Source organism: Falco peregrinus, chromosome 4, assembly GCF_023634155.1.
Source record: "Falco peregrinus isolate bFalPer1 chromosome 4, bFalPer1.pri, whole genome shotgun sequence".
Taxonomy (NCBI): Eukaryota; Metazoa; Chordata; class Aves; order Falconiformes; family Falconidae; genus Falco; species Falco peregrinus.
The window spans coordinates 122713853-122858031 of NC_073724.1; the positions used below are offsets into that span (position 1 = coordinate 122713853).

The following is a 144179-nucleotide window of genomic DNA, read 5'->3' on the forward strand; positions in this document are numbered from 1 at the left end:
TTGCAGACTGGCCAACAAATGGGAGACAGGGAAATGACGGCTCACCCCCCTGCAGCAACCTCCAAGCAGGAACCAGAGCAGCGGCTTTGGCGCTTTAGAGGACACAAGGCTTGGGTTCAGGGACACGGGGGAATGAAGGATGCCCGTGTCACCCAGCAGCTGGGCTAAGGCACAGCGCAGCCTGCTCCGCTCTCAGGTGGACACGTGCACGTCACCCTGACACCCGACTGCATCTCAGGCTTTATCTCCACAATTATTCAGTCCCCTCTGCTTCCCGTCAAGGAGCTGCCAGGCAGCGTAAGGCAGCCAAGGGCAAAACTTCAACTGGGGCAGCAAAAGAGCGGCAGAGCAGGCAGCTGCTGAGGGCCAGGGCGCAGCTCGGGCACATCTCGCCCACGCCCGCGCTGCTCCCATCAGGCAGCCTCAGCAGCACCGTGCCCAGAGTCTGTCTGAAGAGCCTTTGGTGAAGCGGCTGATGGAGCAGGTTCCCAGGACCTGCCTCCTGGCACGTCTCCATGAGAGCAGCAGCTGCCCTGAAAAGCAGAGATGCTCACCATGGGGGAACTCAGCCCCGTGGAGTCAGCAGGGGGGATCATCACACACACAGAGTCACAGAGCGGCTGGGGCTGGCGAGACCTCTGGAGATCATCTGGTCCAAGCCACTGCTCAAGCAGAGCCCGTCTTTATTGCAGGGAAAGAAACCGTCCCTGAGCCGCCTCGTGTTACTGCTCTAGTGACTGATCAGCCCCAGGACTGGCAGAGATGGCGGTGAAGCACGACAGGCTTTATTGCCCAGTCCCATGGGTTAGGGCCCTGAGGCAACGGAGGGGCAGATGTACCCTGCAAGCCCCCCGGCTACACCGCGAGCTGCCCGGGGAGGAGGGAGGCATTGCACCGGGACAGCAGGACCCGAACAGCTCTGCGGGTCACTGCCTGCGACAGGCATGCAAACCCATCATTTCAACACCAGTACCAGCCATCCCTGGTGGCTTGCTCTCGCCACAGATGGAAAGCGGGTTTTCATGGTGGATTCAAAGAAAGCTGCCCTGGGAATCCCTCCCCCACTTGGAGGTTACTGTTGTCCCCCAAACAGCTGGAAAAGCAGCAAGGAGGAAATTCGCCCCCCTCCCCCTTGGCCCAGGAGGCTGAGCCTGGCCTCTCGCACGCTGCCTGATGCTTTACCCGCAGACCCAACCAAGCCCACAGAGCCAGGCCTGGGTGAACCAGCTCCACAAATCCAGCCCACCTAGCATGGAGCAGAACAAACCTCCTCCCAACCCTGTTTTTAAGCCCCTCACAGATCCCACCTCCAGTGAGCGGCACATCGCACCCAGCGTCCGCACAGGAGCCCTCCCTGGCTGCACCAGCCCTGCCCCCCCCCTGCCAGGGCAGCGACCCAACCGCCTCCTGCCACGCAGCTTGTCAGCTGCAGCCTCCATCAGTTCAACGGCCTTTCCCTGCGGCTGGCCCCCGGAGATGCTCTGCAACGCGACGGAGCCCACACGCTCTGTAGCTACACAACCCTTACCGTTATATTTTTGTGCAACACCACAGCTGGTTGGGCGCCCAGCAGGTGTGAAACTCACCTCACCACAGGCAGGCTGAGGACAAACTTCACACCCCAGACTCTGTCACAAACAGCAGTCTGACACAAAGCAAACGCAGACCTAATGGGGAAAGCGTCGGGAAATCCATGCCCTTCCAGGAGCAAAGGGCCACAGGGGCCTCTTGATCTCAGAGCTCCAAAGACACGACTCTCCGTTAAATACCGTCCAGAAAACAGAGGGAAAACTTGTAAAGATGATCCAGACTCATTTCTGCACAAACATCTATGCAAGCTATTTTACTGAGGGGTGCCCCAGCTAAAACTGCCCCCAGAGCCAGGCTCCTCTCGCTGCGTTGGGACGGAATATCTTGCTTTCTCTCCGAGACAGCAATATGGGAACGTTGCATGTAAAAATCAGGCCACAGGCTGCTACAGACCAGTCAATTTTCATTGGGAAATAGCCCCACAGATACTTACCATCTCTACACAGAAGGAAGCAGGGATGACAGCCTGATTGGAGAGGTGGAGAGTTTTGGACGCATCTTGTAGAACTTCAATACTGCTGGAATTTATCTCACTCAGATGCACGTAGACAACCCGTTCTTCTCCAATGCTCACTAAACAGATATTCTGCTCCAGGAAGCAGGTAGGAAAGAAAAAAGAAAAGCAGGGGAAGTTAAAAAATATGAGACAGCTCTAAGTGTCCTCCTCGACTGGGCGATAAGTACGGCTGTTGGAAGTTTTCAGTGTTGCAAGGCTGACACAGAAGGCCTGGGGCAAGTGCAGGCTCAGGAGTGACCCCATCTGAAAGCCACAAGCTCCCGTTCTCAGGGGACAGAGAAACCCTGGGTCCCACGCTCTCCTTTCCAGACCTCCTCCACAGTTAGCTCTCCTTTCTCTGCCTTGTGCCTGCTCCCGCTCCTTCTGCCGCTCAGCCTTGCCCCAAACCTCCCTGACCGCTGCTGCTGCACAGCGACACTTGGACAGTTACTTCTCTGACATTCCCAAAAATGCACCTCTGAAAACCAGCACAAGCCAGAAGCGAAGCAGGCTCTTCAGAGCAGAGTTCGTGCAAGTTATGGCCTCTGATGTGTGCTTATGTGTATTCCTGGTATGGCATGAATAACAGGCATTAATTATTCATTACATCATTCAAGTGGTGTTTTTTCTCTTGACAGTCAGAACCAAAAGCTTTCTCCTTGCAGAACTGGCACAGACTACTGGAGGAGGAACACAGATCCCTTTGCTAAACCACCTTCCCACATCATTAAAAACAACGAGAATTTGTCCACTCTTGCGGTGGATTTCACTGGTTCCAAACACCTCAACACTTCAACAGGATCTGAATGCATAGAACTCCCAACACTGACCAGACGCCGTATGATTCACTGGAGGGCACAGAGTACGATTTAACCGAAAAAGAAACCAGCTTCCACGATGTAAAACCTTTAATGATGTCTGGCTCAAGGAAGTGGTATTGACAGCTGTCAGAATCACCAGCCCAACTCAGCCAGAAGCAGCAGCATCCAGAAATGCTCATCCCTTGGCAGGGCACTGCTGCGTGCAACTAAGAGCCAAAAACCTCACCTACCAAGGCTGGGGCCTCCAAAATAAGGAACTGAAGCCACGCACGATGATGCATGTCTGGGCGATGCTGCCCAAAGCTCCCGGGAAGGAGGAGCTGCAGGGAAGAGCTGCGCCTCGCCAGCCAGCTCAGCTTCCCGGTGACAGCGGGACAGCAGCAGCAAAGGCAGGGCAGAGCCCTTTGGGGATGAGCGGAACAACATCTGGAGGATGCCCAGGAGAGCTGCCTTCTGTCAGCCTGTGTACTAACACCACGCATCCTCACCACCAAGGAGAGGGCTTCAGAAACGCTACCCCTTCATCTACAGGGTTCTAAAAGGGACAAGGTAAATGCCATGCCACAGCGTTACAGGCAACATGGCACAGGGAAAGGCAGCAACAAGCGATGGCAGCTCTGCCACCAGTAACGCCAGTGCTGGGATTTACCAGCTCCTTCATGCAGATGACACACGCCAGACTGGAGCTGGCACGCGTTCACCTGCAAACAAAATACCCGACAACGGAGCTGTGGAGGGACTCTGCACAGCCTGGATGAAAGATCTGTACCACGTTCTGCCTGAAACGGTGGTAAAGACCAGGCATCGACACTGGGCACCCCAGCCTAAGGCAAGAACGAGCTTTGAAGTTCTACTGGAACACACTGCAGCGATTCCCAAGGTCAGACTTGCAGCCGTACGGGTAGGATCTGCCACCAGCGCAGGACACGTAACAAGACAGCCAGCTCTTCTGCCAGCCCAGAAAGCTTTGGGTGCGTCAGCTACCAGGGAACTACTGGAACTGCACTGCAACCAGAAGACAGACCTATAGAAAATGCAACGCATCTAGTCCTTTCTTTAGGCACAGCTACGCTTCTCCAGCTGAAATGCTCGCCCTTTGGGCAAAACATTGACACGTTCACATCCAAACAGAAAAGATTAAGGTAAGGTCAACTTTCAATTTATAAATTGTTAGCCCAAGCGTAAAAGCTTTTCAAGGTACCTGTAGTTCAAAATCCAGCTGACATTTAAACAACTGGTTATTCCAGTGGGGAGAAACCCTCCTCTTTCGGGGAAGCATGCCTTCTGTTTGCAAGCAACTGTTTTGTCAAACTTGAGACTTCCCTGCAAAGCCTGCATTGCCTGGCCTTGCTGTTGACTGGTTTACATGCACATCCCCAGCAGCCAGGGTTGAGATGACCAGTGGCATCCAGGGGATTCGGCATCATCGTTTCAATTCGGTTTATAAAAAGTTTATATCCCTGCAATTGTTTTCAAAATGTCAGCCTTCCTTTCTGTTACAGAAAGCTTCACGTTCTCGGGAATCCTCTGATATCCCCTTCCGTGCTCAGAGAGAGGACAAGACATTTTAAAACAGCTGCTTCAAAAGTTAGTATCCTTTTAAATTAAAGTTTAATTAACTAAATTTGTTCTCAATTTCAGCCAGTGGAAGCCAGGACACCAGATACAACGTTCTCTTGCCTACACTTTGTTGTTGCTGCTGTATATGCCTGAACGCAAATGTCCTGTAGGAGCCTTTAGTCCAGGAATGCTTTGCCTCACCCCTTTTCAAGCTTGGTAGGGAAAAAAAAAGAAAAGAAAAAAAAGCTTGTGCTCCAGATGCAAGCAGTGTGGAGTCTCATGCGTCTTTGGCTGGGGCTTTTGGCAAAGAGATATGATGGATATTTCTCAGGCGGGATGGACCTGACTTTCAGGAAAGCTTAAATCCAGCTTTACAGAAATGATCATTTCAGCACGGTCTCTTACACCGCTCTTGCTTTAGTGGTATTCAGCGATGTCCCCGTGCGCTCCCGAACAAGAGTTCTAATGAAGCAGCGGTTGCTGCTCATCTCGTAACGCAGGAGAGCGAGAGACCCAGGAATTGCTCTGGGTTTCAGACTGGGCTTGTCATCCCGCCTCACACGTCCGTAATTAAACACCATCTCAGACACTTAGATTTCCACCTAAGAGGACACCACCCTTCTCTAGGCATTAGCTGCTACTTATGCCATGAATCCCTTCTTTCCGTGTCCGCACCAGCCACATATTGTCACGTTCTCCTTTTCCCTGGCAGAACCCCTGTACACTTTATGCCCACCAAGATGAGTCACACAAAGGCACGCGTCTCGCCTAGCACTCACCAGCGGGGATCTTTCATTCCCAAACACTGAGACACTAGCCACAGTGTCCTGCCTTCCTATCGCCTGGGCTTCCAGCGTCAACGGGATCTCCACCGAGCTGTGAGGCTGGATAATCCCACACGGCACAGGGCTGCAGTACCACACAGCAGCATCCTCCTTGTGCTCCTATAAGGGACAGAATCAAAGACAACTTCAGAGTGACCTCTGAGGAAACTCCAAGCTTCTTAACATCCACCACAACGGCAATTCACCCACATTTTTAAAAATCCCTAGGAGAAAGCAGAAAGGCACAACACAAGGAGCAAGATTTGTATGGGCCTAATTAGCATCCTCACAGGGTCCAAAAGCTGCTGCACTCGCAAACGCCCACTCCGGTGCTGGCGGCCTCCTTGCAGCAGCTTTTCACAACCCTCCAAGTTCTCCTGCATGAAAGCACCCCAAAGACTAGAACGAAACTGCTTTCTGAAGAGTTCAAACCGCTCCTGAAGTTCATATTCAGGTAGCTTCCTGTTCTCTCCAAAACTTTAGGTTTGAATATAAAACAGCAAGGTCTTATCCAAACCCCGTTTTTTTCCTAATAAACCCCTCGATAACGACGTTTGAGGGCAGGAGGCGAACACGACGCCAAGCCTGAGGAAGGACTCCACAGCAGCCTGGAAGATCGCTGTCGTTCACAAGGGTCAGCATCCACTCGCAAGGGAATTTCAGAAAGCACCGTCCAAATGTCAGAACAGGGCTGAGCACGGGCAGTGGAGGAACGACACATCCGGGTGAAGAGATGACCAAAGGGAATTAGAGACACTGAGAGAACGTAGAAGTTGTTTACTCCCCAAACAGCATGAAACAGACACAACGCATTTGTCTCTGCCAGATAGACATTTCCTACCTCTACGGCAATCGATCACCTCTAACTTCTTACTCAACAGCCTCTTGTAAAGGAGGGGCAGCCCCAGACTCCCGTGGCAGAGGCTGCCCAGTGCCCTGCCCCAGTGCTCTCTCATCAAGCTTTGCCCCTCCCTTGCCCCAGGAGGCCGGCAAGGACCCTCCCACAGTCCCAGCAAGGCACGAGCTCTGCGGGAGCCTTCCCGCTGAGGACCAGCGCTCCCCAAAGCTCAAGGAAAACAAGACTCCCGCATCTCAGTAAAAGCAACTCCCTCCTCTCCCGTACCGCTCTCGCCCTGCCTGAAACCTCAGCCGCTTGCCCCCGCGATGGAGGGCACCAGCACCGCCTGCCTCTCGCAGTGTGTGACCAGCCTCTCCCAGCTCCTGCAGCTGCCTGGGTCCTCCACACACCAGCCCACACACTGACTCTTCCCATTCCCACTCGTTTTACAAAATTGCAGCCCAGGCACCCAGTGGGTGACTCTGCCGGGGAGAGGGAACAGCACCAGCGAACTGCGTCCCTCTCGTCATTAAACTGGCACCCGCTGCGGCGCAACGGCATTGAACGACGCTGCAGCTTTTGGCTTAAGTCTGGGAACGTTCATGCTCAAGAGAACCAGAGAAACCTGAGCTCACCTGCCACACCAAGGACTAGTTTCCCCTCACCACTCCTGCCGTAAGCCCCTTTCCCATTTGCACACGCCTTCATTAACTGAGCCAGACCCCAGCTTTCAGCAGGCTGCTTGCCGCCTTCCAAACAAATGCTGCATTTTGGGCCAACCCAGCACAAGCCCACCGCTTGCAGGGAGAAGCAGGGGCAGTCCTTTGGAGATTCATTACTCCTCAAGTCCCAGACAACAGGCCAATAGTGAATATAATCACTGCTCCCTTAAAAATAAAATAAACCAAAAAAAAAAAAGACAGAGGCATGGCCCTGAGCACTGAGCACAGGTGCCTCTCAACATGGGCTGCTTTCAAAGCACGGCTGTGCTCACAGCGAGCTGGGCAGAACTAGCTCGTTAAGCAACATTTCTCATTTGGAGCTGAAGCCAGGACACCCCACGCCAGGCAGCGTGCTGGGCATGGGTACGCGGGGAAAGGTGGCCAGCTGCAAGGAAAGCGCCGGTACCTGGCTGTGAGAGGCACGCCAACACCTCCTGGCCAACACCATCCACGCCCACCACCAGCGCCAGCTCGTATCGCCTCACCGTGCTGGAACACAGGGTGACCTGGTAGAGGAGAAGAGCGTCAGATACTTAATCACTGCCAGAAGCCGTCAGCCACGCATGGTGTCCTCTGGCTCTCACCCACGGTCAGGAAAGGGAGCGATATTTTGCCTTAGCTCTCCTGCTGGTCCACGTGTAGACCACTGTCTTTCCGAGTAACAAAACTCTTCTGGCGATATCCGATTTATTAAGTACGCCTTGCATACCAGGGCATATGTAAGCTAAATTAAAGCACAATTCATGTTCTACTTGCCACTGGGACCAATTTTTACTCTCGACTACAACAGCATAAATCCAGAGGAAATCTGTTGACTTTCACAGAATGAGGCCAGCTTTACAGTGGGAAGCCGAGGGCAAAACGTGGCCCAGCAGCAGCTGTGCAGCTCATGGCTGCTGGAGCTTTTCCAGTCCTCGTTGCAGTGGATGCAACCATTCTGCTCCACACGAGAGGAAAGATAAGACCGGGAAGAATAGCAAACTGCTTTATGCAATGACATCTTTCTTTTAACAGTCACCTTCTGTCCCCATCCTTCCTCGGCCCACTTTAAATCAAATTGCTCTAAGCAGCTCAGACACACACGCATGGCTTCTGTGCTTGACCGTAGGGTACATGATCCTTGGCTTACAACTTTGGAAACAAAACGGTGCTCCGCCCCAGAGTACCCCAGCTCACAAAAACCTAACACGAACACCGATCTCTTACTTGCGTTATGCCCAAAGCCAGCAGCACTACAGCCCTCCTGCGCACCAGTGAAGCTTCAGCTCCACCTGCTGAAGCACGTATGGCCGGGCTCGTGCCATACCTGGATACCCAGGGCTCCTTGGGAGCGGATGGTCCCCTTGCAGGGCATTATGGTGAATTCAGTTGGCTTGATGTGATGTTGGGCTCCCTTTCTCCAGGACGGGCAAGTGTTGTCTGATATCTGAGCAAAACTGGTGACGCTGCGCTGTCCTGAGCCTTCGCCAGGGATGCGAAGGTTGAAAGTCATGGGAACCAAGGAGGTGTTAGTGAGGCGACACGGCAGGGTGCGAGGAAAGCCTGGGAAGGTGAGACAAATATCAGTTAAGTCCCCGGCTATCCCGTGATTCCTGGTGTGACTCTCCTGTTAGGATAGACCGGTGCTTGTTGTTTATCTCTTTTCAGTGTGAATGAGAGGTAATGGAGAAGCTCAGGGAGGAGTGAGTTGTGACTGAAGCTGCTTTTTCCATGGATGGCACAGCTTGCTTCCTTGGCAATGGGCAGTGCCGTTGGTGCTGAAGAGCTGTCTCTACCTCTGAGGAGCTCTCTCACCTGCCCCCAAACCAGCCCCAACTCTTTCTCACTGATCAGTGTGCACCCAGACAGAGCATTTATTCTGAAAATTCAGTCTGTAAAATCCCCCATTAACTCCATGAACATTCCCCCAGTTTTCAATATATGAAAGTAGGGCATTGTCATGTAAGGAAAAGAAAGGATGAGACCGGGCACTACAACATGATGCGTTGCACTCTAATGCAGTTTCTCTAGGCAGGACCCTTAAGGCATCTCCTGTTTCTGGGCAACCAGACTGAGCACATGACAACTCGGCCCACCTCACTGCAGGCAAACCTGATGCTTCCTTAGAAATGAGCAGGAACTGTGTCTCACCTTACCTAACAAACGGGGACATCACATCCACACTGCCTTTGATTACTGCCCACAAAGCCTGACATCACTTCAGCTCTGACACTTGCTTTCCACAACGGAAAACCAGTGGTACAACCACACTGGGTGAGGGGGTGGCTGTTCTGCAGAGGCAGGACACCAGCCCGCAGCTTGGTCTGGAGCGGACACCAGCTCTGCCAGAAGACACCTCCCATGCCCTGCTTACCAAGTGCTATTTGAATAAAGACAGGGAGGAAAACCACCCGCAGACACAGCAGATAGTTCCTCTGTGCCCAGCAGCAGTGACCATTGCCCACCGCCAGCAATTACTCCGGCAGGGAGGCGGGGGTGGGGCACAGAAAGGACATGCACCGACTGACCCACTGCACAGCCCCAAATGGGACCGAAGTCACCAGATGCAGACAACAGCCAGCAGCACAGTGACAAGAAGCAAAAATACAATAGCTGCCTTCAGCTGAAAAGGCCTTGTTAATGAAATCAGATTAAAGTAGGATGAACCTCCTATTACACAACCGCATTTCTGCCGGTGCGTTTCTTGTGGGTCTATTTATTCAAAAGGAAGCAGAGAAGTGGCCGAGTGGTGATGCAGGGAGAGGGGGAAGTGGCTCAGGGAAAGTACTGAGATTTCCTAGAAAGTCCACGAACCGCATGAAACCACAGAGGCATCCTGGGCACAGAATGATCATGGCCCTTCAATCAATCCCCAATTGATTTCACATGTAAACTTTAGACCATCTCAGTACAAAGCCTTTTCTCTGAGACTCGAGATGGAGAATCAGAATCTGCATTTCAGTGGAGATGCTCTGGGTGCTCAGCCACCGGCTCCGTCAGTGGAGCAGTGCTTCGGCTGGGGAAGGAGAAGGAGCCCACATCTCTGGAGACATCACTGCCCAAACCAATGCCGAGCTACTGCCTGGGCTTATTACCGGGCAGGTGATAACGAGGAGCCCTCACAGCACAAATTAACAGCTCACACTAAAGGTCAAGTGGGTAAGTGGTGTCCTCGCCTTGCAACAGGAACGTTCACCCTGAGCAGCCACAGGCTAGCGTGTGGCTCCAACTCCCTTCTCCTGCAGCCCCATCCCCTGGGCCCTTCTGGGACAAGGGCTTTCACCATCATTCTGCCACCAAGGATTGGGAGGTTGGGGCTGAGCAGGCTCTGAGGGCACCAGGAAAATACTGACTTTCTATTCCTTTGGTCCTGTTTGATCTCACGGCAGCAAAATACCACCTGAGCAAGCGGCAGCCCTGGTTCTAACACCCTGAAGGCTGCTGTGGAGGAACACAAGTGACAGACGCTCCCAAAGCGCTTCATTTCAGTAAGGCACAGACCTCCCCACCAGCGGTCCAAGCCCAGGGCACACTCACCAAAGGAGACGTCGCCGAATGGAGGGAAGGTACATGGAAAGGGAAAGTCGGTCCGATGACACAGCCCCTGTAAGGACAAAGGCAGAGGAGGAACTGGCTTGGTTAAAAAGAACTGCAAAGCGTTCGGCTTTCGTTACCACCGGGACGGATAGAAGCTGGTCTCAGCAGCACGGTGGGTTTCAAATCAACCCGTCACCCCTGCGCTCGGCACAGCATCCCTGTGCACAGGGGCAGCCAAAGCAACGTGGTCAGCAGGTGGCAGCTGCTGAGGTGGCTCAGGGCACCAGGGCAGGCAGGGTACACCCCCAGGTTGCTGCTGGCCCAGTGAAGGACCCTGAACAAGTGATGGCTCTGTGCCTCAGTTTCCCCATCTGTCATGTGACGGGCAGAGCTGTCCATGCAGAAGCAGGTTCATTGTAACTAGCCCTCTCAGCCACAGGTTCCCTGCTTTGGTATCTCTTTGCTGGAACTGGCCTTTCCATGGTCTATATGGACATCTTCCTCAGACCTTATTCCACACTACCATTATGCGTGCAGGATTTTGAGGCACGAATCCACAGGAGCCCCAGACATCTACTGAGAAACGCAGCACAAGTTCTACACAGTGGATGGTGGAATCTTGGAGGAAAGTATCAGCTTGTTACCAGTGCACCGGCTGACACATCCAAGAGCAAGACTGTTTGCACCACCGAACATGAGTGTCCTGAAGCCACCACACCAGCCCGCCCATCCCTAAATTCAGAGAGGTTCCAAACTCCCAAACTCACCAACATCCACTGAAATCAGCACTTGAAGCTGCACAACATTCATTAATTTCATGGTTGATGCCAATCAGTGCCAGCTCTGCCTCTTGGTGAAAAAAACAAATACAGATCAAGGAGCACAGTGACCCGTGCCTCCTAGTTTTATTCACAGGACTGCCACCGGGTCTCTCGTACACATGAACAGACCCCAGCCTCCCGCAGGAGGGACCTGCCCTCACCCGTCGTGTCCCAGTTCCAGCATCCCTTTCTAAAGAGCAAAAGAACAAGCGTTCAGGACCTCGTCAGGTCTGTTTCCAAGCAAAGAGTGATCACCTATGGTTTGGGCATCTTCTGACTGCACAATCAAAAAGCACTCAAAATCTGACTTTCAGGAGTTTCAATCCCATGCTAATTCTCGATTCCTGGAGCTGAATCAGTTCCTGAGAACAAGTTAGGTAGCAAATCCCTTCTGGCAATGAGGTTCCCTCTCCAAGGACCTCACGTAATCAGACTTAACCTGCCAAGCCCCAGCATCCTACTCTGGATGGAGCAAAGGGAGCAGACATGCTTTCCGTAATAGCACTTGCCAAAAGACAATAGAAAACTGCCTCCAAACCAGCCACAACTGGGTCTCACACTGGGAAACTGCCAAGGGTGAGCCTTGCAGCGAGGGGGGAAATAACTGCCGCTTCTGCTGAGCACACAGGAGCTGTGCTCAAGGAAGTCAGACCTGAAGGACTGCCCAGAGGGCTCGGCCAAGCAGCCAGCCCAGAGCCCTGTGCGCTACAGCCGGTAACAGCGCAGCTTGCAAGAGAACGGGGGAAGAGGGCAGTCTTTATGGCAACAGCCACATCTTCCAATAGTGCTTCTGAAGGGAGATCGGGGTCCTCGCAGAGCAGGAAGGAGCACAAGGTAGGAGAGGAACCACCTGCACTCCCACCGCTGTTCCTTCCTCTGCAGCCCCATGTCCCACCAGCCAGCTCATCTCCACTCAAAAGAACTGGGAGTTTTTCCCTCCCTGGAGAACTAAATCCAGTGCACAACCCCCCCTGAAGAGGGAGGCTCGGCTTGCCCCGGTGGGTGGGCATCTCAAAAGCATTTGAAACAAACAGCTTGAGTTGTGGGGCTGGAGAATGAGAGATAAGGGCTGGACAGGGGTCCTTGGAACAAAGGCAAGACAGAAAGCAAGGAGGCAGATGCCATCTCGAGGAGAGGAGTCTGCAGTGGGAATTACTGTGGAGGCACCCCCCAGGCTCCTGTAACCCTCCTCACCTGACGGTCAAGGTCACGGGCTCAGGGGACCCATCCGCACTGAACCAGAATCCTTCTGTGAACTGCCCCAGGGCGGTGGAACTGAAGGAGATCTGGATGACTTGGAGGACATCTGGTAAAACGATGCCCTCCTGGGGGAGAAAGGAGAAGCAGGAGCCCAGAGCGGTCGCTGGAAGGACCAACTTGGAGGGGGCATCAATGACTCCTTTGTTAAACAGGATGACCTGCAGCAGCAAGAAAGCAAAATGGAAATACATGAGGAATCTTCTTTCCTTACAGAAGGCTGATTTGTTTTCTAATTAAACTTCTACAAAAGGCAGAAGAAGCTGTGTGCTGCTGCTTGGCTGAAGCCAAAGAAAACACAACAGGACAGTTTCTGCCTTTGGGTTTTTGCATGCAAAAAACCCCAGTGATAACTTCACATAAACAGAGTCACTCTGGGTTTATTCCACTGACACAGAGCAGTCCGCTTGGACTTGCAGGGCTGAGGATGTGCTCAGCATCACCAAGGCGATGCAGACCTGCCCCAAAGAGCAGCAAAGGGCGGTCGCAGCATTACAGCGAATCGTCACCTAACTGCTCCCGCTCCAGATGAGCCCAGTCCTGCCAAGGGCAAAACACATTCAGCTCCCGTTACAGCCAGCAAGTTTACTGGATGTAGAAAATACCTTGGGACAGCCCCATAACCAGCTTCAGCAGCACTCCCCGACTCTGCTAGGGTACGTCAGTGAGGCCCATTTTATTCTTTTCTTTGATCTGAGAGTCTCTTTGTCTTTGCTCAACCAGACATGTCAAGAAAGGATGAGAGTGAGGGGCATAGCAGCTCCACCTGCTCTAAAGAATCTCTTTCATAAATATTCACAGCCATCATCTACTAATTTACCATTATTTACTGCTCCAACAAGCTACACAATCCTGCAGCATTTGCTGAGATTCAGCAAGAAATGCCCACACCTGCCTGTGAGTATCAGCACACTGGTGGTCACCAAACCTACCCAAAGCAAAGCTCTACAGTTTCCGAAGGCTGCAGGTGAAATCCGGCCATTTCTGTGGACTTATCTACCTGCTTGGCAGTTATTTTCCCTAAGTTTTGTCCTCGCAAAACCTGTCAGAAAAACTGAGACAGAAGCAGAGGTACAGCCCTTATTTTTTTAATTTTGCAGCTGCTGTTGAAAACATTCCTGTATTCAAATTCTGCACTGGTAACTTGGAAACTACTCATATGTTTTACACCTTAATTACAAATTGCACTTAGGGATCCTACACTGAAGTTTACCTCCAGTCTGGCTACTTAATACAGCACTTGGAGTATCATCTACTTATTCACATTTTCTCCAGTAATGAAACCAACACATTGATATATATAGAATCAATAAAGAATCAGCATTAAAAAATGCATACATACAGTGCACAATATTTTGGCAAGAAAACACCTTAACGTGTCCTTCCCTGCAACAGTCAAGCTTTTGAAAGTGTCTGGCACCATGTACTGCCTCATTTTCTACCGCCTCCAGTTGCTGTATCTTGGGGGTTTTTTTGGTTGGTTTTTTTTTGAGAAAACTTGCCACCATCGGCGGGGGGAGGCAAATACCCAGAAAGCTCCTTTGCTTCATTTCCAGAACTGCCCTGCTCTGTTCATAGAGCCAGAGGGGCACCAGGTCTGAAGGGTGGCAGGAGGCTGCTCAGCAGGGACAGCGCTCCCGGTGCCTGCGCGGGCAGCTCTGCGCGGGGAGGCTGCCCGGCTTCCCTCTGGCGCCAGGATCCAGCAAGTTGCGCTTCACTGAAAGGTGTTTGCAACGGGCTCGAGTCGGAACACAACACCTTTGTTCCAGCTGCTTTTTAACCGCCAGGGTACCAGGGCGCAGTGCATCTAGGGCTGAAACAAAAGCCTCTGGATCCTGACCTTTTTGACCCGGTGTTGCTATCATGTATCAAGGGCTGGATTTTCTGCATGAAGCCTCCCAGCTGGTCTCAAAGGGAGGTTGCCAAAACGCAGGGATCGGGGCTTTGTGGACAACATACACACCTTTCAGACCCCATCAAAACTATCCAGATTCTGCAAAAACTCCCACATTTAACTTACATCAAATAATGCGTGCACATAACTGCCTGTGTTGCCAGAAATCCAGCAGGTGCACAAAGCTCACTGCTGCCCCAGGGGCCATCAGGATCCACCCCAACCCCAGCAAGCCCCACTGCTCACCTCGTAGCTGGGGGCTGACGCAACAAAAACCTTCCCGATGTCCAGCTGGTCAAAGCTGAAGCGCAGCTGGGGCCCTATGCCGCTCCCTTTGATGCGCAGGGGCAGCCTGGTCTCACGGCCTGGGGAGAGGTTGCCATGTCAGTACAGAATTCCTTCGGTTCGCCTGGACTTTCCAGGCAGCCTCAGAGCCAGTCCCTGACTCCGGGCTGGGTGGCACCAGCACTAGATGCTCCGCGAGAAGATACGGGACCCTTCTCTTCCCTCAGCAGATCAACTTTGCGGCTGGTTTCTAACTTCTGACGGAGCCCTTGGGCTGGTTTGTAACTTAGCGATCAGTTTGCACCCTCAGAAAGTGATGCTGCATATAAAACATGATTTCTGAATTCCTTCCCATGCACTTAAACGAGCTTTGAAATCCATTCAGAGAAGGCACAAAGCTCACAAAACAGAACCGGAGAGAAAAATCTGCTGTCTGTATCGCTGCAATCGGAGACGACCGCACAGGAGCTGAGAAGTATGAGCCCAAGCAAGGCAGAGCAGCCTGCTGACAGCGATACCCCAGCAGCCTGCTGACAGCGACACGCGCACCCGAGCGCTGCCTCAAGCAGGCAGAGCATCTCAGCCACCACCTGCGCCTAACGTAGGGCTCCGTACCGGGGTGCTCCAGGGCTCACCGCCTGCAGCAGCGCCTTGTTAAGACGGGGCTTTACGGTCTCCAGAGAGCAGCACTCACCTGTTCCCACCATCAAACCAAGAGCTCAGCTTTGTAAAGACGCCCCACCTGAAGCATACTGAGCAGTTACGGAAAACCAGCCTCCTCGCTACTGAAACCAGATAAGCTCTAAGTGTACTGCTAACACACATATCCCTTGCTGCAAAGGCAACTGAGACCACAAGGCTTACAGCTGAACTCCAGGATGCTGAGTTTCTTCCTTAAGTCTGCTAAGATGGCATAGTGCAGGATCTTTCAGTCTGAAGCCTTTCTTGAACCACTGGAGCAGCCTAAAGTGCCTGAATTCTAGCTCAGGTTTTGGCTTAGGTCCCCCTGCTGTTATAGATTTGCTAAGAAGTTAAGATTGATTGACTTTATTTGATTGATTATTTGATTTTATAAAATCAATCATGTAATAGAAATACAAGAGGATAAGAAAATATATTTTAATGAAACTTATAGTTATAGTAAAAAGCGGCTATAGAAGATCCTCTGTACAGCCCCGTACCAAGGCCAGAAGAATTGGTCAGAATCACCTAGTAGGAATGTTTAGAACTTAGATAACAGACTTAAGATTTGAGATGATTGTTTGTATGTAACCTAGGAGGATGTACTAACATGTCAAAATGAGAATTTATGTGAACTGGGGAGAGTCGAGTGAAGCAACCCATAGTTGCCGGCCAAGAAACAGTTACCTTAAGTGGCAGGTAATTCCGGCAGGGGGAGATCGAGACCACCGACTCACATACCACCTACCCAAATCGTACCCCAGACCCATTTCCGGACCTTTCTAACCTTTACTGCGCAGAATCGGGTATGGGAGGAGAGTATGTTAATGATTTATGGGAAATCTTACGATTATGCATGGATATTTAATGAATATGTATGAATGAGTTCTATACAAGGTGTATGATTTTGAACCATGGTGTGCGTCGATCGTGAGGGGACTCACTCACGCACCCGGCCGTCCATAAAGAAAAGTCTGCTTATCTACATCACATTGGTGTTGATAAGTTCTTCATTCCGAGATTTCGGTAACAGTTTTGGCGACCCAGATGGGACCTCGCGGAAGGAGACCGGAGGAGTCGGGGACCTGATCGGTTCCAGCCGGCACCGAGGATTTCTCGGGGATACCCATCGATCCCCGATCCGTAAGGCTCTTCGCGACGTTCCCTGGATTTTGGTAAGACACTTCTTCTTGTAATTGTAGTAAGTGGGTAGGAGTCCCACTATAATAAGTGTATGGTAAGGAGTGGGTTGGAGACCCACCAGTGGGTTTGAGTCTCACTGAGTAAGTCTGCCTGTCAGACGCGGTGAAAGCTGCGCAGGGTTGGACTAAAGGATCCTTGTGGAAGAGGAAGCCTAGGCGCCTGCCCGTAAGACATAAGCGAAAGCTATTGCAGGGTTGGACAAAAGTGGAAACAAGAGAACCTACATGCTATAGTGTTCTCTAAGGTAGTGCCTCTAACAAGAAGTTAGGAGGGGTTTTTCTTCTGATACAGAATTGTTTATTGTGTCTGTGTATCGAGAAGAAAATTAAGAAGTGTATAATATTGTGTTTTATGTCTTTGTTTAAAGTAACAATTGTGGAAAAGTGTGAGTGTGGCTGTAAGGGTGAGACGTGCAATTAAGCACGAAAGCGAGTGTGGAGCGTGGATCCGCGGATCGGGGAGACAGAGTTGAATAATTGTGTATTGTACTGTGAGTGATTATACCATGGCATCTAAGTTAACTCGGTTGTTTAAAAGTAAAAGCATGCGTAATCTTGCTGTAAATGATAAAATCCCGAAAAATTCTCCATTGGGATGTTTATTGGCACATTGGGGAGATTTATATGAGGATTTGCCAAAAAGCCAGATGATTGAGTATTGTAATAATTGGTGGCCTCTGTATACATTGGAAAATCAGGAAAAGTGGCCCATAAATGGAACACTGAATTATAATACTGTTCTGCAGTTAATGTTATACTGTAAAAGGGAAGGGAAATGGAGTGAAATGCCATACGTGGATTTGTTCTTTTACCTGAGACAGAGAAAAGACTGGCAGGATGAATGCAAGTTAACTGATGGAGATAATTTTGTGATGGCTGTAACTGCTGATAACAAGAAAGTAAAAAGGTGTTGCTCAACTTGTGAGATCGGGAAAGGTTGTTTAAAGAAAAAGATTGTCACTGAGAGTGATGATGGACCAGAATTAGATATATCCCCTCTTAGGAGAGAAAGGAATCAGGGTCGAGAATCTAGGGCACGAGAACAGGCGATTGAACCGGATAGCAGTGGAACAGGAGATGTGGAAGAGAGATTATCGGAGATTGTAATTCATACTCCTGTTTCACGGAGAACTCGGCAACAGACACAGACTATAGCTCCCCTGCGACAGGGAGTTGGTAGTGATGGACCGGTCTATGTGAAAGTACCTTTTACAGCTATGGATTTGATGACTTGGAAGCAGGCAGCAGGAAATTATAGAGAAGATCCTGAAAAAGTGGGCAAGGTGGCAGATACTATAACTAGAACACAGAATCCAGACTGGAATGATTTACAGGTGATCCTGGATAATGTGTTAGATGATACAGAGAAGCAAACGGTATTAAAAGCTGGTAAAGCTCAGGCAGAGTTGGATGTGATGAGTGGAATTACAGGTGGAACAATAGAACAGAATTTTCCATCTGGGGATCCGCAGTGGGATCCAAATAATGTAACACATAGAGAAAGACTGAGACGGTATCAGAAATGGGTTTTATATGGGATTAGACATGCCATGCCTAAATCTCTGAATTGGTCTAAATTATATGAAGTAAGACAAGATAAAAATGAATCTCCCTCAGCATTTTGGGAACGATTAAAGGAAGCTGCCAGAAAACATACTGATTTGAGAGTGGAAACAGAGGCAGCACAAATGCAACTGGCTTTGATTTTTATGGGGCAATCGGCACCAGATATAAGGAAAAAACTCCAGAAACTGGAGGGAGAGAATTCAAGGAGTTTGAATACAATGCTGGAAGTCGCATGGAGAGTATATAACAACAGAGAAAGAGAAGAAAGAAAATCAAGGAGAACAGATTTATTGGCAGTAATGACAGGAACGGTAGACAGAGGAAGGGGCAGAGGAAGAGGACGAGGATTTAATGGGAGGGGAGGTTGTATGCACTGTGGCCATCGGAAATTTAATACCCCCTTAGGAGTAAATCAGTGTGCTTTGTGTAGAGAGGAAGGACATTGGAAAAAGGATTGCCCTAGAAACAAGAGTGTTTCTCACGACCTTGCCAAGATAATGATTTTAGACGACTGAAGGGGACCGGAGGGAACCCAGCTGAACCTCTGGTTAAAATTTAGCTGGGAGATAAAGAAGTTAAATTTTTAGTAGATACAGGAGCGACATTTTCGGTATTAAATACATGTAAAGGAAAAATAGGAACAAAACCAGCCAATATAATAGGAGCAACAGGGAAAGAAGAAAACCAGGCCATTCCTACAACACCTAGATTTGAAATTTGGAAATAAGATAATTACACATGAATTTTTGTATGTACCAGAATGTCCGATACCCTTGTTAGGAAGAGATTTGTTGTCTAAATTAAATGCACAAATTGTTTTTGATGAAGGAGAACTTTTCTTGAAAATACCCGAGTCAAAAATGGGAGAAATCTTGATGATACACGAAAGAGTAAAGGAACAAGAAATTCCACCGGAGGTGGATTTGGCAGTGATCCCTACTGTATGGGAAACAGATATTCCTGGTAAATCGAAACTAGCAGAGCCTGTTAAAATAGATTTGAAGGAAGGCGCAGGAACAGTGAGAATTAAACAATATCCAATCAAATCAGAAGTGAGACAGGAATTGAAGAAATTGAGTGATAAATTTTTGGAGTATAACATTTTGGAAGAATGTGAATCTGAGTATAAGACTCCTATTTTACCAGTCAGAAAACCCTCGGGTGAATATAGGCTGGTACAAGATTTGAGAGCAGTAAATCAACTAGTTAAGGACATTTATCCTGTAGTAGCAAATCCTTATACACTGTTAACAGCATTAAGGGACACTTATCAACGGTTTACAGTGCTTGATTTAAAAGATGCTTTCTTTTGTATACCTTTGGAAAAAGAAAGCAGAAAACTGTTTGCTTTTGAATGGGAAAATCCTCAAACCGGGCGAAAGATGCAGTTGACATGGACTAGATTACCCCAAGGATTTAAAAACAGTCCAACTATCTTTGGAAATCAATTAGCAAAGGAACTTGAAATGTGGAAACAGGATAAATCAAGACCTGGGCATTTACTTTTACAATATGTGGATGACATATTGATTGCTACAGAAGAAAGACTTACCTGTATACAGGTGACTATCGACCTCCTGAATTTCCTGGGACTAAATGGATACAAAGTGTCCAGGAAGAAAGCCCAGACAGCCTGCCAGACTGTGATATATCTGGGCTTTGAGATTTCAAAAGGACAACGACAATTAGGAAAAGATCGCAAAGAAGCTATTTGTGGTATACCTGAGCCGAGAAATATTCATGAACTCAGAGCATTTTTGGGAATGACTGGGTGGTGTCGCCTTTGGATCATGAACTATGGGCTAATAGCTAAACCGCTGTACGAGGCCCAAAAGAACTCTCCCTTTGCATGGGGCCCACAACAACAAAAGGCTTTTGTAGAGTTGAAACGTGCCTTAATGTCTGCACCTGCCTTGGGACTGCCGGATCTAACCAAAGATTTCCAGTTGTTTGTTCATGAAAGGCAACACCTTGCACCGGGCGTGTTAACCCAGAGGATAGGAAGCTGGAAACGACCAGTCGGATATTTCTCTAAACAACTGGACACAGTGAGTAGAGGGTGGCCAAACTGCCTTCGAGCAGTGGCAGCAACAGTGATGCTCATACAAGAAGCTCGGAAATTGACTTTGGGAAGAACAATAACAGTCTATGTCCCACACATGGTGATAACTGTCTTAGAACAGAAGGGGGGACACTGGCTGTCTCCCAGCCAAATGATGAAGTACCAGGTGGTATTGACTGAACAGGATGATGTGATTCTAAAGACAACTAACCTGGTAAATCCTGCAGTGTTTTTAAGTTCCATACAAGAAGAAGGACAACTGGAGCGTGATTGCTTGGCTGCCATCGAGTATGTTTATTCCAGTCGTGAAGATCTGAAGGATGTACCACTGGAGCAACCAGACTGGGAACTGTATAGTGATGGAAGCAGCTTCATGGAACAAGGAGTCCAATATGCTGGATATGCGGTAACAACAGAGACTACAGTTATAGAAGCAGGAGCATTGGCGAGTACCACATCAGCCCAAAAGGCGGAACTCATCGCTTTAATTCAAGCCTTAGAGATAAGCAAAGACAGGAAAGTAAATATCTGGACTGATTCAAAATATGCCTTTGGGGTAGTGCATGTCCATGGAGCTTTGTGGAAAGAGAGGGGGTTATTGTCCTCTCAAGGATCAAACATTAAGCATCAAACAGAAATTTTATGATTATTGCAAGCAGTTCAAAAGCCAGATCAAGTAGCAATCATGCACTGTAAGGCACACCAGATTGGGAATACAAAAATAATAGCTGGGAATAATTTAGCTGATAGAACAGCAAAAATGGTAGCAAAGAAACAAGCATTGCAAATGGCAATAATTCCTTCTAAAACAGTAACCCTTCCTAGGGAAAACCCGAGATATTCAGAGGAAGATGACAAACTGAGTCCGTTATTAAATGCTAAGAAAAACTTAGCGGGATGGTGGGTAACTCCTAATGGACAGGTAGTAATTCCACCTCTTGTGATGAGAGAGATAATTCAAACGAGACATCAGGAATGTCACTGGGGAGCAGAAGCCTTAGTAACATCTTTACGAAAACAAGTAATATCAGTTAAGATGTTGGGAATAGCTAAAATGGTAACTGCAAAGTGTGAAGTATGTTTGAAAAATAATCCAACGATTAAGAAAAAGGTTCAAATGGGTAGACTGAAATCTGGTGTAGAACCTGGAGATTATTGGCAAGTAGAATTTTCAGAGCTGCCTAGACAAAATGGGTACCAGTACATCCTGGTAGGGGTTGATACTTTTACAGGATGGCCAGAAGCACTTCCCTGTCGCACTACACAAGCAAAAGAAGTGGTGAAGTGGTTATTACAAGAAATAATTCCGAGATTTGGAGTTCCTATTGGAATTTCTTCTGACAGAGGTCCACACTTTGTTGCTGAAGTAGTCCAAAGTGTTAGCAAAGTATTGGGTATTAATTGTGACCTACATTTATCTTGGAGACCCCAATCTAGTGGGAAAGTGGAAAGGATGAATCAAACTTTGAAACGACAAATAAGTGAAATTTGTCAAGAAACCAGTCTAAAGTGGCCTCAGGCGCTTCCATTGGCATTATTACGAATCAGGGTACAGCCAAAGAGTGGAACCTCACTCAGTCCTTATGAATTATTATATGGAAAACCATATGAGTCTCCAGAACCAAATCCAAACGTACATGTAAAAGGAAAGCAGGATGTATATAACTATTTGCTTTCTCTAGGAAAAACTCCGGCTGCAATTCGGAGTGCAGTAATTTGGAATAGACCTTTATCCCTGGAAAATTCAGTGCATGATTTCCAACCAGGAGATTATGTCTATGTGAAGACCTGGACCTCTGAACCTTTACAGGAACGTTGGAAAGCACCTTTCCAAGTACTGTTAACCACTTTTACGGCTATCAAGATAGCAGAATCGGATGCTTGGATCCATTATACTCGAGTGAAGAAAGCACCTATTCCATGGAAGATTATCAACTGTGACCCAAAGACTTTAAATTTGACTTTGAAAAATGTCTAATTTTTCCTATCAGGTTATGATCGTTCTTTGGATTCCATTTGGGTTGGTAGTGTTGGCAGGATCATGGGCTGACTTGGTGGACAGGAATGAAAGACAAACAGAGACAGAACAAGTGATTGAAATTCCCAAACAAACGGCTGAGGAAAATTTGATGGTAGGATTGATTAAAGGATTTGCCAATTTACAAAATGTCACGCAGATCACCGCTTGTTTACCAATACCGAGGGCAGTAGGTGAATCTATTCCATGGGGAATCTTAACCATGAATCTGACCAAATTAGAATATGAAAATGAGACAATGGATTGTAAACAAGAACCTAGGGAAACTTGGGAATTGCAAAAGGTTAAAGTTGGGGAAGAATCACCAGTATATTCAACCATTTGGGAATGTAAAGGATGATTTGTAGCTAAACCGGGATTATATGGAGATTTAGGGAACAAGGGATGGTGTTACTAGCCTAAAATGGCTACAACAAACACCAGTGTATGGATAACCGAGACAAAATGTGAGAAAAAGAATCGAACCCTACAGGAAAAGGAAATAGTTTGGGATTCGGTTTGGTCTATGACCTTATATTCCCATTTTCAGTATATGGCAAAAACTCCTTGGTGTTTTACCTGGGATGGAAAAGTGTTTTCAGTATTACCCTGGGTCAATGATAGATCAACTTCATTGGGAGAAAAGGAGAATAAAATAGTGCCATGGTGGAAATGTGAAAAAGTGTATGATTGTAGCAATGCAGACTTAATAATTCAAAGAATCCCTCCTTTGGCTGCCGCTTTAAAATATGGTTGTTTTTGTCGAGGTCTTAAGAATACTCTCAATCTATCTAGCGCCTATATACCCAGAAGAGGAATTATGTTTAGTTGTAGAAAATCTACTATTCAAAGTCCAGGACATTTAATTTGGGCATTGAGTGATGGAACCTGGACAACTCATCTACCATTAGATGGTAAAGTGAAACAAATAACTTTAGGCGTGCCAACATTGTGTCCGATTTGGAAGAAATCACCATTTAGAGGATCTCTAGAAAATTTAGAACTGAAATGAACAAAGAGATCTGAGACAAATGATGATACTTGGAATGAACCATCTACAGGAGTGAAAATTGGCTGGGCAATTGAATCACTTTTAAATCCTATAGCATCATATAGAAACAGAGCATGGCTTTATAAGTTAACTGGTCAAGTGGAAAAATTAGCAAACGTTACCAAAAAGGGGTTTAAGGAATTGAATATACAATTACAGGCGACCTCTAGAATGACTTTACAAAATAGAATGGCACTAGATATGCTCCTACTTAAAGAACATGGAGTATGTGGATATCTCAAAGATAAACTGGACCACTGTTGCATCCCCATTTCAAATGTCACACAAGATGTGGAACATGATTTGGATTTATTAGATAAAATTGAAAAAGAAACAGAATCAATTCAAGAAGATATGTCAGAAGACTGGTTAGGGAAAATTTTTAACAAATTAGGAAGGAACTTGAGCTCTTGGATACAATCCCTAATCAAAACTTTGTTTCTGTTACTGATTGTCTTTTTGATGATCATGTTGGTATATGCATGTTTGAAGAAGCAGTTTACCAATAGAATTGCAATCAATCGTATGATCATGAGAGAAGTACCAACCAGTCCACCAAGGTATAGCCCACCACCAAAATATGTTGAAACAAATGATATGTAAATAATGTGAAAGTATTGAAATAATGATTTTCAACACTTTCAAAGGGGGGAAATGTTATAGATTTGCTAATAAGTTAAGATTGATTGACTTTATTTGATTGATTATTTGATTTTATAAAATCAATCATGTAATAGAAATATAAGAGGATGGGGAAATGTTATAGATTTGCTAATAAGTTAAGATTGACTTTATTTGATTGATTATTTGATTTTATAAAATCAATCATGTAATAGAAATACAAGAGGATAAGAAAATATATTTTAATGAAACTTATAGTTATAGTAAAAAGCGGCTATAGAAAATCCTCTGTACAGCCCCGTACCAAGGCCGGAGGAATTGGTCAGAATCACCTAGTAGGAATGTTTAGAACTTAGATAACAGACTTAAGATTTGAGATGATTGTTTATATGTAACCTAGGAGGATGTACTAACATGTCAAAATGAGAATTTATGTGAACTGGGGAGAGTCGAGTGAAGCAACCCATAGTTGCCGGCCAAGAAACAGTTACCTCAAGTGGCAGGTAATTCCGGCAGGGGGAGATCGAGACCACCGACTCACATACCACCTACCCAAATCGTACCCCAGACCCATTTCCGGACCTTTCTAACCTTTACTGTGCAGAATCGGATATGGGAGGAGAGTATGTTAATGATTTATGGGAAATCTTACGATTATGCATGAATATTTAATGAATATGTATGAATGAGTTCTATACAAGGTGTATGATTTTGAACCATGGTGTGCGTCGATCGTGAGGGGACTCACTCACGCACCCGGCCGTCCATAAAGAAAAGTCTGCTTATCTACATCACATTGGTGTTGATAAGTTCTTCATTCCGAGATTTCGGTAACACTGCCATCCCATTCTACTCTTGTACGGAAAGCGAGTAGCACAAGGAGCAGAAGGTAGCCCCAGAAGTTGTACACAACCGTCACTGTGGCTTTTGTGCAAAACTATTCCTCTATCCTTTGAGCTCCTTTTGTGTGACACCCACCATTAACTAAAGCTTAGGGACTGAAAGTTGATTTCTTTTTTTATAAAAGTCTGCTGCTTAGTCATTCCAGAATGTCCAAACCAACTTCTTATTGCAAAGAGCAGCCCACGTGTGACTAGATCACAACTCGGAAAAAACCCTCCTGGAACAGCCTTTTCAGTGATCCCTGACTTTGGGCTTGCAACCGTGGCACGGGGATGTTTGATCACATCCAAAGCCAGAAAGGAAGAGCTAGGGAGCTTTTGCTGAATTCAGCGGTTTTTCAGTGGATCCAGCCGCAGCCCAGCTGACAGCAGAGATGAGTTACACTTCACAGCTCAGGCACGCATCAGAGGGCTGTGTACTTCTATTGCACAGACACCCGAAAAGAGGCAGTACTGGGTGCTCGCTGTTCAGAAGATTTTTCCATCTTGCATCACATGTGGCCTAATTTTCATTAAAAACTTGATGTTCTAAACCATCAAAGCTCTTAGGAAATGACAAAGATTTCCAAGGGACAAGTTTTGCCCATAATCATGGGTGAGGCATGCCCCACGGCCACTATCATCAAAAAAAATCAGTGGCCATTCTTTCCCTTCTGCAGCAGGCCCTCAGCCTCTCCTGGAAGGTCTGCGGAAGCTATCCTTTCTTCTGCCCCTACATTGATGCTGGAACTTTAGGAAACCCTGGGAGTTTTACGCTCTCTCCTTCCAGGTGAACCTCAGAGAGTGCTCTCCTGAAAGGAGGAGGAGCAGAGTAAAATACAGACCATTCAGGACAGCCGAGAGAAAAAGAAAGAAAAAAGAGAGTATGTCCCGCTCCTCGCTAGCAGCTGGGGCTTCCAGGAGCACCCAGCCGCTGGCCAAGGCCTGGGTACCCCGGGCTGGGACCGTGTGATGCCCCCACCACAGCATGTCCCAGAGCACATGGACCAGGGCATGGAGGGGCCGCAGCCTCCTTGTCCTCAGTCCCAAAGCCACACCTGGTTCTGTGGAGTGAGAATTCGGATCTCAGTCGGGTTAACACCTTGGCACATCATGGAGGGATTACAACTCGGCATTCAAAGAAACAGGGGTGTGGGTGGCCCAACAGCACAGAACTGTTTCCCAAGTCCCTAACTTCTGCTGCTTTCTGGCACTCATTTTTTTGCCCACGGAACGTCCCCAGGTTTTGAGGTTGGTTTTGAACGTGATTCTCAACCAACCACATCAACACAGAGATCCAGTTTTACACGATGTAGGACACGGCAAGTGAAGGAGGGATCAGCACTTAGGATTTTGCTTCTCCCTGCAAAAGCGGCTTAGAAATGGGTTTTGGAAGAAATCAGATGTAACCCAGTACATTTCCATATCCAGAAAAAAACAACAAAAAAAGAATTTTAGGTGATTGAGCCCCCCCACCACGTGCTTCCTTCCAGCACTCAAGAGCCATGGCTTTATTTGCATGAATAACTAAGAAAGTTCATTTTGAGCTTAAACAAAACAAATTTCAAACCACTTCTTAACCGCTGGCTTTGCAAGTTGCACAGTGCTGATGAGTTCTGTAAATCACCTGATCCAGAAGCGTTCGGCTAAGCAATTTATGGAGGCAATTGCAAAAACACACATGGAGGCCAGCCACTTCCCCGTGGGGCTCGAGATCCAACTGCAATTTCACAGTGCTGCACTAGGGCAAAGCTACTAAATATTCCCTGCAAGGGGCACACGCTGTCTGCAAATCGTCCTCCAAAGGGATCTGTGACTGGCATGCAAATGCACGAGGAAGGCAGTCACACTGCTCAGAGTCGTCAAGAAGCAAAATTAATGACTCCCTAGTTAAAGATCACGGGTTTCTTCTTTAAACTCTTTTTGCACCCTGGGACAGTCTCCACCCTGACGATACAGCGGCTCAGCTCCGTTTTGTGAGGGATGGGGGGTAGGTGACCTCCTTGAGGTCCTCTCCCAAGGGGCCCATGGAAGAGTTCAGATCTCCTGAGGGACCACGAGGGTTTTTCCAGAGCAGGCTCCTCTTTCTAAACACCAATCGCTTGCCCAGCTCTGTTTCCTGTAACTCCCAGGTTGCATGTAAGTAATTTTCCTATTTCTCTGCCACAACAACAAAAGCTCTCCAGGCACAACCCCTGGAGATCCCTGCAGCAAAGTGATGGACAGCCCCACCACCACAGCAAAAATCCCAGGGCCAGGAGCACAGCGCTGAGCCAGGATTCCCTTGGGAGCAACTTTTTAAATCAACCCTTTCCTTCCACAGCTCTAACAACTGCAGCTGGCGGCCAGGAAGGCGGTTTGTTAACACGAGCCCTGGTTAATTACTGTAGGTGGCATTTGCCAAGTAAACCCTGCGCAATTACCGTATCAATAAAAAGCTGTTTCATGGCCTTTGTATCTGTCAGCTTGGAGAAGTAAGGAATGGCTCGAAGCAGCTGGGTTAGTGATCTCAGCACCCTCCAGAACGGGAGCCTGGCTGCTGGGGACCACGGGCCTCGCACCTCCTTCCTCTTAGATGGGGAAAACCAGAGCGTTCCCTGGATGGAAATCTGACAGGGACCTCCCACTCCTGAAAAACACCTCAAGCAGCACCACACGGACGGAGAGGAAGGACAAGGTAACCTGAACCACGGAGCTTGCTGCAAGCATTCCCTGCCCCGTGCCAGCACAGCAAGGCCATCACCTCTGTAAGCGCAAAGGCGGCATAACTCGGTGGGTCAGTGATAACCGCTCCCAGAAAAAGACCTGACAGCACTTCTGTCAGCCGGGAGGAGCATAAAGCTTGTCTAGCAGGCTGCTCGCACTCTGACTTCTGGGGAGGGTGCTCACCCTGCTGAGGACAGCGAGCCCTGTAACACGCGACCCAGATGAAGCATAGACTTGAGCCACGAGGTGACGATTCCCACGCAGGGACAGCAGCACACGTGTGGCACGTTCACAGACACCCTGCGCTCAGCAGGGCTCAGCCACTACGGTCTGGCAGCGCCTGGAGAGCGGGAGGTGACCCAGGGGCAGGGAGCACGTTTCACTCAGCTCCTACCGCCTCAGGAGCCCAATGGTGCATCCACGTAATAAAGGCTCATCCTGGAGGTCTATAGGGGCTTAGTGCTCGTCCACCAAAGCTCTTCTGCTGTGTACCTCTCTGCCTTTACAAACACCTTGCAGCACAACGAATGCATGGTATGAAAGCTCGCTGCTTTGGCTGCTCTGGGATCAGCGGTCGGAGCCAGGCGCGCTAAGCCCTGGCTCTGCACAGACCAGCTGGGAGCCACAGGGACAGCAGGAAGGTGCTGGCACTGCCCTGCTGACCACCGGCTCTTCCTAGGAATTCCGTGGGAACCAACTGGGCTGGAAGAGTATTTGTGCCTCGCCTTTGCTGTGGGTAGCAGGAGGAGGAGAAAGGAGCTGTACCTGAGATGTCGCAGCAGACTGTTGATACACTCTGGCTTCTCGGGGTTTGAAGATCACATAAATTTCAACTGAAGAATTTGGCCAGACATCTCCCTCCTAAGACAGGAGACAACAAACCATTTACCTTCAAACGTTACATTTCTTGTTTTCAACCACAGCCCTGTAAGCCTTTATTTAGAGCATCAATGATGAGCAAGGAGCAAACAACACTTACAAAATGTGTAAGACTTTGGAAGCAGCTGTGAAAAAAATTAAGTCCCTTACCTTAACTAGCACCCGGTAAAGGCTTGCCTTTTTTTTTTTTTTTTTTTAATTAGGGCTATAATAAAGGAACTAAACTGGCTGGCTTCGGCATATCAAGGATCTCTTCAGAAGTGCCAGCTGACCTAAAGAAAAGATACGGTTTCCCTCCAAACCTTCCCTTATATCCCTGTGTCACTACAGCCATGTGAACACGTCTTCTCAGATCAGAAGAGATTCAGCAAGTCAAATGGATTTTTCCATTCTCAGTTACAAAGATAGAAAGAAAGAAAACCATGCCTGCCTTCATCATTGCAGAAGAGATCTGTAAACCAGCTCACAAACAAAGGCAAGGTCCCGTCAGGGCTGGCTACCCCGGCCAGGGCTCACTGTCCAAGCCTCCCTCTGCTTGCAGGCAACAACTGGCAGAAGAGGAATATCAGGGCTTTGCAATCTGCTCCAGCTGCCTGCAGGTCTCCACAGGGGGTATGAGACATTGCCCATGACACAAAGCCCTAGTTGTCCTGGCCTCCTCCCGTTCCTGCATCACCGCTGCTGTCGGAAGCGGAACCGGAGCTGGGTCAGTGCCCACGTGGCATTTCTCTGACACGAGAATGTGATCCTGGCTCAAAATAACCCAAACCGAACACCAAAATGGTGAACTTCCGCTGCACAAAAAAAATCCAGCTTCAGCAAGAACCTGGGAGAACCCTGCAAGCGTAAATCTTCAAACAGCGAGGGAGTGGCGATGGGTCCCTGCAGGTGTTATTCCCAGCGGCCGAGGCCCCAGCGGGATGATTTGCCCAACACCACCGAGACCACGGTGATTGCTGCAGTGTTGCTGGCATCTCTCTGTACGCTGTATAACTCACCAGATGTCCTGCCATGCTCCAGGAAGCCAGTCAGTGGTGCAGTAAGATCCTGGTAAGGGACATATCTCCCTACACCCAGGGTGCTGCTGGATCCCAAGGCACAGTCAGATGAGACTGCTCTAAGGCATCAGAGGAGACAAGCCTACGGACGAGCAACACAACCCATCCATTCATATGCACCCGCACAGCTCTCTGCAACAATCCTAACGCAGCATTATTGATGGAGCTTTGCACTCATATCCTCACTCCCAAGAAAACCTGCACCAGCAGTTAACAGACTCAAACCTCTTGAGCTTCTGACATGAAATCACCATTCTCCAGGATTCAACGTATTTGGACAGAAACTTCAGGCAGTACGTCCACAATCAGCTTCCCTGTATTGTCAGTGAAGCTGCACGCCAGACTGTTTGACTCAAAGGGAGAGGGCAAGAAGAAATCATCAGTTACACATTATTCTACTATTCTGTGGCTAAAAAAAAATTGTGAAGGACATGACTGTTTTGGGAAACCTTTGTCATTTCTCCCTTCATTACTGCTGTATGTCAGACCATAAAACTGGAAAATATTGTGACCTATTTCTCCTGGGAAATGAAAATAGGCTGTTGGAAAGGTTCCTCACATTCCTGCTACCCCACGGGGAAGAAAGAATTGCTGGTTAAAAGGATACACTTCACTACTCACCCTTGCGGGCTACTGCTACATAGGCGTACCAGCCCTAGGACACGGCAGGAGCCAGCGGTCTGCCGCGGCTAGCATATTCTCCGTAAGATGGCAGTTGAGTCAGATCATGGAAAACTACCGTGGATGCTTGCCAGGACAGAAATGCAACTATGCAGTGCTGTGAACACGATATTGCAACACTTCTGGCTTAATGTCAGCCTCAGGCAGGCTGCAGCTGGCAGGTGGCATAAAATACAGACGGTGGATGTATGATGATCCAGCACAAAAACTCCTGCTGTTGTGCCCTGGCTTTGCTACAGCATATGCCAACGTGATACCCGAGGGGACGGCACACCATGACTCACCGCTACAGAAGTGACCTCAGTAAGGAGACCAACCATAAATAGATGCAGATCCTATTTCCCCTCCCTCAGCCCCTAAATAATGCGAATCTCCTCAACCTCCACCAGCCTGAAAAGGAAAAAGCTGGTCTTGGAAAGTGGGGCACCACCAACTGTCGGCCTGCTTTGTTTGGTGGAGGGAGAAGGTGATCCATGGAAAGGAAAACACTGCTCAAAGCACACCAAAACCCCCAAAGGCAGAGCTGGCAACACAAGTACTGAAGTGACTCCCCAAAGTGCATCCTGTTAGTTCAGGGCACTCAGGGAAGAGGCAGCGCCAAAGCCAGTATCTGCCCCTTCCCATCAATAACCGAACCCACAGCGAGCGGAGGGATGGACCATAGCTCCCACTGGAGTTGGCGCCTTCTGCCAAAAACCAAAGTGCTCTGCAGTCCCCTCTCATTTGGATGGGGACCAGCTGGGCACCTCAGCTGAGGTGGACGTTTGCAGGAACAAATATCGCTGTTATCTCCTGGCCCAACCTCTGCACCAACAGCAGTAGCACTTGCGTAACCTGCACATCTTGAAGACCACCTCCATCGGCTCAGAGCTGACACGTGGCACTGAGGAGTCGCTACCAGGCAATGACAAGACAGTGATGACTTGTCAAGGTAAGAGCAATGATTACAAATCCTTTTCCTCCCTTTCCTCTGGTTTCCATTTCCAAGGAGTCAGCTCCCACGTGTCTGTACTGTGACTTACAGCTAAGCTGTGGTGGGGAAGGTGCAGCAAAAAGCAAGGACTTTGTCCTTTGAGAGCCACCTGGGCTTCTACCACAGATGCTTCTGCTGACATACCATGTGTCTTTGCAAAAATAAATCAACTTTGAGATGCACTCAGGAAGTCAGAGTTACAGAACAGCTTGTTTCCCACAGGCTTGGACGGCTGCTCAAAACGTTCATGGTCACAGGCTGACTGCAAAACCGCTCCTCCTCTTTTCTCTTATTATTTTCATCAGCAAGTTAAGCTTATACAGGCCGAAATAGCCTGCTGCAGCTTCCACTGAGAGCAACCCCTGGCAGCTAACGGCCCGCTTACACAGCAAAGCTGCTGCACAAACCCTGCAAAGCCACCCTGCCCAGAGAGCCTTTCCAAGGCTATCGTCCCTCCAGCGGCCTCCTAACCTCCAGCCACTTGTTCCAAGGGTTTGATTCTTTCTATAGGGTGCTCCCAGGCACCACAGGTGATAGGTGAGAAGAGCAGCCGCCGCTTTTGGCCAGAAGGTCCGAGGCAGCAAGGTCCCAGCTCTGGTGGGGCCCCTCCAGCAGATTTACACGGCGCTGCAAGAAGGGTCTCTGTCCACGCTACAAGTTACGGGACTCTCACCGGGGAGAAGGTTGTGGAAGTCAGCAGCAGTGGATTTTTAGATTTTACATTTGATAGGAAAAAAGACTAACATTTGATGTGAAGACACCCGTACGCCAGGGGGGAAGACAGACATCAGCAAAACTATGAATGTGAAACCCATTGTTCCATAAATCATGGAATTAATGGAAATCTAAAGACTGATAATGCTGAACCAGCCAGGAGGGGAACGACTCCTGTAGTATCCCACTTACACCCAGTCCTAAGCAAACTGTAACATCAACACAGCCATTCAGGAAAGGTTTCCACTCGAGACTTGAGGCCAGGCTACACTCTGGGTCCGTACAGCGCTACACGGAGCACCAGGACTCAGCGGGCAGCCAGGCTGCTGGACCTCACCCTAATGCACTTCAGGAGCCCAAGAGCAGGTTAAGCTCGTTATGGAGACCTAGCCCAGTTGTAATGAAGCAGGAGCCCTGGGACATGCTCCAAAACCAGCTGGCACAGCTCAGGCGATCGGCTCCCGCTCTCTGCAATACCCCCGCTGCTATGACACAGGCTCTTGGTCCCATCATGCTGCTCTCAGCTGCAGTGGTGTGAAACTGCAGCTGTGCTCACATGGGGGGCTCTCAGCCTCATTCGGGCTATAGGAGTAACCAAGAAGAGAACAAGATCCCCTTCCTTAAAAAAAAAAAAATAATGGTTTCACCTACTATAAAAGAAAGAAGAGGCTCGGATTATTCTAGCGTTTGCAACAGGATGAGAAGGGATTTTGCATTGCTCAGGCAGCAGGCATTCTTCATCTCAGACCATGCAAATACTCAGTCAGGGCTCTGTTTCATTGAAGGACATGAGGTTTTGACTGCGCAAACACAAAAGCAAAAAGTTTTCTCCAAGTCTGCAATGAAACTCAAAAAGTTCGTTTAAAGCTGCCAGCCTTGCGTGCAGGCTCACAGACGATGCTGGGAGGGAGAGTCACACATGGTATAAATCCAGATTATATGAAGGGATTGGTCTTTCCGTGATTAAACGGGCTGAACTTGGCCTCCTTTCCATAGAGGACCTTTTCATTCTTCAATAGGTGAACTAATGCCCATGGTTAATCCCCATACGCTACGTGTAAGGCCTGCCCTTATATATAATAATCAGTACCCCTGAACACTGTAAGGACACTTATGAAGTGCCCTTAATTTATAGCCCTTGCAGCAGAGCTCAGCTTTAGGCAGGCTCTCGCCGCCTGCCAGGAGCTCACTGTTTAGAAACGCTTTTTGCAACAACCTCTCCCAGCCTCACTAGAAACCTCATGTCTTCCCTCTCGGCACATCAAGACGCTGACGCGGGTATCTGCCAAGTGACCTCATTCAGGGAGGAGGAGGAGGAGGAAGAGAGGTTCTCAGCTATCGCTTACCACCGGCTCAATGGCAAAAATATCACTGGAGAAAAGCATAGAGTCTTCTCGCACCTTTGCCCTCTGGTTCTGGAAGGCACGGGAGAGAAGGGAAAGGCGTTCTTGGAGCGTGGGGTCCATTGCACACTGCTTGAGAAAAGAATCCCTCTCATTCTCCTCCTGCTTCTGCAGCCTGAGACAGCACCTGCAGCCATGGGGAGACACAAACCAAGCAGATCATTTAATAAACAACATATTTGCAGAGACTGTCGCGTAAGCGCAGGAGCAGCCACGCACTGGGGGAGGAACAGCAGGAGCAGCTCAGCAAGGGGCTGACCCCAAGCCACGGGGTCCCAGGCAGATCAGGTTATCACTTGTTCACTGGCACGGCAGGTAGTTTTACGCCACACTCACGAGCTAAGAGGAGGTTTTTGAAAGCTAGCAGCCCTCAGGAGAGCCTCCTGGCTCAAAGCTACTGCCACGACTAATGGACAACCCACCAACACCCTCAGATGGCTTTTCCTCCCGTAGAGGTGCTCGGGGAGATGGATGAAGATGAAGGAGCACACACTGCAGTGCTTCGCTGGCAAGGGGAGAGCAGCTGGGATTCAGCTGCAGGTTACCAGCATCACTCTTTTTTACCTTCCCTTTTGGACTGGCAGGGATAAGCAAACTAGATCTGCTCCACTGCCTACACTGCCATCCAGCAGAGGATCCCAGAGCATTTGAAAAGCCAACTCACGGACTTTCAGGCATTGCATCACTTCAGTGAAATTAATGGGTTTATATGCATGAAGACAGAGGCCCCGAGAGGTGAAGGGACTTTGCCTAGCATCACCCAATAACGAAGGCAGGACCAGCATCTCTGAATGCAAACCCTTACATCCAGCCTTGAACCACTTCAACATTTTTCTCTTTTTGGCCTTCTCCACAGAGCTTTGACACAGGTCACCTCTCCCTCACTCGGTAGTTGTAGCAGCAATCATTCTAGTGTTTAAAGCTCGCAACCGAGAGGTGAGAAGGGAGCACTGCTGCAGAGCACTTGCTTCCCAGCTGGCACGTGGATGTGCCCCCTTCACGCTCCAGTCCCCTGGCCACCAAGGACCAGCAGGTGACTACTCGAGGGCAATGAGGGGAAGGCTCCATACACAGCACATCAGGGCAACGTGGTATAAACAGGACCGCAATCACCACCCAGCTAAATTCCAATACATTTAGAAAGGAAACACAGCCATGGACATTACTAGCAGCACGCAGACAGAGCCTCGGGCAAATGCTGTCACCAGTGCCAAAAATACTTTCTTTGGCTTGCTCCCTGTGGAGTGTCATGAGAAATGTTTTTCCACGGCTGACCTACAGCGCTGTGCATGAGGGGGGCTTCCAGGCACCGAGATGAGCAACCCTCAACTAAGCCTTCATCAACAGACAATAATTCCATTGTTGAATCCCAGAAAGTCCTGCAGGAGGGAGACAGAGCAAACCCCTGGGTAGACCTTGTGATGATCCAGGTCTTTTGGGGTGACAGCCAAGCGCAGGGTGCTGAACTGCCTCCTCCCATTGGAAAGGTCCTCTCTGCTCTGACATCTCAAAAGCTTCTGCTACAGCAGCACAGAGGCCTCGGAGCTATGACCACCCCTAAGACTGCAAGTAAGGAAGAACAAAGCACTCTGCTCAGAGTACAGAACACGAGCTGGCATAAGATCAAGTGCCATTGGAAAAAAATGGGTTGAAGTTAACTGTGGGGAAACCTGGTTGCTTCTGAGGGGAGAGAGGATCACTCAGGGTCCCATCTGAGATAGGCAGGTGGGAAGAGATGCTAAAAGAATGGCGCAGGGACGTACTAAGAGAAGGTCATGAGACTTTTTCTGTTAACACACTGATCTTGCACAGAAGTCACACACTGCGCAATTAAAAACAGAGAAGAGTGGAAAACTAGTTTTGGCCTTCAAGGCATTTCTGACCTAATTACACTGAACTTTATTTGCTCAGAAGCCCTCAAAAAGTTCTCCAGCTGAAGGCAGTTTCCTGACCAGCTCTGGGTTCAGACTAACTCCTACACACCTACAGCCATTCAACTCTGAGAAGGCACACAAGGACTCCCTAAATCACCCCAGCTTCTAAGTGTCTTTTCCAGTGCATCCCCTTGGGCTAGAAGTGTTTCCCTGCTGCCCCAAACGGAATTTCAAAGCTTCAGAGACACCCTGTGGAGAGCCTGCCCCACCTCTCAGCACCACGAAGACACAGGTGCTGACGCCCCAAGGCACTTCCAAGTCCTGTGCTGCCCTGCCTTCCCCGCAGAACCCTCCACCTCCGAACTCTCCGAGCCCCGGAGAAGGGGCAGGGATACCTCGCTGTGCTGGAAGCCGGGACAGCGCAAGGCAATTCAGCATCCTACAGCCGGATGGCCTCAACGTTCGGGGCCAGCAAAGCACCCTGCCCTGCGCACTACTGGACAAGAAGGCTGAAGAAGGTTGCCATCTTATCAAAGCTGGAGGGGAAGAAACTGCAGTGAATATCACAACAGGTACGCTGCCTGCAGCTGTTAGGTGCTACCGCTCAACGCAGTCCCAGGTAAGGAGTGCCGACACCTTCCTCAGCCTCACAGACCCTCTGCGAGCCCGGGGCACCTGGCCTCACTGACTTAGGGCTCCCACAGATGGGAATTTGCTCTCCGAGGAAATGCAACCTTTCCTCCCCAAAACATGAGCTGGAACATGGATGGAACCGGAATGGGAAGCACTGAGCTCCATTACCCTGAAGCCCAGGGGGGGACACCCTGGTGTCGTGGATGGTTTACTTGTCCTACGCCATTCAAAAAAGCACCAACATCCCTCTGAGGCCGTACGTTAGTTTTACCCTTGGGCAGCGTGTCTTACTTAAATGAATCTTCCCAATGAACCTCAGCTTCTCCTGATCCTCCTCTTCTTGACTAACAAAAGCCTTCCACTGGAGTGGGCTATGACTTTACTCCGATTGTGGATGACCACGGATCTGTGGTTTGACAGCGTGATGTAGGTCTTCCCAGCTGTCAAGGAGTTCCTGTCTAGCCTGATGTTGACATCTTCAACTACTGCAAAATGAACTCCACGAAAACTATCATGATCTCGCTGTCTAAACCCATGGCCAGGTGGGTCTTGAAATAATGGGTATAGTTCTGATCTTAAAAACCAGGCTGAAGCCTTTGAAATTTCTGCCCTTCTCCGAAGTACAGAGCAGCTTCTATACGAAGACTGAACAGGATTCCTCAACCTAGAAACCACACAGGAGATAGGTAGGTTTGTAGAAGTATGAATGGCCTGGGAAAAAGTGAACAAGGAAAAAATTGTCACAATTTGTTGTAAAACAGGAACCCGAGGGCCTGAAATGGTATTAGTTAAAATGAGAGAAAAGTAGTTCTAGTACTTTTCCTAGGAATATTCCTTCCTTTGGAACGTACTGCCATAGGTGCCTACAGGCGCTCATCGCTATAAATCCACAAAGCAACTGGACAAAGGCTTGGAAGGTAAAACCATCAGAAGCGATTAAACAAAGACGTGAATAAAGCCTCCAGCACAGAAAAATGCTGCCTCCAAGGCCCACGAGGGAGAAAGCATATGCACTGCCTGCTTCTACACGCTTTGCTAAGCATCCCCTACCGCTGCTCTCCTGGAGAGCACTTACACTCCCAGCTGCAGGCACCGAGGACGCTTCTGAAGGCTGGAGGGCTTTGCCGGAGCACCTTCTACCACAGAGAGAAGGATCTGGCATCGTGCTGACTGTGTAAACCCACAAACCTCCCGGTACAGACGAGAGCGTGCAGACGCCAGCGAGTCAGGAGGGAGCAGCAGGTCTTTCTGCCAGGCAGATAAACTGACACAGCAGAGCTGTCAGGGTTGGCCCAGGGCAGCTGCAGGCTTCATGGCCTGGGTGCCAAATTAGATGTGACATTTATTTAAGACTCTTGATGGTTTAATATATAAGTCTGGAGGAAAAGAAAAAAACAACAACAAAACAATCTCTGTACTGTACCAGCAATGTAGCCCTAGGTATTTCACCTGATGGGGTAATGTCCGTGGGTCTGTGCTTTGGGATGCTTTGCTGCCATGAAAGCACATTTACTGAATCCAGACGTACCTGCCCTATCGTTACTTACACAACACGATGATCTTATTACAGGCTGTCAGCTCTCTCATTCTTACATGCTTTTGACGTATTTCCCAGAGACAGCAGGACACAGCTCACTCTGCAACCTGAACAAAGCAACACCTGAACTTGAAATTAAAAGAGAGGCTTCTTACACAGCAGTAGAGCAGGTGCTTTGGGCTGTGCACTCCTGAGCGATGCTCTCTGAGACAGCGGGAACACCACCGTGTTTTATTCCAGCATCCATCTGCATGGCTATGGCCACCGGTATCTCAGCACATCATGGTAACTTTTAACTATCTGAAAGTAAGAAACCCAGCACTGGGTCATCCTCTGGGGGGCCTGTTGTGCAGGAGGAGAGGGAATTTACAGAAGAGCTAAAATATCTTTCCGAATATTAAGCAAATCCTTGAACAAGATTTCAAAACAAATTTCAGGTTTTATGAAGAATGCGTTCCCAGCATTCAACAGCCAGTACCTTCCTCCATCGATTACTGCTCTAAATATTAGGAAGCTGGTAGCCAGATGGATTAGACTGAAGAGAAACAGAACAGCACTCTGCTGCCTTTCGTCCTCACCGTAATATTCTCCCTCTATCCCTGTAACTCCCTCCTCGCTGAATTTGGATTTTAAACCTTTTTAGGAGTGCATGACAGTCAGGTTCAGAATATTTGGGTAACAGGGAAAGCAAGTTTAAGTTAATTTGCCCAGTTTGTCAGAAAACTATGCCTGGCTCTCACCTCTTCTAAAAGAGACAGGTCCTGCTGCTTTTTCACTGAAAATACAAGCAAGCAACGAAAGCCGAGTAGAAGTGTCATTGTACCTCCACATCGACCCTTTGAGCAGTTCTTTTGCTCCTGCTACTATCACGATACCCAGCTGCCTCACCATCACCAGCATATTCTGGTTTTTCAAACAGCATGCAAAGGTCTGCTGGTACCACTTCACCACCGGAGAAGGGAGTCACTTCACCAGGCTAACGATCTCTGGAAAGCGAGAGGAGTCCCCTGCGGCTGGATCCAGCCCTCCCCACCATATGCTTTTGGCTGCACCTCCCACAGAGCTACCTCGGTCAGAGTCAGGAGCGCTGCTCTGAGCTGTTTTGCTGTCAGGAAGCTAATGGCATCACCTACAAAGTGTGCTGGGTCTCTGACAAAGGCCACCTGTCAGTCCCCACGCTCCTATTTCCAGCACTAGAGCAAAACACAGGGCAGCGACAGTCATTTTTAAGTGCTTCTCGGAGGCAGTGCTCATGAGCTACCTTCAGACATCATTAAAACCATCGTGCTAGTTACTCCAGCCCTAGGAGCAGCTTGTTTATAAACCTCACCATTAAATAACTGCTGCCAGCACAGGGGTTTCTACAGGACCATTGCCCAGGCTACAACAAAGCTCAGGGCACCCTAATCATCACTGCTGCCACAGCTGATGCTGTCAACAGCTAAAGCCCCCAGCAAAGCCCCCTCTGAGCCCATGCAGCCCATCGCAAGGAAAGGATCTGCTACCCCAGAGCACTGCAAGCCACCGTGAGACAACAGATGGGCAGGAAAAGGGAGATGGAGAGCAATGACCAGCCACAGCGTCTACGGGACAGGTCGCAGGCTCTTCAGACGGCTCTCCTGCACTTAGGAGTCACCTTGCTTTCCACCAGGCTCCTTGTTGTGCATCCTCCTGTAATGGAGCACCCAAAGGATTCCCCATTACCTCCTCCACACCGTGCTTAGGAAGGGCTGTTGGCTTTCTTACGGGATGGAATACTCCAGCGCAGGAATATCTGGGAGCCAGCACAGAGCCTTTGTGCTGCCCAGTGTGAAGGAGCCTCGCAGAATGGACTGAAAGGACAATGAAACTGTTGGATAACACAAGACAGCGCTGCCGCATATCCAGGATGCCGTGGGCTATATATAATCATTATTGGTACTACAGCCATGATACGCTGGGGTTGCTGATCACTGAAACATTGCTTTTGGCCCACGGGGAAAGACAGGGCAGGAACCTTCCTTCTGATTGCCTGGCAAAGACATGCTTAATACGCCACTTCATAAATCAATCACCCTTCAAGCTACTCTTCTGCTTCTCAGCAAACGCTGATTGATCCACCAGGAAAGGAGACTAATGAATGGTCAGTTCTGCCCCGAAACGCATCCAGGGTTCATGGCACCTAAGAACATACTAGTGATTTCCACTGATGATAGAAGAGACAAGCTGCAGTCCAGGATGCCCTGCAAAGAGATGAAAACTACATTCTCCCAGAAATCCTTCACAGGCTAAGAACGGGATAGGCGGCGTCACATGGAAGTCTGCTTCTGGGGATGAACAAAAGAGCCAAAAGGAGACTTTTAACTCCAAATAACCCTCCGAGCACCCACCCCCAAGCCGTGCTCATGCAGTCAACGCCACGGGTTGCTTTAGCAGCATTGTTGTCAGAAGGGGTGTTACATAGTTTGGGAGATATAAAGCCATGACTAACAAAAAAAAAAACGATCAAGCAAATGAAGCACAAACTTAATTCCTCTTCTTCTACCCTCAAAGCGACAGACCATCGGCTTTGAAACAGAAGGCCCTAGAGAGGGGCGAAGGCCATACTCTGTTTGCAAGAAATTTAACAACCTTATCTAAAACAGTATATATAAAGAAAAATCATTGTTACAGGCAGTTGTGGAAAAGGGGAACAAAGACAGGAAACAGTTGTTAACTGTTAGCTGATCTGACATAAAGGAACACTTTGGAGAGCAATTATACTCACCCATCAATCTAATTGATTTGAACCATAAAAGCCTATATAACCAATTATTTGTATAACGTATTAGTTACCAATCCTCAGTCCGTTGCAGCACTGCTACGATTAAGATGCAAAGTCAACATATAATTGCCTCAACTCCTATTTACACCTTTTTTTGCCTACAGTATATGCCACCCTGCACTCGCTTTGAAGCAGACATACAAGAACATAAAAGTCCAACAGAAACTAGCCAATCCTGCTGGGAATTCTCACAAGTGAAGGAAGAAAAGCACAACATGCACCCACGACCTGAGGCAAGCAGAAAGGAAAATCCCTTTGCAAAGTTCTTAAATGCCTGGCAGTCCAAGGAAAAGCTGGAGCAGCCTCTTGTAATAACCACGGCGTCAGAGCCTGGCTTACACCTTAGGATAACACAGGAAACAAGATCTTTAAAAATCACCAAACAAAACAAGTTTGTCTGCATCTGCTAGCACTAAACACAAACGGAAATAATTACATCAGTTCACGCACTACAGTAAAGCTTTGGAGCCAAGAGAGGCTGCTGCTTAGGGAAGCAGAAGGTTTCCCCACCTCCCAGCACTGGTAAGAAGCCACTACCAGCCTGCCTGGTGTTGAAGGATCGGAGAATTGCACGGCGATGAAGAGCTACAGACCTGACCAGCAGTGGCACACAGCGGTGGCCACCAGAAGCTATGGGGCTGTTGCCGTGAATTTAGCTCGATAGGAACCGAACACACTGCGACATCAGAGCCGCTGTGAACGCTCACACCAGACCAAGGTTAAAACCAGAAATGGTTTTGGCATTCCCACCCTGGTACCCTGCACGACACAGGCACAGCTCAGGTCAAGATGCAGCGAGGCAGAGGGTTTGCTCAGGCAAGTCCTGAGCCTCCTCCGCTCCGGCTGGAGTCGGCACAAACCGCGAGGGCTCAGCAACCTGAGTGATCTCAGGAATGTGAAACGCAACACAGCAAGGGCTGAACCTCAGCTAAACCCTGCTGCCTATCCACATCCATCCGTGGGTTTGCAGAGAGAAAAGACAAAGAAAAAGGCTTGATCTAGAGGCTAAGTCAATAGGATTTTCATTTTGTTTTCAAACAAGTTCCTGGAAGCTACTGATGGTAGTGCCAGCCTGGCAAGATGACAAGACCTTCGGTAGAAAGGGGGTTCTTAAAGGAAAGAGAAGAGAGGCATGCAGAGGTGGTTGTCTTCTCCAAAGTCTGCACAAAACCACAGACTAATATCACAGCAAGGTAATGTTTTACTCTTGCGAGTAGCTGAGATGCCTAGAGGTGATGGCACATCCGTGCTGCCGTTACTCGTTCAGCCTCAAACATCAATAAACACGTAGGGCTGGGATTTAATGAGCTTCCTGCGTGTGTACAGTGGCCACTAACACACCGCCAAGCCCTTGCAGAGGTGGCCTCATTTACCAACGTAAGCTGATTCAGCTAAGCCCAGCATCAATTTCAGCTGAAGAAAGGGATTCAGCACCCCAACACACCGACATTCCCGGCTGGGAACCCCATGCTGATCTGTGCAGGAGCTGAGCAGTCAGCAACGCCCCTGACAATTCCCCTCGGCCCATTTGCAACGCGATGCAGCCCCTACCACAGTTTCCCACCGCGGCCGAGATGCACAGGCTGTGCTTGCCCTGCTGCCAGCCGAGCACACCCGGTTCTGTAGTTACCGTCATCTTCACCAAACCCAAATGGCTCTAACACACCACACCAAACTCTCTGTCGTGCCACAGGTGACTGAAGAGCTCCACATCAGCTCCCTAATTAATCATGTTTCATATGCCTTGATTTTTCCTGTGATCTCATGCCTCATTTTCCCCCATTTGTGATGAAACCTCGGTGCTTTCTCAAGCTGGCGGTTATCACTCACAGCTCCAGAGGCTGCTGCAGCACAGAGAAGCTGCCTGTGGTTAGGCCGAGAAGGGCAGAGGCACCTCAGGGCAGTGGCTCAGGCCGTCCTGCGTAGGGCAGAAGACCCAGATCCTCTTCTGACATCCCCTGCCACCCTGAGCATTGCTGCCGCACTAAATACAGTGATCCCCAGCCAGTTCTTCCAGATCTACCCAAGAAATTCTTTTGTTATTATTTTTTATGCTTACGTTGCCCTAAGGAGATCTTGTCTATCGTGCAAGTGTTGGTGCTGGCTTAGAGGAAGGGGAAGATCTGAGGCCAGCTCATCACGCTTACTGACCAACCCAAACCACACATCCCAGTAGCTCTCCGGTGCTCAGTACCAAACCCCCCTGCAGCAGCCCCCTGAGTGCGGGCAGCCTAAGCAGCAGCTGCTGGCCAGCCTTCGGGACTGGGGGGCTGGCGGGAGCCTGCCAGGGAGGAGACGGCTCCGGCAGGGCTTGCTTCTCCACGCTGCAGGCTGGAATCACCACCCCTGACGCGTTTGACAAACACACAGATGTGGTGCTTCGGGACACAGTTTAGTGGTGGGCTTGGCAATCCGGGGTTAAGTTGGACTTGGTCATCTTCAAGGTCTTTTCCAACCTCCATCATTCTATGATTCTACGAGGCTGCTGGCATTTGCCCCACGCCTAGCAAGCAGCAATGGGGAGGAAACGGTGCTGGGGACCCCCTGCTTCCAGGGCCAGGCAGCAAAGCTCAGCGGCGGGGGAACAAGGCAGCCAGACCCCTCCCTGACCCAGGGCAAGGCAAGCTCTGCTCCACATCCAGCTCCCAGCGTGCTGCACTGAAGAAGCCTATTTAGCTGCTCCCTCCTGCCATATAGGAATAACCTGAATCTGGCACAGAGCAAGTTTTGCTGCCCAGGGCTCAGGAGGGGAGACATGACTTCACCCACTTCCTACAGGGACAGGAACTGAGCCAGCGCAGGAAAACTCACTCTGATTAACAACCACGGAGCCAGAATCAGACCCTGCTCGCACTTCCTACCTGCCCTTGAAGTAAGCAATTGAGGAGCCGAGGCTGAACTCTCCCATCTGTGCCCTGGGTGTGCAGAACCACAAAGGATGCTCTGAGCCTGGGTCTGCCATCCACAGCAAACAAGCCAAGATTTGCTTTAGCACAGCTCCTGCTCAGCAGCTGTCAGCCCTCCTGCAAGCTGTGTGGGAAGTTGAGGGAAAACAGGGTATTCATCTGCCAAACACCTAGACGGTTCCTCAGCAGGCTTTTAGCACAAGGCTGGAGGCTTCCAGCAGGACTAAAACCACCGAGAACTACTCCTGAGCCACACACGTTACCTCTCTTCTGGGGAAACCGCTTTTTGGGGCTCTGAACCAAGGGGAGACAGAAGAGTAATGGAATAGGCAGTTCTGCTTGAGGGCTGCCTCCTCTTGGGTGTGCTGTCTCCTAAAATACTCCTATGGGTATGGGTTCTGATCTCCCCCCTCAAAGAGGGTGAGATCCTGCCCCAGGCTTTTGCTTCTGCATTAGACTCACAGAGCTACTGAAAGAGAGCCATCCGCATCACTACTTTTATTACTGACAGCAATAAAAGCATCTCAATACATAGCGTCCGTCGGCCACGCACAAGCTCAGTGGTGCTTTGCTAATTACTGAAGTTTTCTGTGCTGACAAAGAGATGCCAAGGGATGCAGCAACCGATGGGGAAAAACTGCACAGAGGAATTTCAATACCGCACCACAGATCCCCTGGGCTAGAAGCGTGTTGTAGCGCCTTGCCACAAGGGCCAGTGGGCACTGGAGGCACCCACATACAGGCACAGGATCTGGTCCTACACCTTGAAGACCACCCATCATACTATACTAGTACTCGTTGGAGACAGGAGCCTAATGTGAGTCAGCATTTAGGGAGCTCTGAGTAGAGAAGCAATTCTCCTTCCACAACTCCAAGCATCTCGCCGGCACCTCCTGTCTCTGGCAGCCTTCTTCACCTGCATGGAGCACCTGCCGTAGACGTTATTGTTTTGGATGGCATTGGACTGGTGGATTTGCTTTGCACCTCTGGCACACCTCTGGGAACCCGTCATGCATCTCCTCAGCCACGTGTCCCTGAGCAAAGCTCACCTTCCCACACCAAGCTGGTGCTACGCTGCCAGGTTGCAATAAATGTTGTTACTGCAGCAAACTGGGTTTGGTGTACAATCAGCAGCACTCAGGGCAAGCAGCTTGGGCATCATCTCACTTGAGCAGGACTTGACAGCTGAAAGAATATCGAAACTTTATGAATACTGGATTGGTTGAGACTAGGACTTACCTCCATAAACTTATTTTCCCACATCCACACGGTCCACACAGGGTGGGCTGAACGTCATCTGGGAAAGGCCAAGTGACCGACAGGACTTTCAGTGGTATTGAAACCTTTTCCAAAGCTGTACAAGTGCTTCGCACGCAGGTTTCAGAAACCCTTTCAAGTACCATAATCTGATGTTAAGGTGCTGGACAGGGATATGCTGGAGCCCAGAACATCCCAAGTCACCCTCATTTCAGTACGAGCTGGGATTTTTCACACCCAGACACATGTACACAGGCGAAAAGGAGGAGTTTAGGCATGTAAAGCACTGAAGGACAAGTTTTCATTGTAAATCATTACGCTCATAGCAGCAAACATTTTCTCCACACTCATCCATAAATTTGTAGCAACAGAACCGCCACCACACACACAGTCTATCCAGGGGACAGTACCTGTGCTCCTAACCAGCCCAAAAGACACACAATTTAAATCAACCAAATCATACGCTAAGGGAAAAATTGTGACTTGTTCACATGGAAGAGCTCCATGCTTGCTTAAGCAATGCTAGGGACAGATCTGACCCAGCTTCAGCAGAAATTTAAGCAACGTTCACCTGATCCTGCGTAAGTCACCCTAAGAAGGGTGTGATCCATTGAGAACGACTGCTGCCTGCGAGCAAGTCAGTACTGATACACAGCCAAGCGAGGGAAACGCCTCCCAACACCTTAAACTGCTGTTTTGCTCTTAGCACTTCTGTTTCTTAATAAACACTCTGTTGGTGGCTCTGAAAGAGCAACCCGGCTGCTTTCTGTACGCGCGTCACAGGGAGCCTGCCGTGGTGCCGGACACATTAGCCAGGGCTCGCCACGCGAGGTCAGGGAACGCTGTCTGGTGCTCTGCACTACTCCTGCAATAAACTCTGCACCACACCTCGAAAGACTGATTGATTACACGTTTCTGCTTCACTTTAGCAATTCATCTCAGCAGCCTTTCACTTACCTGTACGCTTCAAAGCTAGAGAGATAATCCCTTCATTATCCCCTTGCTCTCCTTCGCAATTCGTAGTTTATTTCAAAATAACTGCAACATTGTACTGGCAGGCAGGAATGAAATCCTGGGTTCATCTCCCAGGGAGCTGCACGTGTTCCTGGGAAAACACCCATCTCGGAGCCAGCAGAGAGTTTATCCCCGTGGCCTACCCACACAAATGACTTTTGCAAAGATTGACTATGGGGGAACCAGCTGTTTCAGTAAGAACAAGACTCTCAGGTTTTTCAAAGCAAGCCACGAAGATCCTGGCCCTAATTATTCGCTCACTCTGTTCCGTCACAAAGTATAAACCCTACGGCCCTAATCTCCACTGTCACTGCTCATCTGCCCCAGAGAAATTCTAGCCCTCTGAATTTTATCCTATAGATTCTGTATAGGCATACAAATAAGGCACGTTTTTGTGCTTCCCTAGCTGATATTTCAGTCACCCGTCCTAGAAACTGTTACCCAAAACAATAAGCTCCTCTGAGTGAGCATCAACCATTCTCCGTGAATATGTCAATAACTGGAAAACATTAGACAAAGCTGAAATAAGTCGTGAGGCTACATAAGTGTTTGGAAGATACAGGAGCATTTGTAACTTCCACAAACCCAAGACAACTAAAATGCTCTTTGCCGGGCTAAAGCAGCACACAGTATCCCCTCGGTTAGGACACCACACTTCCAAGGACCAACGCTGAGGAACAGGGACAAACCAAACCTCCCTCTCAGGCGAGAGGAAACACACGCCAAGTGCCTTCACGCAACTGAGGAAGCGCCTCGTTCGGCACCACAACATACCCCTGCTGAGCCAAGGCCGACAGAAGCATTCTAACATGGCGCCTTTTCCTAAAGATATTCCCCGCTTACTCTTCAGTGAAGCGTAAAGCTGATGGTGTTTCTGTGGCCTGACCTCAGCTTCTCCTAGCCTAATATAAATGTTACACCTATCTCGGGAGGCAGCGAGCTCTTCCTGCCAAATCCCAAGAGCCCTCAAGTCCTGGCTGCATTAGTCCTGATGTCGTGAGCTGTGGGAGAAGGCAAAAAGAAAGAACAAGGCTCTGCGGCAAAACAACGTAGAAGCAGTGCAGGGGACAGATGTGTAAGAGACAGCGGCATTGGAGCGAGTCTGACAGAGGCACGCATTCCCACGTCGCGCTTCAAACATAGCACCGCCAAGGAATGAAGCTTCACACGTGCATATGCACACCGTAACGGAGAATCAAGGTTCCTCCCGCCTCCGACTCAGCAACTCCCAGCAAAACCCGATTCCAAAAAACCTCATTCCTGCTTGAGGGGATGCACTTTAAAAGCCCCCTAAACACCAACTATTTGTCACTTTTCTTTGAGGCAAAGCCGGGACAGGGGAGATACACCTGGAGAGGCAATTAAGGTGACCGGGACAACAGGGAATGATGGCAGATGGCAGTCATGGGGGGTGCTGGGTGGAGAGCACCCAGCCGACACCAGCATCCCCCAGGGAGAGACCGGCACACAGCCACACAGAACGAGGGCACACGCAGCCTTTGCCCCTTACCTGCTCACTTAAGCACCAAAACATACAGAGGTTTTGAAAGAAAAGGTTTTAGAAGTAGTCTGCAAAGCAAGCTTAACATTTTTCTGCTTTGAAAGGTCTCTGTTTTGAAGGACGCAGAGACTGGGCACCATGCAGTGCCCAGACCTTACCTGTGTCATAGTGAACTGTCAGGGGCCTGGAATAATCACCAGTCTTCTCTGGGTGGAAGTCCACCGTTACTTGCATGGCATTGCCAATCCCAAGAGTCCCAGCAGAGGGATCAACAGAGAAAGGGCTGCAACACGGAGAGGCACATCAGGATTATTGTGGGACCTTTGGGGACTACGTTCCTTCTGCCGTCCAGCTCACTCCAGCTCACCTGTATTAGCAAGGGGCCAAGAAACCACAGTCAGCAGCAGAAAAAGAGAACATACAGGGCCAGGAACTGAGCCACCGACCCAACTCCTGAAGAGCTCCAGCCCTCAGAAGATCCTAAGCGATAAAATGACCTCGTCTCCCCCATACCCTGCATCCAGTTTTCTGCAGCAAGGCTCAAGAGTCTGACTGCTAGCGATACGATCGGAGGAGGGTTTTTGAAGGGCACGGAGATGGCAAGAGTTATTTGCATGCACAACTTGACACTGAGTTCCTCAGGAATCCGTCTTTTCCTGCCACCTATAAACCTCAAGAGATGCAAATGTCAAGGCAATACCTGCCCCAGTGAGATTACAGCCTGGAAATCAGACAGGGAGAACAGAAGTTTATTCTTGAATGACCGGAGAATAATTAGACTTTAATGGCAGAATTAATCTATCTTTCTTTTTTTTTTTTTTTACCTTGAAAGCATCCTGGTTTTGCCTCAGAAAGGGCACATTTTATCAGCATTTCAATGAAAGCTGTTCTAAGCAAAGAAAAATCTGTACGAGTGCAAAGGCAGATTAGAGTGATACAGAAACAAGAAAACAAGACACAAAAGGAGTATCCCATTTACAGCCTGAACAATTAAATCTCTAGCTAAATGAAGCACCGCTAGCAGGAGCATATCAAGGCACCTTCAACAGGAGGTTTTCTGCGTATTCACAAGCAATGCAGTCTGGGGCTCTGGGTTGTAATCCAGGCTTGGTAACTGTTTGCTTGGCCTACTAGAGAAATTCTGTGCAATGTGTGGGAAATAGTATGAAAATGTGCCGGTGTACTTTAGATTTAACAAGAGCAATTATGATTTGTCGCCAGGTAAACAGCTCTCAGCTGACAGACACATAATTCAGTCCTTTAATGCTCAGGGAAAAGTCAGATGCAACGTGTTTCTGCATAACAGCAGCTGGGCTTTGTGGCTCTTGTACAGCCTCACTTAGAAAGCAAAAGTTATTGGATTTAGTGCTTTGCTGGTGGTCAATTTGTCACCTTAAAAATATTTTCTGCAGAGTTTTACAGTGATTGGGGAGTGCAGCCCACAGAAATAATGAGAAAAAATGGAGCCATGCGCAAGCTTCGCTTCGCTCATGGAAGCAGTGACAGCTGATGAAACTGCTGGAGTTCCTGCTCATTAAGGAGACACTGATGCAATTGGGGGCCTGACCTGCTCCCATCACGACTAGCAAGAACATCGCCAGTGACTAATGGGGAAGCATTGGGCCCACAATGTTCACGTGCTGGACCTGAGGCTTTTGAGAGGGAGGAGGAAAGCCAAGGCGCCGCCAGCCTCAGAACCGGGCTGCTCTACATGGCCCTGCACCTGCGCTGGGGGTTGTGCCTGGTTATACTGGGCAGGGCTCTGCTGGTGCTTGGCGGGGATCACTGCCTGCTGTGGGAAAGGCACAGAAAAATTCCCCCCCACCTCTTTTAGTTTGTTGTTTTTACCAGAAACATTGCCAGAACAGAAAAGCTGCCGGTTAAGGGCCACACTTCAGCACTACCTCCCATCCCATGCCCTTCCTACTCCATCCCCATGTCTGCATACCCCTGCCCTCAGATAGCTGGGATGGGAATGACACTCCTGAGGATGACTTCAGGGGATGCCCGAGAAAGTAGATACCTTCACATCTTCAAATTACCAGAGAAGAGGATCCCACCGAGGTCAGGACTCATTCTCAGGACTGAGAAACAGAGCACAAGTCAGACACCGCACCTCCTGCCTCCCACCCCACGCTGTACCCACAGGACAACTTGGTTCCTGATGTAGCAGGAGCTTGGTATCCCTCACGTAGACCTGCTTCTCCAAGACCCAGAGGGATGTAAGGTCCGTGCTTCACCTGAACTCTGAACTTCAGTCCACATCACTAAGCTGTTCCCTGCAGCCTACAGATAAGAGATGCTAAGGAAACGTCCCTGACACACTAATAGCCACATGAAAACCACTGCCAACAGATGAAGCTGGCAGGCTAAACTTTGGCCTTTTAGCCATTAATTGTGAGCTGTTCTTTACGGTAATTCTTGTCCTGTTAGATCTACCCTTGTAATGAATAACTACTGCTCCTGACAAAACAGGAAAGATAAGGTTTGGAGGTTTATTAATAGCTCTTCTTCTGACATGCTTTTCAACTACGTCCATTTGTACGTTTGCTTTGTTGTACAACATCTAAACTTTCACAGGTCCAGATCTCCCAACGGTGCCTTGCAATCCCCAGCTTGTATAAACTCATCTAGCCGCACCAATCTGAGGGAGACCTTCCCAGCAGAACCTGCTGAGATCTTGCCCGTAATTGCCCTTCAGAAAGGGAACAACACCAGATTAGTAAGCAATTTCATTGTGATCTGTCTTGGCGTTTACATCTTGCTTGCTTTCACCAGGCATCAGCTCCCCAAGCTGGGCAAAAGTTAAATCCCATGAGGATACCACGGGCAAAATACTCCTGACAATTTAGCAACCAACTGACAAGTGAACAACGCTGACAGTTCTGTGGCTCAGGCTTTCCCGACTACCGCGCTGCCTTTCCTCCTGGAACCATACGTTTAGTCAGTGCAGCGTGCAACGAGGCTGCAACATACTTCGTCCCATGGTATGTTTCTCTTCTACAACCAAAACCCCTTTACTCCTCTGGTGCCTTAATTTGCATTATAAAATCATCTGAGTTTGTGAGAATTGATTTCATTAAAAGCTGCCTCCAACCCCAAGACCGACAGTAAAATTACTGGTGATTGAATTGCCCCCTCTGTCAACTAAGACCTATTGCAGGAAAAAAACCCCAAAGATCACTTAATCTTGGCACACGTAATTTTTTGGTAATGGTATAAAAGCCAAAGTCGAGCACTGTAACCACTCCAGTAAACACAGTCTGTTAGGTCAAAGCATCCAAGACTCCATCTCCATACTGAAAAAATCCTGCACAGAGCCAGCATCTCACAAGCTCTCTCTTTCCCTCTTTCCCTGCACGTAGGCTCTGTTGTCACATCCCTGTACATCCCATGGTAACTCTCCAGCCCCACACCTCCATGTAGTATAATGGGTACTGCAGGGAGGGATGCAAGGCGGCTCCTGGCACTGTGCCATGTAGGATCATTTCCTGAGCTTCCAGAGCTTGATGGGACATTCCTAAATGGACCTTCTCAGACAGATCCTCTCTAACCCATAGCACAGCACAGCACAGTGTAACGTCAGGAAAAGGCAGTGCTGCACTGAGATCTGCTTCCAGGCACCATTTTCAACTGAAATGTACTGGAATGACATTTATCTCTGTGAACGCCATGGAGAAGAAACTCACTAACCAGCCTTAACAATGAGAACGGCAGGAAAAGACTTTTTATATTTATACTATTGTTATTTTTTTTTATTACTACACTATGCAGTGAACAGCTGGGTATGGGCATGCAGGGGGAGGACAGGCACAGAGCCAAGCTGCATAATGGGGAGTGCTTTGGTGTCACGGTTCCCACACACACACACACACACCCCCTTTACGAAAGAGGAGTCAAAACGTGTCCATGTTTTCTGGTAGATACCACGGCAAGGGAGAGTTCTGAACAAGGAACAGCAGAAGGATGCTGAATTGGCCCCGTGGATTCATTTGAGAGCTCTGCCGTGGAGTAAAATACACCATACAAGTCCTTAGATAAAGTTGTAAGAGGCAAGGAATGTCCTTATGAAGTGACCCGCTGCAAGAGCAGAGCTCGCAGTACTGACCGAGAGGAAAGGTTAGCATTGGAGATGGGCTGAAAAATGCACTGAAGGTGAAAGCTGGTAGGTTACACTTGATGCCAAGGGAATTTTGAGAAAGGAGGCAGAGAGAAGTGATACGAGCAGCGCATTGGACTAGGAAACTGTGGCGCCTGCGGCTGCCTTGCAAAGGGGCAAGAGCCTGAATTTGCCCAGGCCAGAAGACAGAAGTTGCAGCAACTAAGAAGTCTCAGTTGTGCAGAGAGAGAATGAAGGACACAGAGGCCAGCTGATGGTCCACAAACTTTGATCTCTCATTCCCTTCTACTCCACTAAGCCTCCTCCCCCTCTCACGTGCACGCATGCTTACACATAGCGGCACACAAAACTATTATGTGATATTGATGTTGGCTTTAACACAACACTACATCCGTACTCAGCAAAAGTTAAGCACACACTAAAGCTGCTTCAGTTCTCCACTAAATAGGAAGAGACTAAAACAGTCCTGAATGTAAGTCTGTAAGGCTGGCACTCCTACCACCTATGCCATAACTCTTAAATACTGCGTCTCGTATCTACACATTAAGCTCTCCAGGACAGGAAACATCACGCATTAATGTCCAAAGCACAGGTTTAAGTGTTTGTGATGCTGAACAATCATTACGGGAGTCATTCAAAAGAATGCAATGACATTAAACTAAAAACTTCCCCTGTCGTTAATAATGATGCAGCCTTGGTCACAGCCTCTAACGCAGGGAAATTAATCCCCTGACATGAGGAGGAAAACGGTCTCTCCCGCGAAAGCCTCTGTAAGTAGAGTTGTTCAAAGACAATTAACAGCTAATGACCTACTCGCCTGTGGAGCAGTGTATTGGTGAGACTCTCCAGCCAACTTGTCATGCCAGCTGGGAGGCCAGTTCTTTTCTGCTGGGGCTGCTGGAGCCACTGAGCTCACCTGGGACCTCGGGGCAGGCACCTGAGCAACTTCTCACAGCACAAGCAGCAGGGAACCCACTGTCACCCAGCGCAGTCCCCAGCACTGGCTGGAGAAACCACTCCTGGCACACCACGGCCTCATCGCACAGGGAGAACGTGGTTGTTCTGCTCCCAGGCTGCAAGGGGACGTGGTGACCTGGTCAAGAGTGGGGAGCACTCGGATTTTGAGTGGAGGATACAAGCTTGGGGGAGTACAGTCGAGATACTGGAGGGCTGGGCTGCTATTCAGGGGACACAGCAGAACCGCATGCAGCCGAGGGATGGAAAATGCAAAAACCTGTATTTGGGATGGAAGAATCCCTGGCAGTGCAGGCTGGTGGGCACGAAAGCCTTTCTACAGAAGAGGAGCTTAGGGGCTGGAGCACAGCACATACAGGGAGATGCTGGGATCTCAAGGCTTTGCACAGCCTTGAGAAGGAAAGACGAAGGCTGGTATCACTTGGTCTTACTTTTCGTGTTGAGTGCACACCTGATCAAACTTTGACACTGGTCTTGCTTTGAGCACTGTGTTTGCTCACATGATCTCCAGAGGTCTCTTCCAAAGTTATTCTAGGATTTTATCTTCTCCAGCAGCCCAATTCCATTTCACGTGTTCCCCAAATTTCTCATATTATTTCTTATACATCTGTGCATATATATAGGCAGATGGTAGACAGACAGGCATTAGAGGAACTCAACCTTTAAGAAAGTTCCCAATGAGGAATTCATTATGACATTTCGCTGAACACTTAAAGCAAAAAAAAATAAAAGAGCAGAAAGACAGGAACCTCAGAGTATTTAAAAAAGAAATCTGAATGAAAGTGGGGGCGACCTAATTAGAATAAAACGCTGCTTATATTCAAAGATCATCAGTTTGAAATTTCAGACTGGCTTTCAAAAGTTCATAACGAAATGGAAGAGATGACTGATGCCTTTGGCTGACATGGGAAATCTTACCAGCTTTTGATCTCTGCGCACACGCAATCCAGTTATTCAGAATTGTACTTTCTTGTGTAGTTTGAAATAAAGCTTTCGTAACGCTTCCCATCCCTTTGTTGCAAGTCAGGACTGAAACATTCAATTGGTGAAGTTCAGCATAAAATCCAGATCAAGCAGGATTCAACGTACGCCGTATCACGCGATAGAACAGTTGGCAAGGACATTGCCAAGAGATGCTACACACGACTGGGTACTTGTTTTGGTGGTGACAAGTAGATCTGGAAATCCCAGAGGGAAGCTGTACAGGGATTTACAAGTTCCTGCCTATGTATTTCCACAGTGAAAAGAAGCAGCCTGCTTGAACAGCATCCTGGAAGCCTGCTTCAACAGCCTTGCCAGGCTTTGGTAGAAGCCTCTTGGACCTTCGCATTTCCCAGGAGAAAGAGCAAAGAGCCTTCTCTTGACCCCTGTTTTCCTGGGGAAGAAACCGAAGCAACTCAGGTGCACTAAGGCAGACGGCACGTCTTTGCTGCATTCTGGACCTCAGCTCCTACACCAAAACCTCTGGGACCAAGCAACACGGAGCTAACTACCAGCCAGCTGAAGTGGTTTCCTTGCAGGTGCAGTTTCCAAAACGCATTACCCTCTCCAGTTCAGCAAACTGGAAAACCAGTGACTGTCTTCTCAGACCAAGAGGAACAGTACAGGCTGTCCACGACACAGCACACATCAGGCGCTTGACCAGGAGACTGCCGAAATGCCACGTGCTTGTGGCCTCCCAGGGAATGGGTATATTTGGCCAATAGGGCCACATAACCATTTCAGAAGGTACTGAAGATCAAGGGGGTTGCTGGTAGCTACTACAGCATGCTAGAGCACTTTCCAGGAGATCTGAGAGAGACAAAGCTCTAGAAAAGGCTCCCAACCCACGCACCAGGCATTTGCTGCACCTTTTGCCTGTGCGCCCATCGGCATTCTGCTTTGGGGCTAAAGTGCAGGTTTGAAGCCGCTGCCAGCTCATCTCCACTTAAGAGCTCATTCTAATGAAGAATAGTGGATCCCAGGGACCAGATCAAACCTACTGGAAAACCAGGTTCTGGACCCCACAGGGTTTTTGTCAGGGTCTCAGTACCAGTTGCTTTGATCTATCATCTCTGATTGCACTTGCTACTATAGACAAACTGCTGGTAAAGCTGATGATAAATTCTTAAATGTCTCTTCCACCAGCTCAGAGCTTGCCCATTTCTTAACACTGCCTTTGGTCTTCAGGAACTGAGCTCCTAGAGCTGTCGTCTGCCACGCAGGATCTTACACAGCCCGAGGGCAGTCCAGCTGCCTTCCTACATTTGCTCGTTCAATCTAACAGAATCAGTCTTGCACGACTGTGCTCTGAAGACACCTTGCACTATAAAACTCCACTCTGCAGCTTGCAGAGTTTTAGCAGAGGCTGCGCCATGCTTCAAACACTATAATCAACAGCAAACCCCACGTGCCCTGCCCATTTCCAGCCACGGCAGCAGTACAGCAGCTCACACGCTCTGGCTCCTTTTTGTCGCTGTTTACCAACTGTATTATCACACAACAGTGTTTTGCACAAAAAGAGATGAGCTCCCTACCTCTGAGGGCTGATGCAGTAGCGGGCCGCCCCGTTACCGATGTTGCGAACCAGCAGTGTTTTCTGGGTGCTGTACTTGACTGGACAGGCTGAGAAGTTCACCTGGTCGGGGAAGTCCAGGATAGCTCGGGCACCTATAGCTCGGAGAGGCACAACAAACTTCTCCCCTTTCTGTGATGCAGATGAGCTCGTGGAAATAATCCTGCGGGGAAAGAAACAATCTCAGCACAATGCTTTTAGTACTTTCCCCACGGCAGAAGGAAAACTGCTGTTTTCTATGGCTGTAGCAGTATCATTCAGTAACGCAACAGTACTTTTTACCTTCATGAGCTTTCATTCCAGTAGCATGACTTGCACAGGGTCGTTAACTTGCAAAGGAGAAACAACCCCATTGATTCACCTGCTTTTGCAGCAAGCTGGAAGCACCACAATTATCTGATGCTTTGATTCTGAGACACCAGAACAGTCTCTTCACGCAAGGGATCACAGCACTAACGCAACCTGCTTCGATCGCCACTGCAGACTATTGGAAGCACCACTGAGAACCCAGCTGTGCCACAGCACTAACTCCAGTGCCAGCAACGCGGCGACCTCGTTGAAGCTTGGCAGGGGATGCTCAGGTACACTTTCAAAAGGACTTCACCACATGCATAGTCAATGGTCAGTCTTCGGTGAAATACTTCACAAGCTGGACACGGTAATTGCGGCAGCGTCAGGGCAGTGCAGGGTACGGCTGTATTTCCTGCCCCTTCTCACAGCGTTATAGGGCCAAGGCTGGGGACACGCACCCTTCAAAAGCCACCTGATCCATCTCCCCACACCAGAGCTGGCTCAGCTCCAGACCCAAACTGTTTTTGCGAGAGGTTTCACAAGTACCTAAAAGCGCTAACAGTTCCACCCCTGCCCTCAGCAGCCTATGCCACCTCTGCGCTAGAATTAAAGGGTGTTAGTTCTTCCTGTGTCTGAACTCCGTTTCCCTTTACATCTCACCCAGCCTCAGGGGGCACAGGAGACAGCTCTGGCTGATGCCGTAATCACACCCCTCTGTAAGGTCTGTTCTAGAGGAGTAAGTGACGGCGTGCCTGGTTAGCACACCCACCCCAGGCAGGCGGCATCGGGAGCTGCACACGGGGGACACTCAGACACCCCACCAGAGCAAAGCCGGCTGTGCAGTCCCAGCCACTGCCTTCTGCAGAACAGAGCCAGGCAATCCCCCCTGCGCCCCGGCTGTCTGGCGTTTAGCAGCAGGAAGGCAAATCAAATTACCAAAACCATGTTACTGTAGAGATGAGCAGAGCAGTCTCCAGATGTATGGCGTGGCATCGCTGCGCTGGAACTATCACCTTGCCCCCACTGAAATCAGTGGTAAATCTGCTGCCATAGGGCCAGGAGCCATTACCCCCAGCAGCGCTCTTATGGATGAGCTGATAAAAACTCTGCTTCTCGTCACTCACTGGCTGCCCTGATTTTTTCCTCAGTGCTTTTAATTAATTTGATATTTTTATCACTGTTGAAGCAGCAAGCGCTTTAGGATTTTAATGATTTAGGAATTGCATACAGCAGCAAACTCCCTTCAGCAGAACCGATCCAGACTCCCCCACAGCTGGGATTTCCTGCTCCCGTCCCCATCCCCTCCTGGAAGGGCCCTAAGGCAGCCAGCCCAGGCACAGACACGCACCTATTGCTCTAACGCAAGCGCTGACAGCCAGCGCCTCACCCACCACCCAGCACCTCGCCTACCACCTGCTCAGCTGGGGTTTAAGCTTGTCAATACAGATGCTGCCCCATCCAAGACAAAAAGAATAATCTCCTTTTCTAGACATCTCAAATATTCACCCTAGAAACTGCAGAAGGGCTTTTGCTTTTCCTATTTGGAAGGTAAAATACTAGGAAGGGAACTGCAGCAAGCAACCTGCATGATTTAATACCGCATTTCAGGAAAGCGTTTCATCTTCAGCAAGTCGTTCTGAGTTAGCAATTTTGTACTCAATCTTGCAGCCTAAGCCCTCTAAAATAAAAGCTATGGGCAGCCCATATGAATTTAAAGCACCTATTATCTGGCTACTTCACGTCCTGCACTGTTTCGATCCTCAGAAACTCATTAGCAAATGAAGAATGTTATTTGCTTTTGTTGTTGTTGTTCTTTTGGCCACACTACTGTAACAAAGGCATTGCAAAGCCAATTGAAAGCTACCTGCCTTATTAAGTCTTGGCATGCCATATTTACTTAGCTCCCTCTTCCAGGTGCCAGGTAGGCAGAGGAGGATGCAAGTTCAGATCAGCAGGAGGATAAAGAAAAAAGGAACTTCAACAACTGGAGCTACTTGGAGCAAGTAAAAGGAAGTAATTGTCAAGGTGTTGTCATTGCTAAGGAGCAAATGGATCAACAGCAATGCAATTAAGAGCCCAAGAAATAAATCCCCCCCAAAAGCAAGCACAGGCAGCCTTCCCAGCTCCGTTGCTGGTGAGGGGCGCTGGGACCACCTGCACAGCAATGCACAAGGGATTTCTCCAGGGACCTGAGGGCAAGGCTAAAGCAACAAGGATTTGGTTTCACAGAGACAACCACGACCTTGAGAGAGAAAGATGCCTCTCGCCATTCATGCAGATGCACATTATGCTCCAAGCCCCCTCTCCAGGGACACCGTGGGACATGGCATCCCGTGCAAGGCTTGACTCAGCACTTCAGAGCGGGCTGACCCTTCAGCCACGCTCTACCACCCCACCAACGTGGGACCTTGCACCAGGCTGAATGCAGCGCCAGCCCAAACAGGGGGAAACCCAAGGCAAGAGGGGTGCTAGGCAGAAGCTGGCTGTTTGTGCCACTGTGAACCCATGGTCCCTTAAGCTTTTGAAAGCTGAATTGCCCTCCCTTGGGGGCAACAGGTTGCAAAGTCTACTTCAGCACTGCCTCGTGTTACCAGGGCACTAACCCTGCTACGCACTTGCTTGCAGCCTAGGGGCACAGTTGAGACCAGTTCAAAATGTTGTTCTGCTTCGCAACTGCAAACCCTTAGCAGACTGTTTAAGACCAGGTTTCTAAATAAACGTGCCTGGATGACAGAGGGGTTGCATCCCATCTATGCTTTAAAGTTTGCTGTGTTTAGACACAGCTTCAGGCTATAGGTTTTCATGAAAATACGACTTCATCCTGCATACAACTCCCCTCTCAGTTTCACGGAAGATACAGACAGTTGTACGATGGCTCCCCTTCTCGTGCTCCCCTGTGACAAGCAGTAAATTACAAGCTCTGGCCTTCCAGGTATCACCACTGGCGTCTGAACTGGCACCCACTGAGACTGAAGCAGCTGCTCGTCTTGGGTGTTGTTTCAGGCTCTTTGTAAACTCAGGCTAACAGTAATTACTGTCACAGCAATATCAAGCCTAACTGCCCAGAACCCCAAACTCAGATGTCAGTTTCCCTGCATAACCTATCCCAAATGCTTCACTGAATTCCTTGCAGCAGCCAACTTGCAAAGAAAAGATCCTTGTAGCATGAGGTAACACAGCAAGCCAAGCAGGGAAAGCTCCTGCTGAAACCCTGATATAAAAAAAGGCTGGAAAATAAGGGCCGTGACAACAGAGGAGAGACCAGAGGATGAAGATCCGTTCGCAGCAGAGGGGGTGCCCCTGCGCCTGCCCCCCTCAGCCGCCGGTTCGCAGGAGTCTTTGAAATGAGTCACTTGGCTTCAGGTTCCTGTGGCGCCGCGCCATTTGCCTTGGTCTTCTGCCCCTTTCCTCCTCACAAGAGTCATCTTAAAAGTATTCTTGGAATAGCTTCTGTGCACAACAAAACATCTAGCAGGGCTGGGCTGAATTTTAAAGGACTTCATTTCAGTCATGCAATAACTCACCGTCCTGTCATATTTCAGAGTAATCAATGTGCATTAATTCAGTCTCCACTGAGCATCAGCAATGAATTTCACAAACCTCACAGACTGAACTTGCACTGCCTGAAAGCAGTGCACTGCTACAGTGAAAAGAGCAAGAGGACAACACAGAATAAGCTCTGCTATGTTTTTATGTGCTTCTTGCTTCCTTCTTCCTTTACAATAAACTACTAATAAGCCTGAAGGACGCACAAATGGAAGTATTTCTGTCTGTTGTTTATCTGCCGGTCAGTGCCACAATGGTTTCCAGTTCAGCAGAGGCCGTCAGACCATGACGCAAGAACACACGGGAACAGGGGCTGGCACGAGAACACCCACGCTGTACAATGGAGCCATAAAACAGAAACGTGCAAATCAGAAGCAGCAAGAGTAACAAACTGGAAATGTTGCCCAGCAGAAAAATTAGCAGTTCATTTATAACACAAGTGCCAATAAACCAAGAGGCGCGTCAGCTATTCCTTTTCTGACAGTCTGACCACGTGGCACATTCCCAAATGACTGCGAGACAGTAGGAAACTGCTCATTTTCCAAGAAAGGGCTACGTGGCATTTCAGCCACTAACAACTCACATGGCCCTATTACTTAGGGCTGAGGCACAATTTTACTCCTTTCAATCAGGAGTGACTTCACTGAAGTCAGACTTACTCCAGGGAAGAACAGATTCAAAGCAAGAGAATGACACAAACTGGCTCCTCATCAGGAAGACCCAGACCCCACTTCACTGGGTTACCCACAGTCCCTGTGGATCATGCAGTATCAGAGATGTAGGAGTTATTCAAAGGCAGCACTCCTGAGCCTTCCACAACTAACACACAGATACTCTGCAGGCAAGCAACTGCAAGCCCAGCACAGGTGGCTTTACAGAACCATCTCCCAAAGCCTGCCTCTTGGCTAAGGGCTTTTCAAGGTGCTCTGCACATCCTGACCATGCTACTGATGCATTTCTAGCTGAGCGACAGCACTCCGGCACTTTCCTGACTCACACTCCATCAAGTACGAGACAAAAAGTTCGATTTATACAACATTCTGGTTCTGCTGTAGAGTCCCCATGTGCTCCTCACCAAGCAGCCCACATCCCTCTCCCAATGCCCTGCAAGGAGCACAAAACCCAGGTCAGCAGAAACCGCCAGGGTGTCGCTCAAGCTGTGCAGAGGACCTCGCTGGCACAGCTCCCTAATGCCACACGCTCACCAGTTCAAGGGCAAGACAAGGGACAAAGTACTGGACATGAGTGTTCCTGGGAGTTACCTCACCCTACTTCTATTTGGGGTGATGTTCATGTGTTGCTCTGCTGCTTCTCTGTAGTTGAAGAGCAGCTCTTTGCCCTTCATGGGAACCGATTTACTTCCATCCCAAAAATGAATGCTCATGAATACTAGTCAATCACATTTTAAAGGAAGCAGTGTCCCCTGCAAAGCCTACCTCGGTGAGATTAAGCTCTTATGTCACTTGGGCAGTATGGAGAACTGCCCTAAGCCAACATCATTTTAACCTTCCATACGAATGACGTAAAACAATTTCTCAGTCCCTCCGCAAAGCAACAGATCATTTCACAAGCATGGGGAGCCAGGCACCACAGGGCATTTCCTCTCTAGTTTGCTACAGCCATGCTGTTTGAGGATAGACCAGGGTGTTCAACTACATCTAAGCAGCAAACAGAAGATGAGAGAACAGCTGTGCCCAAAGAGAGCCTGCACCTCTGGCCTGGCACAGAAACACCAGCTGGCTCAGAGCGACCCCCTCACCTTGCATCACCCACAAAGTCACGCAAAGAACTGTGCCAAGAGGCAGCAGAGTGCTGGTGTAAAGAGTCAGCCTGTCTGTCTGTGTTCCCCTGCAGGGCTTCCTCCCTTCCATGCCAGGTACTAAACCCTTTTGCGTTAACAAGCCTCCAGGTAACACCGCCGCCCCTTCACATCACGGCACAGTGCCAGACTTGCCAGGGCCACAGCACCGATGTTCCAACCTCCGAGCAAAAGCATGGCACACGGGGCAGGGAATAGGTGCCAGCTGACACAGCAACCACAGCCCCATGCACGCAGGCACAGCCACACCAGCGTGACTGCCCAAAGGCTCCAGGCTAACACTCTGCCTGCAGATGCTACCTGCCCCTTCATTCCTGTGTGTGCTCCAGATGCCTCAGTCCTCTGCAGCACACCAGCCTCCTGCTGGTTAAAGACATCTGGAGCTCAGCGTGTCTGGGCCAGGCTGGCTCCCTGCCACGAGCACAGCGCATCTTCTCCCCTAGAATCACAGCTGGAGCACAGGTGGGCAAGTATCCTCAGGGGCAGCACAGCGGCAAGGCTGGAACACAGAGGGTATGAAAAAGCATCACCTTCGCTCCAGCCCAGGGTGAGGCAGGGAACTGGTTGCCAGATGGGAAAGGGGAAAGCTCTCTGGATCTAGCCATTCCCCTAGCGTTTTCCATCATAATTAAGCCCCTAACATCGAGTAGAGAGGTGCGATGGCTAAACACCTTACCAGCACCCCTCCCTGCCATTTCCCTACTGTCCCACGTGCGCCTTCCCCTGAAAACGCCCAGGAAAGCACAGGGAGGGAACGCACAGCTCGTCAGTCCCTGCTGCGGTGGCATCGCATGGTGCTGCCAGCCAGGATGTGACCAGCTGCAGGCTGCCTGACCACAGCCTAGAGCAAACCTCGCAGCACGGCATGGGCTATAACAGGTGTGCAAGAAAAGTGCCGGCTTCAGACAGAACGTTCCGCCGTCTCACTACTGCGGCCAACACGATATGCATTCAAGAAGCAACTCCAGTTTTCAAAGGTGGTGGTCCTCACTCTGATCAGGCTCAGCTTTGGGTCCTCCAAACAACAGGTTTGTATTTATGCAAACAGGCTTTTGTATTTATAATTATCAGAGCAAACCCGTAATTATGCAGCAATAGTCAGATACTAGAAACCAACACCATGAGAGGCCACCCCACCACACAGGGCACTCTTATCCCTGAAGCCAACAGACATGGCATTAAACGTTCCAGCACCAAAGGATAATCACAGTCTGAAGCATAGAAGAGCCTCCAGCCTATGACAGCATCATCTTCACCACAGGAAAAGTTTCCCCCAGCTGCAGATCCAGTGCAATGCCACCGAAACCAGGACAGTGCCTCAAAACCCACAGCAGATGCCCTGTTCTGAACCCAGCCCCGCAGGTTCACCTCCCACTGAAGGCACACACCTCTCGGGACCTCCAGTCTCACCTTGTTCTCATCAGGGGAGAAAACGATGCGGAAAGTCGCAAGCATGCCAGGCAGTACCTTGCGGCACACAGCATGGTGGCTGATCAGCTTGAAATAAGGTGAGCTCTCCAAGATGACCTTCACCAGCCCAGGAACCTGCAGAAAAGAGAGGAAAGTATGATCTTGCAGCTTGTGGAAACAGGAGGAGAAGAGGCCTGGTGATACCACCTTCACAAAGCACTTTTAGCTCTGGAGGTACATGCACGTAACACATAAGAGTGAACATTAATCCCTTCTGCCTGGGCAAAACAGCTCGAGGCCAGAGGCAGCAGGGCGATGAAGGAAGGGCCAAGCAGGGAAGACACCAGCAGCACGGCGGTATAATATCTGAATCAAGTCACCCGTGTATTCAATAAGCCCAGAGAATCTGCTGGCTTCTGCCCGTACACATCCAGGCAGACATGCCCCTAGAAGGGGCATGTATTATCTGAACGCCAAACAGTACGTGTTAATCCTGGCGGAAGGAAGAAATTCACTTTAACGTGCTGGGTTTGAGCGGGGCAGTCAAGCTGCGGTGCTACAGTCATGTAGGCAGACCAGCAAGAGGGGACCACAGATACTGTGGCCTTACTGGGAATAAAAGCAGCAAATGAAGAGCAAAAGGAGGAAACACAGGAAGACAAAGAGACAACCCCAGAAACAGAGAGATGGCTGGGAAAATCCAAAGGGAGCTGGAAAGAAGCAAGGGAGAAGCACAATATGCTACAAGGAAAGGCTGATGCAGAGGATGAGAGCCAGCAACCTGGCCAAGTGATGGAAAGCCAGGCGACCCCCCAGGCTGTGCCTATCAACTAGGGGCTTCAAAGGCATTTTCTGCCCTGAGATACATGACTGGCACTGCCTGGTGGTGGTTTCATTATTAAAAGCCAACCTCTGCTCTCCGGAGGCTCCTGCTGCCTGTGACTGTAGCCAGGCAGCTGCCAGCGCAGGCAAGCCAGATCCCTGGGGACCCCTGCCCACCCCCAGCAGTCCCTGCAGGCACCCTGCTGCACGGTTCTGCCCTCTGGGGCACCACCAGCACACAGACAGCACACAGGCATTTTCCTAGCACATAGAGAGCAACCCCTGAGCGCCAAATCTCAAAGTCTGAAGCAGGTGATTTGGACTGGTGGGCAGCTTCACGGATCAACAACAACCCCACATGAGGCTTGGAAAAAACGGAGGCTCACTCTGCGCCACCCACCCGAGCCTGGTAACCCGTGGCCAAGGCAGTCCTGAACTCTCCAAACGCCCTTGGAACCCAGCAATGTCCTGGGGCAGTGAGTTCCAGGAGCCAACTTCACAGTGCAGACAAGCATTTTGGTCACCATGTCCCTTAGAAGGGGAGCACGTGTGGCTCAGACCTTCAGCAAAAGCCACCCAGAACATCTGAGGGTGCTGAGGAACAGCCTGAAAATAGAAAAGCAATTTTACAACACAGGTAAGAGCAGGAAGTATATAGTACAGCACTTCTGTAGTTGCATGATTACAGAGCCTCTATGCGGAATATATTTTGCTGTCAGCTGGATTTTTATGGGGCAGACAACTTCAGGCTACCATGCAGTGTAACTCAGTATGATTCAGAGGAATGTGGGAAACTGGCACGAAAAACTTGAGACGGAGCACAACGTTGCTTTTCTCCAGGACATCGCCAAAAGCCAACCAATTTAGAATATAACACCCTCGCAGGATTATCCTCTCTGTCTTTCTGTATTTAAAACATACCAAAGATTTTCCTGGAGCTTATCTTACTTTTACACCCATGCTCTCCAGTGGTTGAGCTCTAACTAGCTTCACAACTACATTGTTTTGGGAAAAAAAACACAGTTCACACATTGCCTCCCCCTTCACAGGGCACGTAAATCCCAAGGTGCAGCTTTACACAGTACAAGTTTATTATCATTTACTGGGAATGGCAGAAATGTTAATGCAGATGATCTTTTCCACTTGAGGAAGCATGAATAGAGCAAATTAACTGTTTGCCTGTTGGCTGGTACTTGGCAAAGATAAACATTTTGAAGTGCTGCATGGATAATGGAGCAGGTGAAGCCAAAGACTCAGTGGGAATGAAGCAGAGAGTAGGAAGAGAGAAAGTGAGGACTGAGGCACATTTTAATCAGGGACGAGGATACCTACAGCAAAGACTGCCCAAAATTCAGCGCAGATCACACCAGTGGCATCCCCCGGGTGCAGGCACACATGCTGCATCTTATCAATGTTCCCAAGTTAAATGCCAGACCAGGAATGGTGCAGTACTCTCCCGGAATAACTGAGGGAGCACACCCGCATCCTTCCTTGCCAAAGGGTCTTCCATTTTCACCCATATCCCTGTCACAACCTGTTATCTCAGGAGATACTTGGACTTGCTGTTCTTCCACCTGCAATATGCCTCGACAGCTTTTTTTTGTTGTCCACCTGTTTGCCCTCCCCAACAGGGAAATTTGGAAAGGAGGCGAATTCACCGTCTCTTGTGCACACTTCCATCTTCCCATCCCACCCTGCCCTCACGCATACCCCTTCCTCTTCATTACAGAAGAGTATCCTTAATTACACCCCTCTTTCTGACCTGTCTCTACTGCCCGTGCACTTACTGCTATGTATCAAGAGAAACCCCTGCGTGTATGAAAGTGCGCAGGGAGAGAACACCAAGCTCAGCTCCTTTCCTCCCTCCTGCCTTTTCCCACCAGCTTGCCCTTGGCACATGCCTCATTCCAGCAAACGTTTCCCCAGCTGAAGTTCAAAAGGTCCCAATTTCCCTCCTGACAGTGGAACAAAACTGCTGACATTTTTCAACTTTTCCATTCTCAACTTTCTTGGGAAGTCTCAAAATGATCGTTTTTTTCAAGTAAAGGTGGAGACCTTTGAGGGTACTTTACTCCAAACAGGCCGTGGCTCTCCAAAGGGGAAGCAGAGCATCACGTTGTCTCAGGAAAACCTGAGCAGAACCCAATTAAGCTTAGCAGGAGCCTGAAGGGGCACCTAAAGGCCTCCCGCTGCTGCTGCTAAATCAGCCTGCTTCCACTGCTGTTTCAAAACACCTTTCCTGAAGCGCTGTTACCACTAATTATAACTTACTCCAGCATAAAGTGGAGAAGACCCCACCCCGAGCTCTGACAGCCCGTTCAGCTCTCTGTGCAGCTCACCCAGAGGCAGAGGTGCCCTGTGGAAACTGAGATTAACCACGGAGCCACCAGGACGCGGTGCACACTCGAGGGAAAGCACGAGGGCAGGGAAGAACTGTACAGCCCCCAACATTCCCACCCGTGCAGGGCTTCCACGGGGAAAGGTGCTGACCAGAAAAGCTCCTTTCAGCTAGGTACCACCAACACACAGCCAAAACCAGGGGGAGAAACCTCAGCATGGCAAGATTTCCACCGTCTTGCAAAATAAAGGCGGTGAGACGTTTTATTCTGGATGCGCTGTGCTGCAGCAGGCGACTGGCTGTGCTGTGCACTGCACGGATGACACTGCTCTCCAGTTCCAGCACAGGGTTAAACTTCCACATCCCAGCATTTACCTTGTCCACGTTCCTCAGAATCAGTGGCACTTCATAGACCTCATCGGGGACGTAGCTCTGAAATACCACCTCTGATGGGAAAGGCCGGAACAAGCTCTGTTCCAGGGCAACTGCCGAGAACTGGAGATGCAAAAGAGAGCAGAGAGATTCAGCCGCGGGGAGAAAGACTCATCGGTGAGAGAATACAACACTGGCCTCCAGCGAAGGACAGTCCCTTGGTGAGTACGCCTGCCCAGCTCACGCTAGGGGAACAGAAGCTCACCCACCTGTGTTCTGAGCAGATCAAAAGTTTCTGGGCCACACTAGAGCAGGCTCAAGCGAGCAGCTCTTTTGGCAGGTGTTTCTCCAGGTCGCCTTCTCCAACAGGCAAGGCAGCACTTACCTCCGGCAGAGCCCTGGGCTAACACGGTCACACAGCTCCAGAGCACTCACTGCAAGAGCTGTAAGCACTCGTGGAGCAAGGGAAAGCCAAGAATTTACAGGAGACCCCATGGGAAACAATTTGGGGATCATCTTTACATTGAGACACAGAGACCGAGCCCAACACATCCTCAAATCTCTTTTTTGACACACAGCCCAGAAACCAGGAAGAAGAGAAGACAGGCCAGAAAGGAACACCGCCGTTAAGAAAGCGACAGATGAGGTGGTAAGTTCCAGGTACTTTCCCAGCATCACTGGGCAATCTGAGTAAAGCTGGACTTGGCATCTCCTTTTCCCACGAGCTTTCAATGGATGCTTCATTATATTCTATTATTGCCATTTTCTTTAATACCACTACAGAAGCAGGTCTGAAAACATACAGAAACAGCAAATGCTTACAGCGCCGAGGCGTTACTTTGAGAAAACTCCTCCCTGCTCTGCCTCCCCCCTTCCAGCTGAACTCTTCACACTCACAAGACACAGGCACGTCTCCTGCTTCTCCACAGGAGTCAGGGTCGTGCTGAAGCCAGCGGCCACAGCACACGGCCAGTTCTGTGTGCGCTCGTCCGAGGCGTTCCCAACCTCACGCGCTGTCTAGGGCAATCCTTAACCAATTTGCTACAGGTCTCTCGCTGGCAGTTTTCCACTCAACAGCCTACCTCAGTCATCTACCCCTTTGGAACGTGTGTTATACTAAGCAGATCTGTAAGAAAAGCAGCTTTAAACACACGTGTAAATAAACATTGATCCAGATAAAGCACACCCACTCCCCTCTGCCCAGGGCCATTCCCCTGTGTACCTGGCAGCCTGAAAAATCTAACACCCTGTACGGGTCCCACTCGTTGTTCCAACCCAAAGCATTCATGCAATTGCTTTAGCTACACCTTGAGTAGTTACCGTAGGCCCTCAGCCCTCAAAGGCCAACGCTGCCACCACTGAGGGCATCCTATGACCCCAAGTGTTCGACAGAGACTACACCAAACCAAGGGCTGGCTATTTCAGCAGGAAGGTGGGAAATTGCAAGCTTGCATCCTTGTGGCCCGCCCCAGCCTTCCCCCAGTATCATGCTTTAGCCGCAGTAGCTCATCTCCAGCAAAAGCCACCAACTTCAACAGAGGTTGTTTATATGGGCTTAGCGCAGGTCAGGACTTCAACATCTCACTGGGGAAAAATGTTTTACCTTTCCCCCAGCAGAAGGAACTCCACACCAGCAGCAGTCTGAAACAACAACAGGACTTAGTCACCAAGGCATTTAGATAAGCTGGAGGCAAGCCTGTCACAAGCACGCGCTCTCTTCAAACGTCACATCAAACAGCAAGGAAAAGGGCAAGAAAAGGCTACCTTACGATGGGAGGCTTCGCTCATGTCTAGAATCTGGATAATCTGGGGTCGCCGCATCTCCCGAGTGCTGGCCAGCCTCTGCTTGGTGGTAAGAGACATCTCCTTCAGGAGGGCAGAGGGAGTCAGCTGAAATGCAAAACACCAGCAAGAGCTACAGAACTGCCTTTATTCAGAAAGGCTTTTCTCCTTCAAGAGCCACCGATGAATAATTTGTGATCATAGCCGCTAGGATAGTCCTGGAAGTCCCATAATTACCTGTTGAAATATTTACCATTAGTAAATTAATGATAGAGAGTGCAATACACATGCTCCAAACAAGTAGCTTTGTCCCGTTAGCTTCTCCTTCGTGATTTGATGTGACATGTTGGGGGTTTTGCTCTTCGGGCATTTGTTTCCTTTCCAGTTTGGCCGGAGTGAGCCAGTGACCTTTGAAAAAGGTTGGGAGGAGTTACCAGAAATCCCTTAACTCCACCCTTGCACAACGCTCACAACCACCACACATGTGGAGATGTCACTGCTGGGTGAGTCAGGAAAGCAGAAAATCAGTGTTGTGCCAAGACTGAGGTGGAGAGGAATGGCTCCAAGTTTTAGTTATCTCTTTTGAATTAGCACTTGTTTTCTCTGTTTGGGCCTCCGAGACCCCTCCACAGAAGTATGCAAAGGTATCTCCTCGACAGAGCTTCAGCACCAGGTCATCTTCAGCCAAGTGAGCTCTGGTCAGCAAAGGGCTGTCTGAGGATGGGGAGGAGGAATTGCCCTGACTCCGCTGCTGTCTGCAGCGCTGGATCTGTGCTCCACACGGGATACGGGACAGAACAACTGTTTTGGAACCTGTTCCATCTGGGACCAGCCATACCTCTCGAAACCTTCAAGCAGAGTTTGAGCAGCCCACCACGTGCCCAGCTGCCTGGAGGGCAGGTATGGTCAGAGCAGCGCTGGCAAGCATCCCGAGGTGACAAAACGTTACTGCCCACACAAAGGGGGCGGAGAGAAGCACACGCTCACGCTTCAGCTATTCCGGTGCAATGCCCGGTACGTTCATTTAAATGGCTCCAGTGGCACATCCAGACACAACTCTGGACTTCCCCTGAAGCAGCACACAGTCCATCCCCTACCGCACCATGGTCACCACCTCCGACAGAAGCATGGCAGCAGAGAGACGGGGAGGTGGTGTCCAGCTTCACAGTGCTGCCAGACAACAGGAGGGGCAGGTAGAGGAAGGACGCGGGGGCAGTTTCCAGCCTTACACAGCTCCTACCTGGCCGCAGCAGGTACTTACAGTTGCAAGCTTCTCTGTCCCTCTGGCTAGCTTCGGCTTACGAGGCACTACCACTTGGCTCGGGAATCTACCAGCCATCCTGGAGGACCCCGTGAACCAGCGGGGCTTTCCAGTGGCCATGCCTCAGTTGACCTGCAAGGAACAGCAACGGGACTTGGAAAACCCAGCATCCCCTTCCATGGCAGACCCAAAGGAGACAGCTGTGTCTCCGGGCTGTGGCTCCTTCATAACTGGAGGGCAGCCGGCATCCCCACCCTGTTTCATAACTAGACCCTATTTCAGTGGCAGAGTTAAGACTGATAGAAGTAAAAGCCCAGAACAAACACTCCAAAACAGCCTTTTGCTGTGGGCGCAGTCCCACAAGCCACAAACACACATCAAAGACTGCTGCCACTTCTCATCTTCTCCCCCTCTTCCATGTATTTTGGAACTATTTGCTGGAATTATTATCCAAATCTCTATTAATACCCAAACTGTCCTTTATTACTCTTTAAAAGTTTTTTGGTGGGAACAATGTCACTTCACTGCTTCATTTTGCAAAAACAGCTGACCCGATGTGACTTTGTGCCTGACCCTACTAAGTGCTCAGACTATTATGAACAACCTTAAACCCAGGGATCGCTGCTGCCCCAAGCATCAAAATCAGACTGCTCTCCTACTCTGCAAACCAAACGCCCATCCTTTGTGCAAGGAGGTTGGTGATGTTTTTAACTAAGGGACCATAGAGTTCAATACTCTGATTAACAACTATGGTTTCTCAAAGCTAATTTGGTTAGGTTACAAAACTTATCCAGCAAATATGACTCCTTCCAGGCATGAAATTACCATGCCCAAGAGCCTTTCTCCATGGAGAATGAGGGCCTTATTTTTCACTTACTAACACCCAAACTCTAGGCTCCCTACAGGCATGAAAAGCTGTAGCAGCAGAAATAAAAGCATGAAACCATTAAAGTCGCATGAGCAATTAGCTCAAATAGAAATACAACAGATGTGACAGCTTGGCCACTTCAGGCTATCCTAATGGCAGTTCCTCTCAAGCATCCTTATCCTGCAGGCAGCACGGCTTGACAGGTCCATGGGCCATCCTTCTTCTATCACCAGCCTGCTGACAACCTCCCCATCTGTCTCTCAAAAAGTGGGTGTGCAAGAAAGGGAAAGAAAACACCCCCAGAAAGTGGGTCTCAAGCACCGACAAAAGTCAAAGGTGAGTATGTACAGCATTTACTAAGCACTACTTTGGACGAGAAATCGTTTCCCCTCCCTTTCTGGCTAACTGGACCAAGGAACAGATGGATGTCCCCACCTCTTTTTTTTTCTGGGACTTGAAAGACCAGTGGCCTCAAACCCAGCTCTACCCTAAAATTATTTTACATCCTGACAATAAGTAAAAAATCACAGATCCTACCCCCTCCTGCTTCCTCCTGTTCCACATCATTTTTCTTCATGTGGACTTGCTGTACACAGCTAGACACCATTCTATGCAAAGACCACCATTCCCTTCCCCTCAAGTTTGACCCACATCCTGCAAACGAGGCAATACTTTCAGCTCATTACTCCCGAAACAGCTACAGCATTGCGCATGTTCACGGTACCAGGCCCTTCATAGTTTCAGGGAACAACAGGGTTGCCATTTCCTTTTGTCCTTGCCGGGAACATGAGAGAACAGCACGGTCCTACGGACACAAGGGCATGCTGCAGCTGGAGCTCGGATTGAAAGCCAGAAATAACTATTCGTTAAGAGAGAAATCTAATGGGGATGATACAACACTAATCTGTGTATCAGTGCTTTATTACTGGGTCTTGAGAGTAACTGGATTATTTGTTTCAATTTTCTAACTATAATTTCACTTCACTTGAAACTAATCCTGCTCATCATGCCCACACCAGTTATTTCCAGAGGGCTTCCAGTCTGCATGCCCCCATACCAGTCCAGCAGCTTCCCCTACCCTCTAGCCCCAGAGTTAGGCACTTCCACAGCCCCACTTCCCTGGAGCCTGCAGGGACCAGCCTCCTGCATTAGGAGGAAAGCAGCAGAACTAAGAAAGCAGCCACATTCTCCTGCGGGGGCAGGACAAAACAGCAACCGCAACACAGCCCACCTCCAGCCACCACCCCTGGCTGCTGCACAGGGAGCTCCATCTTCCCCACCTCAGAGAGCCCTTCACCCCCCCCAGAAATTAAGGACAGACTGCAACTGCCCCTCTGCTCCAGGCTCAGGGCACAGACGGCTCGGGCACCTCGACTGTGGGTTCAGAGCATGAATGCCCCAACCCTGGGCAGGGGAACCAGCTGCGCCAGGACACAACAGCTACCATCACCTCAGAAAAGCAATGAGGAAATATACCCAGGGCTGGGGTACAATTCCTGACGTGTCTCAGGAAACCCACATGTGCCAGAGCAGGGTGCCAAGCTCCAGCCTCCTCCCCCACACTCCCTTTACTCCAGTACCTACTACTATGTACTGCTCTGCTTTTGTGCTGTGCCTCACATGGCTGCCAGGGCAGGGTGAGAAGCAGCAAGAGAATTCCTTCCTGGCACCTTCTCCAGGGGAGCAGCGCTGCACTTTGCCAAGGTGAGGTTTTTTGGCTCTGCATGATTTCAAATGTGAGGGGTCTGTTTTCTCACCACAGAAAGCAGGGAGCAGAACTTTTGTGCTGTACCTCACATGGCTGCCAGAGCATGGTGAGAAGCAGCAAAACAATTCCTTCCTAGCATCTTCTCCAGGGGAGCAGCGCTGCGCCTTCCCAAGGTGATTTTTTTGTTCTGTGAATGATTCCAAGTATGAGAGGTCAAATTTCTCAGAACAGAATGCATGGAGCAGAACTTTTGTGCTGTTCCTCTCATGGCTGCCAGGGCACGGTGGGAAACAGCAAGAGAATTCCTACCTGGGATCTTCTCACCATGTCCTTGCAGCCACGTCAGGCACAGCAGAAAAGTTCGGCACCCTTCTCTCTGTGGTGAGAAACTGGACGCCTTTACATTGGCAATCATGCAGAGCCCCAAAGAGTCACCTTGGCAAAGTGCTGCACCGTCCCCCTGGAGAAGGTGCCAGGCAGGAATTCTCTTGCTGCTTCTCACCCTGCCCTGGCAGCCATGTGAGGCACAGCACTAAAGTTCTGCTCCCTGCTTTGCGTGGTGAGAAAATTGACCCAAAAATTTTGCACTCATGCAGAACCAGAGCTGACCTTGACATAAGTGCAGCACTGTTCCCCCCTGGAGAAGGTGCCGGGAAGGAATTCTTTTGCTGCTTCTCACCCTGCCCTGGCAGCCATGTGAGGCACAGCACAAAAGTTCTGCTCCCTGCTTCCTGTGGTGAGCAAAACTGACCCTTCAAAGCTGCAACCGTTAAGAGCCCAAAAAAGGCACCTTGGGAAAGTGCAGCACTCCTCCCATAAAGAAGGTACCAGGACAAAATTTTCTTGCTGTTCTCACCCTGCCCTGGCAGCCATGCGAGGCACAGCACAAAAGTTCTGCTCCCTGCTTTCTGTGGTGAGAAAATGGAACCAAAGTTTTTGCACTCCTGTAGAGCCAAAAGAAAAAAATATATCTTGGGAAAGTGCAGCACAGCTCCCCTGGAGAAGGTGCCAGGCAGGAATTCTCTTGCTGCTTCTCGCCCTGCCCTGGCAGCCATGTGAGGCACAGCACAAATGTTCTGCTCCCTAATTTCTGTGGTGAGAAAACTGACCTCTTTTCATTGGCAATCATGCACAGAAAAAAAATAATCACCTTAAAGCGCAGCGCTGCTTACCTGGAGAAGATGCCAGGCAGGAATTCTCTTGCTGCTTCTCACCCTGCCCTGGCAGCCATGTGAGGCACAGCACAAAAGTTCTGATCTCTGCTTTCTGTGGTGATAAAATTGATCCTTCAGAGTTGCAATGGTTAAAAGCCCAAAAAATCACCTTGGGAAAGTACAGCACTCCTCCCATAAAGAAGGTACCAGGAAAAAATTTTCTTGCTGTTCTCTACCCTGCACTTGCAGCCATGTGAGGAACAGCACAAAAGTTCTTCTCCCTGTTTTCTGTGATGAGAAAATGGACCCAAAGTTTTTGCACTCATGCAGAGCCAAAAGAAAAAATATATCTTGGGAAAGTGCAGCACAGCTCCCCTGGAGAAGGTGCCAGGCAGGAATTCTCTTGCTGCTTCTCACCCTGCCCTGGCAGCCACGTGAGGCACAGCACAAAAGTTCTGCTCCCCGCTTTCAGTGGTAAGAAATTTGACCCAAGCATTTTGCACTCATGCAGAACCAGAGCTGACCTCAGCAAAGTGCAGCGCTGCTCCCCTGGAGAAGGTGTCAGGCAGGAATTCTCTTGCTGCTTCTCACCCTGCCCGGGCAGCCATGTGAGGCACAGGAGAAAAGTGCTGCTCCCTGCTTTCTGTGGTGAGAACATTGACCCTTCAGAGTTGCAGTCGTTAAGAGCCAATAAAAATCATCTTGGGAAAGTGCAGCCCTGCCCCCCTGGAGAACATGCCAGAAAGGAATTCTCTTGCTGCTTCTCACCCTGCCCGGGCAGCCATGTGAGTCAGCACTAAAGTTCTGCTCCCTGCTTTCTGTGGTGAGAACATTGACCAAAACCTTCTGCACTCATGCAGAACCAGGGCTCACCTCAGCAAAGTGCAGCGCTGCTCCCCTGGAGAAGGTGCCAGGCAGGAATTCTCTTGCTGCTTCTCACCCTGCCCTGGCAGCCATGTGAGGCACAGCACAAAAGAGCTGCTCCCTGCTTTCTAAAGTCAGCAAAATTGACTGTCCACAGTTGCACTGATGTAGAGATAAGACTTTCTTACTCAAAAGCAAAACCCAAGAAACCACGTACCCCTGGGAACCCCCTTGTCCTTCCGTGTGGCTGGTGACTTCCCATGGCTCTTCCACAAGGCAGGACAGATAACCACGAATTTGGAAGCCCACGTTAGTTCAAGTACACTTAGTCCTCTGACAGTCACTACTTATGGGCCAGCAGTCCTCTCACCCCTCCACAGATCTGCCTGTTAGTCCTCTAGCAGTCATTCTCCATGGAGGGACCACAAGTCCTCCACACCTACCTACCAGCTCACCAGAAATGAGTCAGACCACGCCAGAAGTGACACTGCCTGACCTGCAGGAGATCTATTAGGCCAGTAACGATGGTTTCAAGACAGAAAAAACACCACCTACCACCAGCACAGCAGAAAAACAACGAGAAGAAACTTCGTACACAAACCAAAGGCCCCCATCCAAACCCCACAAAGGCAAAATAGCTGAAAAAAGGCACTCTCCACAAAAAAAACCCACCACACAGATCACAAGATAAGATAAAAATGCCATAACCCCAGGAACACAGGGCCAACAAACACAGATTCTGTCCATAACAATAACACACTTTGACACTAACTCGCTTGACCTCTGGCATACCATAACCTTGTTGCCGCCAAACCCCAGCACACTGTAGCCCTAAGGCAACACAAAACGGAGCACAAAGTCCCTGGAGATCTCCGCCAGGGCCTTCAGGTGGTCCCTGACCTCAGGCATCACAACCTTCAAGTGAGAACAAGATGGAGGCACCAGGACAACACCGGCATGTGTCTTCACACCCTGGAAAAGGGCCTGAGATAAACGCTCCTGGGCAGAGAGGCTGAGGCACTCGGAGGCTTTGAGCCAGCCCTCCACCACCACAGGGCTTCAGCTCATCATTTCTGTGTCAGAGCCACCAGGCAGGTGGCCCCATCCTCCCTGAGAGACCGCTCAGGGCACCTGTACCCAGCTCCAGGGGGCTGGACACACAGCCTCGGATCCATGGGGGGAGGGGTGCTTTAATCCTGGGAGCAGGATTTCTGACAGTGCCCCTGAGGAGGAAAGCCTCCTCAGGCCTGGAAGCCTGAGAGACATCCCCGCGCTGCTCCACATGTCACCAAAAGCAGGGGCTGAGGAAGGCTGCTTTGGGGCCCGTCGAGGGAACCAGCTCCCCTGGGCTGCTCTGCGGCCACCGGCTGCCGTTGCTGTCGCGCGGGTCTCAGTGCTGCTCTGCAGTCGGCCGTCACCTCCCCGCGGGACACTCCCCAGCGCAGCACACGTCTGCACTGGCTCTCCCTGGGGACAAAGATCACAAGCGAGGGATGGGCTTGGCTTTGCCCCCAGTCCCAGGCTGCCCCCAGAGAGACCTGCCACCCCCGCCCCAGCTGTGCGATGTGGGCACCACGTACAGCTGCAGCTGTGGGTCAGGGCAGCTGTGGGCAGGGGGCAGGCCCCGTGGCGGTGCCCCCGGCGCTGGCAGCAGGCAGAGCTGGGGAGAGCGAGGGGCAGCCCAGGGCAGCCGGCAGCCGGCGGCGGGGCCCGGCAGGGTGCAGCACCCTCAGCAATGCCCGGCTCCTTGCGCCTCGGCCCCAGGGCTGCAGCGCAGGGCTGGCCCCAGCCGGGGCTGGGCTGGGAACAGCCAGGCAGGGCCCCTGGCACCCCGGCACGCACCTGCTCCCTGCGTGGGGCGGCCTGGTCCTTTGCAATCGACCCCGTGGCATCCAGAGAAGAGCCCTGCCCTGAGCCTGAGCCATCGCTGCAGGGATGAGGCCTTCCTCGGCGTCCGTCCCTCAAATCCCTCCCTCCGGCCCCCACGGTCCGTCCCTAAAACACTTCCCCTCGCCCCCGGTCCCTGCTGGCCCTGAAGGCTGGCCACAGCACTTGGTTTCAAGCCTGAGCTGGTCATGTCATGGCTGTTCTGGAATGTGGTACAGTGAAAGGAGAGACTGAAATGGCAAATTTTTCCCCACAGGGCGGTCAAATGCTGGCAGAGGTTGCCCAAGGAGGTTGTGCAGTCTCTGTCCTTGGGGATCTTCAAAGGCCAAGGGCACACAGTTCTCAGCAACCTGCTCGAGGCGAGCGTGCTGGAGCAGAGGGCTTGGCCCAGAGGACCTCCACGGGTCCCTTCCAACCCCCCCTCCTGTGTGGCTCTGTGCTTTGCTTTTCCTCCTAAAGCCCCTCAGCTCAGCCCCGATGCCCGCTGGAAAGGGTGCTGGGGCAAGGGACCATCCCAATCTCCTCCCCGAGGGTCCACCCCAGCACAAGCGCTCCCCACTCCACAAGACCCTATGGCAGACACAGTCAGGAGAGGGAAAAGATTCTTTTATTGTCAACAGCAGCTGCAGGGGCCCAGGAGTCACAGCTGTTCAGCCGGTGAAAATCAGTCGGCACCTGCAACGACAGAGTCAGAAAGCTCTGATAAGCCCCCAGAGGCAGGAAGAGGCAGGATTTGGTTCCCCCCTCTTTGGGGGACGCTGTTTCCGAGGAATTCCTCATGGCCCAGAAGGGACAGCTCTTGCTGGCCTCCACTCGAGGCCGGCTCCGGTGCCTTCTCCCCAGGGGTGATGTCCCTAGGGAGCTGTGCGTGCGCAGGGATGCTGACAGTGCCCCTGTGCCGCGCAGCAGGGCTCGACGGGGAGCCCCCGGGGAGCTGCCGTGGGACTCATCCCAAACCCTGCTCAGCACCAGCCCTCGCCGGCCCTTGCCAGCCAGCTGGGCTGACTTAGGGCCGTGTTCAGGGCTGGGAAAGATGGGCAGCAGCGCGTGGTACGCACCTGGCCTTCCTGACGTGCTGCAGCTTCCTGCATTTTCTCAGGTTTGGGTCCACAAAGTCATTTCCTCTCTTCTCCGTTTTGTTTGTGCTTGGCTGTCCCTCTCCTCTGCCCAGGCTTCTTTTCTCTTCCTTTTCCTTGACTTTTCCTTCTCCTGGTGGGAGCCTGCAAACCTTTCCATCCCACAGCGTGATGAGATGGGGAAAGCCCCAAGCCCCTGCAGCGAGCTCTCAGGTCAGGCAAGGGGAGCTCTTCCTACCTGGTTTCCTGGGGCAGGCTGGTCAGTTGTGGCAGGCGTGCCAGGGACTCTGCCGTGCCCTCGGGGGTGCCTGGAGGCAAATCTGGAGGTGCCTAAACCAGAAACTTGGGAGGTAACGGGTGGCAAGTGACAGCCTGGGGTAGTGAGGGCCTGACTGCCAAATTGCTGTATGAGCTCTACAGAGGAGATGCTGGTTTGCATCGTGCACATTTTGCACAGTCCAGCCAACGCAGCCTAGACTTGATGAAGCTGCGACGGAGTAGGATTTGAGCAAAAGCCCTCTCAAGGTGGCAGCTACTCCTTTCTGTCCTTTTGTGGGTATTTTGTAGGTATGTTTTGTTTGATGAAGCAGATCATACTTCATGAAATGCATTCCAGAAACAGCCTTTCCAGTTTTCCTTAACACGCACCACTCTGGGGGGAGAGGAGGAACCCCAAAGGCACAAGAGAGCGGCTGCCAGGAGGAGGCCCAGCGGCTGCTTGGCCTCCTGGGAAATTACTGTCCCACCTGAGACATGTTGCCCCAGCGTCTGTGGAGCTGCCGTACCTCTGCCGCTTTGGGCCCTGCCCCTGTGTCTCCCCCAGCTCCGCTGTCGATGTCCAGCACAGAGGCGGCTGCATCCAGAAAGGCTTTTGCCGGACGCTGGGTCTCTGCTGTGCCTGCAGGGCCACTTTGCTCTTCGCACCGCAGCTCTGGAAAGCAAAAGCACGTGCAGCAGCGCGACTTCTTGGAAGTCAAGAACACCTAAGCAAAGCCCAGCCGAGCCCTACACCACTTGTCTCGTCAGCGTTGAGGTTTCTGGCATCCCAAGCCCCAGTGTCTGTGACAAGCCTCAGTCCCGCCTCCTACCTGTGCCCCGGTCCATGGGTGCTGGCACCTCCTCGGCTGATGGAGGGGAGAGGCCGGCCACCTCCTCCCCAAAGATGTCCCCGCAGTTTTCAATGAGGAACTCCACCAGCACGTTCACCTGCAGACATCAAAGCCTTGGTCTCAAGCCAGGTGCCTGCAGACGTGTCAAGCAGCCTTTCCCACTGCTGACCCTTCGCCTGCGCAGGCGGCTGCGGCTGGGGGTTGCTCTTCCAGGCACCCAGCCCACCAGCACTGGCCCAAGGGAGGAGGCAGCCAGGGACCTCGCAACAGCCAAGCTCCGATGGGCCGGGAAGGCAGCACTGGCTGCTGGGTAGGGCGTACCTTCTCGGTCACCGCCAGCATGGCCTGCAGCGGGAGCAGGTCCTCGTTGGGTGGGCTCAGCAGGTTGGGCCCGACGCAGATGGCCAGGTTGCTGCAGCTCATTCTGCTGGTGGCTGCGTTGTGGCCGATGTGCTGCAGCAGGGCCATCAGCCGCTTCAGGAGGAGGAGGTTGGCCGCAGGCAACTTGTTGGCCACCCTGAGGGAAGAGGAAGACAAGGCTGATGAAGCAGAGGGTGCCCACAGCCGTCCCCGCAGCTGGCCCCAGGCGGGTGGGAGCCAGCGGCCGTGTTGCACAGCTTTGCAGCTGCCCGAAAAGACAGCTTTCTGAGGAGCCCGTGCCTTTGCAGGCAGGTCCCAGAACTCTCCCGGTCCCTGCTCACCAGGCAGGCTGCTGCCCACACTTACGCTTTCAGCTCCTCCACCTTGGCCTGCTTGCTGGCCCTCTCCATGGCTGCCATCCAGTCCTCGTAGAGGTCGACGACGAGGAGCTTGGTGGGGATGCTTCGCAGGAAGTCCTGCAATGCCAAGGGCTGCAGGTGAGCCTTTGAACACTGCAGGCCAGCCAGGAGCTCCTCCAGCTGCAGGTCAGAAGTGCTCACCTTCAAGATGACGGCCAGCAGCAGCGCAGGCTGGCTTCCTACATCGATGTCCTTGCCGCGGTCCAGGGCCTCGCGCAGCTGCCGAAGTTCTGTCCCACCGGCAGCTCTTCGGAATATCCCCTCCGTTGCTGGTCCTTGCTGGCGCAGGACAGCCAGCAGCTCCTGCAGGAGAGGCAGGAGGCCACTTGCTTGGCTGAAGAACCAAGCGGTGGCAAGGACCAGAGCTCTGCCCCAGACGTGGTTGCCTAAGCGCCACAAAGGGTCTGGGACCAGAAGCAGGTTCTGGGGGTGCAGAGCCCAGTGCCCTGTCCCCGCAGCTGCTGGGGACACGCAGGCCCTCTCCAGAGCAGCCAGAGGGACGGCTGGGGACCCCGTCTGTCCAGGCTGGCTTACCTGGATGGGCCGGGGCAGCGTGTTGTCCTCCCCACAGAGGGCTGCCAGGGGCTGCCCAAAGAGCGCCCTGCTGCAGCTGGAGCCCGCCTGCCCTGGCGCCTGGGCAGCAGCCGGGGTGCGCCGCAGGGCGAAGGGCCAGGGCAGCCCCATCCTCCTCCTGCTGGTGCTGCTCCCGCTGCTGCTCCCTCCTGCTGCAGAGGAAAACAGAGTAAGACACCACCAATGGAGACCCCAGGCCAGCGGTCCCAGCGCCTGCCCTGCCCTGCGCTGCCCTGCCGGCAGCACGGTGCTGTGTGGTGCGGCAGGATGGGCAGGGAGGCAGCAGCTGGAACCGCGGCTGTGGCTCGGAGGTGTTGACTTAGAGGCTCTTGAGAGCCATCGTGCCACGGGGTCAGCCTGTGCCAGCCTTCGCCCTGCCCTCCTGCAAGCTGCGGGCAGCAGCAGAGGCTCCGTGTCCCCGCAGAAGCATATCCAGCAGGCACTGCCCAGCAGTTGTCCTTGTCCGTCCAGGTGACATCCTTCCGTGGGCTGCCCAACCTGCATGGCGACACTCGGGACAAGTGAGCACAGCATTGCAGGAGGTTGCCTTGCTTTCCCAAACTCACCTGGTGCGGGGCAAAGTCCCCCTGCGTTTGCAGATGGGGCCGTCGCAGGCCCTTGTTTGGGATGAGCCTGCAAGAACCAAGAATCGGGCTGTGCTTGGAGAGCAGCCCCGCAGCAGAAAGGGCCACCAGCAGCCTGAGCGCGGCAGAGCTGGGACCCTCTGCCCTCCCGGGCTCTCTTCCCCATGTGGCAGGGTTCCTCCCAGTGTCACCAGTCAGAACGTGCTGGCGTGCTGCTGGCTTCCCAAAACTCTCTGCTCCCTGAGTGGCACCATCAGACCCTCTGTCCCTCCCGCACAAGGTCACCCCAATCCCTGCGCATCCCGGCGCAGCCAGAGGCAGGTGCAAGGCAGCCATTCTCACCTCTGCCTGTGCCTCCATCAGCCTCTCCAGGCTCCTGGTGCGCAGTGTCCTCCACTGGGCAGGAGAGAAGGAGGGGAAGAAGGTGAGCAGCCATGGCTCTGCTGCTCGGCTGCAGGAGCAGTGCTTGGGGACAGGGCCAGAGCAGAGAGACACTCACGGTGTGGCGGCGGCTCAGCTCCTTCTCCAGGAGCTTGATGGATGTCAGATGGGTGACGCGGGCTCCCGTGCGTCCTTCTGGTGTCCTGTGCACCGGGAAGGGAGAGGGAGAGAGCTGGGTGAGCCCCAAGCCGTCTCTTGTCTCTTGTCAGGCAGCTGTGCCCGAGAGCTGCTCCCAGCCACGGGGGCACCTTCCCCAGCTGGGGGCTGTGTTCCCCCGTCCATCCAGCTTCTCCTGGAGCATCCCCCCGGCTTACCCCAGCAGCGTGGCCACCCACAGCTCCTTCAGTGCCTGGGATCTGCAGATAGAGAGGAGAGAGAGCGTCAGGCCCTGCTGCCCCCAGCCCTGGGCAAAGGTGGGTGCCTGCACAGCCCTGTGCTGTGGGGCAGGATAGAGGCGCTGTCCAAGCCCTGGGTCGCTCTGTCCTGCCTGAGCGGCTGCATTTGCCCTTCCCTTCTGGGGACCAAAAGGTGACCAGGGGATGCAGGATGGGGAAACATCCCCCATCCCTCCCTCCCTGCCACCGGGCTGCCTGCTCCCTGCCCAGCACTGCATGCAAGGCAGAGGCCTGTGTTCATGGGATGGCGTGGGCACGGCTGGGAACCTCTGCTGCCCGACCACGACTCACCCAAAAGTGGCGATGCAGGAGCCGGTGGGCCAGGCGAGGATGACAGAGGTGCTGTCCTCATCGGTGCCTTCCTCCTCCTCCTGTCCATCCTGCCCCGCAGCCTCCTTCCCGCTGCTGAGCACCCACAGCTGGTCCAGCGCCAGGCGGAGCTGTGGGCGCAGGCTGGTGCCATGTCTGCAGAGAGCAGAGGCGGGCACTGAGCTGGAGGGGGGCTCCTTGGGCTGGGTCCCCACGCGCAGAGCCCTGTCCCCCACCTGCCCTTGGGACGGACATTGGTGCCTCCAGCACCGAGGGGCCGGGGCCTGGGGCTGGTGCCAGGGTGTCCCTGGGCCGGGGCTGGGGGCAAGGATCTGGGCTCTGTGGGTCTTACCGCAACTTGGCGACCACCAGTTCCTCGTGGAGGAGCAGAAGGCGCCTCTCGCTCCTCTTGCGGCCCCGGGTCAGCCGCACGTCCGCGCTCAGCACCGGCTCGGCGTTGCTGAGAGCCTCCCTGCAGAGCAGAGAGCGGCGGGCATGAGCAACGCCAGTGCTGCGTGGCCCAGCTGTGCCCGCGTGTCCCCGAGCCCGGGGGGAGCCCACCTGGAGCCGCAGCAGCAGCTGGCCTGGCCCATCCTGCCCGGGAGAGGAGGGCCCTGGCCGTGCAGCGAGGAGGGGGCCCAGCCGGCGACGGCGAGGCTGGGAAGCGGGGTGCTGGTGCTGTGGCAGCGCTGCTGGGCCAGAGGCTGCCTCCTGCCAGCGCCGCTGCGTGCCAGCACGGCTCTGCCCTGCTGCCTGTGGTGGCCGTGGGCTCCCCGTGACCAACGGTCTGAGCCCAACGGAAAGTGGGCGGGGCCTGCGGGGCGGGGCTGGGGCCCTCTCCAGTATGGCCGGGCCTGCCTCGCCCCGGGGAGCCCCGCGCAGGACAGGGCAGGGGGCAAGGGCCACCTCCCTGCGCCTGCGGCCAGCGCTTTGCCCTGGGGTTTGGACAGGGCCCTGCTCGATAAAAGAAGCCGTTTTTCCTAGAGGTGACCGTTGTGGCCTGAGGCAGACTCCTCTTGGTGGAGGCCGGCCTAGCGGTCGGAAGGCCTCTGGCACACAGGCCGTGCCAGGCCTCAGGCCCCAAGGCGCTGGAACTGGAGCAGGCCCAGCAGGAGGAAAAACTTCCATTTTTACCAAAAGACAGGGGGACTAGCAGCAGTCAAGAGCCGCTCGTGTCCTGCCAGGCGCCACAGGGAAATGAAATGTGTGGTGAGCTTCGGCAGGAATTGTGGTGCCCCTGGAGCACCACCCTTGCTTGGGAAGGCTTTATTCCACCTGGGTGCTAAGGCTTCACCCTTGGCAATCAGGGCTGGGTGAGCGCCACACAGGAGCCCTTGCCCTGTTAGCCATGACCTTCACCCAGCCGGTGGCCGACACGGCCAGGGGCGAGTCTGTGGGGTAGGCCGTGACCATGGCAAAGAAGGGGAAAAGTAGTCAGCTTTTGATGGCCCGTGTCTCGTTTCACTGTTGACCCTAAGCAATGCCTTGCTTCAAACAGAAGTGATTCAGAGAGTTACACACCCGCCCTGTTCAGGAAAAATGCAGGAAATCAGAGACATCTAGCAAATTCTCTTGTGGCTGTTGTACACTGCAGCAAGAAGCAGCGTGGGTCCAGTGGCTAATGCTGGAAGGGGAATTCAGCACTTCTGGGAAAGGGAGATAAAGGCACTCTTGTGGGCCAGGCTGGGATTGGAGAGCCTGGGTGGGTGTCTGGGGTCCCAGCTTTCCCGCAGTGCTGACTGTGGTGCCTGCTGCTTGTTCTTCCCTGCAACGCCGGTTGCATCCACCTGCTGGGGCTGTGCTTGGGAAGGGCTCCGGGGGTGAGCAAGCCCATGGGAGAGGCCTGGGGAGAAGCTCTTCTCCAGAGATCTACCAGAAACTGTCCAGAGCATCCGAGAGGATGCTCTGTATGACAAGGGAAGGTGCCCGTTGGTCCAATGTATGAGAGCCTGCAGGGCTCCCATCAGGGTCCTTTGACCTACCCATCCTCCAGCCAGCAATCCAGGTGCTGGGGGGTCCCATGTAGGTCTCCTGAGGTACCCTTTAGCCCCGGGCAAGGTGTCGTGCCTCAGTGTGTGCTTGCAGGGCATGTTTCCTTCCTGCTGACAAGGGCGGAATTGCAGTTAAATGCCCCTGGGCGATCCCGAGCCAAGCAAACTTTTTTCTATGGGTCACACTGCTTTGCAGTCCATGTGTGTGGTTCAGCTCCTGCATGGGAGCTGAGGACACGAGGTGACCTAGCTCGGAAGCTGGCCACTCTTGCTCCAGGCAACTCCAGTTGCTTGCGTTTTCCTTCAGCTTCCCCAGCCTGATCATCTCCACTGTCACCTCCTCCCTGTCCTACAAGAAGTATCCCTATCCCAGCCATTAGGACAGTGGCACAGCACTCAGAATCCAGATCACTGGTAGAGAAGAAGGACAGAGGAAAAGAGACGTTCTCCTTTGAAAGAAATCCTTCTTTGTCCTCCTTTAGCTACTAGTGGATGAAAAAAAGGGGGACAGAATTTCAGGCCAGCCACAGCACTGGCTTTCAAGCCTGAGCTTGTCATCTCATGGCTGTTCTGGAATGCGGTACAGTGAAAGGAGAAATAGAAATGGCAAATTTTCCCCCTCGGGGCGATCAAATGCTGGCAGAGGTTGCCCAAGGAGGTTGTGCAGTCTCTGTCCTTGGGGATCTTCAAAGGCCAAGGGCACACAGTTCTCAGCAACCTGCTCGAGGCGAGCGTGCTGGAGCAGAGGGCTTGGCCCAGAGGACCTCCACGGGTCCCTTCCAACCCCACCCTCCTGTGTGGCTCTGTGCTTTGCTTTTGCCCTGGCGGAGATCTTCAGGGACTTTGTGCTCCGTTTTGTGTTGCCTTAGGGCTACGATGTGCTGTGGTTTGGGGGCAACAAGGTCAAGTATGTCAGAGGTCAAGCGAGTTAGTGTCAAAGTGTGTTACTGTTATGGACAGAATCTGTGTTTGTTGGCCCTGTGTTCCTGGGGTTATGGCATTTTTATCTTATCTTGTGATCTGTGTGGTGGGGTTTTTTTGTGGAGAGTGCCTTTTTCAGCTATTTTGCCTTTGTGGGGTTTGGATGGGTGCCTTTGGTTTGTGTATGATGTTTCTTCTGGTTGTTTTTCTGCTGTGCTGGTGGATGGTGGTGGGCTTTTCTGTCTTGAAACCATCGATACTGGTCTAATAGATCTCCTGCAGGTCAGGCAGTGTCACTTCTGGCGTGGACTGACTCATTTCTGGTGAGCTGGTAGGTAGGTGTGGAGGACTTGTGGTCCCTCCATGGAGAATGACTGCTAGAGGACTAACAGGCAGATCTGTGGAGGGGTGAGAGGACCGCTGGCCCATAAGTAGTGACTGTCAGAGGACTCAGTGTACTTGAACTAACGTGGGCTTCCAAATTCGTGGTTATCTGTCCTGCCTTGTGGAAGAGCCATGGGAAGTCACCAGCCACACGGAAGGACAAGGGGGTTCCCAGGGGTACGTGGCTTCTTGGGTTTTGCTTTTGAGTAAGAAAGTCTTGTCTCAACATGAGTACAACTGTGAACGGTCAATTTTGCTAACTTTAGAAAGCAGGGAGCAGCACTTTTGTGCTGTGCCTCACATGGCTGCCAGGGCAGGGTGAGAAGCAGCAAGAGAATTCCTTCCTGTCACTTCTCCAGGGGAGCCGTGCTGCACTTGTCAAGGTGAGGGGTTTTTGGCTCTATATGATTGAAAAGGTGAGGGGTTAATGTTCTCACCACAGAAATTAGGGAGCAGAACATTTGTGCTGTGCCTCACATGGCTGCCAGGGCAGGGCGAGAAGCAGCAAGAGAATTCCTGCCTGGCACCTTCTCCAGGGGAGCAGTGCTGCACTTGGACAAGGTGACTTTTTTTTGGTTCTGCACCATTTCAAAAGTGATGGTTCTGTTTTCTGACCACAGAACGCAGGGAGCAAAACTTTTGTGTTTCGCCTCACATGGCTGCCCGGGCACGGTGAGAAGCAGTAAGAGAATTCCTGCCTGGCACCTTCTCCAGGGAGCACTGCTGCACTTTGTCAAGGTGAGTTTTTTGGGCTGTGCATTATTGCCACTGAAAAGAGGTCAGTTTTCTCAGCACAGAAAGCAGGGAGCAGCACATTTGTGCTGTGCCTCACATGGCTGCCAGGGCAGAGTGAGAAGCAGCAAGAGAATTCCTGCCTGGAACCCTCTCCAGGGGAGCAGCCCTGCACTTTCCCAAGCCATGTTTTTTGCTTCTGTATGAGTTCTAAAGTGCTGTGTCAATTTTCTCACCACAGAAAGCAGGGAGCAGTACCCTTGCGCTGTGCCTCACATGGCTACCATGCACGGTGGGAAGCAGCAAGAGAATTCCTTCCTGGCACCTTCTCCAGGGGAATTTCCCAGTTCCCGAGAGACTCCTGGCACCAGCTGCAAGGGGGCTCCCAGCCGAAGGGAATTGCGGTGGGAATTGGTGATGTCTCCTTTCCTTAGGCATGTTAACACTTTGGAATAACAATTGGATGCTTCGCTTCTGTTGCTCTTTTATCATATTGCTCACAGTAACTGCTACTGGTTCCTTTTATCATATTGCATGCTATTTTCTTTTATTGTAATATAAGAAACTGCGTTTGATATATTCCATCATTTGATATATTTGATAGATTTGATTATATTTGATGTAGAGTTCAGCTTTGCTGTGTATCCAGTCAGTCAGCAAAACATAATTTGGCGTAGTCGGCATCGTATGAAGTAAAACTCTCTCTATTTAAGAAAAAAAAATGTTCCTCGACTTGCTATTGGCAGGTGGGAACCATTGCCTTACGGTGTTTGGGCCAGAGTGGTCTGGTGGTGCTGGGCAGTTGGGCCGTGCCAGGGACAGAGGGACGGGGGCAGGGGAGGGGGCGGGGGGAAGGGGTTTAGGGACGGACGGGTGGGAATGGATGAAGGTGTTTAGGGATGGAGCGGGGTGTGTGGGGGTGGGGCAAGGATGTGTGTTTGTGGGAGTGGGTGTGGGGGGGGGTGGGGGTTGGGGGGAGGTGGGTGTGTGTGTATTGATAAACCGGGGGTGGGGGCGTGGGGGGGGTTGAGGGTGTGTGTGTTATTTAGAGAACAGATTGGGGGGCCTGGGGGAAGGGTTTTAGGGACGGACGGGGGGTTAATGGAGGCCTTTAGGGAAGAACCGGGGGATTGGGGGAAGGATTTTAGGGACGGGCCGAGGGTGGGGGAGGGCTGGACCAGGGTCTGGGGGAAAAGGTTTTAGGGACAGGGCGGGGAGGTGGAGGTGGGGGATGATTTCAGGAACAGCCAGGGTGGAGGAGGGGGTCAAGGGAAGTCTTTCAGGGTTGTTTGGGGGGAAGGATTTTAGGGACGGATGTGGTGTCTGGGCGGACGTTTGATGCCACCGTATAGATTCCACTGTATATACGTTTATGTCCAGGGATTCTGTTAAGGGAAGGCTGCTGGCTCGGCAAAGGGACAAGATGTCTGAGCTCCCCAGTTACCACACTGATTTGGTGTTTAGCTCTACGTTAAACACACCTGCGCACAAAGGTTAGGCCAAGCTGACTCTCTAAAGCTGTTAGAAGTGACAAATTAAGGGACCTCTCATCCAGGGAGTCAGCCTTGGGAAGGATGGGGAATAAAGAATGGATGGGGAAAAGAACTCCATTCTCTTCAGTGATGCAGAAAGAGCCTCTGGGTGAGGACGTTGTGGCCACAGGAGGAGACAAGCCGATAGAGTGCTGCGATCCGCAGAATGTTGGTTGGAAGTCGGGCAGAGGTAATTGTTGTGGGGGGAGATCGCGACCTCTGACTCAGATAGCCCCCCGAGAGAGGGCAAGGCCCCGCTTGGGGAGCATGGGGAGCTAGTAAAAAACCTCAGCAGTGCTGTCTGAGGGTGTGTGCTCATTTGTATTAAAGCAAGAAACTTGTAACCCATCCTGTGCCTGACTGAAAATGCATGTGTAATGCGCTATGAGTGTGCAAGTGCTCTGCTGTCCATAGTGCGTGCCCTCGAGTAACTGGGTGAGCACGCTCAGAGGAAACATTCCCCCGTGCTCCCAGCACTGCCATAAAGAATGCCTGCCTTCTGAAACTTGCAAGCAAGGCTTAGAGGGTTTCTCTCCATGACCGACTTTATGGCATCATTCCCACCATACTGGAGAAAGCAAATCTTTTATTGTTTGGTGGTGAAAGCAGCTTGGGCAGTGTCACTGATGTGCAGCACTTTTTTAACCTCAGGTCTAAAGTGCCACCGGTCCCACCGTGGGGTACATCCTTCCTCAGGCTTTCACCAAACGGAAAGGATGCATCAAACCCACCCCACAAACACGTCCTGCACTTTTTTTATCTTTCCTGGAACGTGGGGACATGACCCTGCTGGGCCATCAGTGCCACCTGCCTGGGAGCCAAGATGGTGCCTTTGCATTCCAGGCTAGGAACTTACCTTCTTTTTTTCCTTTTCAGTGACTTTAGAGCCATCCTTAGGGAGGCTGGTTAAGCTGGTTTACTGCACAGCTGGTCGCCAGTGGAGGGAAATGGTAAGCTCCGCTGTTGCCTTTGGTGTTTACTTGTTACTGTGTCGCTCATTTGAGTGATCTTCTCATGCCCCGGCAAGCAGAAGCTATCACGCCACTTTAGGCCTTGGTCTAATAGTCATGCAAAGCAATATTGAAAGTCATTCTGAGGTCTGCAACAGGCCCCAATATGCATTTTATAAAAGTGCTTCTTGGCTGCTGTTTATCTTTGTATGGGGTTTTTTCCCATTTCCCCAGACTGCTGAAGCTCTGAAAGGCGCCGATGAGCTGCTCTCCCTCAGTTTGCTCCTTTGCCTTTGGGGACTGCGGTTCATGTTTTCTTCATGGCCTTCCAGAGGAGAATATCCATGAGTACACCACCTTGTTTTTTTCACCTAAGCTAATTTCAGAAACTGCCTCCTTTAACTTAAACATGAAACTCTTCTTCACCTCTTTGTGCACTTGTAGAAAAGCAGGGTGGGGTGGGGGGTGGGGGTGTCTTCAGGAAGTGCCTGCAAAAGAGCCTTTGGGAGATCCTGTCCCTTGACTCACATGTGGGGTAGTGAAGAGTCTGAGAAAGTCATGGGTGTTTTGGTGTTCACCTAAGCAGGTTTTCGTTTTGGTTTTTTTCTTTTTTCTTTTTTATCTTATGTAGCTTATGTCACCAGGTAGTGACAGCCTGGGGATGACAGGAGGGGACAGCAGGCAGTGGCAGTGTGGAGTGTGACCAGAGGGGCCAGTAGGCAGGGACAGGCCTGGGGGTTACCGGAGGGGACAGCAGGCAGTGACAGCCTGGGTGGTGACAGGAGGGGACAGCAGGCCATGACAGCCTGGGAGGTGACAGGAGGGGACAGCAGGCCGTGAAAACCTGGGGATGACAGGAGGGGACAGCAGATTGGGACAGCATGGGGGTGACAGGAGGGGACAGCAGGCCATGACAGCCTGCGTGGTGACAGGAGGGGACAGCAGGCAGTGGCAGCATCGAGGGTGACAGGAGGGGACAGCAGGCCGTGACAGCCTGGGGGGTGACAGGGCACGGGGCGGTGACAGGCTGGGGGACAGCAGGGACACCGGCGGCCCAGGCGGGGCTGATGAAGGCCCCTCCCCCAGGGGCGCTGAGTGGCCCCCTGAGCCCCTCTGTCACAATGCGGAGCCGCCTGGGTTGCCATAGCGAGCAGCTTGGCCTGGCAGCGCTGGTGCGAGGAGGGAGCGGAGGCCGAGCCAGGGCCTGTCCCCATCGTCCTCCCACCGGGGCTGCGAGGAGGAGCCGGCGGGCTCAGCCCGCGCTGCTGGCCCCAGCCCCTCGGTGGGCCCTGACCTGCTGTGGGGGCCGCGAGGCCAGCTGCTGCGTGAGGTGCCATCGCGGAGCGGGCACCGCCTGGCCCCGGCCATGTCGTGTGTCCACTACAAGTTCTCCTCCAGGCTGAACTCCGATGTGGTCACCTTTCACGGCCCCCACATCTCCCTGCGCGACCTCAGGCGCCAGATCATGGGCCGCGAGAGGCTGAAGGCGACCCACTGCGACCTGCAGGTCACCAACGCCCAGACCATGGAAGGTGCGTGGGGGCGGCGGGCGCGGGGACCGGGGACCGGCCGGCTGGCGATGGCGCAGGCGGCCAGTGAGGCGGTTGGGCCACGGCCGGCAGCGGTGACTTGTGCTGGGGCCTCAGAGCTGCTCTTCCGTGGTTGTGCGCTGGCAGCTGCCGTCAGGGCTGTGTGCGCAGCCAGGCACAGCAGCGTACGGGGTCCGTGTGCGACACCGCGCGTGGAAGAGGTTTGGTTTCTGGGAACCCTTCTAGCTAAAACGATAAGGGAATGTGGGACAATGCCTTGTCATCACAGACCTGCCAGATTTCTTTGAAAGCCGGCAGAGAAGGCTGAACATGATAGAAAAGGAGTGGGTGGCTAATTTAAAGGGGAAAAAAAAGTGGGTTTGGTGACTGAAATTTGTCTTCAGCTACTTTTACTCCACCGCGTTGGAAAAGCGGTGCTTGGCTGCTGCAGAAACTGCTCAGTAGCAACGTTTTGGATCAAGAGTGTATCTGTGAGTGAGAATCTATGCAGACCCTGGAAAGCCATCTTGTAGACGAGTGTTCTGTCTAAAGTATACTTGGCATTTCTTGCTAATACAGCTTCTTTGCTGCACCATGCTACACATTCATTCAGATGCTATTGAGCATCATTTCTTCATTTCTTTCAAACGGTGCATTTTTGTCGTGGTACTGCGTGTTCAACGGTGTCAGGGCAGTACTGAAGTTTTATGGCAGATCAGTTATGGTGAATATACCTAGAAATGTTCTTAGAGAAACCCTAAGTTCTTTTGAATCTGAGAAATGGTGCTTGATTCTCAGAGACGGTAATGGTTTTGTATTACTTAGTGTGCTGTTTCAGTTTGGTAATCTACCGTCTGGCAAAGCTTGCATGTGATTAAAGACTTTGGAATATGACTTGTCAGAAATACAAAGACTTGGAAACTATCTCCATTCCTTAAACATTCAAATTTTATCGGTTGGGGTTTTTTTTCTTTTTTCCTGTGGTTCTGTGACATTCCCACAACAGTCTTGTCTTTACAATGTGTACTCATAGGATTTTTTCCTCTTCCTCTTTGATGTATTAAAACTTAAACAGAATAACATGCCTGCTGTGGTAACTGTAACTTTGGCTCCAGCCTTTCAAGTGGTTGGACCTAAAGACGCTGTTTACCTACAGATAGGTAAAGTAGGTTCAGGAGAGTATCTGTGAGCAGACTTAACAGCACGGTGTTAGGGGTCTTGGGGGTGTTACGGGATCGCGTGTCATATACAGCAGTAGAGACAGACATGCAGGTAGAGGCAGACGTACAGGTTGTGACACAGATGCTTACTGGAACTTTTGTAAGGGTGTTTTCCCCGTGAAAATGCAAAAATCCCCCAGCGGTTGTCAGAGCAAAGCTAAGGAATACATTTCGGTGTCATTTATGTGTATGCCAGATTTTGGGGTTTTATACATAACCGTGACTTTCCGTTTTTATTGAACAGCATCTACGTGCTTAAAGTCACCTTCAGAAGATGAAGGAAAGAACTAGGCCTGGATGCTCTGCCTAAAGGGGGTTCTTGGAGATCCTCCCTGTGGAGATATGGTAGTGGGTTTTATAACTTTGTGCAGGAGTCCTGACTAAATGTTGGCATGATCTTGGAAAGACCCTTCAGTGAACCTTGAGTGAAGATGGCCAACTTGTTCAGAGTTTTCCGAGCCGCGTGATCACGGAAATCTCGTAATAGAAGCAATGCTAATAGAAGCTAAAAGTAAACAGGATTTTACACATCACTGGGGGGAAAAAAAAGAGATGGTGGACTCTTTTTGAAGATGGTGGGAAGGCAAAATGGATGGTTGGGATGTGTTTTAAAAGGTGGGAGGCGGGGTGGGGGTGTCCTCTTCCGTGCTCGCTATTATAGAGACATGTTCTAGGGTTTTGTAAGCTAACAGGAGCAAAAGCAATGAAAGTTAGATCAGGAAAGAGCCTCATGTTTTAGCACTCTGCTTTAGTGACTTTAGAGACCATTTTGCTGTTGGCATTGAAACGATTCAAAACAAATGGAAAAGATTTTGCTGCTTGTGTTTGACTATCAGACCTGAAGATTTCTGGAAAGGTACCGTGAGTGTGTGGACATGATAAAAGCATTGCGCTGTGTGTAAAATGTTGCTTTTCTATCCGTAAAGGGTTCCCTGAAGTGCTATGTCATGACATATTAATATCACTCTTACGAACTGACTGATGCTTTCTCTGTATTGATGTTGTTTTCAGAATACACAGATGACAATGCCCTGATTCCAAGGCACTCATCGGTAACTGTTAGGAGAGTCCCTGTTAGAGGAGTTAAAGCTACCGGCAAGACAGACCTTGGGTAAGTAGCCATAACGCGTTGTGCTCTTTGGGAGGGGTTTCAGTGTGTTCACCTTCTTTGTGGCTGTTGGTTTACGGAGGCATTCCGGTTGTCTCTTTCTTGTTAAAGCTGCTGCTAAATTGTGTTGTGACAGGGCAGATTTGAATGTATCTGTCCCAAAGCAGACTTAGATTTTTCAGCCCGCTGGGACGTGGCATTCAAAGTCCAACAGTGGTAGCTGTTCAGACGTTTGAATTGGGTTTGTTCTTGGGCTTGGTTTTTCTGAGAGTCAAGTTCTCCATCCTGTTTCCTCTATGCAGAGAGATTCCTTATTTTATGCTTTTGCTTGTATTGCTTTTAGAGTAAACGGAGAGACACATTGCAGTGTGAACTGGTAATTGGTTCCCATCTGCCAGCAGTCCGAGTCCCAGTGTTTGACTGCTTCCTTTGTTTGGGGGCGGGGGGGCAGGGTATTCTTACACCCCAGAGGGGTGGGGGTGGCGGGGCTGCATGCTGTCTCCAGAGGAAAGACTGAGAGTGGCCAGCTGGCAAACCGTGCGAACAAGAAGTTTCATTCTTAAGTGATTCCTATTAGTTTCCTAAAGACAATGCCTGTGTCGGGCAAGAGAAAAAGAGCAACGTCCTAAAGCGTATTGCCTTTTGTGCCAGGACGGTGAAGGAGCAGTTGATCTTTTCCAAACCTGAAGCTCAGAAAGCAGTTGAGCACATTCCCAAATGTTAGTAGTTACCTTTCTAAGTTTGATTTCACCCTAAGCTGCTCTCTGTGCTCCAGGTATTACTGCTGTATTCCTCAGATTTATGGAGGACAGAGAATCTGATTACAATTGCAGATATTCAAATGTAAGCCTGACTACAGCATTGTTGCTGTCATCGATGTATTCGTCCAGTCCAGTTCTGTATCAGCTGCGTCAGCATGGTTTGAATGGTCATGTTTTCCAGCCTTCTTCAAGACAGACCTCTCCTCCACCATTAGTAGATATTATTGACTTGTGGTTATGCCGTGTCTTTCTAATGTTAGTTCTCAATAAATAAAGTATACCGGCGAGTTTCAGCGTGTCTCAAACAAACAGTACAGCAGCATCCTAGTACCCATGAAGCATCTGCAAGCAAACCCCCCTGAATTTATGTGGCTCTCCTGTAAGCTTTGGGCATATTAGTGCTTTCAGGCACTGCCAAGAGTTTCTGGATGCCACAGCACTGTGCTGCTAAGCATGGCCTTGTTTGGGGGGTTAATTTAGATCGGGATGCTTAGTGCTGTCTTGTCAATATAGCCTCCATTTCTGGTTGGATGACACCCTCTCCTGGTGTTGGAATGCTGCCCTAAAATGAGAGGCTAGGTGCCACTAGCATCAAAGATCCAAGAAGCACCTGCACGTGGGGATAAGGGATGAATGCCGCTGCTCTGCTAAAGTTGCAAATGGATCAGGCAGGTCAGCTTTCTATTCCTTCAGCTGGAACCATTGTGGAAACAACTGGTAGAGTTGTTAATGTTTGGGAATGGTGAATGCATGCTGTCATGGTGGAGAGGCCTTCAGGAATGTGTTAGTCACCTTGTAGTATCTTCCTCAAGGCAAGTGGATGAAGAAACCATGGTGTGGTAATCTAAAGCTTTTCCTCGCGCTTCCTCATCTTCAGGAGGTACGTGGCTGTACTTGCGAGCCTGGTGGTGGTGTAGCAGTGGCAGGAAGTATGAGCCTTTCTATTTGTGCAGGACTTGCACAGCAGCCTTTGGGTTGCCTCTGCTCGTGGGACGCTTTGGATGAGGTATGAATTGTTTGTTAACTAGATGGGCGGTTGCATGTTTGATTCATGAGTAGCATGCAGGTACAGACCAATGAGTATGTGGAATCTCGGCAAGGGCTTGTGTGTCATAAGTGTTCCCTAAAATATTGTAGCATGTTCAAGATGATCTTAAAGGAAGTTCTGGTAATCAAGACTTTTTTTCTTATTTTTTTAACACAGGCCTCCTCGATCTCAGAAAATCCTAGGAACTGCTTTCAGGTGATGTTTCTACTGCTATTTGTAGTCACTTTAGGCTAAGTATGGTAGGTACCTGAACACAGTGCTTGGGCTTCCACCAAGAAACACTTTTCTACAGACAACTGTTCTCGTTTTGTCAGAGGAGTGTAGAAACCAAAGTGCTCTATCTGGTACCTATTTGTGGTAGTGGGGCTATACAGATTGCCTGAAGGTGCCTTCGTATTTGGATGGCTGACTATTTAAGAACAGAAAAATGTAGCACAGTCTTCACAGTTTTGGTACTTAGAGAGCAGAAAGAAAATATCTGAGGACTTCTCCTTGCACTGCTGTATTCTGTATCTTAGAGTCATTGGGGGCAAAGAAGGAATGGGATTTTGGGTTTTATTTCAATTGCACTGAATGCACCAGGAGAGCACACTTTATGTATAGAAATAAATTTCCATATTCATAAGACTACCAGTACACAATGTTTTGATGTTCAGGTTTTATAAACTGTTTTCCCTGCTTTATGTTGGTTGCGAGTGCTTTATTTTAAGTTCTGATCATCTTTCTTTCTTCTTCTAGAAGTCGAACTGGGCCAGCGAGTAGAACATCAAAAGAGGTATGTAAAAACACAAGCTGAAACTTTTTGCTACATGCTGCACCTAATTCTAAGAAATGTAGCCTTGTACTAATTTTTTAATATATATAAAAATATATAAAATATATATGTTTTATATATAATATTTATAATATATATATCTCAAACATATTTTCCAGTGAAACATAGTGTATGCTGTAAATCCAATGTATTTGATTCAGCATAGTGAAAACTGAGCAATGCCAACATTTGCGCGGTTCTAATGTGAATAATGGTATTTGTGCCTAGCAACGCATTGCATTTCGTACTGAATAGGCTAGAATATTTCTTGTGTGACTGTGTGTTGTACCGATAATGTATGCTCATTTTTAGAGCTTGTAGGTTCAAGGTTTGCACCACTGAACTTGGTGCCACTCTTCAGTACGCCACCACTTTGAATTTACATTTGGAAAAGGGGCAGCATTTTTCTTCCGGTCAGAAAACACTGTTGTTCTGCTGCTAAGACATGAATAAGTAACTCGAGGAGACACTTGACTAGTAATGGCCTAGATCTCCACTTGGCCCTTGGGGGGTATGCTACGTGCAACGATGCATTTCAAAATAGCCCTCATAGTACAAACATTACTTTGTGGTGGTGGTTGGTTTTCATCTGTAAGTATAACTGCTTGTTCTTCACTAGAATGGAGTGAGGCATTACATGAGCTCTAGGTCACTGGATCTGATCACTTTGTAAGCTCTTAGGATAACTTAATCTAGAAATTCGTGAACTTGGGGTCTAATGAAAGTAAATGAAAGACAGCGCAAAAACTATACTGCATTCATGAATCATACTTGTGTGCATTTAGTAAATGATGAGCTATTAACTGATTAATTTATAAACTGCACTGACAATGTTTCCTGTAGTGACACTTCCTACTCAAATAAACGGAAATAATTTTTTTAGATCCTTTCGAGCTGCAAATGGACAGCTTCCTTAACCCTCCGTCTTTTAAGCAGTTGTGAGCATTTGACAAGGGTCCCCCTCTGAGGTATTCTGAGCAATAGGTTGATCTCAGGAGGGGTTGGTTGCTTTAGTTTCTTCTCATTAACAACGTAGGCATACTTAAGCTGTTTAAGGTTTGGACTTTGTTTTGAACAAGTATAAATTCCACTGGCTTGGAGGTGGCTCTTCCAGTGACACTCAGAGGATATAGCGCAGGCTTTCATACAGCAGTAGGGGTGAACTATTGCTCTGTTTTGATTGTAGAACTTGAGTATGTGTTTAATTTTTCTGAATAGATTGGCGACCCTTCCGCACCTCTTTCTCTGGCCCAGCTTATTAAGGTATGCTTAGATGTACTTGCTTGTGAAATCGTGTTAAAAAGAAAGGGGTGGGTGTGGGTGTGTATCCTTGTATTTTCAAACCTTACACTGTGCTCTCTAGCTGGATAACTGCTGTAATATGAGCAAAACATTAATTGTTAATAATTCAGAGTGTTTCTCCTAACTTTAAAATATTACTTTGATACTATCCTGTAGAGAGTAGTTCCCAGCTTGGGAAGATGGAAGGGGAGCACCTTATTGGCCTCAGTGTAATGCTGCAGTGTTACTCATCTGCAAGACACAAAGAAGCAGCACTTCAGAAGCTGTTTACCATTTTTCATACGTCCCGCTCATTGTTCATTGGAAACTAACACCATTTTTACAGCAGGATTTAATTGGCTGTAAGTCATGGACATTTCTAGGGCCTTTGCAACAGCCGGAACAGACGTGTTTCTGGAACATGGACAATTGCATGGCTGTTTTTGAATTTTCAGTCATTACAGTTACAGATCCATTCTTTGAATGGTGCGGGACTGCTTGAATTGTGGCATACAGATAGAGGACGACGCAACCTAATTTGTTTACATGCAGACTGTGAAAAGTGTGCAAGTGCACCTAATTGTTGATAGGACTGTGCCAGTGTTTATGCGAGGCACATCAGCAGACGTGACCGCCTGAAAGCATATTTTGTAATGGAACTGCTTGTATTTTGTGCTCAGCAACGTGTAACGTTGTCTGGGGAAACACTAGTGATTGCACTTGGTGAAGAGGCGTAGTGCTAGCCACAGAAGTGATTAAAAGCATAGTCTTTAAAGTTACAAAGACTAGAGAAGGCAGGGCCTAACGCAGAGGAGCTAGTTCTTTCCTCTGAAAATGAAGGCCAGAGCTCATGTCCAAGAGAAAGAAATCCTTCCCACTGGGAACGTCTTCCCTCGCTCGCTGCATTTATTTATTTTCTTAATAAATTTAATTGTGTTAATTAACATTTTGCGGCAGGGTGGGGGTGGGGGTGGAGGTGTGTGCAGAATTAGTTTGGGAAGCAGCCACCAAAAGACATTGGTCTCCCTCAGGGCTGTCCCTTGGTTCTGTAAAGTCATGTGAAATTTACTCTAAAATGTGGAAAACTGTCCAAGCTTTTGAGAAATTCAAAGATTTCAGAAATACGGAGATAGGTAACAAAGCAGCTCCGAACTGTTACCCTAGCCTCTTTAGTGCAGGCTGGCACAGGAGGCAATGTGTAGTAAGAACTTTTCTGCTTTGTTATGACTATGTATTGAATGCCATATTTGAATGGTGGTCTGTTCCTAGAAATGTGTTGTGGGTTTTGGATGTGTTTTGTAAACCATTTGGGTTCAGACAAATCAGTCAAGTGTCTATAAAAGTTCTCTGCAAATGTTACTGGAAATGATTTCATAGATGGAGATCTGGATTATGTTCCTGCGTATATGGAACAGCTAGATGAAATAACATGTGGAAACTAGTTGGTTGCTTTCGTGAGTGAATGCGTGTAAAAAGGAAAACATGAGCAGTTGGTCTGTAGGATAGGTGCTTGAAGTTCCAAATAATTTACAGTCACCCCCTTTGACCCTGCTTGTATCTGGACTAGTGTGTAATAGAAACATTTGAAGAAGTACTGTGTAAAAAAAACCATCTGGCTTCCATAGTTCGAAGATCTAGTTCTGCGTAAGGTTTATATTACAATTTGCGTGTTAAAAGGACAGTGACAACTGGAAAAAAATTGTAGTTCAGTCACTTCCTATGAAGAAGAGAGTGGCGGTGGGGGAGGGGGCGGAACCGTGCGGTTTGGACTGCCTACAGCACATGATGGTCAGATGTCTGCTGAAAAGAATCTTTTCTCTTGCTGAGGGATTATAGAAAGCTTGATTCCTTTTAATGCTTCTGGGTCTGAAGCTGAATTTCAGCAAGCAAAACCAACTGCCACGACTCTGAAGTTGTGTGTCCTTTTGACACTGCAGAATGTAAATACTGCTACTTGCACACATCTTTCTCAGTTAAATGTACCATGGCTAGCTTCTTTGACTAGTCTGGAGCTTAAAGACCAGCTTCAAAATGCTGGCTGGTGGGCTTTTTTCTACACATAGCTTCAGTCCGCTTGGACAAAACTTGGATTGGCTTCACAAGTCTTTATGTAAGGTACAAAGAGAGCCTATTTGTAGCCTAATGTGTGTGTCAAATAACCATTACCTGTTAAACAGACTGCCAACCTGGCTGAAGCCAATGCTTCCGAAGAGGATAAGATAAAGGCGATGATGATACAGTCCTGCCATGAATACGATCCATCCAAGTAAGTATCAAATGTGATCTTCAAAGGTTATGGAAAAAGTATGGAGATGTTTCTTTTAAGAAGAGAGACACATGCATACCTTTTCCTTTTTTTCCCCAAACCTTCTAGTTACTTGAGGGAACCCTTGGATCTGCCTCCACCATCATCCAGTTGCTTTTGCTGTGGAAAACCTGGCCACTATGCCAAGAACTGCCCGGTAAATAGGGTAAGATTGGGGCAGGCCTCTGGTGTTACCAAGCTTTTAGGGTTTTTTACCTTGGCATTTATGTGACAAAGACATGAACACTCCCAGTAAGAATTGTTTCTCTCGGGGCGAAATGTTACATGGCAATGTTGCAAAGCCCTCCCAAATTCAAGGGAAACTTGGAATTCTAAATGTGAAACTTTTTTTTTCTCTAGGTCACAGACATTAAAGATGTCCATAGATCTTTCTCAGTGAACTTTCATACATATTTGTATCTATTTCAATAGTACTGGAAATGTTCCTGGTTCTAACTCTTTCTAATGACAGTTCAAAGTTGTTGGTATTTCCTCTAAAAACAAGAGGTTTCTGTCGACCCCGTCTATTGAGTATCTGTCAGTTTTAACTACAGAAGCCTCTGGCTGAATATTCATGCCGTTTAACATCAGTCCCTGAATGTACGTGCAGGAGGGATGAATTCAGCCTTCCTATATAGATGTGAATGTAAGTTTCCATGGGGGCTGATTTGGAGACCCTGAATTAAGCTCTCACACGTTGCCCAGGGGCTTTGGAGGGGGAACAGGTTTGTGCCTCTGCTCTGAGCGGACGGTGAGCAAAGGGCTGTTTCACCCTGAAGGGTCCTGAAGTTAAGCCAAAGAATGACGACTGGGTTCAAAACTCTGCTCAAACCTGTGGTACGTCCTGGCTATGCTCGTTGGGGAAAGCAGGAGTTTGAGTCGAGCAGCCATTATGTTAGGTAAAAGGAGGGGATTAAAGGCTTTCGCTGCTTAAAATTATCTCTGAAACGTCATTTTAAGTGTGCGTCTGAAGAGGAGAGATGTCTGCATTTCTGTTCTCAACAGGACAAAAATGTGGAGCCTGTTCGCAGAATTAAAAGGAGCACCGGAATTCCAAGGAGTTTCCTGGTGGAGGTGAAGGATCCCAACACAAAAGGTGCCATGCTGACAAAGGCTGGGAAATATGCAATACCAACTATTAATGCGTAAGTATGGAATTAATCGGACCGACCAAAATGCGAATGAGAGCAACCATGCGTAAATGTCTGAGTGGCAATGCAGCCGAGGTGGCCAGCCTCTAATTACGAGGGAGGAAGCACTACCGTCGTATCTTAACCTTAAAATCTGCAATACTTTCCCATATTGAAATAGAGTAGTCCTACTGTTCATGCCCCGGGAAGCTGGCTGACCTTGGGGTATGCTAAGAACCTGTATTTCTGCAAGGCATTTCAGTAGTGTTTCCAGCTGGCATCATTCTCTCTGAATGCTCATTTTGCTTCTGGTTTATGTTTCAAAGGCTTCTTGCAAAATTTAACAAATAGCCCTTGGACTGAGATTTCCTCCTCCTCTGACTTTTAACAAATCTCATGTGTGAAATGGGCTGAAGTGTTCCTGTTGCTATAAACTAAGAAATTACTGCTGTGTGCTGACAGGAGTGGCTGTTGGAAAGTGCACTCGGTAGCACTTCCCTTTTTCTGTCATGGATCTCCTGTTGTAGAAGCTGTAGCACAGACTTCTTTCATTTACAAAATGAAATTACTTGGGGACGAACTTTACCCTGATCCAGCAATTTGCACTTACCCTCTGGCAAAGGAGAGGTGGGATTCCTTTCCCCTGCTCTCTAGCTGTCAAGCAATTATTTTTCTAGTCTGAGCTCATTTCGTAGTTGATCCAACGGATGGGAGAGTTCTGCAGAAGGAAAAATGTTCCCCCCTCCTTCTTCTTCTGATAGTGTGGCTCTAGAGAAGTCATTTAGCGTAAACGCCTACGTTGTAGAAAGCCAATGTGGAGTGAGAAGACTTCCATCTATTACCTTTGTTTGATAAAATCCAAAGCTTGGAAAATTTTTCCTTTCCCATCTTTCACTTTTTTCTTTTTCCTTCCCCACCTGCCCTCCAGGGAAGCTTATGCTAGAGAGAAAAAGGAAAAGCCACCCTTTTTACCAGAGGAGCCCTCCTCCTCCTCCGCAGACAGGCCTGTTCCAAACGAGTTGTTATGTCCCATTTGTAAAGATCCAGTGACGGATGCAGCGCTTATTCCACGCTGTGGAGCAAGTTATTGTGATGAATGTAAGTGCGTAATGTAATGTAAGGAGTAAACTCCCCTCCCGTGTTTTTTAATCCAAAACACCACATCAGATCTTCTGAAAGCAGGAATAGGAGATCACCTGTGCTACCAGGTCTATTTCATACTTCAGTACGCCCGGAGTAGGAAAGGCCTCTTCTCCGTAATGGGGGGGAAAAAAAAAAAACCCAAAGGCCAAAGAGCTTTTTTCCCTTTCTGTGTATCTAATCAAATCTTCTTCACATGCGGAAGGTCGAGTACGAGAAGACTGCATAATTGTGCAGGTGAATACAGTATTAGATATGGAATGCACGTAGTTTGTCCACAGCTCTTTCTCTCATACACAACTATAGAGCCAGCTCTGGTGACTGACTCTGGTCCGCCACAAAGAGGCAGTCGGGCATTTAATCTACATTCTTTGCCACAGGAGTTGGTTAAACCTTCAAAACTCGAACCGACTCATGGCTTTTTGAGATGTGCTTCGTTCATTAGCCTTGATGTTGGTGGCTTCTTGCTGTACTCGGTAGTAGAAAAAAGACTAGTCCAAACATCAGGACACAGCCCACTCTATGGTCTTCAGCTGTTACAACAGGGAAATGTCAAAACTGTATAGCGATTTGCTGCATACTGGGCATTTTTTACACTAATGAACATTTATAGCTTCATGCTCTCCATTCAAGACCATATCCAGCCATTAATCGTCTGTGTGTTCTTATAATTGATGAGAACCCCAAAGATTTCCCTACTTTGGCTGAAACCTATTTTGACGCTTCTAATTACACACAGGTATTAGAACAGCTTTACTGGAATCGGAGGAACATACTTGCCCGGCGTGTCATCAGACAGGTGTTTCTCCTGACGCTTTAGTTGCCAACAACTTCCCGCGCCAGGTAACGTGGTGACTTTTTCATCAACTGTTTGTAAGGAAAGTCTGTTTGTAAAAAGCTGAAAGGGAGGGAATTATTGACATCTCCTTAAAGAAGGATAAACTGAATAAGGCTGCATTTACTTTTCAAATGCATTGTCTGTTGTTACAGAAGCTGACAACTCTTTAGAGATAATCAGGCAAACTCAGGTCAAACTTTTGTCTAAACATGCTTGCCTGCCTCTCAGATTCGCTGTTAACACTGAAGTCCTTTAACTACAGATACTCTGAGCTACCCGTCCTTAATAGCAGTGTTTCATGTGATGTGTTCCTATCTCTGTGTGCTGCTTTACTCTAGGCTTGATAGCATGTACAGGACTATACAAGTCATTTTACCCTGTGGAGGCTTTTCTTCATCTATTGTCATCATAATCTGACACTTTGATCTTTTTGTCCATGTTCTTCTGCCTCTAGGCTGTGAACAACTTCCACAATGGAACCGGCTACACAACAGGGCTCCATAAGGAGATTCAGCAGCAGCAGCAGCGACAGCCGCCGTCACCGCCTGCACGACCACTTGTGACTGTGACACCTGCTGCTCAGGTGACTGCCACCAAACTTTCTAAATCTTCCTCTCTGTCAGTCAGCGGTCTGTTAAGTTTTATTTCAACATATGCTTTTGAAATACAGTATTTATTAGAGCTTATTTTCCAACTGTTTGCATTTATTCACAAGGGCTTTCCGGTTCCTGTAGCAAGACAACCAGCAGTACCATGTCTTCTGGGCCCCCAAGAGCAAAAAATACCCACACCTGGTGAGTGACCGTAACTTTAGAATTTCTTCTAAAAAAATTATCTTCAGATGAACTGAATGGGATTTATTTCTTTTTCCTCTCCCCACTCCAAAAGGTCATCCGATGAGAGCCAGTGCGGTTCGCTCAGCAGGTGGCAGACCAGGCTGGGGACTGTAAGTATTTCACAGAAATTCAGTCTCTGACGACTTGTAACCTGTTAAACCAGGCTGTAACACCTACATTACTTCTACAGTAGCTGATTTATAATGAAATGCGTATGCACAGATAGCTGTGGAGAATACAAGTGGCAATTCATTTTTAAGTGGCTCAGCTTGAGTTGGCTCTAACAAAGGGGATCTGTGCTTGCAGTAAAACGATTACAAATAAAACTCCAGTATGTGACCCAAAAGTAGACTCTGAAAAAGAAACGCTTTTGGAGGAAACCGTAAGTATATATCAAAATTAAACATAACGACAGGATGAGGTGCAAAGCCACCCTTTCGAATTACTTACTGGCTGGATAGGGCTGAAGAAACTGATTTCCCAATTGAAGTCAGCCTCCAACATTTGATTCTTAATGACTTAGTGATGGAGCAAATTGTTGGAAGAGTCAGTGCTGTTTTTTTATGACCATTTTGAATTTCTTTAGTCTAGTCATCTCAAATAGCCAAGCTGCTTTCTCTCCGTTGGAGAGAGAGGAATCTGTTTTTGCTGTTATTGCCCTACCAGTTAGTTCTTCCTTTTGGTATGTATTTGTTATGGATAGATTATAAGTGTGCATCGTGTTTATAAAATCTTAAAGATAAATCAAAAGAAAACACAGCAATCCGTCCCAGAGATACCTAAAATTCTCAGGTTCAGTAAGCAAGGAAAGAACAGTTCAGGGACAAGACCAGGCCAAACAGATCATCACGAGGCAACAACCTAGGAAGTTTGTGGGGAAGAACTGAAAGGAAGTTGGAGAGAAGCTTGGTTAATATCTGTGCAGTACTTTGAAGCTCGGAAGTGTGAAGTAGGAAGTGTATCGAGGAGTGGCAGAGGAGCCGTGGGCACCTGGCACCTGGGAGATAGGAGTCTCCTTTAAGCATGGGCAGCCTCTGCCCACAGTCACAAAGCTGAATGTAGGGGGAGAAGCCTGAGGCAACTACTTGGGGTGAGGATGTGGAAGGCAAGTGTGAGGATCCAGAAATGAGGGTAGGCTCAAATGGACAGGAAGCTGCCAGAAAAATGCTCAGGTTGAGAACAAGAAGGGCTCGCCACCGTGCTCCCGCTTCATTCACATTCCTCTTTAAAATCAGGGCAGAGTGTGACAGTGACACGCGGGTTTGGGTTTCTCTGGAAGTTCAAATGGAGGACATCCACGTAGCACACGTACCCAGAGGACTCAGGCCCCGACACTGCCATCATCAACAGCAGCCTCTGTACCTGTGCCTCCACCTCCCTTGCATCCTCCCCCACCCCAGGCGCTTCCTTTCCCGCTGGCGGTACCACCACCACCACTACCTCCTCAGTTTCCACCTGGTCAGCCTCCATCTGCTGGGTATACCCCCGCCCCGCTCCAGAATATCCCCCAGCTCCTGCAAACATGTCATCAGCCAACAGCACGGCCAGCGACTCATTCAAATACCCTCCCAGCGACACCAGCACTTTCTTTATAGAATCACAGGGTCATTTAGGTTTAGTTGGAAAAGACCTTTAAGATCATTGAGTCCAGCAGTTAACCTAAACCTACAAAGTCTGCCATTACAGCAGGTCCCTAAGCGCCACCTCTACATTTCTTTTAATACACCCAGGGATGGTGACCCAACCGCTTCCTTGGGCAGCCTGTTCCAACGCTTGACAAACCTTTTGGTGAAGGAATTTTCCCGAATATCCCATCTCAAGCTCCTGTGGCGCAACTTGAGGCCATTTCCTTTCCTCCTATCAATTGTTACCTGGGAAAAAAAGAGACCGACCCCCACCTCACTACAGCTGCCTCTCAGGTAGTTGCAGGGAGCAGTGAGGTCTCCCCTCAGCCTCCTTTTCCCCAGGTTAACCAACCCCAGTTCCCTCAGCTGCTCCTCACAGGACTTGTGCTCCAGAGCCTTCAGCAGCTTTGTTGCTCTTCTCTGGACACACTGCAGCACCTCAGTGTCTTTCTTGTAGTGAGGGGCCCAAAACCGAACCCAGTGTTGGAGGTGCAGCCTCACCAGGGCTGAGTACAGAGGGACAATCCCTTCCCTGGTCCTGCTGGCCACCGTATTTCAGGCAGAAGCCAGGATGCCGTTGGCCTCCCTTGTCTAGGGAGGAGTTTTACGGGAACAATGGAGACTTCAAAAGGAGTAAGTGTTTGGCTCCAGGAAGTTGCACGGGTTTGCGCTTTGGTATTTCGTTAGCACCTTGGACTGCAGTTACACTAAAGTGCATCTGGCAGAAGCAAAAATGGCATCGTGTTTTATCCAACAGACCTTTTCATTGCAGATGGTAAATGTGCAAAACTCAAGCAAGACAAATGGAGCTGTAGAACTTTCCCTGAATCCTGGGGGAATTCTAAACTCGTTTTGCTTGACCAGGATGTTCGTGTTTGGCATTACATGCAGTAAACATTTTCTCATCTTGGCCGTGTTTTGTATTTTGGTGTCTGTTTGGAATAAATATCCAACTATAATTGTAATAATGGTCAAACTGATTTTAACAGGGAAGAGAAAAAGCCCAGACCCGAAGTGTTCACAAACACTTCTTCTATGGAATTGGTGGCACGTGAGGAGTTTCAGGAGGAGCGCAGGCATTCATTTCCCAGGGAATTGCGTTGCATGTCCCTAACGGAGAAGCAGATTGTCTAGAAGAATCAGGAGGAGTTCCAGTCCACCTCTCTATCCTGAGGTGGGTTGGATGGTTCAAGGGACGAGCAGTGATGGGAGCTCCACATGTAGGTCACTAGCTCAAAGATGGCAGGGATTACAGGTGACTGATAGTTATAACTGGGCAGCAGTTGAGAAGGAACGGGTGTCTCTTTTGCCAAAGCTTCTCTGTAGTGACATCCTTCGCCTCCTGACAGCCCTGAGGAGGCTAGAAACTGGACAGGTGTGGATTCCTGTGCCTCCGTGCTCTGACTGTAACTGTTACCTCAAAGCACTTTGGAGGAGATACGTGAGAGGAATTGCCTTTGTTGCCTCTGTCGTCTAATCTCGCACAGACGGATTGCAACCTGGACTGCAAACTGGCGCCTTTTGCTCAGATTCTGCTGACATCCTTAAATTTTTCTTACAAATTAAAAGATCAGACTTGTGTAAGGAAATCTTAAGTTGGAGGAGGAATGAACATACGTGGAATAACTTGTGAAGAAAAATCTAAAGATAGCTGCTGTCTTCTGTCCTTAAAAAGCCCTTGGGCAGGAATCTGAAGAGCTCTCTGTAGTAATGCTGTCAGTATCTTTCCCAGAGTAGTGGCATTCCGTCAGCTTACTGGAGACTGAGTTTAGAAGCTTTTAGCTAGGATTTTTCTTGAAATGCAGTCACCGGCCTTGGTTGGAGCTAGAGGTATGTGCAGAATTTGGCTACCACTGGCTAGAAGTGGGGCATTTTGCATGCTGTACAAATTGCCAAATACGTAGTGAAGTTAAATAGACTAAGCTGGCATTTTCAAATGGAGCTTTACTGCCTCCAGGCTAAACCCTGCTTTCCTGACAGTTGATACTGCGCTGTAGCCATTAAGACTCACTTGTTTTGCATCTTACGGCAACAAGAGTGATTTGCGCTGCAGGTGGATGCTGGGTAGTGAGACATCTGCATGTCCATGTACCAGCAGAGACCAGTAGACACCCCTGAAATCCATCCATAGCTAGGGCAGTCCATGCGATAGAAGTGAGTGGGAACAGACTTACCCTTCCTGCGTGTTTTTACACTACCACAGCAGCAGCCGTTCTGGCTCGTAAGCAGAAACCTTTACACGCCGCCATGCTCTTCGGTTTGCAGCAGCAGTATATCAGCAGCTGAAAGAAGCTTTGACATAAGCGTATGGAGAGGAAAAAACCCCAAACCCAAACAAATTTGGGAGAAAAAAAAATGGTGTGAGTGACTGTTTTGAATTAACTTCATTCATTTCCTTTGTGTTGCGTTTTGTTTTTTAAGGTCCAGGTCTCCCTATGCCAGTTCTTCTCGCTCTAGAAGTTCGCATACCTACTGCAAGTCAAGATCAGGTCCTTCCCACCCTCGCTGCTGCTCTCAATCATCTAGTCATGCCCCCTCTCATTCCTACCCACGATCAGCACCATATCCAAGAAGAGGCAGAGAGAAGAGTCGGGGCTGTCATTCTAGGTCAAGGTCACGTGGTTATCCCCGCTCAAGGTCAAGGTCACATGGCTCTCCCCGCTTGTGCTAGTGGACTCACCCTTTCTCTCGTCTTCCCTTAACTGAACATTTTTGGAAAAAATACTGCAGATACAGAATTTAAATAAAAGCTATTTTATAAAGCATTACAAAAGATGACAGTGTGCACCGCGCCCGTTGCGACTGGACTGCGCCCTTTTTTCCTCTTGGCACTGGTTCTACCAGAGGAAGCCCCGTCAGACAGAGTGAATAAAAGCCAGTTACAAAAGGAACCATCATTAATACCATGGAGGAGTACAACAAGGACAACACTGCGACACCCTGAGATGTCCCCTTCCTGCGCTGTCCCTGCGGTACAGGCAGCCAAGTGCCACTCGGCAGAGCCCCAGCATCTCCCCCAGGCTGCCTTGGGACAGGAGGGGACAGCAGGTGGGGACAGCCTGGGGGTGACAAGAGGGGACAGCTGGTAGTAACAGGCCTGGGGGGTGACGGGAGAGACAGCTGGTGGGGACAGCCTGGTGGGTGACAGGAGGGAACAACTGTTTGGGACAGCCTGGGGGTGACGGGAAGGGTCAGTGGCTGGGGACAGCCTGGGTGTGACAGGAGGAAACAGCAAGCAGTGGCAGCCTGGGGGTGACAGGAGGGGACAGCAGGCCGTGGCAGCATAGAGGGTGACAGGAGGGGACAGCAGGCTGTGACAGCATGGGGGGTGACAGGAGAGGACAGCAGGCAGTGGCAGCCTGGGGAGTGACAGGAGGGGACAGCAGGCAGTGGCAGCCTGGAGGGTGACAGGAGGGGACAGCTGGCAGTGGCAGCCTGGGGGGTGACAGGAGGGGACAGCAGGCCATGACAGCCTGCGTGGTGACAGGAGGGGACAGCAGGCAGTGGCAGCATGGAGGATGACAGGAGGGGACAGCAGGCAGTGACAGCCTGAGGGGTGACAGGAGGGGACAGCAAGCCGTGACAGCCTGGGGGGTGACAGGGCACGGGGCGGTGATGTGCCCAGGGCTGTTGGGAGAGCCACCACAGGCACAGGGGCTGACAGGTGACACTGGGTGGTGAAGGCCCCAGGGGGTGACAGCAGGGACACCGCAGCCCTGGGGGGTGACAGGGCACGGGGTGGTGACAGGCTGGGGGACAGCAGGGACACCGGCGGCCCAGGCGGGGCTGATGAAGGCCCCTCCCCCAGGGGCGCTGAGTGGCCCCCTGAGCCCCTCTGTCACAATGCGGAGCCGCCTGGGTTGTCATAGCGAGCAGCTTGGCCTGGCAGCGCTGGTGCGAGGAGGGAGCGGAGGCCGAGCCAGGGCCTGTCCCCATCGTCCTCCCACCGGGGCTGCGAGGAGGAGCCGGCGGGCTCAGCCCGCGCTGCTGGCCCCAGCCCCTCGGTGGGCCCTGACCTGCTGTGGGGGCCGCGAGGCCAGCTGCTGCGTGAGGTGCCATCGCGGAGCGGGCACCGCCTGGCCCCGGCCATGTCGTGTGTCCACTACAAGTTCTCCTCCAGGCTGAACTCCGATGTGGTCACCTTTCACGGCCCCCACATCTCCCTGCGCGACCTCAGGCGCCAGATCATGGGCCGCGAGAGGCTGAAGGCGACCCACTGCGACCTGCAGGTCACCAACGCCCAGACCATGGAAGGTGCGTGGGGGCGGCGGGCGCGGGGACCGGGGACCGGCCGGCTGGCGATGGCGCAGGCGGCCAGTGAGGCGGTTGGGCCACGGCCGGCAGCGGTGACTTGTGCTGGGGCCTCAGAGCTGCTCTTCCGTGGTTGTGCGCTGGCAGCTGCCGTCAGGGCTGTGTGCGCAGCCAGGCACAGCAGCGTACGGGGTCCGTGTGCGACACCGCGCGTGGAAGAGGTTTGGTTTCTGGGAACCCTTCTAGCTAAAACGATAAGGGAATGTGGGACAATGCCTTGTCATCACAGACCTGCCAGATTTCTTTGAAAGCCGGCAGAGAAGGCTGAACATGATAGAAAAGGAGTGGGTGGCTAATTTAAAGGGGAAAAAAAAGTGGGTTTGGTGACTGAAATTTGTCTGAGTTGAAACATGGAATAAGTCCCCCACCCCATCAGAACACTGTGCTCAGGAATTGTTCGTGAACGATTTGTTGTGAATTGTGGAATAGAACCATGGTACACCCCAGACTTGCGAACCCTTATTCCAGGCATGTGTCCTTGTTGGGATTTTCAGGCACCAGGGTTTAAACTGCATAACACGTTTGCAGAACAGGTTTGCAGGTTTGGAGATCCCACGTGTTATGCAAAAACTACCAATCAAGGAAACACATTGCAATATGCAGTTTTGCTTACCCACAAAACAAAATGAATTTTGTGTGAGAAGGAAAAAAAACATGCTACGACCCATCAACACACTCCACCGTTCAATATCCAGCCCCTCAGGGTCCTTTCTGAGCATGTTCAGATGGGAAGATGTACTTTGCGCTAACTACTTCCTCAAAATTATTTACATATGCATAAGGCACTTGCACATGTCACTTTGTTCCTGGGGGCCTTTCTTGGGGTCTTTAGAGATCGTTGGTGGTCAACAACCTGGTGAACTTCAGCTGAACTTTCCTGGGGCACCTGTACTCTACGTGTGGTTATAGAACTTCATTTATTCTCTGTGCTGTATGGTCTTGAAGGCAACGCACTGTTACCCCACTACCCTCATCTATTGGTATAGCCCAGGTGCCTCAGAAAGCTGCCACCCCTTACTAGGCTTATTCAATAGGTCGAGTTAATCACTGCTTTAGCTGCAGCCTCTCCGAGTGATTCTTCATAACTTAATCCTGTCAGCGAGGAGAAGCGTCCATCTCTGCCACTGAAGGCAGCAGCCTCGAGTCACCAGGCTGCTCCCTACAGGAAGCAATCCCGACTGCCTGGATCTCGCCGCTGAGAGGCTGTATTTAAAAATGAAGTGTTTTCTAGCAAGGGAAACAAGGCTGGAGCACTCATACTCTGGCTGGTGACTCTCCCAGGCAGCTGCATATTCCCATCCCTCAGCAGGACAGGTGTAGCCAGAGCCCTGTCAGAGTCAGCAGAAAAACACGCTGGCCCTATTCCTGCAGGACCTACAGACGCCGGGGCGGCTCCAGGGGGCTCTGTGAGTCGGGGTGCCTGGGGCACCTGCCGGCACCTCTTTCCCTCCTTGGCTCTCAGCTCACTCCCAGGGCTGCCCCAGCCAGGCCTGACTCCAGCTGCCCCGGGGCCTGGCACAGCAGGGGGCTGGAACCTCCCCACAGAACCCCCAGGCAGCCAGCAGGCAGCAGGCAGCAGACACCCCTGTGCCAGCCCAAGGGGCATCCCTCGCCCCACGGCCAGCCACAGATCCCCTCAGCCGGGCCACAGCCCCAGCACAGGCTGTGCCTGCCCAGCCCAACATGGCTGCCTGGAGGGTGAGGGTGGGAAATGGCAGCTCCCAGCATGCCCCGGGAACAACCTGGCCATGGGGCGGCCCCGGGCCTACAGCTCCCAGCATGCCCCGGGAACAACCTGGCCATGGGGCGGCCCCGGGCCTACAGCTCCCAGCATGCCCCGGGAACAACCTGGCCATGGGGCAGCCCCAGGCCTACAGCTCCCAGCATGCTCTGGGAACAACCAGGCCATGGGGCGGCCCTGGGCCTACAGCTCCCAGCATGCTCTGGGAACAACCTGGCCATGGGGTGGCCCTGGGCCTACAGCTCCCAGCATGCCCCGGGAACAACCTGGCCATGGGGCAGCCCCGGGCCTACAGCTCCCAGCATGCCCCGGGAACAACCGGGCCATGGGGTGGCCCTGGGCCTACAGCTCCCAGCATGCCCCGGGAACAACCTGGACATGGGGCGGCCCTGGGCCTACAGCTCCCAGCATGCCCCGGGAACAACCTGGACATGGGGCAGCCCCGGGCCTACAGCTCCCAGCATGCCCCAGGACCGACCTGGCCATGGGGCGGCCCCAGGCCTACAGCTCCCAGCATGCCCTGGGAACAACTTGGCCATGGGGCAGCCCCGGGCCTACAGCTCCCAGCATGCCCCGGGACCAACCTGGCCATGGGGCAGCCCCGGGCCTACAGCTCCCAGCATGCCCCGGGGCACGCCTTCTCCCAGCAGGCCATGGGACATCGCTGCCCTGCAGTTGGGCCCTGGGGGGTCACCAGCCCCCAGCCCGGGCCCTGTAGGCCCCATGGCCCCTTCCCAGGGCTGCCCAAGCACAGGCCCCGGCCCCGGAGCCCCCGTGGGACAGGGACGAGGGGAAGGGAGGCACCAAGCGGCAGGGAGAGGTGGGTCAAGGCGGAGGGGTGGCCGGAGAGGGACAGGAGGCGGCCAGAGGGGCAGGGGGAGCAGGAGGGGCTGGACAGGGATGGAGAAAGGACAGGGACTGGGCAGAGGGGTGGAGCGGGACAGAGATAGAGGGGCAGGGGGTGCCGCAGAGAATGCAGGATCAGCAGCAGGAGAGAGGGCTAGGGAGTGGAGCGGAGGGGCGGGAAGGGGGACAGAGGCACAGACCAGCACAGGCAGGGCGAGGGGACAGGATGAGCAGGCTGTGGCCTTGGCAGTGGGCGGCAAAGCTGCTTCTGTCGGTCTTTCCTTTCCCCCTGTGCCCTTATCCCCTCCCCACCCTTCCCCTCGGTGAGGCTGTGTCTGTGGTGTGCCTGCTCTGGTGAAAGGAGCTCCTGCACCAGCCTGAGGGCAAAAGAAGAGGGGCAAGGAGCAAGCTGTCCCAGTCCTTAGTTTGCAGGTTTAATGTATCATCCCTGTTCAGAAAACACAGCGTGTCTGTGTGTCAGTGGTGCCGGCAGATTTTTATTCTTTATAGCAATTTTTTTAAATACCGGGCTTCGTGCAGAAGGTTCACATGGTGCTGTGCTTGTAGTAAACGCAATTGCTTTTATGCATGCTGCAGTCTGGAGGTGGCAAGTGCCAGGTTAGAGATGAAGATGGAAATGAAAGCAAGTGACGCACACGCATGGTGATCCTGCCACAAGCATGCTGTGTATTGACCTGGGAGAACGCTGCAGGGACTCTCAGAAGTCAAGGTTTTCAGTGCTGTTTCTGTGTTTGATACCCAAGGGATGGTTTCCCTCTGCATGCGTTTCTGCATGAAGGCATGTGCATGGAACATAGGTGCGTCTCTATGGTGCGGTAAGTGGGACTGCTGGTAGCTTTTCATTTCATTCCAACTCAAAAGTAAAGAAAGATTTTACCTGCAAAAGAATTCAAACGGCCGTCTTTGTTTCCCAGAGCGAGCATACAAGCATGGGGGAGCGGTTTACAGGTTCAGAACTTCAGCCAGCTCTGGATGGTAAACCCTCAGGAGAGGAAAGAGAAGCCCCACTTTTTTAACTACAGCTCTGCTTCCCTTAATGTGTCTTCTTGTTAGATTGTGTCGGTAGTCAGATTAAAAGCACATGATTAAACTGTGCTTGTTTATGATGATATTTGAGGGTTATTTACTGTCTTCAATCCTCTTACGAGTGGGGCACTCTGTTGCCCTGTGGGCAGTACAGTGTCGTGACTGGTAATTTTCCTTTTCTTGCCTAGTGTACGGATGCATTTCTGAAGGCAAGTGTTGGGTCTTATTGGCGCCGCACAAGAAACCAACGTGTGAAACCCAGACATTCACTGTTAGAAACAGGAAGAAGCTGTGGGCCCTTGCTTCAGATTCTGCAAAAGATGTACCAAGGCTGAGGAAATTGGCAAAAAGGGAAGAAATGCCGTAGCATAACTTTGGGATGGCAGGTGAGGTTTCCATCAGTGTTCCTCAAACGTAGCAGCCTCATTTGGTTTGCGGATGTGGTGTTGAACTCAAACTGCGAGACTAGTTTCCTTTATTGCGGGTGGTACTGTAGCACACGTACCTTTCATGTCCCAAGTGAAGTTGCCAAGGCTCTAGTTAAACTTCTGCAGAACCACCTCAAATTTTCCATAGTGCGTGATTTCCTTCAACAGTCAAGTCCAGGTCTGTGGCATACAATAACCCCTACCCCATTTGGGATCTGGATGTGGTTGATTTTTAATTCAGACTTATCTGCTGTTAGAGATGTTCGGATTTTGGTCCAAATAGGGAAATGCTGATTGTTTCATTCTTTTGCTTTTTCATAGTGTTGTTCCATGTTTAGTCATTTGTTCCTTACAAAAATAATGTATGGGTGACTATGGAGCTGGAGGTGTTTACGTTCTTGTGGCTGAATGTAGCAGTGGAGCTATCTTGCTGTATTTAAATCAAGAGGAGCATAATGTAACTTCACTTAAAATCTGGTCTTGGTAGGCAGATCCTACCCTGATAAGCATTTAAAACAAAACAAAAAAAAAAATCAAAAAAAATCAAATCTGTGACAAGGTATAGGTGGAGCACCTGAACGGGTGCAAGGCAGCAATTCTCTCGCTGATATCCACACATTGCAGAACTGTTGCCATCATGACCTTGAAATAGTGAGCCGTTAATGTTAACTACTAGCAGCTTGTGAACCTAACACCTAAAGGTAGAAAATAATTTCCCACTGCCACCTTTTTTTAATTTTCTTTTATGTTTTAAAGTTTCTGATTTGATACTTTCTGATGTATTTGAAACCTGTGTCATATCCTACGAAGTTTGTGACAAGTGTGTGGCAGATGGGACTTTTCTGCTTGGAGAGGTAGTGAGATGGAGAGTGGAGAATGGTTTTATGGCACAAGTGTAGAAGTATAAAAAGAGATTAAGAGGCTTGTGTACCTTGCTGCCAGTTCAGTGGCATGAGAATTCCTGTAATGACAAATTCCTTCTGGCTCTGAAGGAATGAACGTGCCAGCCTGCTGAGTTTCCAACCAGAGCAACACTAGCAACGGATGTCGTTCCCAAATGGTGAGGTGGTTGTAAGCTTCATCAGTAGTAGAAGCTGTGGAGAAAGTCACGAATCATCTGCCGTTCTGCAAGTCAAGTGCTTGGCTCTTTTGTCACTAGTGTTGATTTAAGGGTGCATTGCTTATAAATAGCACTTGACCTTTGTAATTCTTCATACTGCTAAGTTCTGGGTGCCATCAGAGAACCACTGTGCTGTGAAGGCCCTGTAAACATACGGCGATGTTTGTGTTTATCCATTTTGCCTTCCCTTAGATGATGTTATTTTGTCATTTGAAACCTTAGTGGCAGGATTTGGGGCTTTATCCTGATCAGGCATCTAAGGGCCAGCTCTCGGCTGCAGCTGCAGCATAAGTATTCAGGTGGTTTGAGCACCAAATGAAACTTCCACTTGGCTGTCATTTTGGCTTTTCCCTTCCTCTTAATTTTCATATTTTAATTAAGAGTTTTAAGTATTTGGCTTCCTTACAGAAAAAAACCCCAGTGCTATCCTTGTCCTGTTATGATAAGGCCCTAATCTGGAGGGCAGAAAGCTGAGACCACCAGGAAGATGTTGAGAGGAAGGGGAAGAATGTTAGAGCCATGAGTTGGGTGTTCTGAGATCTGAGGAGATGGAAAAGGTGCCTCCCAGGTAGCTAAAGGGAAGTACAGGAGAGCAGCTGGGAGCCAGAAGTGTGGTGTGGGCATATGGAAGTGCTACGCTGTGGTGTGTTAGGCAAATTATTTTTAGGAACCTTCACGTTTGTTGTCATTTCCCAGGCTCCTGAGGTGCAGGAATGCTGGAGGCAAGAAGCTGCCAGCATCAACTACGTGGAGAATGAACACTTCTATCTCCATTTCACTTTCCTCACTTCTGTGTTGCGGTGGCAGGGCAGTACAGACCCTGACCCGGACCCGGACCCTGACCCTGACCCTGCGAGTACGCAGGCAGCTTGTGTGGCCAGTGCCGGTGTGGTTCTGGCACAGAGGATCAAGCTCTTCATGCTTCAGAGCTGTCAGGCTGACACTCTTCAGCACTCAATGAAGCTCTAAATTACAGCTAAAGGAAGACAGAAGTTTTGGTTCAGAGCTTGATAATGTCGTTCTGATCCATCCTTTTGCTTGTTCAGTGGCTACAGAAGGGAACCACTGCCTTGGTAGGAGCATCCATTGAGTTCTTCATGTGTGATATTAGAGGATCATTGTGTCTGTTTATGCATGAGACCATTACAGTAGGTGTTTTGAAGATGTTCACGTGTGGTACATAAAACCTTTGCCAGTAAAACAGTAAATCCACGCAGTGGGGTCTAAAGCACACAGATCCAGTGCGATCCTCCAAAGAGCTTTGAAAGTGTCTCCCCAAGGGTACAGACCTGGCTGTTGGTGATTCTGTTGAACTGCCTTTTATAGCGGGTTGCTTGGAGAAGTTGCTATGTCTGAAGTCATCTTCTGGGGGCCGAATGCTGCAAATGGTAGAATGTTTAAGGAAGCAAATGAATAACCTTCAGACTTGATTTTACTCTTTTAACAGATTGTACACAAATGGGAGGCCTGAGCAGGCTGCATTTAGCAGGGGAACATGACCTGACTGCACAGGAGGCAAGGAACTCTCTTCTCTCGCTGACCATGAGCCCTCAGTTTCAAGGCAGATGTGAAGAGGAATATTTGACCCGTGGGAAATGCAACTTCAGATACGTAACCCAGGTGGGACTGCCATGTGAGCCCTGTGATAGGAGCCGTGTATCCCAACCATGAACGTAGAGGTTGGGCCCAGTTTTTAGCTTGGTTCAGTATGAACTCTGCTGACTGATTCTGTGATCAAGAGCAGGCAAGTCTGCCCCCTGAGAGGATGTTGTCGTGGGTGGAAGGGTTGAAGTGCAGTGACTGAATCAACAAACAGGTGGTTTGAAAAGTCTTTTGGGCAAGGATCTGGTACGCTGGTGTAATGCCTTTTCCCTTTACAAAGGTGTCCAGTAAACACAAGTGTTCCTGCATGTGTCCAGTAGCGCAGAGACCTCTGTACTTTCTTTGGACTGATTGTTGTGTAAGATCTGGGGGTTTGGGGACAGTTCTGAAAATTGTTCAAAAGGTGTCTTGAATGTTGGGTGAAATGGGTCATCACTTCCATAAACCTCTAGCCTGTAAAGAAGAGCCATGGATGTAAGGAGATTTTCTTTTTTTCTCTTTTTATTGTTACTGGGAGGAAAAGCAGTGATTAACTATTGGCCTGTGATACCACCAGGTGCAGACTGTGCAGTGCATTTGAGGTGGATCACTCCTGTACTGCCAGGACTGAGCCCAGACTCCTCAATGCTTTGCACACTGGCACTGGAAGTCCTTGTGCAGCTGTGGGTACTGGCTTTCTGTGCTGCAGTGTGAAAAACACAAAACACTGGGGTTAAGGTTTGCAGAGAAGTGGGAAAAAGTTGATTATTTTGTGCTAGGAAGGGAATGTCCTGTAGTTTTCAAACTTTGCACCTCTCCACTTGGCATTTAAAACTGCTTTTAACTCTGCTGCTATGTTTCAACGAGAGGGAAGGTGTCTGGTTGTCACAGATGATGCATCCCATCAAGAAGGATCTTTCCCTTCTGAGTTGAGCTTTCTTTGCTTGACGTGGAAAGTGCCTTAACCTGAACGATTTCAGATGGCAGTGAAGGAATTACATCGACATGGGGATTTAGAGACAAATCCAAATGTATGTCGTCTTACATTTCAGTATATGATTTTTTAAAATCAGTATTTGCTGGGTTTTGAGCAGCAGACCCATTTTGCATGTGCCTACATAAACCCCATTTTTATGGATAGATGCATGCAGTATGTTTCGTGATGTGATACTTAATTACATATAAGCTGTTCTATGCTGTGCTTTTCTGGGATTGTCGTAGTCCTTTGAAACGCAGCCCTGCGCATCAAAGGGGCAAGCTGTGTCATCTGCTTTCCCCCACAACACAGAGCAATGTAACTGTCATAAATACAGGCTGAGCAAAACTAGTTGAGAGATTTGTGGGCTACTGTTAGCATCACAGTGGGCCAGGAATTAGCCCATGCTTACTAATAAGTTCCTGTATTTTAATTGTCCTATGCCACCTGAGAGGCAGGACAGTGTCAGGACACTTTCCCAGGGAATAAAACTGGACATGTTTGCTTCTCTCCGAGGGTCCCCTATGTACAAAGCATCCTTCAGCACAATCTGGGTGCTTGGTGTTCTCAAAAGGACCCAAAGGGATGAAGTTCACTCCTCCTGCCTGTGTGACAGCAGGAATTATGTCTGCAGCTGTGCTTCTGCGCACTTCGAAACTGCCTCCGTTTCTTTGCTTAGCCAACCAGAGAAAAAAGCCAAAAACCCCTAAGCTGAGTTGGCAACAGTGTCTTGCTGTCCTCTCTGAAGGAAGTAATTTACCATCATCTCGCAGCTTGTCAAACGTGCACCAAGTGTGAAGAAGAACATGACGTGCACTGTCCTAAGCTCTCAGCAGGTCAGGTTTTGCTGTCCTCTGGAAACTGTCTAGCTCTTTAGTTTTTCTCCACAAAGGACACATTGTTTGGAGTAGTGATGAGGTGGCCCCCCAGATGCCCCAGCTTTATTTCTAAGTCCTATTGAAGTATTTTGCCTCCTGAAGAGACTGTGTTCCTCATGAGGAACGGTTACTTCGAAATAAAGTGACCCCCTTTCCGTCTAAAGGGATGGAGCTTGAGACTGTGGAGGTGGAGGTGCTTGGTGAGGGAGGCAGTCAGGCAGGGCCAGTCTGGGGTGCGCAGCTGCGCAGGGCAGTGATGGCACCCGTGTACCTGGCGAATGCTTCTCTCGCAGTGTCGCAGGGAGAAGGTGTGAGGGTGCTGGGAGAGAGCCGGCGCCCCTGGGAATGACAGCAGCTAAAGGTGAGGGCTGGCTGCGTGGGCAGCAAAGGGTGAGCCAGCCATTCCCTTTGCAAATGCAGTGGAGAGGGAGGGAGCCCCTCCATCAGCGCAGCAACGTCTGCTGGGGCAGGGCCGGAGGCACCGGCGCCCAGGGCAGGGCTGGCAGGGGGTCTGAGAGAGCCACTCCGCCACCCCCTTGCTTACTGAGCCTGTGGGGAAATCGCTTTGGGGGCAGCGATTAAAAAGTGCGTGCAAAGTTTTTAGGTCCAATTGGAACACTGAGAAGGGGTTCGGGGCCTTTCTCAGAGCGCCGCACGTTGCATAGTCATGTGTCATACACAGGTTTGGTGGCTGGTTTCTCGCTTCTAATGCAAACGCGTACGCATCCTCAGTAGCACTGCTGAAGTGTTTTATGGACTACGCATGCTCCCCAAGTGGGATTTTGGCCTCTTTGGGGCAGAACTATTTCAGTTAGAGGTCCCCATCTCCCACTGCCACCATTATCTTTGTCCTATTTTAAACTCATTTTCTGTTGATGTCAGTGGATCCCAAGACCTGATCAGCTTGTGTTCTCTTGCAGCCAGAACTTTCCTCATTGGAAGTCTTCTTCCTGCGCAACTTAGATAATGGTGCTCTTTCCACTACCTGCTCTTTGTTTCTCACCCCTGCCAAGGCTGCCTCCCTTGATGAGAAGTCCCTTCATTTGTAAATACTTTAGAGAGTGGGTCAGCTCTGTGGAGGTGTCACCTCGACAGAGGGGAAGGTGGAGCGTCAGATCTCTGCATGTGGCAGGGGCTGCATTAACCCTCATCTCCCACTGCGTGAATGACCGCAAGCAGAGGCACTGTGCAAGGAACATCAAACCTTTAATGAATTAAGAAAGACAGATCTGGTAGAGGGCTGGGGCTGCAGTGGGTGGGTGCAGGTCACACGTCAGAGGGATCTGTGCTCCACACCTTCTCTATCAATATATCAACGGTGACTGGAGCAGCGTGGAGCACCTTGTCTCCCAGTGTTCCTCAGGGTTCTGGCTCGCTTGCTGGGCACGTAGTCGCTATTGGATGGCCTCTGCTTGCTGCTGCCCCCCTGCTCCCCACTACAGCCCACTGCCGTGGCATCCCTGTGTGGCTTCCCCTCCCAGAGGGTTTTGGAGCTTTTTGCCACCGGGCACACCACCATCTTCTTCCTCTTCTTGGGTGGCATGCTGCCCCATGGGGACATCTCTGGCATCCCGAGGGTGTCAGCCAATGTGGGGCGCTTGGCCTGTTTACCAGCAGCCTTGCCTGATCTGGGCACCACCCGGCAGGAGAAGATGCCCGGTGGTGGTGGCAAGCGGGTCAAAATGACCGGGGGCTGCCTCTGCAGCACCTCCTCCACCAGCTGGGCCATGCGGGGCGGATTATGCTGGGGTGCAGTCGGGGGGCTGGCCAGGGGACTATTCAGCAGGATCTGCTGAGGACCCTCTGGGAGACCCTTGTGGGCACCCTCTGAGCATCCCTTCAAGGGGCTCTCCTCTGAAGTGTCCATAGGACCCTCCTGAGAGGGCTCCATGGGGCTCTCTGGCAGCCGGGTGGGGAAGACCGCTGCCAGCCCACCCTGCTTGCCTTTGGCGTCCAGCAAGGGGGATGTTGCCACCCTCTGCCAGGAGGGGTTGGTGTCCTCCTGCATTGCGGCCACCACTTGGTCCTTGGGACAGTTGCCCTCCATCATGCACTCTAAGAGGTCAGGGATCCTGTTGAGGGTGGTGGTCAAGACAGGGACATCAGGGACACCACGGTCGGTGTCCTCGCTGCCCCCCAGCCCTGCCACCAGCGATTGCTCCTTGGAGCAGCCACCCTTTGCCATGTACTCTGAGAACTCCGGGAACTTGTTGAGGAGGGTGGTCAAGCAGGAGCCGCTGAGAACTTCAGGGAGCTCCAGGATGCTGTCGAGCCAGGCGAGCGGGTCGCTGCTGTCCACGGTGGACGAATGCTCATCCTGAAACTGCAGATTGTCCTCTGCCAGCTCAGGGAAGGCCTCGTTGAAGGCATCTGGCCCCAGCTCGGGCAGGTCCAGGAGATTCTCTGGGCTTGGCGGGGTGGTCACCACTTCTGAAAAAGCAAATGAAGCCAAGCCACCCCCAGGGTGATGCAAGCCTTCCTTGGTGCAGGTCACCCCCTATGGGCTCTGCCACCCTGCAGACCTCACCTTGGTGCTTGATCCTGCTTCTGCCAGAGAGCATATCCAGGGCAGGCTGGCAGGGGGTGGCAGCAGGGACGCCATCCTCACTGGCCACCACGTCATTGTTAAAGGCCTCCAACAGCTTCTGGGCGCTGCCAGGATGGGTGCGGAGCACAGGGGAGACCTGCACGCAGTGCTGAGCCGCAGGGTGTTGGGGTGGCAGGGGCCCAGCATGGGCAGGGACGTTCAGCACAGTGCAGCCCGTAGGGTGGAGGGGCTGCCCCTGGCCCACGTCCCATGGGCCCAGCCCCACTGGCTGGTGGGGCACAAGTGTCCCCATCACCACTTGCTGTCCCTGGCCATAGGCAGGGGGACAAGGGGCAGGCAGCGGGGGCAGCTGCACACCGCTGGGGAGCTGCAGCACATGTGGCAGCTGCACGACCTGCCCCGAGTCCCCCAGGGGCCCCTGCACACCCTGCCAGGTTGCCAGGGCGGGCTGGTGGGTGACAATGTGGAGCTGGGAAGGCCGAACGGTGATCAGCAGCCCCGGGACAGAGGGCAGCACACCAGCAGTGACCGGTGGCGGCATGGTCAGGGTGGTGAAGCTCATGCCGGGCACCTCTGGTCCTGTCGGCAGCTGGAGGGGGAACCTCTCTGTGGGCAGAAGCGAAGGGGGGTGATGGGGTGAGATGCTGGCCGGCACAGCTGGTTGGGGGTTACCCGAAGGGCAGGAGCACCACGAGGAGCGTGCTGCTCTGTGCTGCGGCAGTTGGCCAGTGTGGCGTTTGTTGGGGCAAACAGTGTTCTGGGGTTCCATCTCCATGGCGATCATTATGCCAGCACCTGCGTCAGCCAGCGTTGTGACAGTTTGACTTTTAATGACAGAACAACTTCCCAACTCAATGGTTTCCCATCCTGCTGATGCTTTCCTGCCCTCAGTGCTGATTTCCCACCCCCACCATAGTTTCCCATCACAACTGTTTTTTGGTTTGGGAGTTGAGTTTCATGTCAAAGGGGAGTTTTCACCTAAATTTCTGTTGATGTCAGTGGATCCCAAGACCTGGTCAGCTTGTATTCTCTTGCAGCCAGAATTTCCCTCATTTGAAGGCTTCTTTCTGCCTTCTTTCAGCCAGGGCAGGGCTGGGAGGGAGTTTGAGAGAGCCACTCCTCTACTGCCTTGCTTAGGGACCCTGTGGGGAAATTGCTTTGGGGTGGGGGCAATTTGAGAAAAGTGGGACCTCAGAGAAGCATAGTATTACAGGAAACTTTTTAGGGTAAGAGACAGCTATCGCTTTCAGGATGGCTGGCATTCACCATCCTAAATGTGTGCTGCCACGGCTCCCTAAGCAGCGCAGCCTGCAACCTCAGCACGTGCTGACAGGAGTAACGGGGGCTGGAGTGGTGTGGAGAGCCCGCAGCCAGGCTCTGTTATGCTCCTGCAGGAAGGGGAACTTGACAGTACCACAGAGCTGATGAGATGTCCACTGCCATGATTTTCCCTTTTATAACAAATTCTACCAGGGACGAGCAATGACGGAAAAGGCAGGAATATGGTTACGCCAGTACTTCACAGTCCCTTGAACTTGTTGTAGTTCCAGCGTACTGGATGGGTTGTGCCCAGATTCTTTCTTTTCCAGTGTGTCTGGTGGAAGAGAGGCAGCTCCTGCAACCCACCAGACTCCTTGGAATTTAACTTCTCATGCTGGCCCTTGGCACTTTGACTCTGGGACTTCCAGTCCCAACTTGATTAGTGTTGCCCAAATGGTTTTCATTGCATCTGTAATGCTTTCTGGCCCTTCTGCCCCGCTGAGGATGCCATCGATGTATCGATACACTGTGAGGCCAGGTGGAATGGTGATCTGTGCTAAGGCTGTGGCCAGAGCATTGTGAGCGATAGTGGGGCAGTGTTTGTATCCTTGCGGAAAACTGTTTGAAAACATACTGAGTCCCGCTCCAGGCAAAGGCAAACCGGGCTTTTTCTTGTGCGTGGAGCAGAATCACGAGGAATACATCTCTAACATGTAAAGCATCTAAAGCTAACCTAAGATCTATGCTAACCCTAATGTCCCACAAAAATCACTGCGTTACTGACAATGAAAGGAGAGGAAACAGCACTGTGAGAACGAAAATATCCCACTAAGTCAATTTTTTTGTCTACCTATACAGCAGAAGTGTTCTTTCGTGTTAAAGTCAGAGTATGTTCTGATTTGCACTGCCCCACTAAATAGTTTTATGCTGGAAAGGTTTACTAAGAAATAATTGTTAGTGTTCTTCCTGGTTATGCACCCACATCTTATAATGAAAAAATTAGATGATAACGTCTTTGCTGTGCTACACTGTTCTATAACTGAGAGTTAGGTTGTGTTTCATTTTAAGCATTCTCAAAAAAATACGGATAGTTACAGCTTTTACTAACAGCACTGCGGCAAATGTGAATTCACTGGTGGGCTTTTAAGCCTCACCTCAGCATGTTTGGTGTAGGAACAAACATTACAAGTACTCTAGTATTTTTGCCAGTGCTTTCCTGCACAAATTGTATTAAAAGCATAGATTCTTCTGGTCTTCCATGCAGAAAGTATGGTGAGAATAAATCTGATATTAAAATGACTTCTTCAGATGTCAGAGGTTTATTTAGAAATGTCCACTACCTGTATTTTTTTCTTATATACTTGCAGTGGGTCGTAACAACCTGCAGAGAAGATATGCAAAGTATGTCATCCCTATTATTTCCATTCCTGGGTTATGATAGAATTTGGCACAGAATATTAGATCAGTTGCAAAAAGTAGTGCTGGGCCACGCATATTCAGATTGATCCATGATCCCAGGTAGCTGTATGGGATTTGGTAATTTTCTTTAGTAAGTAAAGGAAAACTGCATGTATTATAGAAATGAGAATTTGGTGAGACAAAGGGCAGGTCCAGTTCCTTTTCGACTACTACACAGAGATATTCTAACACATCAAATGAAAAGAATTTCTAAAGAACTAGACCTTTCTGAGCTAGAGAAGAGGTAGATGAAATAGAAAAGATAGAACTAAAATCTGCAGCAAAATATTGCCTCTAAAGGAAGATGTGTTGGGGTTTTTTCTTTCACGGAAACAAATGAACAATTACTCTGCGATTCTCCAGACTGGAAATTTGCAAAAAGCTGTGTAGTGTGGTTTTCAGTAGTATAAAAAGCAAAAGCTCTTCAGGGTTTCAAGTACACCTTTGCAACAGCTGTGAAAAAAATGCAAGCATGCAGATTGTTCCATTGTATGAAAACACCTTCATTTACTACTTATTTGTCATACAGGGAATAAACTAGCAGTGACGACTGTTGGAAAGTTTTAGGTGAATAAAAAAATCCTCCAAACCAGGAAAAATACTGTGCTATCAGGTAGCTGCAGCTTTGCTGTGTGAGCTTAATATTCACGTAGAGACTTTTTCTAAATGTGTCACTTAAGGCAGGGATGGCTTCTAATTCTAAAAAGTCATATGCCTAGAGCAGTCGCTCATGTGCCACATACAGGATTTTTATGCTAACACTATTAAAAAATTTCCCTAGAAAATTTTCCACCTCCTTCGAGTAAATACAACCGATGTCCCTAACTGTCTCAGTTTCCTATTCCACCATAGGTTGCTGTATTTCAAAGACAAAGTTAACCAACGGCTGGTTACTAACCGAGGGCTCAAACCAATTTTTGCAGCAGTCAGGTAGAGAGTGGCCATTTGGTCTGGACCCACTGAAGTGCCAATGTAAATACAAACAAAATAAGGTCTATCAAACTTTAGATTCTCTAGCAAAACAACGGAAAGGATATGAAGAACTACGTCTTGTCTACTGTCTGTTTCCCATACGTGTTGTGATCGGCTCCCTGGAAAACAAGAGGCTGGACTGGTCCTGGCTGTGCCCATGAGCTTGCCAGCTGAGTGCTAGGTGGTAGCAAGGAGAGCGCTAGAGAAAAGCACAGACCCATTGACCCAGCACCACCGTTCTCGTGTTCTTCATGCATGTGAGGCCTGTTAGCCATTGTACTTGTATTTATTCTAACACGGGACATCAGTCAACAGTCACAACACCGGTGGATTACCAGCATTTCCGTCATATGCTTCACATATAGTGTTAAGGGAGAAATTTACACAGACGTGGGTACCACTAGGTTTGCTTTAATCGCCCCTCAGAGCTGGGCCACCGCCCCAGCGAGTGGCAGAGAGCAAAGGGATACAGCACAGCTTATACACACTTATCAAATCATTAGTCAACGTCCAAAGTTTTTAGAAGTTTCCTTTGGTCTTGTCCATTCTGCAAATCCATCACCTGACCCTGTCCCTGTTGATTCATCTATTTGCTTCCAGTCTCTGCCTCGGTTCCAAGCTCCTCCTCGGATCGTGATCTTCTTTCTGCCTGCTTTAACTCACACACTCCTTCAAGCACACTTAGTCTTTGAACAGCAATTCCTATTCACATATACTGATTTTTTTTTCTTGAAACACCTGCATTTCTGCGAGCACGTGTGTGCACAAGGTGATCATCTGTTGTTTCTCTGTTCTCCCAGTGATTAACTGGACTGGGTGTTAAACCAGCCTTGGATTAGGGCTATACTGGGGACGAGGCCTGGTTCTGCCACTTAGCTGCTTTAGCACTTTAAATTTCTGAATTCAAAACACATTTTCTTTAACAAGCAATACCAGAACAATGGAGAACAATTAACAATGGTTTGGTCACTGCCGTGACAAAATAATGACAATTTTTATTTCTGGTGTAGGTTGCTGTATGTCGTATTTATGAAACTAGGATTTGCCGGAAGAAAAATGTTCTATTTCACACCCACAGATGAGCTCCCTGAGATGAGCATCCACGTTTTAACAAGCCTTTACATCAAAGGCTGTAAATGAGTGTCAGTCTGCACAACCAGCTGGGAATCTTGTGTTGTTCCAGGCACATATTTTTGTCCCATTCAATACCTTGTCTGTGTGATTTGCCTTTAGTCTGTCCTGTGCTTTCCTGCTAAAGATTTATAGGCTTCAGTCTTCTGATACTGCTCCAGCTCCTGCATCTAATGCTCCTTATCTCTGTCTGCTCCATCAAGGTGTCACTGAAACAAAGAAGTCCAAGAGTACCAGGGAGTTGCCTCCCCTTCAGGAGGAAGGGAAGAAAAACAACTTGCCAGATGAAGTGCTGATCCATTTCACCTATGCAAACAGGAAAGGAGCGAAGAAACAATGAGAATGTACGTGAGATGCAAAGACGCAGGATTTCTGGATAATATTGCTGTATTCTGGTGTGTCGTGTCCGTGTCTCCCCACCCTCCCGCCTTTCCCTTTTTTTTTTTTAAATTCAAATCACTATTCTGTTAACTCTTTTATTTTTAGATCAAGCTTTAACGTTCAGACCTGTCACAGCAGGGTTCCAATACGCCCTTGGTTTTTTGCCCCACAGAAAAAAAATGCACTACCATTCTACAACCACACACTTTTCCCATCTGAGAGGCGAACAAAACATCATGGCTATTGGAAAAGAGTAGCATAAAGATAAAAGAGCCTAGGTGATATCAATTTAAGCTATCTACGTTTAGGTTAAAAGAAAACTTCAGGCTAGGAAGAAAAAAAATATTTCACACTTGCATAATAGAACGAGCTTAACTGGAGAACTCTTTAGGGGGACCAATGAACTGAAAACCATTTAAGGAGTGGTCACAACACTTGCTAAACGGCTCTTTTCCAGAAAAAAAAAAGTTGCTGAGCAAGTTTTTCATCCAATGAGTTTAAAATTCAATGGAAATAAGTATTCAATCTGAGTGAACATTAGTCACTGGGCATGCCTTTTTATTTTCATTACGTCATCACAAGAATACATGCAATAGTTATAAATTTCGTGCATTTGCAAACCTGTTTTGATGCTGCTGAGGACACAGTTAACGTTCTAGATTGGGGTGCAAATTTAGTGATGCTGGGTTTGCGTTTCTGTTGGACACTGTATTCTTCCAGAAGACATTAATTCTTCTCTTCTGTCTCCAGCAATGTGCTGCTGACAGAGTACAGTAACCGACTCAAAAACAGCAGAAGTGTTTCCTCAGCTTGTGTCTTGGATGGATTGTTTTGAATCAGTAAGGAGGAGTTCTACTCTACTACCTGTAAGTAGATGTCCTAGGTTTTCTAGCACAGATCTATACAGTTCTTTAAATATTTCTTTATATATATATATATATGTTTCTTATAAAACTTAAACAAGAAGAATGATTTTTAGGGTGTTTGCTGTATAACTATAGTAATGGTCTTTTTCTAGGGGAGACTCGCTATTCGGTCAGCTCAACCAGTCCTTATTTCAGTCAATTCCAGCCAGCTCAGCGGTCCTTATGCTCACCAAACACAACAAGCAGTAGCAGGACTGCAAGGCTGGAACAGGGGAAGCGCGAGGCTTTCCCTTCAACTGTTGTATCGGACAACTAGTTTGCTAGTTGCTGCAGCTCAGACACTTTTCCCCTGGGTTGTGGGACACTCACCCACACACAGTAGTATACTATTGTTATCGATTTGTTAATAAGTTAAGATTGATTGACTTTATTTGATTGATTATTTGATTTTATAGAATTATTTTATAGAATAGAAATATAGAAGGATAAAAATATATTTTGAGGAAACTTATAATTGCTCAGTAAAAGCTGCTATGAGACCCTCTGTACATCCTGTACCAAGGCCAGAAGAATGGGCTGGAATTATTGTTGAAACTTAGGTAATAATTTAGGGTTTGAAAGGTTTCTTTGTATCTGACCAGTCTTCTGTATGTAGAAAGTGTATTGAGATGTCAGAATATGAGATTAATGGAAATTGGGAGGAGTCGACTGGCACAGCTTGTGGTTACCTGCCAAGAAACCGTGAACTTTAGTGGCAGGTAATTCCGGCAGGGGGAGATCGCAACCACCGACTCACATACCACCTACCCAAATCGTACCCCAGACCCATTTCTAGACCTTTCTAAGCTCTACTGCGCAGAATCGGATATAGGAGGAGAGTATGTTAATGATTTACGGGAAATATTATGATTATGTATGAATACTTAATATGTATGAATAAGTTCTATATATGGTGTCTGATTTTGAGACCTGGCATGCATTGATCGTGAGAGGACTCGCTCACGCACCCGACTGTCAATAAAGAAGTGTCTGCTTATCTACATCACATTGGTGTCGATAAGTTCTTCATTCCGAGATTTTGGTAACAGTTTTGGCGACCCAGATGGGACCTCGCTGAAGGAGACCGGAGGAGTCGGGGACCTGATCGGTTCCAGCCGGCACCGAGGATTTCTCGGGGATACCCATCGATCCCCGATCCGTAAGGCTCTTCGCGACGTTCCCTGGATTTTTGGTAAGACACTTCTTTTTTTTAATTGTAGTAAGTGGGTTGGAGTCCCACTAAAGTAAGTAATTAAGTGCACTAGAGGAAGTGGGTAGGAGTCCCACTATAATAAGTGTATGGTAAGGAGTGGGTTGGAGACCCACCAGTGGGTTTGAGTCTCACTGAGTAAGTCTGCCTGTCAGACGCGGTGAAAGCTGCGCAGGGTTGGACTAAAGGATCCTTGTGGAAGAGGAAGCCTAGGCGCCTGCCCGTAAGACATAAGTGAAAGCTATTGCAGGGTTGGACATAAGTGGAAACAAGAGAAACTACATGCTATAGTGTTCTCTAAGGTAGTGCCTCTAACAAGAAGTTAGAAGAAGTTTTGGGGGTTTTTTGTTGTTTTTGTGAGTTTGTGTATTAAGAAGAAAATTAAGAGGTATAATATTGTGTTATATGTTTGTTTAAAGTAACTGTGGGAAAGTGTGAGTGTGGTTGTAAGGGTGAGATGTGTAATTGAGAACGAAAGCGAGTGTGGAGTGTGGATCCGCGGATCGGAGTGACAGAGTTGAATAATTGTGTATTGTATTGTGAGTGATTACACAATGGCAACTAAATTAACTCGGTTGTTTAAAAGTAAAAGCATGGGTAATCTTGCTGTAAATGACAAAATCCCGAAAAATTTTTTGTTGGGATGTTTATTGGCACATTGGGGAAATTTATATGATGATCTGCAAAAGAGCCAGATGATTGAGTATTGTAATAATTTGAGTATTGTAATAATTGGTGGCCTTTGTGTATATTGGATGATCAGGAAGAGTGGCCCACGAATGGGACACTGAATTATAACACTATTCTGCAGTTAATGCTGTATTGTAAAAGAGAAAGGAAATGGAATAAAATGCCAAATGTGGATTTGTTCTTTTCCTTAAGACAAAGAAAGGATTGGCAGGATGAATGTAAGCTAACTATTAGAGATAATTTGGTAATGGCTATAACTTCTGATAATAAGAAAGTGGAAAAAAGTGTTGTTCAAATTGTGAGATTGGGAGTGGATACAGGAGCAACATTTTTTTTATTAAATACCGGTAAAGGAAAAATTGGAACAAAAACAGGCCATTCCTGCAACCCCTGGATTTGAAATTTGGAAATAAGATAATTACACATGAATTTTTGTGTATACCAGAATGTCCGATACCCTTCTTAGGAAGAGACTTGTTATCCAAATTAAATGCACAGATTGTTTTTGACGAAGGAGAACTTTTCTTGAAAATACCTGAGTCAAAACTGGGAGAAATCCTGATGATACAAGAAAAGGTAAAGGATCAAGAAATTCCACCGGAGGTGGATTTGGCAGTGATCCCTACTGTATGGGAAACAGATATTCCTGGTAAATCGAAACTAGCAGAACCGGTTAAAATAGATTTGAAGGAAGGCGCAGGAACAGTGAGAATTAAACAATATCCAATCAAACCGGAAGTGAGACAGGAATTGAAGAAATTGAGTGATAAATTTTTGGAGTATAACATTTTGGAAGAATGTGAATCTGAGTATAAGACTCCTGTTTTACCAGCCAGAAAACCTTTGGGTGAATATAGACTGGTACAAGACTTGAGAGCAGTAAATCAAATAGTTAAGGACATTTATCCTGTAGTAGCAAACCCTTATACACTGTTAACAGCATTGAGGGAGACTTATCAGTGGTTTACAGTGCTTGATTTAAAAGCTGCTTTCTTTTGTATACCTTTGGAAAAGGGAAGCAGATAACTGTTTGCTTTTGAATGGGAAAATCCTCAAACCGGGCGAAAGATGGAGTTGACATGGACTAGATTACCCCAAGGATTTAAAAACAGTCCAACTATTTTTGGAAATCAGTTAGCAAAGGAATTTGAAATCTGGAAACAGGAAATATCCATGACCTGGACATTTACTTTTACAATATGTGGATGATATATTGATTGCTACAGAAGAAAGATTTATTTGTATACAGGTGACTATCGACCTCTTGAATTTCCTGGGACTAAATGGATACAAAGTGTCCAGGAAGAAAGCCCAGACAGCCTGCCAGACTGTGATATATCTGGGCTTTGAGATTTCAAAAGGACAACGACAATTAGGAAAAGATCGCAAAGAAGCTATTTGTGGTATACCTGAGCCGAGAAATATTCATGAACTCAGAGCATTTTTGGGAATGACTGGGTGGTGTCGCCTTTGGATCATGAACTATGGGCTAATAGCTAAACCGCTGTACGAGGCCCAAAAGAACCCTCCCTTTGCATGGGGCCCACAACAACAAAAGGCTTTTGTAGAGTTAAAACGTGCCTTAATGTCTGCACCTGCCTTGGGACTGCCGGATCCAACCAAAGATTTCCAGTTGTTTGTTCATGAAAGGCAACACCTTGCACCGGGCGTGTTAACCCAGAGGATAGGAAGCTGGAAACGACCAGTCGGATATTTCTCTAAACAACTGGACACAGTGAGTAGAGGGTGGCCAAACTGCCTTCGAGCAGTGGCAGCAACAGTGATGCTCATACAAGAAGCTCGGAAATTGACTTTGGGAAGAACAATAACAGTCTATGTCCCACACATGGTGATAACTGTCCTAGAACAGAAGGGGGGACACTGGCTGTCCCCCAGCCGAATGATGAAGTACCAGGTAGTACTGACTGAACAGGATGATGTGATTCTAAAGACAACTAACCTGGTAAATCCTGCAGTGTTTTTAAGTTCCATACAGGAAGAAGGACGACTGGAACATGATTGCTTGGCTGCCATCGAGTATGTTTATTCCAGTCCTGAGGATCTGAAGGATGTACCACTGGAGCAACCAGACTGGGAATTGTATAGTGATGGAAGCAGCTTCATGGAACAAGGAGTCCGATACGCCGGATATGCGGTAACAACAGAGACCACAGTTATAGAAGCAGGAGCATTGGCGAGTACCACATCAGCCCAAAAGGCGGAACTCATCGCTTTAATTCGAGCCTTAGAGATAAGCAAAGACAGGAAAGTAAATATCTGGACTGATTCAAAATATGCCTTTGGGGTAGTGCATGTCCATGGAGCTTTGTGGAAAGAGAGGGGGTTATTGTCCTCTCAAGGATCAAACATTAAGCATCAATCAGAAATTTTATGATTATTGCAAGCAGTTCAAAAGCCAGATCAAGTAGCAATCATGCACTGTAAGGCACACCAGATTTGGAATACAAAAATAATAGCTGGGAATAATTTAGCTGATAGAACAGCAAAAAAGGTAGCAAAGAAACAAGCATTGCAAATGGCAATAATTCCTTCTAAAACAGTAACCCTTCCTAGGGAAAACCCGAGATATTCAGAGGAAGATGAGAAATTGAGTCCGTTATTAAATGCTAAGAAAAACTTAGCGGGATGGTGGGTAACTCCTAATGGACAGGTAGTAATTCCACCTCTTGTGATGAGAGAGATAATTCAAACGAGACATCAGGAATGTCACTGGGGAGCAGAAGCCTTAGTAACATCTTTACGAAAACAAGTAATATCAGTTAAGATGTTGGGAATAGCTAAAATGGTAACTGCAAAATGTGAACTATGTTTGAAAAATAATCCAGTGATTAAGAAAAAGGTTCAAAAGGGTAGACTGAAATCTGGTACAGAACCTGGAGATGATTGGCAAGTAGATTTTTCAGAGTTACCTATAGACAGAATGGGTACTGGTACATCCTGGTAGGGGTTGATACTTTTACAGGATGGCCAGAAGCCCTTCCCTGTCGCACCACACAAGCAAAAAGAGGTTGTGAAGTGGTTATTACAAGAAATAATTCCGAGATTTGGAGTTCCTATTGGAATTTCCTCTGACAGAGGTCCACACTTTGTTGCTGAAGTAGTCCAAAGTGTTAGCAAAGTATTGGGTATTAATTGGGATTTGCATGCGTCTTGGAGAACGCAATTTAGTGGAAAAGTGGAGAGGATGAATCAAACTTTGAAACGACAAATAAGTAAAATTTGTCAAGAAACCAGTCTAAAGTGGCCTCAGGCACTTCCATTGGCATTATTATGAATCAGGGTACAGCCAAAGAGTGGAACCTCAGTCAGTCCTTATGAATTATTATATGGAAAACCATATGAGTCTCCAGAACCAAATCTAAACATACATGTAAAAGGAAAGCAGGATGTATATAACTATTTGCTTTCTCTAAGGAGAACTTTGGCTGCGATTTGGAGTGTAGTAATTTGGAATAGACCTTTACCCCTGGAAAATTCAGTGCATGATTTCCAACCAGGAGACTATGTCTATGTGAAGACCTGGGCCTCCGAACCTTTGCAGGAGCGCTGGAAAGCACCTTTCCAGATACTGTTAACCACTTTTACAGCTATCAAGATAGCAGAATCAGATGCTTGGAGACATTATACTCGAGTGAAGAAAGCACCTACTCCATGGAAGATTGTCAATTGTGACCCAGAGACTTTAAAATTTACACTGAAACATGTCTAATTTTTATATTGGATTTTATTTTGGTCGGTAGTGTTGGTGGGATCATGGGCCGGCTTGGTGGACAGGAACAAAAGACAAATAGAAACAGAACAAGTGATTGACATTCCCAAACAAATGGCTGAGGAAAATTTGATGGTAGGATTGATTAAAGAATTTGCCAATTTACAAAATGTCACGCAGATCACTGCTTGTTTGCCAATACCGAGGGCAGTAAGTGAATCTATTCCATGGGGAATTTTAACTATGAATCTGACTAATCTGGAACATAAAAATGAAACCACCTACTGTGAACAAAGGCCAGTGACTCAATGGTATGAACACGTAAAGGTTATTAGAAAACAGTGGAAGTCACCAGGTAAGGAAACAGATTGTAAAAAAAAAAAACAACCAAACTATTGAATTATGATTTTATAACAGGATCCTGACCTAGTGCCATAGCTTGAGTTCTTCTTCCTGGGGGTCCAAATCTCCACTTAGGATGGTGTTCTTATGATGAACAACTTAAAACCAATGTGAGCAGAAGTATCATGAAATGGAAGTGTAACAAAACTGGCCAAGGTACCCAATTAGTAGCACAATGGGACTCTATATGGTCTATGTCCATATTTTCCCATTTTCAGTATATGGCAAGAACTTCTTGGTGTTTTACCTGGGATGGAAAAGTTTTTTCAGTATTACCCTGGGTCAATGATAGGTCAACTTCATCGGGAGAGAAGGAAAATAAAATAGTGCCATGGTGGAAATGTGAAAAAGTGTATGACTGCAGCAATGCAGACTTAGTAATCCAAAGAATTCCTCTGTAGGCCACTGTTTTAACATATGGTTGTTTTTGTCGAGGTCTTAAGAACACTCTCAATTTAACCAGCACTTTTATAGTTAGAAAAGGAACTTTGTTTAGTTGTAGTAAAACTACTATTTGAAGTCCAGGACATTTAGTTCGGGCATTAAGAGATGGAACCTGGACCACTCATCTACCATTAGATGGTAAAGTGAAACAAATAACTTTAGGCGTGCCAACATTGTGTCCGATTTGGAAGAAATCACCATTTAGAGGATCCCTAGAGAATATAGAACTGAAACGAACAAAGAGATCTGAGACAAATGATGATACTTGGAATGAACCATCTACAGGAGTGAAAATTGGCTGGGCAATTGAATCACTTTTAAATCCTATAGCATCATATAGAAACAGAGCATGGCTCTATCAGTTAACTGGTCAAGTGGAAAAATTAGCAAACGTTACCAAAAAGGGGTTTAAGGAATTGAACATACAATTACAGGCGACCTCTAGAATGACTTTACAAAATAGAATGGCACCAGATATGCTCCTACTTAAAGAACATGGAGTATGTGGATATCTCAAGGATGAACTGGAGCACTGTTGTATCCACATTCCAAATGCCACTCAGGATGTGGAACATGATCTAGACCTATTAGGAAAAACTGAAAAAGAAACTGAAACAATTCAAAAGGATATGTCAGAAGATTGGCTTGGAAAAATTTTTAACAAATTAGGATGGAACTTGAGTGTTGACGGCGAGGGAAGTCAAGCGGGCAAACTCAATGTGAGTGATAGAGCAAGCTTCGATTTATTACGGCGCGATTATGTCTTATATACAGTTCCAGTTAATTATGCCTACAAGTCATCTGCTGATTGGCTAAGCTCTAAAGTGTTACATTTTCATACGTCCTCCTACTTGCGGTTTCTGCGGTTAGCTAGCTACATATTTTTTTTCTCTCTTGTCTACGCGAATTCCTCAAAGTTATTTACAACATTAGGCACAAGGTCAGTTTTTCTCAGCTTCCTTATCAGCATGCCTCAGCATAGCTGCAAGGCCTGCTTCAGCTAACTTACGCTAACTTTGTTTCACAAAGATCTTTAAGGGAGTCATGGCCGTGATCACACAGCCATTCTGCAACACTTGAGCTCTTGGATACAATCCATAATCAAAACTTTGTTTTCGTTACCGGTTGTCTTTTTGATGATCATGTTGGTATATGCATGTTTGAAGAAGCAGTTTACCAACAGAATTGCAATCAATCGTATGATCATGAGAGAAGTACCAACCAGTCCACCAAGGTATAGCCACCACCAAAATATGTTGAAACAAATGATATGTAAATAATGTGAAAGTATTGAAATAATGATTTTCAACACTTTCAAAGGGGGGAAATGTTATCGATTTGTTAATAAGTTAAGATTGATTGACTTTATTTGATTGATTATTTGATTTTATAGAATTATTTTATAGAATAGAAATATAGAAGGATAAAAATATATTTTGAGGAAACTTATAATTGCTCAGTAAAAGCTGCTATGAGACCCTCTGTACATCCTGTACCAAGGCCAGAAGAATGGGCTGGAATTATTGTTGAAACTTAGGTAATAATTTAGGGTTTGAAAGGTTTCTTTGTATCTGACCAGTCTTCTGTATGTAGAAAGTGTATTGAGATGTCAGAATATGAGATTAATGGAAATTGGGAGGAGTCGACTGGCACAGCTTGTGGTTACCTGCCAAGAAACCGTGAACTTTAGTGGCAGGTAATTCCGGCAGGGGGAGATCGCAACCACCGACTCACATACCACCTACCCAAATTGTACCCCAGACCCATTTCTAGACCTTTCTAAGCTCTACTGCGCAGAATCGGATATAGGAGGAGAATATGTTAATGATTTACTGGAAATATTATGATTATGTATGAATACTTAATATGTATGAATAAGTTCTATATATGGTGTCTGATTTTGAGACCTGGCGTGCATTGATCGTGAGAAGACTCGCTCACGCACCCGGCCGTCAATAAAGAAGTGTCTGCTTATCTACATCACATTGGTGTCGATAAGTTCTTCATTCCGAGATTTCGGTAACACTATGACTCCACCACTTGCTTCGAGAACAACTTCGCAGTCGTTAGCTAGCCAAAACCAGGCTTACGCAGCATTTTGGCTGCGGACAAGTGCAAAAGGCCGCGGTTCCGCATCTCGCCCCAGAAAGCGGGCAGCACAGCTCTTGTGGTGCGCTGCACATGGCTACCAGGGCAAAGTGAGAAGCACCACCACGAGAAGCAGCACCAGCCGCCCGTTCAGAGCCGCGGCGGGTGGGGGCTGGGCTGCCGTTCCGCGCCGGGCCGGGGCTCGGTGCCGCCGCGGGCTCCCCTCAGCCTGCCGGCCCCGGGGCTCTGCGGGGGCCGCCCGCGGGGTGCGGGCTGTGCCCACAGCGGCTGCCTGGGGGGGGCTCGGTCCCGAGGCGAAGCTGCTGGCCGAGAGCAGCTGCCGCTCGGTGTCACAGCCCCCCGGCCCGCCGCTGACCCCGCCCTGCAAGGCGCTGCACTTGCTTACAGACGCCCTGCCGAGAGCAACCGAGCTGCCCCTGCGAGCGGCTGGCACGGCGGAAAGCAAATCCTCGCCGGAGGGTACCCGCTGCCGGGGGGCGGGGGGGCGGGCGGCGGGTGGGGGGGAGGGAGGGAGGCAGGTGAAGGAAAGACCCCGCTCCCTTGTCCCACCTTTCAGCCCTGCCGCGTGCTCTGCACCCCTTCACTCCGGTAGCGGCTCACTTTCCCGTCGCAGGGAGCGGCTGTGAACACAAGAGCTCGTGATGGCTTAGTGGTGCAAGGGGAAACCTAGTGGGGGTTTCTCCTAAGCCACACATTTACACCGCTCGTTTTTCCCTACTCAGAAAGTGCAGTCTTGCAAAGTCTCTTCTCTTTTGTAAAAAAATAATTTAAAGGTGCTGTTACTAACAGCTGCTTCCAAATGCAAACAGAGCAAATGCACCCGTTCCCCACAGCGAAACAGAGCGCATCATACGCAAAGGACTGAAATGCTTGAGGCACGTAGATGCTTTTGCATACGGAGGCAATGAGTGTGAATGCCGGGCTGCGAGTGGGCAAAGGGCAGAGCGCAGGGAACCCCGCAGCCGCAGCGAGCACTCCCGGGGCCCGGTGGTGTAAACTGGGCTGAGACCCGGCCCAGTGCTCGCCCGGCCGGTGCTCAGCACAGGGCTGGTGGGGACCTGCTGCCACCTGGCGACCAAATGTGGGTACTGCACCCGCCCGGGACCTAGACCCCTGGGACCGGGACCCCCTGCGGCTCGAGACCGGGACTGGGACCCACGTGACTCGGACCGGGACCCCGCGACTCGGGACCGCGACCGGGACCCCCGCGGCTCGGGATCGGGAACTGGGACCCCCGCGGCTCGGACCGGGTCTGGGGCCAAGACCCCGGGACCGGACCCCTGCGCCTCGGACCAGGAACCGGGACCGGGACGCCCGCGGCTGGGGACCGGGACCCGGACCCCCGGGACTGGGACCCCTGCGGCTCGGACCGAGACCGGGACCGGGATTCTCGCAGCTCAGGACTGGGACCCGGACAACTGTGGCCCGTGACCCCCGCGGCTCGGACCGGGTCTGGGGCCAAGACCCCGGGACCGGACCCCTGCGCCTCGGACCAGGAACCGGGACCGGGACCCCCGCGGCTGGGGACCGAGACTGGGACCCGGACCCCCGGGACTGGGACCCCCCGCGGCTCGGACCGGGACCGGGACCGGGACCGGGATTCTCGCAGCTCAGGACTGGGACCTGGACCACTGGGACCCGTGACCCCCGCGGCTCGGGACCGGGACCCCGGCGGCTCGGGACCGAACCGGGACCCCGGGGACCGGGACCCCCGCGGCTCGGGAGCGGGACCCGCACCCCCGGGACTGGGACCCCCCGGCTCGGACCGAGACCGGGACTGGGACCGGGATTCTCGCAGCTCAGGACTGGGACTTGGACCACTGGGACCCATGACCCCCGCGGCTCGGGAGCGAACCGGGTCCCGGACCCCCGTGGCTCGGGACCGGGACCCCGGGGACACGGACCCTAGCGGTTCGAGACCGGGACCGGCACCCCCGGGACCTTGACCCCCGCGGCTAGAGACCCACCGGGACCCTCGGGACCGGGACCCCCGCAGCTCAGACCGGGACCAGGTCTGTGACCTCCGGGGCCGGGACCCCCGCAGCTCGGGACCGGGACCGGGATCCCTGGGCCGGGACCCCCCGCGGCTTGGATCAGGGACCGAGACTGGGACCCCCGCGGCTCGAACGGGGACCAGGACTGGGACGGCCGGAACAGGGACCCCCGCGGCTTGGATCAGGGACCAGGACTGGGACCCCCTGCGGCTCAGGACCCTCTGCGTCTCGCAGCGAGACCAAGACCTGGAGCCCTGGGACCGTGACCCCTGCGGCTGACGGCTCGAACCGGGACCGAAACCCCCGTGGCCGGGACCCCTGCGGCTTGTGACCTGGACCGGGACCCCCGGAACCGTGACCCATGCGGCTCGGGACCGGGTCCGGGACCGGCACCCCCACGGCTCAGGCTGGTTCCTAAACCAGGACCACCAGGACCCCCGCGGCTCGGATCGGGACGGGGACCGGGACAGCCGGGTCTGGCGCCCCCGCGGCTCGGGACCTGGACCGAGATGTCTGGGCCCGGGACCCCCGCGGCTCGGACCGGGACAGGGACCGGGACAGCCGGGACAGGCGCCCCCGTAGCTCAGGCCGGGCCTGAAACCAGGACCGCCGGGACCGGGATGACCGGGACCAGGACCCCCGCGGCTTGGGACAGGGACTGGGACCCCCGCGGCTGGGGACCGGGACAGGGACCGGGATCGCCGGGACCGGCACCCCCACGGCTCGGGACCGCGACCGGGACGAGGCTCTGAGGTCGGGACCAGGACTGGGACCCCCGCAGCTCGGGACTGGAACTGGGACCGGGACACCCATGGCTCGGGATTTGGACGACCGGGACCGGGACCCCCGCGGCTCGGACCAGGACCGCGACCCCCAGGACCGGGACCCCTGCGGCTCGGGACCGGGAGCGGGACAAGGACCCTCGGGCTCGGACCGGGACTCACCGGACTAGGGCTCGAGACCTAGACTGGGACCGGGAACCCCGGGATGGTGACCCTTGCGGCTCGGACCAGGCCGGGACCCGGAACCACGGGGCTCGGACCGGGACCGGGAACCACGGGGCTCGGACCGGGACCGGGACCCCGGGACCGGGACCCCCGCGGCTTTGATAAATGAATTGTAAAGGCAAACCAGCTCGTTTTGTCATGACTTGTGGAAATGCATCCGTATCCTGTGCTGACGTGCTGTTTTGTTTTGCTGCAAACCACACAAGTCTGCATCTAGAGAGGACAACGTATTAGTCATCACCAGTGTCCTTACACAGCCTCTTTACAGCCTCACTGCCGGGACTGCAGGCGTGCTCTTGCCTTTTCCAGGCATCCGAGTGATGGGTTTTGCCTCAATATTGCCTCCACAATATTTTATTTTTCCTCAGTATTTTCAGATGACTCCTAATACAGTTTCACATATGAAGCACTTTACTCACTTGCGTAGATCATTCGAAACAAAAAAACCCCACCCACCCACCATGAATAGTGTATCTACGTATTTTGCCACAATGCAGGTATGGTTTTCAATTATAATTTCCAATTCAGTACCAGGGTTAGTTTAAATAATTTAATTCTTCTTCTAAATGCTTTACCAAAACACGTAACAAATTCTCCCTCTATGAATGCTCTGCCAGCGCATGCTATAAGCTTGGCAACTTGATCGCTTGCTCAAAGTGATGATATATTGAGCTGCTTTTGCTTCACAAAAGTATTTTGCTGAGTTGTCAACCCATGTTTCGGTCTTAATATTTTAACTTTTCTCACTTGTCCGACCAAAGAATCATATTTATCTTTATGTTGAGTTTCGTAGTGTTGACGCAAATTGTATTCCTTGAACGCAGACACTGAATTCTGGCATATCAGACAAACAGCTCGCTCTTTGTACTCCCTGAAAAAATAATCAGAAGTCCACTTGTCTTGGAACACCCCGCACTCGGAGTCCATTTTTCTTTTTTTTTTTGACATGATGGTGCGCGCGCTTCCCACTGGTGCTGGCTTGCTCGTCCTGCCCGGGAGCTGGAGAGAGGGAGAGATGGGGGAGCCGCCCCCCTCCTCAGCCCGGCCGCGCAGTCCGGACAGGGTGGCCAGAAGGGACTGAAGGGACTTTGCCGCGCCGGGGCTCTGGCGACTCGCCCGAGTTGGCTGGGCCTCGCAGTGCAGAGGCTGCCGGCTGAGCTTGCCCGGCAGAGGAGATGCCCGCGCTTCTTGCCCGCCGCGCACCGCAGAGGAGGAGGAGGAGGAGGGGGAGGAGGAGGAGGAGGAGGAGGGGGGGGAAAGGAAAAAGCTCCTTTCTTGAAACTGGAATGGCAGAAGGTGCCATCGTGTTTTAACATATGTGGACAAAATTATTCTTTAGAGAGCCTCAGTTTACTTTTAATGACTCAAGAACCCAAAGCCAGAGTATGCGGTGCATTTGTAGTTTATCAGTTGAGTTTTTACTCCCAGATTCGTTTGGAGCACAAGGCTAAAGTGCATCTGATACCATCAGTACATGCCATTTAGCCCACAGCAATCATCCAGAAAGCATCAAGTAACCTCTCTTATTTTCTGGCTGTAAAAGTGCTCATCCACAACGCAAAGCCAAACAGCTTAGCCTGAAACAAGAAAAAGCCGAGAGAGGGTTTACACAGCTGTCACCTAAAGGTTCCCAGCTGAGAGGCACGTCTACAGGTGCTTTCATTTCTCAAGTCTCAACTAAACTCCTGGCTCACTCTGGCGTGATCTGAAGAGCCCGAGACTGAGCGCTCAGCCATGGTGCTGGAGCAACGCCCGCTGGTTTCCCGCTGCTGCCCCGACAGCCACTGCAGCATGAACAAGGCAAGGTGATGCTGAGCGTCTGTGAGGAGCTCTCTCGCTAACATAGTCCCAAGGTCTTCTCAAGGTGGCTGTGCAGACAGAGAGTAATAACGAGGAGCGGCTGGCATACAGTGCCCGTCTGCCTCTGCAGTCAGCTGAATAGTTAATTGCATCCTTGGCGTTGTTTTACACAATTCACTGTTGTGCCTGGAGGCTCCTGCATCTCTGCTGTACATCTCCACTGAGGACCCAGAGATGGAGACCTGAACTTCTGCTTTGCCTAACAGCTAAATTACACTTTGTATAGAAAACTGATCACGTGGTACCTTTGGTGGCAAGTTGTATAGATCTGTGACCCAATGAATTCAGAGTTGCTCTCCCAAAGCTCTGAAGTCTACCAGCCTTACGGTTACAGAGTCCCTACAGGGATGCACACACTCCAGCTGGGTTCTGCGCTCTCTCCTGAACTATGAGCAAGGAGGAGGAGGAACTGAGCGTAGGGCTTCTCATCTCTTCCCCTTTCATGCAGCACAAGGCACTCCAGAAGCAGCCACGGCCTCATCGAGCCTCCTGGCCAAAAGACTTCGATCTTGAGGGCAAAGGCTGAAGAGTGCATGAAAGTGAGAGAGACACAGGGGCAAGCACTTGTCCCACCTTGCAACATCACTTGTTGGCATCTTCTCATCTGATCCCAGGCTGCAAAGGGTCGCAGCTCCACTTGTGAATTACTGGGTACCCTTACAGCGGTATTATCAAGTAAGGAACAACGTTAGAGTAGCAAAAAGACACGGCTCTGCCCTCGGCTGGGGAGGCACACTGGGACAGCCTCCAGCGCCAGACCATTTTTAGCAAAAGCAATCACAAATACAGTTAACTTCTTAGCTGACTTGTCTACAAAGAGGGAAAGGCTCCATACGATAAGCAGCACCCATTATTACTCTGCTGCAGAATTTAGTTCTTCCAGAAGTAATACACTCTGTTTTGCCAGCATCTAACAGCAAACCATATAACACGAAGATGCAGAGTTAAGGTACCTGTAAATGCACTGGTTTTGTTTCCCGGCTTTTGTGCTTCCCAGGGCTGTCCTTTGTTGTGCAGCTCTGATATTTTCCAATTTTTTTATATTTGGATATAGTAATTGCTAACACAGAGTCTAAGGCTAGCAATCATAACATCTATTTACAACACGCACACTGGCTGTGTGCACCTATTCCACCAGCCTCCCGTTTGCTTCAAACATGTCAGTCTCCCTGAGGACACGTTCAATGAGAAACCACCCCCCACCCTGCAAAGCCCTGCTTTACTTGCTGCCGAGCCTCCTGCATCCCCCTGGGCAGATTACTTTTGGAAGGCTGACCAGGGAATATTTACCAGCTATGGAATCAACAAAGTTCAGCCACATGCCAACATTTCATGCTGTTACCTAAACGGTGTCAGAACTCTCAGAACTCCATCAAAACAGAACTGGTTTGCACTTTGGTATTAAAAGTTATGTCCAGGCCTGAACACCTCGTTGAGGGCTGGGCCACACAGCAGGCTCCTCTGGGCAAAGATTTCTTTTCTAAGCAGCCATTACGCAAGTACCAATCTGTGAAAAAAATCTGAAACTCAAAGAGAGAGAACCTTGATTTGACATAGTGCTCTTGCTGCATGTTCCGTAGAAGGGAGGTCACCCACATCTTTAGATCTAATGGAAAGTAGGAAAGAAGCACCAAGTGCAAGGTTCTGCATGTGGGCTGGGGCAACACCAGGCTGGGCAGAGAACGGATGGAGAGCAGCCCTGAGGAGAAGGACTGTGGGGTGTTGGTGGATGAGAAGCTCAACTTGGCCCAGCAAGGTGTGCTTGCAGCCCGGGAAGCCCAGGGCCGGGGCGGGTGGAAACTGGGCTGTAAATCCTGGGCCAGAGTTATTTCCTGCAGCTTAAGAAAACTGCGTGGGTCTGGTGATGTCTGGTCGCTGTTTTTAAACCCACACACCCCCCCAGTCGGTATTTCTAATAACAAAGGGTTAAAAGCCAGCAGGCAGTCCCCGCGGTGGCGCGCAGGCAGCAGGCAGGCAGGTGCCAGCGGAGCCCAGAGCCCCCAGCAGCATCAAGGGCAGCACCCACCGCCGCAGGCAGCGCAGCCGAGCAGAGCGGAGTGTCCGCAGCAGCGCAAGCCCCGCGCACCGCCCCCCTCGCTGCCGCAGCCGCCCCGCAGGAACTGGGACGGGGTGCAAAGGAAGAGCGGCCGCCGGCCTGGGAACTGCTCCGCCGGGCAGCGGCCGCTGGGTGATACACGTGTCAGCGAGAACCGCTGGAACAGGAAGCAGCTGTTTCTTCCAGCTGTGACACGCTCACCCCTGGTTATCGAGAACACGGAGAGAACACCGATGCGACACCCGTTGCCGTGCCAAAGCTCCATTTCTTGCAACATCGCTACACGTCTGACAAGGGAAGCCAGCTGGCAGCTGCTGCACATCTGTCACCGCCAGAAAGCACCCCCGCTTCCAAGGGGCGTCCACCAGCAGACGGAGATCTAGGAAGAAAAGGGAACGCTGAGTACACAGCAGGGCTCGGGTATGTTTCCCTCGGCAGCGTACAGAGCAACCGCATTTCTGTCGGGCACTACAAAATACGCTTCCAACGGCAGACTAGAACCTGATCACCTGAGGCCGACCCTGCCTGGGCAGGGGTACAACAGGGCACACACGGGAAACCACATCCCACCCTGCTCCCGGTAACAAGACTATCGGTAAAAACATCTTTATTACAGAAGGTGCTACTTATTTAAAATACCTTATTACAAAACATCTTATTACAAAAGTTATTTTTAAAAAAGTAGTATATTGTTACAAACCATCTTATTACAGAAGTTACTACTGGTTAAGAAAGATCTTATTACAGAAGCTGTAAGGAAAGGTTTCGCCTCAGTTCATCTTACTGCCCGGTGCTCCCTTAGCACATCCCGGCCACAGCTGGGAGCTACACAAGCCGAGGCGGTCCTGACAGCTTCTCTGCTCCCTTCTCGTGCGTTTTGCTCAGGGCTGGCTCGTATGAACACGCATGAAGCCATTACATGGATGGTTTAGGTGCTCTTCCACATGGATCTCCTGAACACAAGTAGAGGATGTGCCCCCTTTATCCTTCAAACAGTATTTTAACATGAACACAAATGTATAGCTATTAAAAACTTAAGATCTGCTATCAACATAAGTACAATCTTCCTCTAAAAGTTTAAAAAATATTTTCAAGACATAATTAGAACAGAGTACTAGAATAATAAATAACTTATCATTACAGATACCATTAGCATCAAAAGGAAATTATTAAACCAGAAGAATTCCCCAGGAACGTAAAAGATCAGCAGCTGTGACATACATACACTTGCTGGTGAAACAGAGAGCTGGTTCAGGAAGGAAGAAGGTTTCCTGGTTAATCACTTAGAAAATTAGCTCATCTTTCCTTTAGCTGCTCTCCTGAAATCTCAGACCCATTCAGACCCAGAATCTTGCGACTTTCCAATGCTTTTGTTTCATACACGATCCCCAGTAAAGGGCCACGGTACGACTGCAAGCAAAGACAGCGAGAGCACCAACCACCACCTATGCCGAGCATACTGTAGCTCCCAACAACGTTAAATAGATAAATAAATAAGTGAAACAGATTCCTAACAGAGCACTAAAACCCATCTGCTTCCCAGTAAGGATGTCTCAAGAAAGTGTTTAAGGGTTCCTGTAAAGTTCAGACTTTCCAAATCTAAAGAATACAAACAGCTAAGGAATTACTTCATATTAATTACTCTGACCACTCGGTGCTTTATAACTTGACAGGTAGAAAATGTAATGAAAGAGGCCTACTGAACAATACCCTACCAAGTTAAAAAGAAAGCAAAAAATAGAGTGGTGTGGGGCTGGTTTTTTTGCTGGTTTTTTGTTGTTTTGTTTGGGGCTTTTTTGTGTGTGGTCTTTGGTGTTTTGTTGGGGTTTGTTTTTTTTTTTTTTTTAAACACAGCTGAAATGATCCAAAGTGGCTGTTGTGGGCAAAGCTCCACGGCTGCTGGAGTCTGACAGGGGAATCCAGCTGGCAGCTGCTGCACATTTGTCACCCACTTCTCACTCTCTTATTTCATCCTCCAGAAAGCACCCCCGCTTCCGAGGTACATCCACCGGTAGACGGAGATCTAGGAAGAAAAGGGAACACTGAGTACGTATCAGTGCTTGGATATGTTTCCCTTGGCAGCATACAGAGCAATTGCATTTCTATCAGGTACTATAAAATATGCTTTCAATGTCAGACTATAACCTGATCACCTGAGGCCTACTGTTTAAAGAAACAGGAATTCTTCCAATTTTTCAAAAATTTAAATATAAAACCCCAAAGCAGATTATAAGAAAAGTGCTCCCATTCTTCAGTATGTATTATTTAGAAATGCCTTTGCCACCATGGATACCAAAAGCCAAACATTAATTACTATAAGCCCCTGGCAGTATCTACAGAAAGGCCTGACCTGCTTGTGCCATATCCCTTTGTTTACCCAGAAAAGGCACAACTGCCTCAAAGCACACCACAGCCAGCACCAGGATCCCAGAAAAAAACTCATGGCGTCACAGAGAGGACAGACAAGAGGCTCCTTTTTTGACAGTTACCTCGATCCACAGCAACACAGAGATACTTCCCACGTATGGCCAGATCTTGCAGGTCAAGAAAGTGAACAAGTACCCCGATAAAGTCACAACAGTGCTACCACTGCAAACATCACCCACAAGAAATTTAACCTCTAAACAAACACATTCACATCTTCCAGCCTCTGTTCGTTCTCTGTACTACAAAGTTCCTGCCCAATAGGCACCACTTTTGCACTTTCTGACACCTGCCTCCTGCCAAAGCAGACTCTGTTGGGAACACATCTTGAAAACGCATAGGGATGGAGAAATGAGGGGGCTTGTAACAATGCACCTCTAAATTATGGCAAGTTAAGACACAGGGTATGACACCCACTCATCCCAAAGAGCAGACTGCCAGGACAGGCAATTTGAAATGCCTTCAATGAATATATAATGACGTCAAGGTAATGGCAACTGAGCTGGAGCAAGCAGCTGCCGCTCGGACTCCCGAGAGCAACTTCGCTTTGGGCTTCACACAGATGTTCAAGAGCTCAGGGCCAGGCCTGTCCCCACATTAACTCTTAACACCTTTGTAGGAAGAGATCTCACTGTGACCGGATAGGAAAACTAAATGAACATTAACAGTATTTTTGGCTGGAAGGTGCAGGAAACAGTTCAAGGGAACAGATGACAGCATGGGAGACCTTGCCTGAATGAAGATTTGCCCTTAGCAATTGCACCTAGAAATCTATTTACCTTGGAGGGAATGAGAGAGAACACACAGTGACACAACTGCAGCGGCATGGGAGTGGGTGGTAAATGTCTAGGGCACCTTGCAGCATAAAAAAGAAAAAAAGTCAGAGAAAGTCATCAGATTATTTGCAGGACTAGACGACTCACAGAAAATATATGGTCAGCCATCGAGAAAGAAAGATTTTTTGCTTGATGTCTCAGCATCAGCTTAAATGCTTCAATCCACAAGTAACAAACGCCCCCTGCTCCATTCTGAGATGCCTATTTCCAGAAAGACGGGCTGCAAACAAAAATTCCTCCCATCAGAATCTGGTCCTTCTCCCGTGCTCTTTTAGAAGAGGAAGCACAAGCCACAGATATTAGGTCCAGTACAGCTGTGCTCACTAGCTGAGTGTGCCTGTGGAGCACAATGCAGAGGAGATGGGGAAGGAGACTCAAAGTATTTACAGAGTTCCTCTCAATCCTTTGTGAAGTCCAAAAGGACTCCTGTTGCAAGTGTGTATGCTGCCAACAAAAGCGGACAGATTTATTTCAAAACTCCCATTTTAACAGACAAGCTCAGCTAGAAAGTAGTGGGAAAAGCAGATGCATCATCAGCACCTTCAAATCTATGTCCTAAGAGTGAGCTTGGGGCTGAAAAAAAGCAGTCCCTGAAAGGTGAACTATTCCTTGCACCTCCGTGTGATAAACACGGCAGGAGCTAGAGCACCATACCCATCGCCTCTCAAGAAAAAGAGTGGGAAGGGAACAGATGACACAGCCCGTAATCATTTGCAATGATGTATCTTAGCGCCGAGTTAAGTTCTGCACCCTTTGTAGCAGACTCTGGCTCCCGGGAGGACTCAGAAGTAGTTGAAGAGGAGGGTTCTTCACCCGCTGTGTAGTTAATCTGCATTAATGACATTAACTTACAAAAACCACAGTGGATGCTAAATGTTTGCACAGCTTCAAAAAGGGACTCTAAAAATCAACTGAAGGTTACTGAGGCCTTTTCTGCTTAATGGTACAGAAATGCCGAAGACACTGTTGGAGACAGGACAATGAACTAGAGACACCTTTCATCTAGATTCTGCTGGGCAGAATGTTCTTAAAACTGGTAAACTAGAATTTAGCTGAGAAGGCTGGTTAAATACATTGGTTTTCCATTTGAAGGAAGCAGATAACCCATCTCAGTGATTTATGGTGCTGCAGAGATGGGCTGGCAGCTACGGAGGGAAACCCTGGGGACAGTGTTTTAGGGAAAGGACGCTTGTCTTTTCTTGCTACAGAACAGCTGTGAAATGCAAAGAAGTCCAGTCCACTCTTTGGAGGGAAGCAATGCCCTCTCCACAAAGGCGGGTTTGATTCTTGGTGCGTTTTTACAGATTAACACCTCGGGTTGGGCTCAGAGCTGCTCCCAGTCACTGAAATGTACCACATTATATTGGCTCTCGCTGTGTGGTATCTAGAACTTGGTGTCACCACGTAACAAAGAAAAGTGATGTTAAAGAAAAGTGACATTAACATAGAAAAAAACAGCCTACTGAAATAGATGGAAGAAGAGCCTTTTTCACAGCAGGGTGCATGTATCAAACTGCAGGCTCAGAAAACTTGCAAAGGAGTGCCCAAAGGAAAACAGGAAAACAGAGAGGACTCCAACACACTCAGAGGGCAAGTTGCCAAGAAACACCTGGAAATCATCGTGATGCATTTTAGCACAGAGAGATTAAAAAAGAAGTTGTTTCCAGAGTCTCACAGAGGACAGGAGGTGCTGACAGACAAAGGTGTAGTCAGAGCAGCACAAGTCAGCTTGCACTTGAGCCTGCCTGCTTCAGGCTTACAGCTGACATGCAGCCGACAGGCTATGCCAGCTTGGAGGCTTCTATCATGCACCCAACTGACTTTGGGCTAGCTTGAGCCTGATCACGTTTGGCTCAGGTGTGCTGTCTATCTCTACCCTTAACACGCACACCAAGCCCCAAAGGTACAACAGTGGAATTGCAGACCTGGATGACCGTCACATTTCCCAGAGAGTAGACTATGCCAATCGTTGCTAATTAGCATTAGCATAACAGTGTTTCATCCCTGT

At 49.7% G+C, this 144179-nt stretch overlaps 1 protein-coding gene and 1 pseudogene across 1 annotated transcript; one reads left to right on the plus strand and one right to left on the minus strand.

Moving 5' to 3' along the window:
* Positions 1–855: 855 nt before the first annotated feature.
* On the minus strand, positions 856–81094 carry LOC129784366 (hydrocephalus-inducing protein homolog; annotated as a pseudogene).
* A 6463-nt stretch (positions 81095–87557) lies between these two features.
* Positions 87558–100210, plus strand: LOC129784367 (E3 ubiquitin-protein ligase RBBP6-like). Its single transcript, XM_055802885.1, is given in 9 exon segments — positions 87558–87723; positions 93858–93934; positions 96130–96218; positions 96327–96423; positions 97263–97402; positions 98316–98485; positions 99267–99370; positions 99820–99948; positions 100100–100210. Coding segments are annotated over 9 exon segments (1083 nt in total).
* The last annotated feature ends 43969 nt before the right edge of the window (positions 100211–144179 follow it).